Source organism: Bactrocera neohumeralis, chromosome 3 (assembly GCF_024586455.1).
Source record: "Bactrocera neohumeralis isolate Rockhampton chromosome 3, APGP_CSIRO_Bneo_wtdbg2-racon-allhic-juicebox.fasta_v2, whole genome shotgun sequence".
NCBI classification, from domain to species: Eukaryota; Metazoa; Arthropoda; class Insecta; order Diptera; family Tephritidae; genus Bactrocera; species Bactrocera neohumeralis.
The window spans coordinates 13426180-13553536 of NC_065920.1; the positions used below are offsets into that span (position 1 = coordinate 13426180).

At 36.0% G+C, this 127357-nt stretch overlaps 11 protein-coding genes and 1 non-coding gene across 22 annotated transcripts; 6 read left to right on the forward strand and 6 right to left on the reverse strand.

Moving 5' to 3' along the window:
• The first annotated feature begins 5382 nt into the window (after positions 1-5382).
• On the forward strand, positions 5383-12279 carry LOC126753963 (sodium- and chloride-dependent neutral and basic amino acid transporter B(0+)-like). Its single transcript, XM_050465755.1, has 10 exons — positions 5383-6370; positions 9130-9258; positions 9407-9576; positions 9675-9778; positions 9852-9993; positions 10077-10404; positions 10467-10630; positions 10732-10860; positions 11529-11735; positions 11876-12279. The coding sequence occupies exons 1-10, from the start codon at positions 6208-6210 to the stop codon at positions 12158-12160; spliced, it is 1821 nt and encodes a 606-aa protein (XP_050321712.1). The 5' UTR covers positions 5383-6207; the 3' UTR covers positions 12161-12279.
• Positions 12280-12385: 106 nt separating this feature from the next.
• LOC126753961 (sodium- and chloride-dependent glycine transporter 1) lies at positions 12386-19127 on the reverse strand. Of its 2 annotated transcripts, none has more exons than XM_050465754.1 (11): positions 18898-19127; positions 18227-18672; positions 16438-16569; positions 16209-16372; positions 14929-14990; positions 14742-14865; positions 14325-14658; positions 14119-14270; positions 13930-14058; positions 12971-13171; positions 12386-12911 (listed from the first exon to the last, which is right to left on the reverse strand). In XM_050465754.1, exons 2-11 carry the CDS (start codon positions 18459-18461, stop codon positions 12597-12599), a joined length of 1848 nt encoding a protein of 615 aa, XP_050321711.1. In that variant the 5' UTR covers positions 18462-18672; positions 18898-19127; the 3' UTR covers positions 12386-12596. The 2 variants fall into 2 exon arrangements, with proteins under 2 accessions (XP_050321711.1, XP_050321710.1); XM_050465753.1 differs by having other exon boundaries at positions 18794-19127.
• Trnay-gua (transfer RNA tyrosine (anticodon GUA)) lies at positions 16720-16923 on the reverse strand. Its single transcript has 2 exons — positions 16887-16923; positions 16720-16755 (listed from the first exon to the last, which is right to left on the reverse strand). It is a non-coding gene; the product is annotated as a tRNA-Tyr (tRNA).
• A 1425-nt stretch (positions 19128-20552) lies between the features above and the next one.
• Positions 20553-25044, forward strand: LOC126753134 (uncharacterized). The gene is made up of 8 exons (XM_050464335.1): positions 20553-21527; positions 21632-21887; positions 21948-22417; positions 22490-22783; positions 23998-24089; positions 24154-24299; positions 24436-24524; positions 24599-25044. The coding sequence occupies exons 1-8, from the start codon at positions 20604-20606 to the stop codon at positions 24890-24892; spliced, it is 2565 nt and encodes an 854-aa protein (XP_050320292.1). The 5' UTR covers positions 20553-20603; the 3' UTR covers positions 24893-25044.
• Positions 24942-44189, reverse strand: LOC126753131 (thioester-containing protein 1 allele R1). The gene is made up of 20 exons (XM_050464333.1): positions 43463-44189; positions 34792-34969; positions 34246-34724; positions 33800-34130; positions 33518-33706; positions 33244-33338; positions 32088-32199; positions 31805-31951; positions 31628-31751; positions 31424-31561; positions 30960-31367; positions 30767-30898; positions 30258-30676; positions 29825-30172; positions 26800-26977; positions 26382-26737; positions 26141-26316; positions 25942-26065; positions 25719-25872; positions 24942-25641 (listed from the first exon to the last, which is right to left on the reverse strand). The coding sequence occupies exons 1-20, from the start codon at positions 43564-43566 to the stop codon at positions 25415-25417; spliced, it is 4419 nt and encodes a 1472-aa protein (XP_050320290.1). The 5' UTR covers positions 43567-44189; the 3' UTR covers positions 24942-25414.
• Positions 44190-45278: 1089 nt separating this feature from the next.
• On the reverse strand, positions 45279-51393 carry LOC126753133 (alpha-1-macroglobulin-like). The gene is made up of 11 exons (XM_050464334.1): positions 50896-51393; positions 50552-50805; positions 48909-49469; positions 48573-48840; positions 48214-48466; positions 48054-48156; positions 47625-47800; positions 47015-47547; positions 46010-46846; positions 45652-45936; positions 45279-45542 (listed from the first exon to the last, which is right to left on the reverse strand). The coding sequence occupies exons 1-11, from the start codon at positions 51373-51375 to the stop codon at positions 45351-45353; spliced, it is 3942 nt and encodes a 1313-aa protein (XP_050320291.1). The 5' UTR covers positions 51376-51393; the 3' UTR covers positions 45279-45350.
• Positions 51394-53587: 2194 nt separating this feature from the next.
• Positions 53588-58064, reverse strand: LOC126753135 (thioester-containing protein 1 allele S3-like). Its single transcript, XM_050464336.1, has 8 exons — positions 57562-58064; positions 57214-57467; positions 56368-56925; positions 56033-56300; positions 54452-54719; positions 54296-54389; positions 54000-54175; positions 53588-53928 (listed from the first exon to the last, which is right to left on the reverse strand). Exons 1-8 carry the CDS (start codon positions 58039-58041, stop codon positions 53654-53656), a joined length of 2373 nt encoding a protein of 790 aa, XP_050320293.1. The 5' UTR covers positions 58042-58064; the 3' UTR covers positions 53588-53653.
• Positions 58065-61059: 2995 nt separating this feature from the next.
• LOC126753130 (CD109 antigen) lies at positions 61060-82829 on the forward strand. Of its 10 annotated transcripts, XM_050464325.1 has the most exons (13): positions 61062-61163; positions 61301-61381; positions 62346-62505; positions 66761-67166; positions 67252-68168; positions 68275-68536; positions 68619-68886; positions 70549-70692; positions 71547-71763; positions 79120-79298; positions 79378-80276; positions 81377-81919; positions 81997-82829. In XM_050464325.1, exons 3-13 carry the CDS (start codon positions 62438-62440, stop codon positions 82558-82560), a joined length of 4467 nt encoding a protein of 1488 aa, XP_050320282.1. In that variant the 5' UTR covers positions 61062-61163; positions 61301-61381; positions 62346-62437; the 3' UTR covers positions 82561-82829. The 10 variants fall into 10 exon arrangements, with proteins under 10 accessions (XP_050320279.1, XP_050320282.1, XP_050320280.1 ...); XM_050464322.1 differs by lacking the exon at positions 61301-61381 and having other exon boundaries at positions 61060-61163; XM_050464323.1 differs by lacking the exon at positions 61301-61381 and having other exon boundaries at positions 61062-61249.
• Positions 82830-84850: 2021 nt separating this feature from the next.
• Positions 84851-86597, forward strand: LOC126753138 (zinc carboxypeptidase). Its single transcript, XM_050464340.1, has 5 exons — positions 84851-85078; positions 85150-85277; positions 85339-85726; positions 85815-86199; positions 86299-86597. The coding sequence occupies exons 1-5, from the start codon at positions 84920-84922 to the stop codon at positions 86505-86507; spliced, it is 1269 nt and encodes a 422-aa protein (XP_050320297.1). The 5' UTR covers positions 84851-84919; the 3' UTR covers positions 86508-86597.
• Positions 86598-87691: 1094 nt separating this feature from the next.
• LOC126753137 (zinc carboxypeptidase-like) lies at positions 87692-89410 on the forward strand. The gene is made up of 5 exons (XM_050464339.1): positions 87692-87943; positions 88016-88143; positions 88206-88593; positions 88661-89045; positions 89116-89410. Exons 1-5 carry the CDS (start codon positions 87785-87787, stop codon positions 89322-89324), a joined length of 1269 nt encoding a protein of 422 aa, XP_050320296.1. The 5' UTR covers positions 87692-87784; the 3' UTR covers positions 89325-89410.
• Positions 89411-90110: 700 nt separating this feature from the next.
• LOC126753136 (zinc carboxypeptidase-like) lies at positions 90111-92911 on the forward strand. Its single transcript, XM_050464338.1, has 5 exons — positions 90111-90289; positions 91416-91543; positions 91707-92091; positions 92157-92541; positions 92660-92911. Exons 1-5 carry the CDS (start codon positions 90125-90127, stop codon positions 92869-92871), a joined length of 1275 nt encoding a protein of 424 aa, XP_050320295.1. The 5' UTR covers positions 90111-90124; the 3' UTR covers positions 92872-92911.
• A 1124-nt stretch (positions 92912-94035) lies between these two features.
• LOC126753128 (myosin-VIIa) lies at positions 94036-118692 on the reverse strand. Its single transcript, XM_050464313.1, has 16 exons — positions 118065-118692; positions 107350-107616; positions 106152-107279; positions 105930-106071; positions 105419-105792; positions 104298-105248; positions 98558-98758; positions 98058-98458; positions 97799-98003; positions 97297-97698; positions 97124-97234; positions 96221-97062; positions 95996-96158; positions 95215-95580; positions 94419-95147; positions 94036-94363 (listed from the first exon to the last, which is right to left on the reverse strand). The coding sequence occupies exons 1-16, from the start codon at positions 118086-118088 to the stop codon at positions 94187-94189; spliced, it is 6483 nt and encodes a 2160-aa protein (XP_050320270.1). The 5' UTR covers positions 118089-118692; the 3' UTR covers positions 94036-94186.
• Between the last annotated feature and the right edge of the window lie 8665 nt (positions 118693-127357).

Genomic DNA, 127357 nt, shown 5'->3' on the forward strand with positions numbered 1-127357 from the left:
CACTTGTCGAGTTATGACTGCCACAGTTCTCTCAAATCCAATCTGAGCTGAGGCTTTTGGTTGGCAACAAGTAATTTCACCAAACTTAAGCTACGCATTAATGTGCTCTCGATGGATTTTTTTTATTTACTCTAATATTCATATGAAGAGAAGATGCAATAAATAAATTCTAAGCTGTTATAATCTATCTGCTTTGATATAAGTACATATGTATGCCATTATTTCTTATGTCGTTTGTTTGTAGTACAAATTACTTTGACTCAATTTTTCCTTAGTAAATTCCTCAGAAAACTCGGAAGTGATATTATTGATGATACATTCTGGTTTCTTTGTAAATTGCGCCCTTGCCGTACCGTAGCTGCCGTATTATACCATTTTGTTAATAGAAAAATTATTCCTTAATCATCCAAAACTTAACATATTTTTCCATCCGCTTCCCCTCTTATACAGATGTGCAAAAATTTTGCAGTACATAATTTGAATATCACCGGTCTTCTAATACAATTATATAGGATATGAAAAAGCAAAATATATTTGATATCATTAAAGGACTAATTGCAAGTTTTGAAAAAATCGATATCTCAAATAATTTTTGAGTTAGAGCCATCGTTCTGTTCATCCGCGTTAATCTCCATACAACATTTTTCAAATTTGCTGCAGTATTAACTCGAAAAGAAATAATCCGATCATCATGAATTGCTCTGTTGTGTATATAACTCTATATACGAATCAATAACGACCAAAAATTTGGAGTAAAATTCAACGCCGCCATTTTCTAAATTTTTGTTTTGATTGTGGATTATTGTACGGAGAATATCTTCTATTTTAATGAGAATTTTTATTTCTTCCACGTAAAAGTTGGAAATCACTGCAGCATCGGGGGACCTTTGTTTTAGCGTCTTCGGAGATCTCACATAACTCAAGAAATATTTAATATTTTAGTTTTCAAAAACCCTGAAAACTTTAAAACAGTCGATAGAGTAATTTTTTTTCATTCCCAAATATCGAGGTTTTTTGTTTTGCTATTACACTAGATACATATGCCTCTTAAGAAACTCTTAGTAATAATTAATTGCCTTGTGCGCGTATTACCAGAGTATGGCTGCGGTTACTTAACCACCATGTCAGGGCATCAATTATTTATTATACAAGATGCCTTCCAAAGTAAACAGGACTTTTTGAATCTAGCGCCTCTTGTGGCACCATCTATATGTCGACTGATGCGTTAGAATCTGCTATCTTTATCGATTGTCCAGTGAGTATTTCATGACATTTCATTGATTGGAAGTGAAGTTATTGCGTTTTAAGTGTCAGTATGTTTGTGTTATCGGTGCAAAAATGAGCTTCGAACAAAGAGCCAACATTAAATTTTGTTTTAAAATTGGTAAAACTTTTACCGAAAGATTTCAATTGATGAAACAAGTTTATGGCGATGATTGTCTAACCCGTAAGAAGAGCGCATGAGTGGTTCAAAGTGGTTGTGGAAAATTCCATCGAAACAGTGAGTGAATTCATTAAAAATCACCACAAATCATCAATAAAATTCATGGAAATGGAAGTGAACATATCCGAAATATCGATTTATCACATTTTGACCGAACATTTGGGCTTACGAAAGGTGACGACCAAAAATTGGTCAGAATCTCCAATCGACGCTTGTGACGGATTATTTGACCATAAATCACATTTTAACCGTTAACCACTCCCCGTATTCATCTGATATGGCACCGTGCGACCTCTTCCTTTTCGGAAAAATGCATTTGCCCATGAAAGGAAAGCGTTATGCAGACGTAGAGGCCATTCAAAAGGCTTGCACCGGCATACTGGCGGCCATACCGCCCAACGAGCTAAAACGCTCGTTCGACATGCTTTTATTTGGTTATATTATTTATGCACTATTAGAGACGTCAGTTGTATTTAAATGGTGTTTCCGATCTTCCTATCAATTATCACATTGTATTGGTATGCTCTTAAAACGAAATGGAATTGCAAATTAATCGGATGATGAAATTACGTCGTAATGAGTTTACGTAACTAGGGTTGTACTCGGCAGAAGTTTTGCATTTATAAACTTACATATACGAGTAGTATATGTATTAGAGTGTGTCATTCTGAGGCAACCTTTTTTTTTAACTGAAAATAGGCTAAAAACTTTCGAAAATGTGAAAAAGAAAGTCACTCAAAAGAGAGGAATCGAGTTTACCATCCCTACTGGCAGCCATCGCGTGCACATATAATAACCTCCGCACAATAACCACCACAAAAAAAATGATTTTTTTTCCATGTAATTTATATGGAAAACAGAAAATAGGCACCTCTTAATATTAATATTAACAGCTCATCTTTTGAGTGACTTTCTTTTTCACATTTTCCAAAGTTTTTAGCCTGTTTTTCAGTTGAAAAAAAGGTTGATTCAGAATGACACACCCTAATATGTATGCATGCCCTCTAGTCTTAAACTCAAAACATATCCGCCCTTTACTCCTCTCAACCATAGTGATAAATATATACATTTAATTTCTGTATATTAATTTATAATTATAGCAAAATGCGATCGCACACATATGTTCCATCATTTTCTGTAGATATGCGAACAGCTGCATTATAATTAAATGGTTTCATCTGGTAGTCCATATTTGATGCGCAAATTCATTATGCATAAAGCTCTACTGTAAATCGCTGGATTACAAAACGCTAGCACTCTTATTCACATAATTCCACAAAGGGGTATATACATATGTAATATGTGAAATTATTATGGTTTTAGTCTAATTGAAAATAGTTTACAAAAAAATTATAGCTGATCTGATCAAAATTGACCCGGACTGGGTAAATTTTTGCATCCAAGAAAGACGGATCTTTCTTCCCCACGACAATGCGAGCTCTCCAACATCTTCCTACGTAAAAACAAACTAAGAGGTTCAGGTTGATGAGTTCAGAACGCATGTTTTAGAGATGGCTCAATGGCTCAGATTGATAAAAGTCGTTCGACAATTGGTTTAACCGCAAGCAAAATAGATGTTTTTGCAGGCGTAAAGCTCATGTAAAACCTTATTAGTAAACAATTTTTTAATTTATGTAAAATACTCATCAATAAATCCTGCTCTTATTGCCAGTAATCAGATCGCTTTAGGATTAGTTATTTTTTAGTCCAGTTTTAGTTTTATTTCTAGTTGTATACCAAAAATTCTTCTATTCGGTTATTGTTGTTGATTCACCGCAGGCTGTCTTTATGATATGCAAGCACACGCAGAGATGCAAATCGAGTAGGATTGCTCTGCCCGTCATTACATTGTTACTATTTTCAAAATATGACAGCGAACACTCAGATATACTCCAATTTTGTTTTTTTATACTCTTGCAACTAGCTGCTACAGAGTATTACAGTTTTGTTCACCTAACGTTTGTACGTATCACCTAAAACTGGACAAAATGTTCGAATTTAAAAGTTTTTTTCCATTTCAACACCCTTACTTAGAAGAAAGAATCATTTTGCTGATTTTCTCCTCAAAAACCGGCGATTTGGGACACATTTTTTATTTTTATAAATTTCTGGGAAAACCTGAAACCAAAAATTTGCGTGATGGGTAGCATACGCAAAGGAGCGAAATTTGGAACACGGAAGCGGGCCCTCGAACGGATGTGGAATTTGGATATTATACTTCCGGTCCGAAGTCCTAACCGGAAGTCGTAAGCCGGAAATGGATGTAATTTTTATTATATTTATTTAATTTCCGATGTCTAACATCCGGTTAGGCTTTTAAATCGGAAATAGTGTACCGTAATCTTACTTCCGGTCCGGATGTTGTAAAGCGGAAGTATAATTTACATCCGTTTCCGTTTTATGACTTCCTTCTTCGTTTTCGGACCGGAAGTATAGTACCGTAATTTCACTTCCCTTCGGTGTCATGTTTCCAATTCCTTCCCGTACGCATGTCTCGCTTCCGTGTTTTCAATTTCGCCCCTTTTCGGATGCTACTCTCATCACGCAAATTTATGGTGCATCCGTCGCCGCTTCAGAAAAAATTGCATTCAATTTGGTGCCAAAATCTCAGATTTCTACCAGGCGATCAGGAGCATGTAGCAAGCAACCGCCGAATACAAGCGAATACAAAAATGCTTATAACTTCTAAACTACTGGTTGTAGAGAAAATATAGAAAAGCAGAAATTTGCAGAATCCCATGGGGCATATTTTTATAAAGGAAATTTTAAATTTGGATTTACCCAGAAATTTACAAAAATAAAAATGTGTCCCAAATCGCCGGTTTTTGAAGAAAAAATCGTCAAAATTATTCTTTCTCCTAAGTGAGGTGAGTAAGTGTTGAAATGGGGTGTGGAAGGATTTCCAAGTATTTGTCTATTTATTTCGAGTCCAAAACTTTTAAATTTTTGATGACACTTGGTATGCAGGTCTTTAAGTACAATAATTTTTACGAGTTTGTGGATCACGCCCACAATTTAATAAACTTTACACAAATAATGCCTTAGTGTATGCCATTATGACCAAAAATTGTCCAAATCCAATCAAAACTGTTCAAGCCTCTTGGTACCGAATATGTGGACCTCAGTACCTATAGTTGACTTCTGACTAGAAATATCGTTCAATGTGTCAGATGTACAATTGAAATTCAGACAAGATCCGTATTTCTGTGTATCGAAAATGGATTGAATTGGTGATTGTAGGTGAGGTAGCTCAATGAAACTCAGGTAACATTTTTTTTAGTATGTGGCATGATAATATCTAGTTAATAGATGAAATCGGGTCGATATTACACCAACTTCTATATACTACGTATAATGATCTTCGTTTTTCTATCAAATCTTATGTTGAATTTGTCGACCAATGTCTGTAAAAGTATAAGTTATATATACCTAGTATGTGCATATATAAAATTGCTTAGATTCCCATCCTCTGGTTGAGGTTTACATCTTAAGTTATTAATCTGTTTGATTCTTGCAAGTTGCAAGAGTATAGTAAAATGTTCTGTTGCACCCGAACTTAGCGCTTTCTTACTTGTTTTTTGTTTGGTTTTCTATACATTGAGTACCGAATGCATGTACATCATACATACTTATGTAAACACCTTGAACTTCATATGCCTACAGCACTATATTATTACATACATATGTACATACAAAGCATTGCAATTTTCGTTGATAAATCAACGAAGTTCACAGGCAACGGCGGTATTTCGAAAAATTGCATGCGCTCAGTGTTATCGCTTATTCGCCGCCAACGACAATAGAAAGAAAGCAAAAGCAACAATTATATTGCATAGTATTCATATATAAATAGTGTACACACACACACATAAGATAATAATAATAATTGTATGTATGTATGCTTGTTTAATGCGATGATGAGAATGATCGGCGCGGCTCAGTAATGCGCCGGAGCTGTTGCTACTAATTACAACGTACGAATATTTACGGAAAGCGCACAGATCAGCGCGAGCTTTGCAAACCGAAACACACGAAAAAGTCAGCATTGAAGTACAACTAGAATCAACGGTTATCAAAAGCAAAACAAGAACACAGATACCAAACAACAAAAAAAAATATGTAAAAATAAAAACAAGAATAGTAACAATAATAATAGCAACAACAACGTCGCAGCAGGAAAATATTGTTTGTTGCACAGTTAAAATATTATATGAGTTGCAAAATTATATTTGACCGATACATGCTTACATACAAGTACATATGTGTGTATGTATAGTATAAATGCTACATGTGCACATATGTGTGTTCATGATAAAGGCAAGTAAATGACACTGAGCATCCGAGTATTAATTTAGTGTGGTTTTCTATTCATTTAGCCGCTGTTGTTGCTCACGTTTTAATTAAAATATTGCTCATACTTTTATAACTTTTACATATTCGTATATAGTATTTCTTATATACAACGGTATTTAAGTGAATTTTGTGGTTTCTATTATCGCATTGATGTAATTAATGTACGACGGCAGGCAAACATTTAGTGTGGCATAAACTTGGCACTCATTTCAGTGTCGATGCGCTTGCCGTCGACTCGTTTGCATACCATACACTTGCACGGATCAACGCGACATCTAAGATACGCACTGACAAAACCACCTTGTTTACAACTTTTCAATTTGCCACTGCAACTAAATTGCATTACAAAAAAGAAATATTGAAGCAAAAAATATTAAAAAGTGAAAGTGATAAAAAATTTTGCGTAGAAAATGGTTTACGAGTCCTCATATGATAGTGGTCGCAGGCCGCACAAACCCGACCTGACCCGTGGCTATTGGGCGGCGCCAAGTGATTTCGTATACACCTGCATTAGTTTGGGCTTCCGCATGGATGTCATATCGATGGGCTGGTTCATCTACCAACACATGGGCGGTAAGTCAACGCAGCCTCATCTGTATTTATATTTTTGTCATTCAAATGTGTTACAGTGTTGCTATATATAAATATTTGGGTGTGCTATAGTGAATATTTGTGTGTGTGTGTACTAAATATATATATATATATATATATAACAGGTTGTGTGATAATTGGCTCTGAAGCACGCGTTTGTCATTATATTTAGTAAAAATTTGTTTACAAAATTATTTTTTTTGGCCGGAAGGGAATTCCGCGTAATAAAAGTGGTTATCAAAGGTGTTCTGAATTAAATTTAACAGCAAATTTTTCGTAAAAATATTTGCAGCCACCACGAATGTATAATATACACTTAGAACATAGACATATAGTAATATGAAGCATCATTGCTGTAAAATTTAAGTGGTTTAAATTTCAAAAATATACCGAACAAAGTTTTTTCCAGTTAAAAAAAAATACGCAGAACTATTAATAAATTACTTTAACAAAATAAAGGTTTAAATGAAATAGAAAATATATTCGAACAGGCAAATCTCATTGTATAAAGACTTTTTATTTGCGCTTTTCTTAAAACTCAATAAAAAAGAAAAATAATAATAATAATTAATAAGAACTAGGAATTCGTAGCTTAATTTTCAATTTATTGCATTATATTATTATTTTTTCAACAGCATATAGTATATATATTTATGTACTTGGATGCCAACGCTTTTCGCAATAGACCTTTACTAATGCTTTTTAGTGATAAGCGCTGTCTATCTGAATATGTTTACGCCTCTAATTTATTTGAATTCATATATTATATACATGTCAATAAATAACTGCACAATAACCTTTGACAAAGAGATAAGCTTAATTTATTTTAATATAAACTTACAGTAGGTGTTGAAATGTATGGTTAAAAATATTTTATATTTATATTTTTATATTAGTAATCATGACTGAAGAGTTATCTGCTCATTTCTATTTATTGAAAATAAAACAAATTTGAATCTCGGCTGCACCGAAGCTATAACAGCCTTCACGCTTGCATTTCTCCTTGTATTAAATGGTATAAAAATACAGCATTAAAAAGTATAAAAATATCTTTTTCTAAATTTTGATCGGTCAGTCGGTATTAACGCCATATACCATTTAACTGTCCGATCTGAGCAATGTAAATATAGCGTTGCTTTGCGAGATAATCCATGTATAAACTTGTTAGGATTTTTTCTGAAATAAAAAGTTAAAAAAACTGAGAGATTAGTAAGCGTATATATAGATAGACAGACGTACTAACATGCATGTGTAAATTGACTCAGCTCGTGTCCTTGATTAATTGTAAATATTTTCAAACTTCGTGGTAAACCTAATATAAACTAATATGTACCTCTTCAAAGTATGTGGGCTTAAAGTTAGAAGCGCTGCCCGCATGGGCTGAATTAGTATTGGATTTACCATTTTGATACACAATTGTAGGACCTTTATAATCTTGCTACTCCGTTTCAACGCTGCGCTCAAACCATTTGGTGCTCTCAATGAAACTACTTCCATATATCCGTTATGCTTTTGTGTACAATAATTCAATGTTTGTTGCCTAATGGTTTTCAAGTATTTTGTGTCGGGCTTGTAATAGAGCTGGAAATTCACAGAAACAGTGGAAAACCGCTTCCGTATTCCCTTTTAGCTTGCAGCTACGGGAAGTATAATATTGTTATATATTTCTAGCGCATGGTTTCCAAGGCCAATGCCAATTCAATAGTAGCTGAAAGTCTGTATATGCTTTTATTGCACCTAAAAAGTAGTTCCTTGATTCTCATCCTGTCATATTTGGGCTATATCTACTTTGTTGTCTTTCAGTTTTTTTTGTTTTTTGTTAAAAATCTATATAAAGCTTTCTTTTGATCCTTCCCAGCGGACATAGTATTGGCTCCAGCCTTGCCCTCTTCACCTACAAAACTACTTCTTCATTTACATCTAGTGGGAATCCTCACCTCGCTTTTGGGAAGATCTAGGCTGATTTACTTATGTTTAAATGCTTGAGAATAGTACTATGTACGTAACCTTTCAGGTTCTAACGTCCTAATTCCTTAGTTCTGATAGCAGGACGTGCTGTTACTTTCCAATTATACGCGTCGACGGGCCCTGCACAGGCTGTTCCTGGTATTATATATAATTTACTGATATCAATTATGTCTTTAATGCTGACCCCCAAACCAGTGCTCTACAAGTTAGATTTGGTCTAATGACGGCCGTATAAATCCATACTACTCGTATATTTGGTTTAAGGCCACGTCTTTTGCTAAGTATTCTTTTGCAGGTGCATTATTAATTTTTCAATGTTTATTTTCTAATTCATTTTGGTACTGATTTTAACCAAACTAGGTATTTTGCGGTAAGGAGGATTAAATCGAGGTATTTTTGCTTTTCTTGATAAAAACATCAGCTCCGTTTTACCTGGGGGAACATCTAATCCATTGTTTGCGCCCCATAGGTGTAATCTTCGTAATTCTTTTTCCATGTTCAGAATCTCTCTCTCTCACTTTCTGTTATCTTGTAGGGCTCAAATGTTGGCAAACTGTAGTAGGCTTGTTTTACATGCACATAATTACTCATATAATTAATTGTAATCAAGTAAATTACTACCGCCGTATATTAAAGAAGCGATGTCGAATCAGATGGCAATAAATTTGAAGCGAGATGTAATTGATTAATGTTTTTATTTATATTTAGCTATAGTATAATTATTAAATTAAATAACATGTTGCTTTTAAATACATTTCAAATATCTTTCACAGGTGCTGTTATACCGTACGTCGTCTGTATGTTTCTTTTTGTGGTACCAATAATGGTGATTCAGTCATTTATGGGACAGTTTTCCAGCAGTGGTTTTATATCGGTGTTTCGTATATCACCAATTTTCAAGGGTATAAAAAACTCAAATTTAAAAAAATATTAATTTTAAAAACTAATAAATATAACAAAATATTAAATATAAAAAAATATTTAATATTAAAAAATCTCATTTCGCATATTGAAAAAGAATAAATTGCAAGCACTTTATTCTACTTTTAGGCTTGGGTTATATAAGTTTGGGCGTCAATTTGGCAGTGCTCACCTACTACAGTATGTTCGCTGCGGTGCCGTTACTCTATTTCTTCCACTCCATGCGCCCTACAATACCTTGGAGCTGTGAGGGCATGGAAAAGTGGTTCATAAACAGCACCGAAGTGAATGTTGAACATGTAAATATAATAACAGTATCTAAATATATATTTTAACAAAACAATTTTTTTATTTTATCAAAACAAAAAAATAAAAAATAAAAAACATATGGCAATAGTCCTGCAAACTTAAGGATGTAGTGGAAATTAATGCTAGCATGGCAAAGACCAACGATTCCTATAAATATATTGGCTATGAAGTGCCGTCTGTATTATTCTTCAAGTAAGTTAACGCCAAGTGCAATAATCTTTCACACTTCCACACTGACAAATATTATTAAAATACCAAAATGCAGCTCGATTTTCGGTGGTGACGATATTATGGACAACTATGAGTACCATAGTCCTTTTATGTTTTCGTGGGAGCTGCTACTTTGCACAATGCTTAGCTGGGGCATTGTCGCTGCCGTCTTTTATCGCTTCTACAATACCGAGTTGGTACGTATAGCATTATTTTAAAGCACTCATAACTTAACTTATGCATTTCCCACGCTTATCTCCATTTTCTTTGCTTTCTGCAGATGAGCAAATTTCTACGTTACACCATTTGGGCATCGCTGGCTTTGCTGGTCATTTCGGTCATCCGTTTCCTGTTGCTATCGCTCGATTTCAAATATATATTCAGTTATTTCATAGCAACTCCGCGTGAATTGGCCGAAGGCATACCGAATACACTGCTGTTTATCGTATCCGCTTTTGGTCCCGGTTGGGGTTCCATTATTGCTTTGGCTAGCTTTAATCGTTTCAAAACAAACATTATGAATTTCAGTTGGCTTATTTGTATAGGACAAATGTGCATTTTTATTGCTTACGGCATTTTAACGCACATAATTCAGGGCTATTTTCAATGTAAGTAAAATTCGAAAATTCTAAAGTTAAAAAACATATTTAGAAAACCCATTTTTTAACAGCTATCATCGAACATTACGATGAGGTAGATAATTTGTATGTGTATGTGAATCATCACTGGGCTTTGTATTTATCGAGTGGCAGCGTAATGACCACGATGAGTTGGCCAAATCTCTGGTCAATGATTTTCTTTGGCATGCTCGCACTTATGGCGCTGATTACGATGGTAAAGATTTATCTATACTAATATAATAGAGCTATTTAAAGCTCTATTTACTTTTATATAATATGCATATAAGTAATCAATTTTTGATTTCTTTCTTGCAGATCACGAGCTTATTCTCTGTTTTCCAAAGCGTATTCGATGAATTCGAAATTCTGCGTGCGCGAAGAACAGAAGTCACTTTCGGCATCATTAGCATACTAGCCGTTTTGTCTCTGTACACGTGCTCCAATGTAAGTTTGATTCATTTTGTAAAGAGACTTGTTATTGGAAAATCTTTAAACACTAACTGAATGAGAAATCTGCTGTAGGATTCCACAACATGGCAATTAAATTTTCTTTCTTAATTTTTTACGCTCAATTATTAATGATGACGAAAGGTAAAAATAATGAATAAAAAAACTGGCTATTATGTTATGATATGATGTGATGATATGACGTGATCATATGATGTAATGACAGATTTGATCTGATGATATCTGATATGATGATATGTGAGAAGCTGAACTGCCACATTTTTATATTACCACCTTTTGTGTATTGTGATGTCATGAAATATGATATGCTGCATTGTGATGTGATGTAACCATAGCATATGGAAGAAATAAAGAAAGTAAAGCTTTCTCCTACAACGTCCAGTCTTCGGCAGATTAAGTTTGAATCATCTAGGTCGCCATACTTTCATCAGTAACCTTGGAGATCTGGGCATCACAGCGAATAGGCGTCTATTGATGTACAAGCGGGATTATTCGTGTCCTCATCATCATCATCATTGTATTTATCTGACCTAACCTAACCCAACTTAGCCTAATGCAATCGAATATGATACGACACAGCACAAATAATGCGTTACCACTACAGTCATGTGACCTACTTATTTTTCTTCCCTTTACAATTGCAGCACGGTGTCGTTTTCTTCAGCGCCATGTCAATGGATACACTATTCACGCAAACATCACTGAATCTCTTTCTGCTTCTGGTCGTACTGTGGATTTACGGCCGCATACGCTTTCAGCGCGATATAGAATTCATGTTGGGTCAACGTTTTTCTACGTGGAAAGTAAATATGTTGCGGTTTGTTGCGCCGATCTGCCTCATCCTACTGCTAGTGAGTTGGCTTACACATACATATGTACTTACAGCTTCACATTTCAATATCAATGCACTCATATTTCCAAACAACTTCATGAGCTTCATTATTGAAAGCTTGAAAAACTTTGCATTACCACTAAAATCTTTCAATTACAGTTAATTTCGGTGGTCGCTGCGTTCTTCGAGCACAGTGTCGCCTCAATTGTAGTTCACATAGCTGCGGTTTTCCTCATCATTTTACCGTGGCTCTATTTACCCGGCTACATGATCTATGTGCTCCTACAAACATCGGGTCCATTCAAAATGCGTTTTCGCCGCTGCTGTCGGCCATTGGATTGGTATCCGCTTGAAATGGAGGAGCGTCAACGTTATGAAGAAGCCATGGGTAATATGGATATTACGCATCAGTTGAGTCAGATGGAAGATGAAGTTGTGCCATAACGAGTTAATCATGCTGATCTACGTCTGTTGGTTGTGTAATCATATAAAATGTGTATATGTATGTATATATTTACTATTGAAGAAATTAAATTGTGATTTGTAGACAAGAACAAACCGTATATGTATACACGTATTAATTTACAGATTTAGCAGTTTTTATTGTTGTAAAGAAATCAATACGAATTTGAACTCATATTTTTACGTTACCTTAAAGCCAAAGATGAATTTATAATATTCATAATTCTTTTTTTTATTAATAAATGTTTATATTATATTTTTGCTTATACAAATTATTTGTAATTTCTTATTATTTTTGTAAATATGCATAATATATACTTATGTTAATACTCAAAAAAATTCTGCTACATAATCATTACCAAGCTTTACATACATATATCTTATATATAAGGCAAATGTCTACGCACATTTTGTGACGTCACACTTGCGCTTTAGCCATCGACTCCACTCTGCTCTTATGCAGTTCACTGGTTAACTTACGTGAACGCTGATATTCCTCGTACTCCAGGCGATACTCCTCGTTTGCCGGCGTCCAATCAACGGCTTGTAATTGTCTGCGCACAGTCTTCAGTGGCGTGCCCTGGCCTCGCACTAATGCATAAATCATATACGCTGGAATGCATGCAATGGAAATGGAACAACTCAGCCAACCGAGTGCTATGGCCCAAGGTGGGTATATAATACCATTATAGGTTATATCGCGATTAAATATGATGCTAGTGAAGAACATGCCCTATTTAGGAAAAAACGCCAAATATTAATTAAAAATTATGATAATTTGCCTGTGCTCACAATTAATATAACAGGCGTGATGTATGTCCAACAAAACTTCCAAACGATTCCCGGTCTCTTGCCGATCATAAAGTAAATATCGGCAATGAAATTGTCCACGCCATAGATCCAGGCGACCATAACCACTTCCAAAATGCATATGAGTATTACCGAAATCGATGCACAATACCAATCAAACAGTTGAAGTATGAACATGCCGCCCTGGAAAGCGAAAACATATGATTTATGATTGTTTAAAGCGATTTTTTAGGTGGCAAGCATAAACTGCCTAGAATAAATTACAATTAAAATAAATATACTCGAGATTAGTGGGAGTTGTCAGCCATATTAGAGAAAGATGTAGATTAAATGATCAATATAGTATTATCGAAATAAACGTTTCTGGGTTTAAAAAAAATTTTTAATATCAAGATGCTGTTTCGGACTAATAAACTGAGTTCCTGAGAACTTTTAAGATTATGAATGAAGAAGTTATCAAAAAATTTTCTATACTAAAAGTAACAAGCACAAACCCCTTCTGCATATCAATCATGAATACTTTCCAGCTCATTATTTGTGAGAGTTCAACAAAATGAGAGGACGCTGGAGACCATACAAGCTATTATACTGTCCAATTTATCTCTTCCAGGCTTACAAGTAAATTTATTACTTGGAACTGCGATCACAAAACAACTGCGGAATGAGTACATAAGAGATTTTGAGGTCATATATATACTGAGAGTATAATACACTTGTAACTTCTACATAAACAGCCTCACAAATCTTCCTATAATGTTTGGTTGAGCTCTAAATACTACCCGGCTGATTATAGCTGAACATAAAGTTATACGAAAAAGTACATTCAAGAAGTATCTGACCTTAAAGAATACACAAACGCAAAACCATCTCAACAATTCTCATTTCAGAGCGTTAAAAAGTCTGAGCGTAGAATCAACCTAAACTATATAGCAATTTCTTACCTTTGTTACCATAATTATTGACATTAAAAACATGATCATAACCGATCCCAATGTAACGAGAGCTTTATGCTGTCGCAGCTTTGGTATTTCATCGATGATCGACGATATAATCGCCTCGATTTGAACAAACTGAAAATATATTTTATTACAAAATATGTACAACTTTTCATAGTTTCAGCCAACACTTACCGCACTATCCAAACCTAGAAGGAAGAGCATTAAGAAGAAGAGGGCAGCCCACAAATGTGGCATTGGCAGCATGGCGATCGCCTGTGGATATGTGACGAATGCCAGGCCGGGACCAGATGTTGCCACCGTGGCCACTGGTATGCCGGATTGGTCTGTTAGGTCAAAAGCATTAACAAAAGTTGGAAGTTTGATTTTTGCGCACTTACGCGAAAGGAAACCCAACACGGAGAAAACCACGAATCCCGCAAATATGCTAGTCGCACAATTCACAATCGGTATAACGAACGCATCGCCTCTAGCGTTGTTGCGAAAATTATTAAAACTAGCCATATTCACAATGCCTCCCCAACCCGGTCCCAACGAAAAGAATATCTGTATTGCAGCGTCGGCCCAAACTTTTAGATCCAACAACCGTGACCATTCCGGTTTGATGTAGAACAAAATACCTTTCCAGGCGCCAGGTAGCGTTACGCCGCGTATAAATAATACGAAGAGTATGAAGAAAGGAAAAATTGCGGTGAAGTAAACCACTTTGCCGACCTGGAGGAATATAGGAATGTTTGTATATAAATTATAAAAATAGTTATAAATTAAAAATTCTGAAGTTGGGGAAAAATACCTACCGTTTTTATGCCGCGTATGATGCAGACATACACCGAGAGCCACGCAAAGATCAAGCAATAAAACAGTGGCCATACCAAGCCGCCTAATTCCTCAATGCTTCCAGATATTTTCAAAATTTCGAAACTGTAATTCAAATATTTAAAGTAAGATTTCATGCATGTGCCAGCAATTAACATTAATACCCACTGAAAGAACTCATCGGCTGGCGTGCGAAACCCGGTGTGATGTGTAAAGTTGCGCTTCGCTAACTGTTAGGAGTATCAGAAATGTATATGGTATATAATTAATTTGATTGGCATGAGTGATGACAGTTTTTTTATTTTTAAACACAACTAAAATGTGTTGAGTCTAAGCCACGTTTAGAACGTAAAAAATATTGGTCCTGAAAATATTATGTCATCCAAAAGAACTTAACTTTAAATCTGATACGGCACAGAATGGGTTGGGAATAAAATACTAAGGAATACCAAAGGTCATATGCTGGTGAACGAGCTGACTGCGCGCTTCCGAAGCGCGTAATAAACCAATTTTCAATCAAGAACCAGCTATTTTATATTTCTTTCTAATTTGCCGCTAAACTTACTTACATTTTTAAAATGCATTAATTAATGGGATACGCCAAGCTTTGCTCTTTTCAACGACACCATTCATCGAAATCGTTCCATAATTGCAGAAGTTTAAAATTTTAACTGATCCCTACTGGCTGTTTCTGGGCGCCTGGTAGCGAAGCAGCGATTTGCCTACTGAATTGAATTCTGCCGCGTCGCTGGTGGACCGGGCGGAAAAAATTTAAATGCTGGAATGAAGTTATGACATAAAATATAGGGCAAAACATATGCAGCTAAACGATCATTGACTGCTTATCACAGATATTCTAAAATAGGAGTTAGCTAGCGAAGAAATTAAAATATCATCCATTCATGTACGGACATAGAGAGTTCGTACGCTCTGTGTGGTCAGTAATTAGCCAAACATTATACTTACATTATAAGTAAGGAAGGCCTCATCAGTTTTGCTGCAAGCGAACCTATTATATGCTTGCAACTTGCAAGGATCAAAACTAATAAATAAATAAATAAATCCCCGTAAAGACTCGATTCGATTCTTTTTTGACATACAGGCATCGCAGGAAAGGACTTTCTACGAATTTCAATAACATATCCTACAGATTTACCCAAAGTTTTTGTAACCAGGCACTGGAATCCCCATATTTGGAAGATGGGGCTTGAACAGTTATTGTCCGATTTTGACAATTTTTTGACTGGAGATGGCATACCACAAAGGCATTATTTGCGGAAAGTTTTATCCTAATATTATCATGGTGCTTGAATTGTGCACTGGATCATGAAAGAATCATATGGAATTCAAAATTGTGGTATATGTGTTGTGGTTCGATTTTCCTCAGAAACCAAATTTCTGGGCCAAGGTGCATTTGTGAGTTTTAGTATTGACTTCTTTGCACTTACATCCATAACCTCCACACAATGATCTGTGTTCCACACATTCTGGCAATCAATCCAAGGTAATTTTAACGAAAACAATTTACTTAAAAACATAATTGGATAGGCGATGATCACCGAATAGTAACAGGTACAAATAAAGTTGACAATCACTATCGCAAAGCCGGCGCCTGGAAATGAAAAAAAAAAAACCTGAAATAATAATTTCAGAAATATTTTTTATTTTTGAACTAACCTTTAAATAACGGTGCCAAGCGGAAGACACCAATACAGCCAATGCTCGAAAATTGTCCCATCACAATCTCCATGAAAAATAATGGAATGCCGCAAAGGAATAACATTAACAGGTAAGGCACCAAGAATGCGCCTAAAAAACAAGCAGCGAATTTCGAAAGGAAAAATAGAGAAATGATAGAAAGTAGAAAAATTCATGACTTCAAATTGTAAAACAAAAAATCGCAAAAATGACAAGTAAAAAATGAAAGTAGGGAAGTTAAGGGAAAAAAAGAATTGAGCCTCCTTCGAGCCGGATTTGAACCAGCGACCTATGGATTTCAACATATCAAGATTGCAGTAGAAAATGGCAATGCGAAGCGTTTTATCAATTAACCCAATACCTTGATGATGTTCATCATTGGGATCGATTATTCCACAGCACCGCCACTCTATTTAACAACTGAACTTCTACAGTCCACCGCTCTACCAACTGAGCTATCGAAGGCGTTGCTTACCGGCAGGAAAATAGCACGCTTAGGCCACCGCAGATGCGCCAAGCGAAAGTCAGCGCGCGCGCACACCACCAATGCCAAGAAGGAAGCAATTCCATACACAAAAAGTTCAACGAATGCCCCCGCCACCCACATGTGCATGTATCTGTGTACATGTGTATTCATTTGTCCATGTGCAGGTATGCCTGTAAGTGTGTGAAACTGCAGCACGCTTTTGCATATTTCTTTGCGTCCAAACTAAAAATAGCTTGCAATGTGAATTTGACGAAAGCAACAGACAAAGAATTGTATAAAAGCGCATAAAAACAAACAGCGGCTGAGTAAAAACATAGCGGAATAAATGTAAGCAAAAATAAATAGAAAAATTACTGCAATTATGGTGCGAAGCAATTTTGTATTCTTGCGGCGTACGTCAGCGTCTGCGCGTGTGTGTGCAGCTGTGTGAGTTGCTCGTTGCTGCTGTGATTGCTGTATTTGCATAAATAAAAACTAAATTAACAATTGTAAGCAATTTAATAATGAACACTAGACTAAAGGTAGTGCTAATGTGCGCAACAAGAAAAAATTAAATAAAAACGTTAATCAAATCGTTATGATAATGAATCGAGAACGGCTTAAACTAAGTAGTTAAGTATTTTATTTATGGTAAACAGGGTATATGGGGTTTGCAACGAAGGAAACCTATATAATTTATACTAATATATACGTATTTAAATGATGAGCGTGACCAGCTGAGTTGATTTAAAAAAAATCTAAAAACAAGTCTATATGCGCCAACTATTCCCTCATTTTTTGAGATATCGATCTGACATTTTGTACACGTTCTTTTCTTCTCAAGCAGCTACCCCTTTGTCGGAATCGCCGAAAACGGACCATCATAGTATATAGCTGCCATACAAACTGAACGATCGGAATCACGTCCTCGTAGGGAAACTTTTTTAATTAACGGGATATCCTCATGAAATTTGAGATGCGCTACAAAGAAATTGTTTTGTTTGGACTTTTATAGCATATAGCTGTCATACAAACTGAAAACTTTTTTATTTGACAACGTAGCTTCACAAAATTTGGCATGTATTATTACAAAAGGCAGCGCTACGTTCTTCGAACATATTGCTCAGATCGGACTTCACTATAGTATATAGCTGCCATACAAACTAAAGAAATAACTTTTTATGCCTTAAGAAATCCACATGGGATGAATTTTATAATGAAGTTTACATTTTTCTTGTTTTTCTTTACCTTTTTTCATTTTATTTATTTTATTTATTTTTTTAATTCCATGCGCATACTTACCGCCACCGCTGCGATAGCAGAGATATGGAAAACGCCATACATTGCCAATGCCCACCGCATAGCCGATGCAGGATAACATAAACTCTGTTTTTGAGGCCCACTGACCGCGATTAGCATCACGCTCGGCGGTTTTTGCACCGGCGTTTATGGACTTGGCGGACGTGATATTCGTGGGCACTTGTGTGTAAGCGTCGGCTGGTCCATTGCCAGGATGCGAGTTGCTGCGGCTGAACATTTTAGTTAAATTGTTGTACTTAGTTACGCAAAAAGTTGATCTAATAAGTACTTTACACAATTGGAAACAGCAAAATACAAGTTTTTAAAACTTGTTTTTAATATTGGCAGTGCTTTTGCTTGAGAATATACACGATTTCTACACGGTACACGGTATTTTGTATATCACACATCCGTACAGTACACCAGAGTTTAACAACCGACGCTAACAACTTTAAATAATTTTATAAACATTTTTGATAAAATTTATTATAAAACAAACCGTTACTTATATCACAGCAGCTTCTTTTTATTTATACATATGTATATGCATAATATTTACGCATGAATTACCCAGCAGTGCGTATGAGTAATATAGTTTTTGTATCCCACAGCATTTATCACTTGTTAACTTTTTTGTTGTTATATCTCTACACTTATTACACAAGAATAATTACTTTTAAAAGGAATACGCGCAAGGACCAAAATTTTAGCACTACTCAATAACCCTCACAGCTCTAAATTGCTTGCTCTTATCAGTTGTGCCATCACTGTACTTAACGTTACCGATCACTTGAGTACATCACACGTGCGCCGTCCATCGATAACTGACTCAAAATCTCTTGAGGCGTGCAGTTTTTAGTGTACGTCCATAAAATCAACAACGAATTTGCGTATTTTTTTCTAAACACTTGCCCATCTGTCTGCCCGCTTTTGCTTTTTATAGCAAGCAATTTTCTAAATAGTAATCATCATGCGCTCCCACACTGCTGCTTGAGCGTGTGTGTGTGCTTTTTGAGATTTTATTGCCATTCAAATGACACTTCACAAATGGCGCGGCTAGTTGATGGAAATCTTGGTGGTGACGTCGCACAATTTCATATAGCACATGCACACACATTCAAACATGCAGTGTGGTTTCTTTGCCTTCGAAGGCGCTCTGTTAAAATAGTCGCACTACTTAAGTGAATTTAGCAATGACTGCGCCGAGACGAAAGATTTAACACCTACAAAAACTAAATTGAGATCATTTGAAATTGCGCTTAAAATTAAGCATTAACTGTGGCATACATATATGTGCATATGTGTGTATGTATGGTATGCACATACATATGTAGTTGTGAACATACATATGTATTTGTGTGGAGCTACATAAATATGTGTGAATGTGAGAACACGTGTTGCTGATCTATTCAGAATTATACCAGGGGTCTAATGCAAGGAAAGAGAATAAACGCTTTATATGCAACTAACAGTTTATTGGGTCGATAACAGTAGTGGTTAAAAATTGATACCTACATATATTCGTTTGAGCAGATCACTCTCCATTAGCAACAGGTAATTAGAAATTTATGATACAAAATTCAAAAAAATTGCCTAACACAACGCCCACCTCAGACTTAACGCTGCTTTATATGCATATTTTCCACATAATATATGCAGAATATACATCAATCCTTCAATTTTTTGCTCACACGAATACTTTCTCCCCTTACTTGTTTAATTTTAGTTCATCGCTGTTTTTATTTTTAGAAAAATCCCTACGCCAAACAATGCTCTTAATTATTCACAAAAATTCACACATTCATATATACATAAATGTGCATTTGCATTGAAATATGCAATAATGCAGAGGCTCTTAACTTAACACTTAGTATACTTTACAGCATCTGTGCTGCCTAAATTCATGCTTTATGTTTTTTTGTCGCCTAACGCGGCAAATTCTGAATAAATACGAAGTAAAATTCGTGAAAGTGTGTACAGTACGAAAAATATTACTTTACACTTATTTTTCATTTCTATTAAGCACTCTGTATCCTTTAATTTTTCTTTTGAAAGCAAAGCCAAATTTCAATAACACAATTTATTTACTAGGGTCGTTAAGATATATTTTTTTTTTAAACAAATTAATATATAATTATTAAGAATCAAAATCGTGTTAACACTAGAAATCTCTTCTTCTCGATGACACCCTGTAGCACTGCATTATCTTCAATTGGCTGTCATTCATTCGTTGGAATTTTTGACAGCTTGGCGCAAATTTCATAATTGTATGTTTCTTTGGTTTAAAATTTGATTGCAATTGTACATATTTTGTGTTTTTTGTATTATTTACGTTTATAGAGTGATTATCAATATTGCCTATTTATATATATAACATACGATGGCGCCTACCAAGCACGCAAACGGAAGTGTAACTGCCGCAGCTCTGACCACACTTGGTGAATCTGCAAATGATTCGGCCACACAGCAGGCGCTTAGTTATGTGCGCGATTTTTGTACGCATGCCACAAATTACCGAAACCAACAAACTATCGAATCATTGGCATTGCTAAATCGCTCCGCTTCTTTACTGAGCACAACTGTGCAACCTCAATTATTTAATCCCTTACAATTGGAAACATCCAAACTTTTCATAGACTTGCATGCAGTGATGGGCAATTTAGCTGCAGACTCTGATGCACTGTGGGCCTGCGTCGCGCTTTTGCAACATTTAAGTCGCAATTTGACCGCACGTCGCGCATTAGTGCAGGATTTTCGTTTCGTACCGTTGTTATCTTTTGTGCTTAAACGTTCGCATGGACAAGAGAAGATTCAAAAGTTATTAACGCTCATGCAGGATTTAACATATGGCATACAAATAAGCTGGGAGGAACCATATTTAATAGTTCTACTCGAACAGCTGGTAAATTTAATATATCAAGCCACTGAAGAAAGCGAGGACAGCCTGGCACAGTTGGCGCTGTCCGTGTTAATCAATTTGTGTTACAAAAATTTTGTGGTGATGTTTCTATTCTTACGTTCGGTGAATATTTCAAATTTTACGAAACGTATACAAAGCTTTGGTATGCTGGCAAGTAAAATGTTGATCATACTCAGTGAAGATACGCATGCGCCGAATCAAAAAGATTTGGAGTTATTTATACGTTCAACGTTTGCTACCGTTGAGGAATGTATCAAAAGTTGGAACGTGCCGTACTTACAGCATTTAATTGACTTTCTACTGGATTCCAAGTCACACTCGTGTCTACATCGCTCAATGCTAAGCTATACACATTATTGTGAAGATGTGGAGCGTCTACTTAACGTATGTATTTCTAACTTAATTGACTTATAATATTAAACGGTCGTATATCTATTTTTATTTACGTTTAATAATTTGATTTATTATATTAATCGGTATTATTTCAGCAATTGGAGTCTTGCGGTCTCATAGAAGATGCAGAAGAGCACATCTCTAAGCAACAGCATACATGCCTAAGTTTAATTTTCCGACTGATACGCTATATCTTACAACTGAGCACAATTCCTCCGATTGATAGCCAAGAAAATGTAATAAGTCTGGACTCAAATGTACCAAGAATATTTGAATTGCTTGGCAAGTGGCTGGATTCCGATATATGTGGTGTTGATACTGTGCACTTACTAAATGGTTTAATAACATTGGGTATTTATCTCTTTACAAACTTTTGTTGATTTTTATTTATTTGAAATAATTTTGTCCCAGTTCCTAAGGAGTCGATACCGGCACGCATTGCACGCGATCCCTCGTACATCGTGCAATTAATTAGTATATCCGAAAAACCAGAAACTAGCGCACGCCACATATCCGCTATCCTTCAACTCCTATCATCGCTATTACATCACCCAAAGACTGAAAAGTTGGTTTTATCACGTATAACGGAGTCATATTTTGACAAAATGTTTGCACCGCTAATAAGCAGTGGCCGCACAGATATACCGCTGAATGCAACAACACCAGAAGAGATCGAAAAATACACCTACTGCCTGCTTTTATTAATTAATTTCGCAGGTGTGGCGAAGAAGGCGTATTTTGAGAAATGTTGCACGCTCCTGCAATTTGCAACCATACAAAATGCATTGGCACGTGCCATGGTCGGTGGCAGTGAGGAGGTGTGCGGAGCCGTTTTTCAAATTTCGCAATTCGAACGTTTCCCACAGGTCGAAGTTGCAAATGTAAGTGGTCGATTACCTTATTTTTGTTCGTTTATTTACATATATGTATATGTATTATTTTTTTATCCTTAGCAAATCTCGAAACTGACACCCTACAAAGGTGTTGGCGGCAATAATAACTCCACAGCAGACAGTGATCAGTGGCAAAGGTTGAATATTATAATGAAAAGTCACAAAACGTTTGTGGGCAAGGAAATGGAAGAACGTCTAAATGCGCTGATTGAACTGATAAGCAGCGCGCATCGTAACAATCAGTTACAGAATGTCGCTATGTCGCAGATTATTGAGTTATTCAATTACAAAAGTGAAATTTTTAGCTGCTCTGAGAGTTGCATGCAAAGGCGTTTGGAAATCGCTAGTGAGGAGGTAAGTGGTGTTGTTAAGTTATGTGTAGCGAATTTGAGGTGTTTGATTTTTGATTTTTTTTATAATTATACTCTCGCAACAATGTTGCTAAGGAGAGTATTATAGTTTTGTTCACATAACGGTTGTTTGTAAGTCCTAAAATTAAAAGAGTCAGATATAGGGTTATATATGTATACCAAAGTGATCAGGGTGACGAGTAGAGTCGAAATCCGGATGTCTGTCTGTCCGTCCGTCCGTCTGTCCTTATTCCTTGGCTCCATAAGAAGGTTAAGTTCGAAGATGGGCAAAATCGGCCCACTGCCACGCCCACAAAATGGCGGAAACCGAAAACTTATAAAGTGTCATAACTAAGCCATAAATAAAGATATTAAAGTGAAATTTGGCACAAAGGATCGCATTAGGGAGGGGCATATTTGGACGCAGTTTTTTTTTGGAAAAGTGGGCGTGGCCCCGCCCCCTACTAAGTTTTTGTACATATCTCAGAAACTACTATAGCTATGTCAACCAAACTCTACAGAGTCGTTTTCTTCAGGCATTTCCATATACAGTTTAAAAATGGAAGAAATCAGATAGTAACCTCGCCCACCTCCCATACAAAGGTTATGTTGAAAATCACTAAAAGTGCGTTAACCGACTAACAAAAAACGTCAGAAACACTAAATTTTACGCAAGAAATGGCAGAAGGAAGCTGCACCCAGGCTTTTTTAAAAATTGAAAATGGGCGTGGCCTCGCCCACTTATAGACCAAAAACCATATCTCAGGAACTACTTGACCGACTTCAATGAAATTCGGTATATAATATTTTCTTAACACCCTGATGACACGTACGTACGGGTGAAATCGGTTCACAACCACGCCTTCTTCCAATATAACGCTATTTTGAACTCCATCTGATGCCTTCTCTGTATAATATATACATTAGGAACCAATGATGATAGCGGAATAAAACTTTACACATACGGTATTTGAAAAATATGTAAATGACTGATAATGAAATCTCGATTATCACTTTATCGTGCGAGAGTATAAAATGTTCGGTGACACCCGAACTTAGCCCTTTCTTACTTGTTTTTTATTTAATTTTATGTTTATTTTTTTAATAATATTTTATTAAATTTTTTTATAATTTTTTATTTTGTTTTTGGTTTTATGATTTTTTATTTTATTTTTTTATTATTATATTTACTATTTTTATAAATTTTTTTAATTTTAGATCACAAATTTAACGCAGCGCATCAATTTGCAAAATGCTGAGTTGCAAAAATATGAAATGATGAATTTCGAGCTACACGTCAGTCAAGAGGGGTAAGCTAAATTAACCTAATGTAAATAATTACGGACTTTAATTTATATAAATACTTGGTTACAGCTTACAAACGCAATGTCAAGATTTGAAACAGCAAAAAGACAATTTGAAACACAATTTGGCGAGTTTGATGAAAAAGTTGTCAGAACAATCGGAGTCGTTGCAAATAAGCGAAAAGCGCTTGACCGTTAAAGTCTCCGAAGTTATAGGTAATAAAAAAAGCAATGTATATTTATATATATATATGTATATGCATATTTATTATATATCATATTTACTTTTCATAATTATTTAACAATTTTAATTATTTATTTGATCTAAAAACTCTTCAAAAATATTTTCTAGTATTGCAAAAGGAGAATGGCGAGCTGAAGGAGGAACTGACTACAAAAACAAAGGAGCTAGAGAAAATGCTAACCAATACCCGAGAAAATGTAAATACTGATTATATCTTTCGCCGTATTGAAATGGATTTAAATTTTTTTGCTTTTCGTTTTTAATTTTTTAGGCAACACGCATAGAAAAGCTGAAAAAGTCGATCGCTGCCTTCGAATTAGATATAAAAGAGAAATCACGTCTTATTGACGAGCGCGAACGAGAGTTGAGCAAAACACACAAGCTTTACGAAGAACAGAAGGATGCAAAGAAGAAATCCGACGACGTTATATCCGTGTTGGAGGCGCAAATCCAGGACAAAAATGAGCAAATACGCAATTACGAGTTAGAGCTGAGTGAAACAGAGGAGTTACGCAAAACCATAATGAGCCTAATGGAAAGTAAAAAGCCCAAACGAAAAACGTAAATTCAAGACTTTTTCGTTAGAGTGTCATAAGACTTAAAAAAAAAGTAAATTTCATTAAGTTTAGTATTATTAGAAATATTTATTTCTTTCTGTATAGAAAGAACTGAGTTAGGGCAAGTTGTGGAAAATTTTCGGTGTTAGAAATTTGTTTTTTTACAATAGTAGTTCGGCGCTTATATTACTAAATACATATTTAGTTAACATTTTAATAGTATATATACATACATACATTACGTTTGCATATTCGATTTTCAAATGTAATAATGAACATATTTCATTTACATTTCTTTTATATATATATTAATCTGTCAAAATAAATTTTTAACAACATTCTTAACATGCATACCTTATATGACTCCCAAATGTTTTGTAAAATGTTTGCAAATGTGCTTCTATGCACAGCACCGCACACTGTTTAGTATCACTTGTTGTTACGTTGTAATTGTTAAAGCTTTGTTTTTGTATTTGTTTTTTTTGTTTTGTTTTGTAAAATTAGTATATATTGCAATTTGAATTAAACAGTTATGTCAAATTCGCTGCAAACACTGCCAGCGTTAGCAGCAAGATCGCTGAGGCTATGCTGCGCGCAGCTGCATTGCCAGATCTGCTTTCCACATCGCCATCACTGCCACCGACGGGACGAGATGCGCGCTTCTCCGCCTTCTCGCAGAGCGTGCCGCAGTTGGCATGCTCGCATATATCGCAAACAACGGATTTTGGCGCACGGTAGAATTGACGCGCCCGACGAGCTGCGTACGATATAGTATTTTAGTTATGAATAGCTAATATACATATATGTATGTATATGTTTGGACTATGTTCTCACCATTATCATAGTAGTCGTACATGACTACTGGCACCAGCTGATGGCCGGTTACTTTGACAGTTTTGTAAGCATGCAAAGTTGGACAAACCTCCCGTCTATCCAAATAGTCGAAGTAAATTACGACGACTGTATTGCGGCGTTGCGTCTCCACACGCTGAAGATTCGTTAGAATATATTAAAGTTCGATAGCCGAAAACAAATAAAAATGTAATGCAGTCATTACCTTAATCCTTTCGCTGGATTCCAGGGTAGGCAATGTCTCGGTGTCGACGACAAAGCCACTGGGTAAATATATTTCCATTACAGCCATATTAGAGCGACTAGCATCACCCTCTACGGACACAAAACTAAGTGGTGCAAAAAAATTAAAAAAATGTGTTAGAATTTCCTAAAAAAATTGAGTTTACTCCTTTAACGCTCACCTAGCACAAGCCGACAAATGCAAGTAATCCGAATGTGAGTTGCGATTCACTGTCGGATCTAACACAAACCTCGGCCACGCGCTCGTCACATTCGTATTGTAAGTGTAACTAAGTTGTGCGAACGCCATGCCACGCCCTGTAGCCGATATGGTTAAATTTTTTATGGTATTGGGTAGCTGTGGCCGAAATAATTTTGGTTAAATACTAGAAATTTTTGTATTATAATCAATTGTACACTCACCTCGTAGCTTTGCAGCGCCAGCGAATTCTGCGCATTCACAATAAGCATAGTCTCCGCGCCCTGTCCATATTGGACATTGATCTGTACATTATTCGCTTGGCTCGAAAAGCGTTCGGCAAAGGACATCAGCGCTTGTATGCCAACCACAGTATCCTGCGAAGAGACGAAACCACCGAAGACATTACGCTGATCCGCCAGCCACTTCAGCACTGGCAAAGCGTCGCCGATCAGATTGTTTTCGAGCAACGCGAGCGCCGCATATGATGAGATCTCAATGTTGACCGAACGTGTGCGATTGTACCAGGGTGAGGGCCCTTCGGCGGTTGGCGCTGTCTTATTCCACCACTTTTTGCCATCTGTAAGAAATTACCGTTAATAGATAGGTGGTGATGTGGAAAATTTGCAGCGGTGTACAAACCTTCATTGACGGCCATTGCATCGAGCCGTTGCAGAAAAGCGCTTTTTGAGTTGTGATTGGCGCGGGATAGCACGTAAGTACCAATGGCTGTTGCATGCAAATCGTTAGAATTATCCAGACCACGAGTTAGGTAGTCTAAAGCCTTGTTGAGGAGATTCGTGTATTCGGGATAGGATTTCTGTGGAAATGAGGAATGAGTTTAAAACATTTTAAATTTTATGTTATGTACACAGATAACCATTAACACTTTTTTATTATTTATCGTTATCATTTATTTTCTTGAATTATTATTTTTGTACCAGTTTTTATTAGCAACCAGATATCACCTAAACTGGACAAAATTTTCAAATTTAAAAGTTTTTGACTCGTAATAAATAGAGAAATATCTGGAAATCCTCCCACACCCCATTTCCACCCCCTCATTTAGGATAAAGAATCATTTTGACGATTTTCTCTTCAAAAACCGGCAATTTACATCACATTTTTATTATTATAAATTTCTGTGCAAATTCAAATTTAAAATTTCTTTAATAAAAATGTGCCCCATATGATTCTGCACATTTCTGCATTTTTATATTTTCTCTACGACCAGTAGTTTAGAAGTTATAAGCATTTTTGTATTTGCTTGTATTCGGCGGCTGCTTGCTTCATGATTCTGGTCGCCTGGTAGAAATCTGAGATTTTGGCACCAAATTGAATGCAATTTTTCTGCAGCGGCGGCGGATGCACCAAAAATTTGCGTGGGGCGTTGCATACGCAAAGGGGCCAAATTGGGAACACGGAAGCGGGGCATACCCATGGACCGGAAACCGGAACAAGTCACCGACCGGAAATCAAATAACGGTACCACACTTCCGGTCTGGGACCCAAACCGGAAGTCACCAACCGGAAACGGATGCACCGGAAGCGGAAGTTGTGGACCGGAAGCGGACATCTGCTCGGCCGGAAACATGTTCTGCTTCCGGTTCGGGTACACACCGGAATTGTTGGACCGTTATTCCATTTTCGCTCGGCGCTCAGTTCCGGTTTCCGGTCAGATATATCCGTTTCCGGTTTGCAACTTCCGGTTTGGATGTCAGACCGGAAGTGCGATACCGTTACTTCATTTCCGGTCGGTGACTTATTCCGGTTTCCGGTCCGCGGGTATGCCCCGCTTCCGTGTTCCCAATTTGGCCCCTTTGCGTATGCAACGCCCCACGCAAATTTTTGGTGCATCCGCCGCCGCTGCAGAAAAATTGCATTCTATTTGGTGCCAAAATCTCAGATTTCTACCAGGCGACCAGAAGCATGAAGCAAGCAGCCGCCGAATACAAGCGAATACAAAAATGCTTATAACTTCTAAACTACTGGTCGTAGAGAAAATATAAAAATGCAGAAATGTGCAGAATCATATGGGGCACATTTTTATTAAAGAAATTTTAAATTTGAATTTACACAGAAATTTATAATAATAAAAATGTGATCTAAATTGCCGGTTTTTGAAGAGAAAATCGTCAAAATTATTCTTTATCCTAAGTGAGGGGGTGGAAATGGGGTGTGGGAGGATTTCCAGATATTTCTCTATTTATTACGAGTCCAACACTTTTAAATTTGAACATCGTTACATAGTTTTTGTTAAATAATTATTTTTTGACAATCGGCAGTCCAGATCTGATGGCTTTAGATGCCTTAAATGTTTATGTCTAAATTTTCAAGAGATGCTCTCCTCACCTCACTTTTCGCTCTCTTTAATGCTCGTTTGCTGCCCCTTCTTTCTTATCGGTTAGTACCTTAGTTTGGAATAAACATCCAGAGTTAGATACAATAAAGAAGACATGAACGATAAGGAAATTTGACCTCTCTTACAGAGTTTATTCCGAAATCGTTGGTATGAATTAGGGCAATGATATAGAAATTTATGTATTTAGGATAGAAGTTTGTTGACAAATTCATTAAAGAAAAGCCTTGACTTTAGATCATCTTCGGATAAGGCATGATTTAGATGTCTAAAAGTACTTATGTATATAAGCATATGTGTACATATGAACGAATTGTTGCTACATGCTTACTTATAATAGGTGTAAAACCGCTGTATAACAGTGACAGTGTGAAAATGGGCGAAATTGGACAACAACCACGCCTATTTCTTTCACTTCCAGTACACAAATCAAGATGTAACTAAAATAACGGGATACAATTTTGCACTAATAAATCATTTAAAATATTCCACCTCATGATCAAAAATCGTCCAAATCCAATCAAAGCTATTGAAGCCCCTTGGTACCTATAGTTGACTTCTGACTAAAAATATCGGTCAATGTGTGAGATATACAATTGAAATTGAGACAAAATCCGTATTTCTGTGTATCCAAAATGGATTGAATTGGTGATTGTAGGTGAGGTTGCTCAAAACCCAAGGAATAGCTTTTTAGTATGTGGCATGATAATATCTAGTTAATAGATGAAATCGGGTCGATACTACCCCAACTTCCATATACTACGTATAATGATCTTCGTTTTTCTAACAAATCTTATGGATCTGGATTTGTCGGTTTACTTACTATTTACGTTTTTTTTAATTATTCTTTTAATTATTTATTTATTTTTTTTGTAGTTAATTATTTTATTGTTTTTTTATTATTTACTTTTTTATTTATATAGTATTTCATTATTATTTTTTTCTGAAATTGTTCATTTTCTTATATATATTGAGATTATTTATTATTATAATTATTTATTTTTCTTTTAAATTTTTATTATTTATTTTATTTATAATTTTTTGAATTAATTTTTATTATTTTTTATTATTTAGTTTTTTTATATCATTATTATTACTTTTTTGGAATTGTTTATATTATTAAATTGTTATACATATATATTTTTTGAAAATATTTATTTTTTTATTTATTGATTTTATTTTAATTGTTTTTATTTTCAATAATTTTTTATTTTTATTATTTATTTTTTTGTTATTATTTCTTTCATAATTTTTTCTTTGTTTGGAAATTAATTAATTTTGTGCGATCAATCGCTTCATTTCACTTACCACGTTCTCCATAAAGGCCAACGTTACAAATGCCGTTAAGCTCAAGCCTTCATCACCGAAATCCTCGAATACATCTCCTCTCTCTTCGAAGCCGCCGTCAGCATTTTGTGTGCTAACTAAATATTCCAAAGCACTTCTCACAATCGCCTCATCCACGTAAATATGCGGTGCTGCTTGCCGTAACGCACGTGCCACATAGGCGGTTAGCCACGTAGAGCCTTGCTTCTGCTCTATGCCAAAAGCGCTGAAAGCACCGTTCATATGTCGGTAGTAGAGTAAATGCTGATAGCCCACTTCCAGATTGTGTTTGATACGCTGTTCAATGGCCGGGGTCAGTTGGCTGATGCGCTAAAAAAAATTATTATTTTCATTTCAAATTAATGTTGATCAGACGTTTTATTTGGTAAAAACTTATTTTCGATGTAACTATTACCTGCAGATAACGTAGCACCAATAAGTTGGGCATAAAGTGCACCATGGTCTGTTCACCGCAGCCCGTAGGCAGCAATATCAAATGCTCTATATTTCCCAGCAAACTACCTATAACATCACCGACGGCAGTCACTTGTATTTTGGTTGAGTCGGCAATTGCATTTCGTGGCACCTTGATGGAGATGTTCGTTTTGGTTTGTGGGCTTGAGCTGAGCTCAAAGAGGAAGCCGTGATTAACCGTTTCCGTTGCGCCTGGATATTCGACAAGTAGTGTCGTTTCGATCGTGTCGGCAGCCAGCTGAGCGTTGGCCACAGCCTTAACATTAATGGCGCCGACACGTTTGGGTTTCACAATAAAAGCGACAGGTTTCACAGATTGCGCTAGCACACGCACTTTGCGACTTCGATACAATTCGATTTCTGGAAAAAAGGCGATGTTTAGAAAATGTTGCGGTAGGTGAGTTGTTGCGTGCAAAATTTTTATATTCGAAATTGATGTGCATTATTTACTTGGTGTGGGATCGCCGTTGCTGTCGAGTGGTGGGAATTCAAAGTCCTGCGCGGTATTGTAAAATGTGACTTCCACGTCCAAATCGCTGTTCTTATTGTTGGTGATAACGAATGGCAAAGCGATGGTCTCTCCTACGTAAAAATAAATTTATGATAAATAGAAATAAATGGATATATGCAGTAACGTCTTTACCCTTTCTAATCGAATATGGCACTTCGGTGGTAATAAAGAAATCCTTATATGACTGCAGTGTTTTCGATGATTTCGTCAAACCCAAACCGGTTATTGGATCTAGTGAAAATGCGGACAGCGCCCATGAAGTCATGGAACTAGGTATGCGACGATGTAAGGTCGTACGTCCCTCATTACCCGCCGACATGTTTAGGAAGAGCCAAGTGTCCGCCGGTTCATGCATCAAATATATGCGCGGATTATGCCAATAGGGTTTGGGCGTATAAGAGAAAGCGTAACGACCCTTCCCCGGTGCCAAAGTGTTCACTTCGATGTGATGTGCTGGCCCGATATCAGTCTTTCGTATTGTAGTCAACTTATTGTCGTCATCGTCATAGTCACGCAACAAATTCGGTGTGGTTTCCGGTTCTGGAAATGACGAAAATGACTATTACCGCCATACATACGAACTGCAAGGTGCTTACCCTTTTCGATTATGAAATCCGCATTCGACATTGTTATAACGCCCGATTCTTTGCCAGGCGAACCGCTTTGAGTATTGACATCGCGCAGTTCATAGGTTTTTAACGCTGCCATTAGCCCCTCATAGCTGAGATCGTTGCCTAAAACGCAAAGTTATATATTAAGATAAGTTCAGCTGAGCTAAAAAAGGAAAAAAAATCGCTTACCTTTTCTTATATTCGCCGCATTTTGATCAACGAGCATTAGTCCGACATACGAGTAAGGTTTTGTTGTGATTGTTATATCGATGTCTTGGCCTGGCGGTGCTTTAAGCGGCGCTTCCACTTGCACCTAACAACGAAATTCATAATAAATATTAATAATATTTTTTTATATTTACTCACATTGTTTATCAAAGTGTGCTCGAACTCGATCACTTGCTCGTCGTAGATGAACTCTCCATTCACCACCATATAGATGAGGAGCTTGGCGCGCGGCATCATAGCGAATGTGGCCAAAAATTTGAAAGTATGATAGTTGCTGTTATCCACCTAAAAGTAGTTTATTTTATTATTAATTTATTTTGAATGCATTTGTATATGTATATTAATAATATTATTCATTTAAAAATGATTATATTGGTTATAATGAATATTCCTAAATTTTATATAGATATAAAGTTCGTACCTGAACAGCATGAGATGTTATAATATCGCCACGCCCTACAATTTGATACACAAAATATTTCATGGGTTCATTGGAACGAACAGCTACCGCGACATCCTGGTTTATCATAGGCCTAAAAAACAAGAAACGGAAAAAAACGTTAACTTCGGCTTCACCAAAGCTATAATATCCTTCACAGATGCAATTCTTATAGTATAAAATGGTATACAAGATCTTATGCTTGACTTTGATCGGTCAGTTTTTATGAGAGCCATAGAATATGGAACAATATATTGAGAGCTTCTGCCACTTTCTGGATAATAATTTAAGCATTATTTCTTCATGATAGGTTAGGTTAGGTCAATCTGGTAGACCAATAAGACACGCATAGACCATTTTGGTACTTTGCGATACCAGATGGAGTTCGCTTGCTAAGTCCAGAGGTGTAGTCATCGTTTAGTGAAGATAACTTGTCAATTAAAAAAATTTTCCATATAAGAACTTCATTTTGATCGGTTAGGTCGTAGGGTTGATCCAAAAAAAAGTTAATCATGAATGGATATTCGTCCTTTGTGTTACCCGCGAACTCCTAAAAGAGGATCACAAGATCGTTATAGATCGACAAAGTGTTTTGAGCTAACCACAAAATTAAGGCAGTTAATATTAAATCGACTATTCGCTAGGTTCGCCAAAGATGTGTCTACCGAGATATCTCAATCTCAGTGTAGCAGAAGCCGGACAAAAAAGATATTGACTAGACAATTCTACCTCTAAACAGCTTTAGCAAAGAACATCCGACTGAATATTTAGCCTCACCGTAGCCGAACCCATTGTACAGTGTTAGTCAGAACATATAAAATTGCGGAGAGATTGACTTTACTAAAAGCCGGTAGTTCAGATGGCCTCTTAGGGTTCACTCTGGGCTAGTCGGTTAGTTAATATGGCCTATAATGGTCCAATATAAATGGTTTTGACAAATAAGCAGCTTCTTGGAGAGAAAAAAACATGTGCAAAATTTCCGAATTATATCTCAAAAACTGAGGAACTAATTCAGGTATATAGAGAGGAACGGACAAACTTAATGAAGAGAAAAATTGGCATTCTAAAATACTTCTTTCTGATCAGCATGGACATTTCTGATCAGAAGGGAAATGGATATTGATTTCTTTCTACTTACTTGTCATTCAATATTTTTGCGGTAATATAATTTTTGCTATGCAAGTGTTTACGTGGTATTTTCCCTACGTCCGTAATAATGCCAATATAGTTCACCTGTGGAGAAGAAGATTGAATGTTAAATTCTACTATATATATACATATATGTATATGTATCTCGAAGAAAGAAACTTCGAATCTTTGTTCTTTGAATTAGTAATGATTACTAGAAATAACATTTTTTACTTTTGCTTTCTAAACCGTCTTTTCATCATTGCTTTCTACCCACAACTTACAATAACGGAATGATATTCATCCTTATCACCTTCTGGCACTGTAAATTTCATTTTGAATTCACCATTCGTATTGATACCATATACAGTTTTATTGTACATTTCACTGCTACCATAGACATTAGTTAGATATGCTGTCGCCTCGGGTGGAAAGTCTTTGAGTTGAGCACCATCATTGCGTACAACTTTTGCCTGAAATCAAAATTTAATATTTCTATTTATTTATAATATTTATTATCGACTGCATTGTGCTCTATTTCAGCACCCCCGTTTGTATTTACTTACCGTCACTTCAAATGGCACACCCGGTATATAATAGCTAGGAATTCGTACAGTCTCAACACGGTATGCATCTAAATGCACCGTTATCACAGTAGAGAAGTTCTGCACCGAACCAGTGGACTTTTCTTCAACTAACGCATCCAACAAATATTCGCGTTCGTAATCCTCCTTGAGTTTGAGCTCGTCGCGTATATCGAATTCGAAAAAGGCATTGCCGTCAATGGGCACCACTTTTCTCGTAATCAAATCATTGACAAACGGTTGCAACGAACCGAAGAAGGTTGGGTAAATGGAGAGTGTAGCCTCGCCTTTAATTGGTTCACCGTAGGCATAACTAGAAGGAAACCAATTTTTATACTAATCGCTTCTTTGTTAAACGAGTTGCAAAAGAACACACGATCAAACGGTGTTTTTTTGCGCTACGATTTGATGACAACACATTTACTTACTTTGCCTTGACGTTTGCGCGAATTTTGCCATCTTTGTAGATCGCATGTTTTGCTGTATCGATGTCCACCACGAATTTCGGCAATATGTATTCAACCACCTCGAATGTACCACGGTGTGACTCCTCCATCACCTCAACATTCAGCGACCATTCACCCATTTTCGGATAGTCCGACAATTGTAGCTCATTGCTATAAACGGCATTTGTTAAACGTACATCTCTGTAGTTTTGTATGATATTATCGCCAGCATCCCGTATTATTAGATGCACACGTCCGGTATTACGTGCTGGTTTCAAATTGGCATCCAATACGAGCACACGATAATGCACCAAATCCCCAGGCCGATAAATTGCTTTGTCGGTTTGCACCAATACTGTGAACTGTTTTGTGTCGAAGTTGAGCTGCGTTTCATTGGTGAATATAGCGCCACTCAGACCCTCAGCCGTTAAGTTGTAGCGATCACGTTTTAGTGCCGGTATCTAATGTGCGGATTGAAGGTATTCTTGATAGTGATAAGGTACAGAAAAGTGAAAATCGTTTGTTTACCTCGAAATACACCAACTCCGTGGAGTATGGTCGCACTTCCGCGAATTTGAAGTCGGTATAACTGCTACCGATTATACCCAATTTTACTTTGACTGGTTCGGGCGCTTTATGTACACTCACCGCTACATGATATTGTGCGTTGGGTCGCAGCGTGTTGGGCGCAATTATTGAATAAATACTGTAAGCAAAAAAGAAAATAAAGTTTAAATAATTTTCGTATAATTATTATTTATTTAAAGTTAAAAGGGATTACATTTACAAAATTCCGAGTGTGTCTGTGATAAAAAAACCTTACGGATTTGTTCAACAGGCTTAGAACTGCAAACTCAAGCAGTATTTCGGGAAGTCATTCACAGTAATTTGAAGTTTAGTTTGATGACAACAGTTGATCTTATTGAATTTTTTCGCTTCCAACTTTACACCTAGCCGCTTTACCTTTACATATTTTAACAGCTGATATAGAAGGGCTTATTTGTAAAACAAAGTTCTTAAATACTTCGGAATAGTATTTGTTTGGTGGCCAATTGAAAATGGAAGATATATAACAGCGTTATTGGCATATTTCGCTGTTTTACAATCAATATCAATGCCAAATCGGTTTGCAAAATTTTACTCCGGCAATTTCGATTTTGAGGTTGCACCACGTTTTGGAAGCACTCTTGAAGCCGATGTGACTAAAATAAAATAATTATGATGGAAATCATCGCATAACAACTCGGGAAACTGCTAAAATATTACTTGTGTATAACGCGAACATTCACAAGCACATGAAATGTCTAAGAATAATTTCGAAGCCTGATATACCTATGGGTTCCTTATGTTCTTACAGAAAATAATTTACTTTGTCATATTTGCAAACGTCAAAGAAATGGTCAATTTTTGAAGCGCAATGTTACTGGCCACAAAAAGTGGGTTGGTTACAAGAACTTAAAGCGCAAGAAATTATAGTCTTGAACTCAAACTACTTCGAAGACATATAGTCACCAAATAAATGTTATGTTAGCGCAAAAGATCATGGTCTAAACGATGAACCAGCTCAAACCACTTCAAAAAAGACTTATGTTGTCTGTTTGGTGGTGTGATATCAAAAGAATCGTTTATTTTGAGCTTCTGCTCGACAATACCACAATTACTTCTGAAGTGTACTGCGATCAGCTGGACAAATTGTGTGATGCACTCAAACAGAAGTGGCCAGAATTGAACAAAGGAAAAGGTGTAGGGTTCCACCAGGATAATGCGATACCTCATACAAGATTGAAGACTCGCCAAAAGTGTTTGCAGCTTGATTGGGATGTGCTATCACATCGACAACATTCTCAAGACTTGGAGTCTTCGGACTATTACTTGTTCTGGCGTCTGCAAAATATTTTGGATGGGATTCAATTTTTATGCAAGAATTAACATTGAGTGGGGAATCAATAAAAAAAAGTGTTTAAATTGTAGAGGCTCTCAAAATCCATTAGCCGTTCAAAGCTGCCTGAAGACTTTTGGATCCCTGCCTTTGTTGGATAACATATGTATGCTTTTGTATATGTGCAATTTACATTTTATTTTATATTGCATATCTAAATTACCACAATAAAAGTCCGCACGGAAGCGGAAGTAACCACAAACATTTATATTTACCACAATTATGCAAAAAATATTGTGCGCGAGGCTGTGAACATATGCGTCTTGAGTACTGTATATACAAATTATTGTTCACATGGTAAACAACCATTATAATGATCATGATTCATTAGTTGAAGAAAGAAATGAATATTCATGCCTTAGTGAAGGTATACGAGTATATATACATAGATGGAGTTAAGTAGATATCACTATTTCAGTGTTATGTGCCATGCGCGAAGCTTTTCGTAAAAAGATGTCGGGATTATGGGCCGACAACACTTGGTTTTTGGCACCACGATAATGCACTACCGCTACTGGATTGATTCTTGATAAGTTTTTTGTCAAATTTTCAACCACTATCGTGCCGCAACCTCCACTTCTTCTGACTTCTGGCAAATTCAAATGGCTACTCCTGGGAAACCGTTTTGAGTTAATTGAACACTTTAAACGTGAATCGTCTATATATAGTCTCTTCTCTGAACCACTCCGTGCTTCTGATGAAGGCTATCATTATAAATTATTATTTTTCCATATATATTCCCATAGTCTCCTTTTCTTCTACCTCCTGACAGCTTGTACAATAGTCAGTATATGGTGTTTCCAATTTGCTGATATGTCTGTCAATTAGATGGTGACCTGTTGGCGCTCCTTTAAGAGTTCTTATGTCATTCCTTTTCAATAGTGGACATATGCGACCCATATCCCATTCACGAGTGTCCAGAGGCATGTGAATTTCCTCTTCTCCGGGGTCTGATTGTAGGGTGTGGCTGTTCTTCATCTGCTTCACAGTTAACAGGAATATCTATTGCAGGTTTATCGTAAAATATAATGCTAGATCCACTAAGAGATCAAAGCATTTTTGCACCCTAAGAGATGTTAGTGAATCCAAAGCCCCTTGACTATCTTTACATATAAATATATTCATTTATGTGCACACAATACTTGTCAGACTAAGAAGGCTTTCTTTAATAACTCTGACCTTTGCTTAGAAAACCTTGCAGTGTCCTGGTAGATGGAAGACAATTTTCGTATATAATTTTGTTGAAAAGGCACCACTGGATTAAGTAGTGTGAACCCATCCGTATAGATGCTTATCCCTGCGCCCTTATCCACCTAGTCCCTTTCTCACTCTTTCGTGGAGACTCAATTTAAGTTGAATTCTATAGGATTACGAAAATCCGTGGTATTGGGTAGAAACGGGAACTTACTGAGAATGCCCTTATGAACGGCGACTAATTGGGAGCATCCCTTTGATCTAAGGGCTGAATTCGTTGCCACTTGCTTACAGAACAAGTCTGTTGACAGTGAATGTAAAATGATTTTTATTGTCTGACTTGGCATTGTTCAAAGAGCTCCACTGATGCATATACTTACAGATCTTTGTATGCTTTCTATACGCCCTACCACTAATGTCTTTTCCATTTTTAGCTACCATACCAATATTCTGAATGCTTTACAACTACTATAGCATATACCTACCATACGCACTGAATGATCAAAATCAAGTTCTAAAATAGTTCAAAATAGAAAACTTTTTTATTTGATCGTTCCACTATAGCATAATGCAGAAATACAAAGCGACTTATATGGAAACTATTTTATCGTAAAATCAGTGTATCATACTATTTCTGTAATGCTAATGTTTTATTAGGTTTTTAATTAAGCTTGTTTTTTACCAAAAATATTTTTCCCACAGCAATACCAAAAGGAAACGTATTTAATTATTACTTTTTTGTGTGCGCTAAATTCCAGTCTGCAATACATACATACATATTTGTGTGTGAACATGCTTATTATACTTGTACCTATATTTTTTGCCATTTATCTACTTATATGTATGCGTGTGTGCTGTCTGTACTTGTTTTCATTGCTTTTACTTTGCAGCTTTTAGCGGTCTTCTAACTGGACATATGTATCTATGACTCGTCAACATTTTTGGTCAGATTAGTTGCCACTCGTAATAGTAGACATAGCGCTGGCGTTTTTCTACTTAAAAAGAAATGTATAAACATACATATATTTGTATGTGAGTAAGCACAAAATAGCTATGTAGGAAGCAGCCGGAACGAAAATGCGACCAGAACGTGTAGGATTGTTCGAAAATGGAAAAGATAAGTCCTAACTGGCAATAGTTACATTTTTGCAGGTATTTGTATAGTATATGAGATATGCGGATTACATAAGTACAATTAGGTCAAGCGTTAAAAGTTAGTTATGGAATGAATTTCGAAAAGTATTTTTTTAAGAAATTTCACCAATATTTCAGCACGTTAAATATTTCAGAAGCTGGAAAGTACATATCTACATACATATGTTTTGCATAATTAGTTTTATTTGTCATATTTTTTTTGGTTTGACAAAACAATCAGCAAAAATAGTTTTGGTCACAGGTGCCGTAAGCGTTGGGATTAACTATTATGTAAGAAGAAGAAGAAGACATTAATTATGTTTCCCACTAAAAAGAGTAAAGTTGCGAGTTTTGCAACATCTGCGAAAAGAAAAAGAAATCGTTATGGCCAATTAAAGTTAATAATCAATTTCGGTTTTATATATGCATGCAAGTAAAACCATATACATACATACATGAGAGCGGGTCGTATTTTCTATTAAAACGCTTATGCGTAAAATGTTCTACGGAACATTCTGAACACCTTTGCCTACAAGATACGGGTCTACCACCTGTTTCGAGCCAGTGATTTTTGGGGTGAAGATTAAGTTTTCAGAATTATAAAAATTTCTTCGTCAGTTTTTTCGATATCTGAGTGCAATTTAACACAAAGGTGATGTTTGAGGTACTATTGATCATTTGTCGCAATCGGCAAGATCGGACAACTATATCACATATCTCACATAAAACCTTTTATTCTGTTATTTTATATTCCGGTTGCCTGCCTTCAATTAAAACGCTATGAGCTTGTAATTTTGTAGAATAATCATTAAATATTGGGTAGTAGAAAAAATCTTTTCGTATTTCTAATCAAATTTCCACTTATTTTTTTTAAATTCGTAATGAACAATAATGAACAACATTTTGTCGGCCACTTTTTGCCATTTTTCCGCTAGAGACATTATTCCATCAGCTTAAAACTTGCATCAGTGTAAATCGAAATTTCGAAATTTACAGAACGGAAGCGACCGAACCATTGTTGTGTTACACGAATTTCTTCATTATATTTTAACTCATCCTTGAATAGCCGTAACTTTTTCTTTTTTGGTGAAATGAAACTTTAAATCTCATCTTTCCAACACTATATGGTATGACACAATGTGATTGGTAGCACTGGAGAAATACGACTACAACGACATCTATTGATAAAATACGAAAAAACTTTTTCGACTACCCAATAGTTAAATAACAATGACATTGGAAACATTTATATACATTTTATTAAAACCTTTAATTGTTTTAATGTTTTTTACCCAATATATACATAACAATGACATTAGAAACATTTATATAAATTTCATTAAAACCTTTAATTGTTTTAATGTTTTTTATTATATCTCTGAATCAAAGCACTTTTTTGTCCAAAATTTAATTTCTTACAACTTTTGCCTTGGAAGTTTTTTGACAGAATGGTTGTTTGTTTTTTTTTTCAAAAATATAGTATGTGAAAAATGTTAAAAATCGGAAAGGAAGTACTTAAAGTCAAAAGTCAAATTTTCAGAGAATTTTACTTTCAACACAAAAAACACAATTTTCATGTGCCCACGAAATTTAAATGAAACACCCTAGTACATATGCAAATTTTTAATTTATTACAACAAAAATAATGATATATACATATATATATATTTAAATGGATTTTATATACATATGTGTATAAAAAATATTGCAAAAGCAAAAAACAACTTTATGTAGCTTTCGTACAAAATTTACAATTAGAAATGTTTAAATTAAAAAATAATTAATTTAGAAGCCGTCATGATTATCCGAAATGTCGAAGTCTGAAATATTTCGAACAGGTGTAGGCAGCTATTATATAGTATACATACATATATAAATATGCACATAACTTTGTTTGCACCTCAGTTAATTACGTAAAGTTATTTTAGCAGAAATATATATAAAATGTGTATGCGTTTGTTTAAAATAAACCTACATGGATTTCATGATATTTGCAATTATAAGAATGAAGTATACGCATTCCCATTAAAGTCAAGTTTCAATGACTTTTTGCGCATAGTTTGTGGTTGTTTTTTTTTTTAACTCATCATGTAGGCGTAAAGCTCTTCAATAACAATTTCATAAATGTGTTCAGAATAAAAAGTCTTTTCAGAAAAAAAAATAAATTGGTTACTTTAAATTATACACTATATAGATAAAATGAGAGATCTCTGTTTGCTACTAAGTGGCTGCTGAGCATGCAAGCTACAGGTATGTATATTGAATAATCATTAACCGAGTGATAAATCCTATCCATCACCTATGTTATATGAGTAATTTAGGTAAAAGTGCAAAACTTCATACATTTTAGTCGAACAGATAATCCATTACTTCCGAACATATGGATACCGAACTTATGGACAGCGTTATAGCGCTCTTCCTCATCTCTTACACAATAATTGAACAAAAATAGTAACACAGTGCTAATTATCTTTGATAAATCAAAATTCAAAAATCGGATCATCTTTATAGCAAATAGTGGTTTTTCCTCTTGCAAGTACTATAAAATGATTTTTTCGTAAAAATTTTTTAAAGTGGCATGTTTTTCAATAAATAAATAATCCACATTTACAGAATTGAATTTAATGTAGTTTAAAAATTTGTGATTTATTTAAAAAAAATGTTTGGATTTTCTTTATCTCATAACCGATCTCCAGGAGGGCACCGAAAATATGTTGCCTGCGGTGAGAAAGATTTTTCTGCTTAAAATGATCTAAAATCCTATAATCTAAAAAAATTATTATAACTGTAGATTGATATGGGTAATAATCAAAGAACAAGTCAAAATATTGAATTTTCACAAAGAGTTAATATTTGTCAAAAAAATTACACTTCAGAGGGCTTAAAAAATTTAAATTATTAATAAATATGTTATAACATCGATCAGTATTTGAAAAATATATCTAGGAAAAGCGTGTGAAATTTATAATGCGTTTGGCTCAGCTGTTTCGAAGAACATTTCCACACAGATTCTGATAAAAATTGTTCAGAGAAAAAAAGTTTACATTTTTAAAAGCCAATTAGGTTAGGTAAAGAGGTCGGTTTTAACAGAGATCTCAATTGGATCTAGGCTGTCCGGTTCGTTCTCCTAAATCTCCTATATTTCTTGAGATGGTTAATGTCAAGTTCGGCCATGTTTTCCGGTTCGCCGAAGTTAAGACTGCCGAGATGTTTCAACTTCAGTTTTGCAAAGGCTGGGCAATGGAGGAGAAAGTGTGTGGTGGTTTCCACCTCACGCTCTTCCATATATGAATATCTATTGAACAGTGTACAGTAAGAGCTCCTATCGTTGCGGCAAGATGAAAGGCAGGTAGTTCAGGAGATTTCCTAGTTCTAATCCAGACCAAAAGAATCTCGCAGTGACTCAATAGCTAGTCGTCGATCAACATCTGCTAAGCTCACGCGAGATACATTGGTCCAGTGCCAGAATGCAGGATGCTAATGGAGGTCTCATTCCCCCCTATGGCTAGCTCTTCGGCTTTGCAGTTGCCAGCGATAGTATGATCAGTAGGGTAATCTGGCCTGTTTTTTTAATTTTTTTTTTTTAATTTTTTCTATAATAGAACTTTTTTCACATATCATGAGGTATATCGTGTATAAACAAATTTTTTCGGAATTCTTTGATGACATCTGTCGGAGAAATGGCTAGGTGAATGAGATGCTTTTTTTCACTGGCGGACACGATTTCTTATGTTTGGATCATCTGAAACACAAAAACCCAATTTATTCTTAAAAAGTACGTGAATGGTTATCGTCTTATCGGTATTATTATTTTTGGGCCTTTTTCGAAACCTTCCAATGGTAAAGGAAATGGTTTCTACATTAATTTTAAGGGTACAAAGGAAAAGAAAATGCAAAAAAAAATTTTTTTTGAAAAAAGATTACCCTACTGACCCATTAATGTAACAGCAGCTGGGCCAAAATACTTTTTCGATACAGTTGCCATAATAACTGAAGTTTTCAGCCAATTTACTTGAAATATGGCATGCATTTTTTTAAGTCTTTCTTTATCACAGAAAGCAAGAAAACATGAAAAATTGGATTAGAAAAACCATTACATAGAATTTTCGAAACGGATCGCATCGTTACATAATCTTGACCGCACACTTGTTGTAGGCTTTTTTGTATATTGTAACACAATTTTCTATACTTGTCGATTGTAACATAAACAAATCATGTTTAAATTTAACCCATGGCAATTTAAGTTTATATTTTGAAGTTTTGGTGGCAGTATGGCCTAGCATTATGTTCGCCCGATTCATAAACCATAGCACTACTAATGTTACTTTCCGTTCTTGTTTTTCTGCATTTGTTTCATTTTCGCTTTCTTGCTTTGGTTTTTCTTTTTGGGTGTTTTTGTTGCGCTCAATTTGCTCGTTTGTCGCTTAAGTCTTTTGTTTCGTCAAAGCATGCTGCAAAAGCCGAACTGTTGTGCACAATGCGAGGTGCTGCGCTCCGTATGAGATCACTTCATGACCAAAAACCAGCCAACAAGCAATGTTTGCGATGTTTCGTAAAACCTTAGAGTGACTCAATGTTAAATAAATACGTAATAACGACACTATTTGAGAAATGTGCACATTGCAAATTTATCAGGAAGAACAAATAGAAAAATAGACAAAATCAACGAGCAAAGTGACTAATTTCGAGCAATGTAACTTGGCTAGCAGCTGTAACAACAAAGTACTTGTATATTCATTTGGCCATAGGAATGTGAGTTTTAACACCTACGTGCACTCACTGAAATAACAAGTTGTTCATCAAACGAGCACTCGGCACATTCATTCATTTATTTCTTGGCGTTTTCTTTACACAATTTTAACTCACACACATAAGCTTACAGAAGTACATAGACATGTATATGGTTAATGTTTTGTAAAACAATTTACTAACCCCTGACCAGCGGTCAACTGTGTCCAATGCAGCAACGTTGCGATGAAGACGAAGAGCACAGAGGTGAAGCAGCTCAGCGACGCTTTACGCTGATAACATAACATATTTTGGTTTTGTTGTTTTTGTTTTTGCACTAACTATTCACAATTATGTATTTGTTGTCGTTTACAACCGATGCTTTTGCGTAGGTGTAGTGATTATATTTTGGATATATATGTATGGATATACATATGTACATATGTATATGCAAATATTGTTTTTGCAATAAAATATTGTTAGGGGTTTTAATGTCTTACTGACGCTTTTGTGGTCGGTTTTTTGTTTTTGTTTCTAAGTTACTTGTGCAGTGTTGTGATTGTAGGTGTGCGTGTGTGTGTGCACATATTAAGCGTGCGCTTGTTGTTGTTAAATTGATGCGATGATGCGATCACTTCTACGCTCATTGACTTATTCACCATTCACAATTTGCCTTTTAATATTGGGCAATCTCATTGACTTATTTAGTATGCGTTTGCTTGCATCCCTACATTACATATATATAACTATATACACATATACTTGTATGTATTTTGCAATAGGTGTATTTTGTAACACATTCATATATAGCTAAATTCACATTCACTGCTGCTCTACTCTCTACGCATTTACTAGTGGTCACTAACACCGTCACTATCGTTTTGCTTTGCGCCAGCGCATTTGCGGGTTTCTTTGTTGTGCGCTTGTTGCGTTCAGTTTCGATACTGATTTTGACCATGTTAAGTGTTAGCAACGAAACTGGATCCCAAGCAGCTAAGCTGAGCTTGCTTTGCTTGAGCTTTTTTAACAGTAGTTACTTGGCTAACTCGATACGCAAGCTACTGTGTGATGAAAGCTTTTTCAGTTGAAACTTTTGCGACGGAAAGTTTATAATGACTTGACGTCTGCGTAGTGGGGTTTTAGTCCATGGTTTGGCTTAACTTGATAAGTTACTACCTAAAGTTTTTGGAAATTTCTCTATATACATATTTTTTTCTAGGTAGGTAGGTAGAGAGTAGTGCAGCCCTGTTGTATTTCGGGCTCAATTGGCACTAGCTGTGCCATTTTGATGCACTACTCATAGATCTTTTTAAAATTGTTATCACGTTTCACCTTCTCTTTCAAACTATTTTGTGGTTTCGATGAAGCTACTAATGTCCGATATGCTTTTTGCAGACATTCATTCAAGGACTTTTTTCTATAATGTCATAGCCCATTTTGAAATTGTGTACTTTGTCTTCAAACACACATAACTATGTATTTGCTTTCCGTGGCATAAAATATTTTTGTCGAAGGTTAGGAGAACGATTGACTTGAAATAGCAAGCACTTTTTATGTATATTTTTCAGATTTTAATCAGAGGAAAAATATTTTTTCTGACTTGTATGTGCATATAACCCTTAAAAATAATTTGAGTGACCAGTAGCGGATTCAAAATTTTCTTCTCATATTTTTCTTCCAAAGTATATTTTTAATATAGACTTTACTACCTAAACTCTTCTGAATATGAATTAAAATCTGCGATTTTGGGTGTCAAAATAACTCGTGGCTCCGCCACTGAGTGATGCATTTCCGTCTTAACCAGTACGAAAATGAGAATATGTAACTTAATTAATATCAGTCGCGAAGAGACTCTTCTCAATTTCCAAACACCTTTAGACTTCTTACTGTGGGCGTGTTAGACATACTGTCGGACATCTTTGCTAGAAAATAATTAAAAACAAAATTGATCCACTAGTGTAGTCTTTATACGACATAGTCGAGTCGGTCAAATGCTCGTAACTCTGTAATAAATTCAAAATTTTATTCATATCACACACGGTTTATTTTAGAAGCTGAATTAGTTTTAATACATCGCACTAATCAAATACAATTATGGCGTTACTTGGTAAAAATATTTATCAACCAAATTCTTTTCGTAGTAATCATACATGCTAATCACCGCCGGTTTTAGATTGTCTACATCAAATTCTTTTGACACTGGTATTTCTACGCAATCACTGTCATCTCGCCTTATACCTTCAAAGTACACATGAAGCTGTTGTTTTGATTTTCGAATCATTTTCTAAAAATATACAATAAAACGATAGCAGATAAGTAAATGCAATGACGCTGGATAATCTTGTCGATTAGAACCTTAACCCTCTAGTTAGACGTTTTGTAAATATATTTACCTTTGCTTGTTTCGGCAGCTTAATGTCACAACAGTCGACGCCAAATTCGTCACTTGTTGGCAGGTTAATTTCCAATATTGCCATATTAGACTGTTCAAGTTTCTCACCAACTAATTGCATGCAGGCTTTCAAGTTTTTTCTCGCAGTCGCGTTATCAGATATGGTAAAATTTAAGTGGAAAGTATCGCTTAAGGGTTCCAAAGTATTGTACTGATACGAAATTTGGAAAGTCGCTTTGCCGCTTCCCGTTGCAGTGAACTGCAGTTCACGAGTATTCTTAGGAAGCTGTGTGGTATGAGAGTTTGCAATAAATGTGTCTTCAAAATTTAATTTCAAATTTATTATTATTATTTATTACCTCAACTTTCTTGTTAATATCTTTATTCTTTTCGCCAACAGTGAACGTGTGCACCAATTGCTTATGCGAGTAAACATCAATATCCAAAGTAGTGCCATGTTCCTTATATCTGGCGGCATAAATAGATAAGGCGCGCAGACCTACCTCCGTTTCGAAAGTCGATGCAAAACCGCCGTTACTATTACGTTTTGACACTATCCACTTGATAATGGGTGTAACTGGTTTTTTCAATTCCAACATTGTTATTAATATATAACCGGTTATATAAACATCAATATTCGCTGGCGTCTGGCCATGTTGCCACCATTTATGGTCACCGCTAGTCATTGCTTTCGCTTCCAATATTCCCAAAAGCTCTTCAACCATGGGATCCTTGCGCAAATGCAGCACATATAAAGACAATGCAGTGGCACGCATATCGCTATTTTGCTTCACGTTATTTCTAATGTATCCTATAGCGTCATCTATAACTTTTTTATGTTGATCTAAATATTGCGTATTTTCCAGTAGAGTGAGCACCACAGATGCAGTGACACTCAATTTATTGAGCGTAACAAAATCATATAAACTGCCATCTTCTCTGAAACTGCCATCGGCTTGTTGTTTGCTCGTTAGAAAAGCGAGTCCATTCTTAAGAATATTTTCATCAACATAGATGTACGACTTCGCTTCGTTAAAAATGCGTATAACATAAGCCGTAAGCCACGTATTACCTGGCGCCTTACCCCAGGTACTAAACGAATGATCAGGAACTTTGTAGGTGAGTTCTCGTTGATAGCCAATTTGCAGATAACTTTTTGCTGAATCATAAATTGCCTTATTCGTTGCACTTGTGCTCTAGAAGAGAAGAGAAGAGATAATGGCATAAATTTAAATGATAATTATTTAATTAACGACAACTTGCCGTGTAAATCGCAACTTGTTTTTATTCTAAAATAATTATCAATGCTGATAACAGAAAATTGTTATAAGCGAGTATATGTATTAACCAAAAACATATCTAACCTGTAAATATTTTAGTACCATCAAATTTGGTACTAGATGTATCATATTTTGCTCGCCACAACCTGATGGGCTGGTAATTAGTTGCGCGAAGTTCTCACCATTGTTAATCAAATTCAACATGGATCCCATTATAAAGTCCATAACAGAAATCTCAATCAGTTCTGAGCCAAGCACAATATTCTGTGGTATTTTGAGTTGTACTGATTTACTTTCTTCTCCATTTATATAGAGGTCTTCATTTTTCCACTCCGTGATACCTTCGTGTTCGACTTTTAACTGCTTAACAATCACATCGTTTTCATAGATACTTTGCGCCGTCATTTTGAGTGTTATCATGCCAACCACTTTGGGGCGTATTTTAAACTTGACGGTTTGTGTTCTCTCTGGCCTCACATTTACTCTCACCGCATGCTGTTTCTCATTGGGATTTAAGAAGAACTCGAATTCGTCGTTTAGCCTTTCCAATGTGATAGTAGCGGGTACATTTACGCGTAAATAGTTAAAGATCGTTGCTTCCAGCTCTATAATCTCGCCTATAAAATATTAAGTTCCATATAGTTATACATACATTTATTTAAAGTTCAATGGCTTCAATATGGGATTTACTTGCCTAATTTTACGGATTGTGGCAGTTTAACAGTAAGGAAAAATTTCAAAAAAGTCCTTATATTCGTTGGTGTTGTTGTGAGCGTAAATCCAGTTTTTGGATTAAGAGAAAACCCTGTTAGCACCCAAGTAGTTATGGTATCAGGTATTTTTTGCCTCATTTCATCATGGCCATCCTCACTGAAATTCGAAATACTTATCTATTAGTATCCATTGCAACAAATTTTATAACAAATTTGGAAGGTAGAGTTAAGTTATAGTTAAGTTACTTAACTAATAGTTAAGCGTTAAGTTTTCGATTTATACTGTATTATATAGTTTTATAAGAGAGCTAAACTCATTGCATACTATGTAAACTGGCATTGTATACTGGAAAAATCTACATCTCTACTTATCATACTTTCACGAAGTAATCAATCACAGCTATACATACCTCGTAAAATCTACAAACGCAAAAGTTTCAAAGAAATTTCGACGCACAATTGGTTTGGCGCCCAACTGATTTACCGAACCATTATCTCCAATGATTCCCTTGTCTAGAAAAATAGACAACTATTATTTATTAAATAACTGTAAACGCTAATCTACCCCACCTATATTGTAATGGGTATTCGTCATTGTTACAAGGCCAGCTGTTATGCCTGGCAGTCCATGACTTCCTGATATTGTACTATTCACATTCCTTAAATCGTCAAAAATTGTTTTGGCGTCGAAATCATTGCCTGACTTTAGCAGCAACACGCTTTTGTCCACACCCAATAAGCCAACGTACGAATTTGGCTCCGTGTCGATATTTAAGTTAATATATGCGCCTGGTTTGACCACATCTGGCGCATCGATGGAAATCTGAAAACGAAGCAATTAAACATATATAAATGGATTTAGATATAGTAAGGATATTTGAAACAATTTTACTATTGTATACAAAAACGCTGTCACCTGTTCTACTTACAGTATTTTTAAATTGATTCTTAACGTTGAATTTCGTCTCATAATGAATCATCCTTCCGTTTTTGAAAAAATAGACAAACATATGCGCTTCCGGCATCATTTCGTAAGTTGGTGTAACAGAGAAAGTGTGTGCATGGTTCGAACCGCCATTGGGTACTTCGATGGCCTCAGTATATACAATATTGCCACGTCCGACAATTACACATACAAAGCTGGAAAAGGCCTCAGGCGATACGAGACGTATTTCTATTGCATCGTCTACCGTGGGACTAGAGTTAAAAATAAACTTACTTATATCGATAATATCTGTGTAGCATGAAAGTGTTCGTTATCTTACAATTGTGTTTTTACATATAGTCCGCCTTCGCCGCCTTCCTTGTTATGATATAGTTGTATAACGCCCGTGCTTTCTGAGTTTTCATATTTGATTGTTAAATTTATGCTGACGTAGTTTGCGCATTCAATATTCACATCAACATCGCCATTATTTTCTGCGTAAGTTACAAGCTCATCACTTATAAGATCATCTTTTGTACGCATATCAAGTGTGAGGTAAACTTCCCGATCGATCGGGTTTCCATTTTTATGTGAAATACGAGCACGATAGACAAATGTCTCATCTTCTCCATTGCACTCGTGAACAACGTCGGGTGTTTCTATTTCAAAATGACTGGCTACAATTTTTATTGTTTTCGAGATTTTACGTGAGGTTTGTGTTGCGCCATCTAGAACGTCGACAGTTATGGGAATGACTCTTAGCCTTCCACCAAGGTCCCTTACGTTGATTGGAATATCCAACTCACCCTCTTGCAAGTTATATTGTTTTTTTAGTACATTATTTCTCGTTACATTGAATGTGAGTACACAGGTACCAAATATCGGTTTGCCAAAGGTGTAGCTACAAAAATTATCATTTTATTTATGTTAAAATAAGTTCATTCCCTAAGAAATAATAAAAAAAAGAGTAAAAAGTTGTAATTTTCGAGAGCTGCTCTATGAGTTATATACATAGTATAGCATGGAACAATTTTAGACCTTGATCAAGATTTATTAAGTTTTCATGGGTTTAGAAACTTTACAGACTCTACAAAAAAAAATATATATATTTTTACCAAACCTATGTTCGCTATGTGATAATATATTGGGCAACATATGATAAGGGGATTTATATATTAAATATTTCGAGCCCGACATCGCCTGAGGGGATAGCTATATTCTAACATTCAGGGGTAGTATTCCTGCGGTCGATGTCGCCATCGATGGGAAGATATTTTACGGTATTTTGCGGTATGAAGGCCTCCACCACTATCTCGCTCGTTGAAACCTGCACGTTTCTGAAGATAGAAGAAGCGGCTGTTTAACTTGGTTTCTTGGACCGCAGCTATCGATGCGTGTTCCCAGCTCATGAATGGAGCTCTCATATCTTATTCAGAAGTCCGTTGCAGTTGAATTTTTATACAAGTTCCTCCTGGGCGTTCATGAGTGATCCTCGGTATGAGTTAGTGGCGTGTAGGTGGTGATTGTTGCATTTGTAGAGTCCACAGGGTCTGTTGTCGCACTTTTGTGGCGGTTGACGACGTGGGAATAATAAGTAAAGGACACATTTAGCAGGAATTCTCAGACTGAATACACTTCGAAGGTGTACAGAAGCTCTTACGATTTATTGTGACATGAGATCACAATTCGAACCCATGCGGCTTCCTACCCATAATGGTGCCACATAACACTTCAACTAGTAGCATACCGTATTAGGCAAGGCGACCAGTGTAAACATAGTTGCCGCTTTATTGTATTTGTATTAAGAATCGAGTTGTTGATTAACAAAACTGACAGTTAATTGACAACAATAATTATCAAGGCAATCGATATTCCGCATATTGCATGTTAAGATGCCCATAATAAGGGCACTAACTTAAGCACATAAAATCGCAAAGTTTAAAAAATATTTAAGAATTTTCTTATAAATGCAATGCAACTTACTGCGCTTTTACTTTAATTAAAAAGGTTTTATCTTTCAGCGACACATAGTTAGGCATCTCCAAGTCAATTTCAAATAGTGGCAATTCATAATCTTTCACTTCGATAATTTTCTCCGTCAACATTTGCTGCCCCAAAAAAACTTGCATAGACCATTCGCCCGCAACAACTTGCTCAGCTAGCTTAAGTTTCCCCTTGTATACACCGGTATTAAGAACAACATCATCGAAACGTTCAATAATATTATTTTGTGCATCCTATAACAACAAAAAATACGTACTTATCTATAGCGTATAATAACATAATTATATTAAATGTATGAGTACACGTGTACACTGTCTACATACCTTTAAAACAATAGATATTTGTTGGTTGACCTTTGCTGGTAGCAAGTACTGATCTAGGAATACTGCACGAAATTGTATGGTATCTCCGAATTTGTAGAGTGCCTTATCAGTTTGCAAATATACCATTGGTAGATTTTCTACGTATTCCAGATTCGTGGAATTTTCAAAAATAATCCCCGACAGTCCCTGCGCCTTCAATACATATGTGCCATTTGTAATATCCCCGAATTCAAAGGTTACACTTTGTCCAGAATTAGGCGGCACCACGACTTCGGTATTTTTGCTAAATTCTGGCCCTTTCAGAGTGAGACCGATTCTCGCATTGTCCTGTACCTCATAAACACTCACATATATACTGTATTTAGAATTGGGTCTTATGTTGCCCGGCGACGTTATACTATAATATCCTTCCGCCTGTACCTCGACAATTACCGCAATCACTAAGCCCAATATGGGCAGCACTCCTGAAATATTCACCATACCGAGCGCAAAGTCGTAAAACACTAAAGCTACATTTTGCATATTGCTGATATTTATTTGAAAATTCTTATGCATTTGGTACAAATGTTTATATGTAAATTACGTGATGACCCTATAGGAAATTTTTACTTATTGTAAATATGCAACATTTCAGTATTCACTTTCAAATGATATTTCTAATATTATGTATGTATATATTGGGTAAGTCTTTTCGTATTTTGTCAATAAATGTCGTTGCAGTCGTATATCTCCAGTGCTACCAATCATATGTATATTGTATAAATATTCTATGAACATTTGTAAATTACTTTAGTACCTATCTTTTTTCGGCGGAGAACAGCAAAATATTGAAACATACTATTTGTTTTATAAAGACTATATTCATGTTGGGGTTTTTATAAGCTTATCAACAAAATTGCCAACGGTTATCATATATTTCAAGCATATAAGACTGTGTTTGTCTAGGAGTAATTCTACGTCTGAATACATATCTCCTAATTCAGTCAGAAAGGTAACCGTTTGCCGGTTGTGATTATTAAACAAATTTGTGAAATAGAAGGAATAGAAGAATTACATGGAATAAATTACGTGAAATTACTTTGAAATAAAATACATACAGATTATTAAGTGTAACATTCTTATAATCTTGAAATATGAGCAACCTGTTAACCTAAAGGTTGTTAGTGTTGCCTAAAACTATCCGCGATATAGAGTTGTGCATATAAAAATGATCTGCATGAGGAGACAAGATGAAATCCGCATGTGAATAAAAATTTAAATATATTTGATGCGATTGATGCAGATGTTCCATGGCACCCTCGGAAGTTTGGTATTACAAATGGGACAATGCCTTTGATCGTTAATCTATAAAATGTTATAACTATGCCAAAAACAAAGCTACCAAAGTTAAATTTGGTACAGGGGATCACAGTAGAGCGTCTGTCGAAAGGAATGGCATGTTTTTGACAGCTTGTGGGGGTCATGTTTCTTTACAGATTTGTGTCAAATTTAGTCAATATGTTCAGTAAGGTTTGTCATTTCATCATGACATGTTTCACTTTGGTACAACCCTTGGCAGTTGTCCGAGATTCTTCAGCTAGCTACTGTAGGAGCGATTCGCACAAAATATTGTCATCATAATGCTTTTTTTGAGGGCGCTTTTCAACGCATAATTGCAAAATTCTAAAATGATTATAATCTGCACGATAGTGTGCTTTATTACTCTTAAAAAAAAGCCACGAAATATTGCTGTCATTCAGGCTAGTATTGAGGCTAATCCCAATCAATCGGTTCAGCGTCATTCTGCACAATTGGCTCTCTCTTCGAGGACAACATGGCGAATTTTGTGTTTGGATTTGGCTCTGCATCCATATAAGATTGGGTTGGCAAAAGAACTGAAACCGACAGACCTTGGAAGCGCCTTGGTTTGGCAATAGGGCGCTGGTAAAGATGGAAGCCAACTACGACTTGCATTGCAAATCTTCTCAGCTGAGCCCCATGTCTGGCTTAGTTCATCGACAAAAAAAATTGTCGTTGTTGGCGGGAATCAAATCGTCTTGTGATTCAGGAAACGCAATTGCAACCCCGAAAATCAACATATTGATATGGATTATGGTATGGCAACATCATCGGGTCTTATTTCTTTCGTAATGAGGCGGGAAATTCCGTGGGCATCAATAGCGAGCATCATAACACAATGTTGACCGACTTTTTTCCCAAAATTTGATGAAATCGCGCAGACGACCTCTATTTCCAACAAGACGGACATGATTCACGTGTGAACCTGGACTCACTGCGTGCAAACGTTCTAATATATTATTAGGATATAAGAAACATCCGGTAGAGTTTATACCAGAAAAAATGTAAGATTCCTGCAAAACTAAATTTTCTAAAAAACTATGACTTATGCAATTAAATTTTTTTAATTGAGTTTTAAAACACATATGAAAAAAAAAATTTCCAACTTCAACCAACGGTTAGGTTTATGGAAGAATCGTATAAAAACATTTTGCAGAGCATTCAATTTCCTACAAAATCTGTCAAATGAGATATTTTTTCAATCAGTAGGAAGCGAGATTTTGACCTATTCTTTCTTCTGTTAATGCTCATAAAAAATAGAAAACTCCGAAGCGGAGAACTTTCCCGGTACCATTAAGAACTCGCAATTAGAGAGATGCCTAGTCACCATGCCGAGCAAATTAAAGACAGATGAATGTATACTTTGCAACCTTTATTATACAATTTTACCACCTGTAAAGATAATGCACTACATTGTTTGTTATAAAACTCTCAGCTTCTTAATATTCACATAACTTGCGAGAGGGCATGAAGCATATACCTTCAATGTAATCATGCCCCTAACTCTAGGTCGTATTTGAAAATCAATTTTTTTGGATTTTCCGGGTTGAATGTCATCCGTATAAGCAATTCCTCTAGCGAATTTCTTTTCCGTAACAAATTCAAATTCATTCTTTTTATTTTCCAACGAAACAGCGCATCGCATTCTCTTCTGTAAGTAATTGTAAACCTCAGCTTCCAAAATAACAGTTCTGCCTAAAATCGAGTAAAACAAATTTCAAGTTAAGAAAATTCATAAAGTTCTAATTTTTACCTTGTGGCCTTACCCTTCTTCACAAAATTTGGCAAGTCGATATCAACATATATATTCTTCACAGTTTTCATCGCCAATGAAGTCGTAAGCGTGAATCCTGTTTTTGGGCTAAGCGCAAATCCTGTTATGACCCAAGATTTGAAGGAAGTCGTTGGTAACTTTGTAGGTACTTCATCATAACCAGTAACGCTGCAATAACAGAAAAATAAATGTCTGGTTTTCAGAAGAACCCAAGCTTATTAAACTATTTGGGAAAGTGCTGAAACAGGTATTTTCGTTTCTTTAAAAAGTAAATTTACGAGTACATACCTTACATAATCGACGAAAGCAAACGTTTCGAAATAATTACGTGGCGTGAAATGTTTTGAAATGAGGTTTTTCTCTTTCGCAACAGGTTCGTGTACTAGAAATGAGGTTTATAACTATAAATAGATGAACATAATGAAATATTACTAATATTTATACCCAAATAGTAATTGGCATTTGTCAAGGTTACAAGACCAGCAGTTTCACCTGGATACGGGGAGTTTATATGCAAATACGCTTTTGGTGTCTTAGATTGCACATTTGATAAATCATTGAAAATTTTTCTGGTATTCAAATTATTTTCTGTTTGTAACATTAAAGCGTCTTTATCCATACCCAATAAACCAACATAAGAATTTGGTTCAGTAAATATACTTAAAGAAAGAATAGTACCCGGTTTGATGATTTCTGGTGTGTCGAAGGTGAGCTGCAAATATTTTACATTTTCAAAGATTTGATATTTTAATTTTATTTGATATTTTTTCTCTTCAGAGTATATTCACAGATAAATTTCTAATATTCCTCTTCAGTATTATTTTTTCGTACATTAAAAGCGCGTAAGAGAAGTACGATCACATATACAGGGGTTTCTAATAAGACTGATAGGATTTCTTAAAAACACACACTAATGGTTAATGAATTTTTAATTATTTTTATTTAGTGTAAAGTAGAATCGATACACTTAAGTTCTGAATATAAAATCATTCAAATGGTCTCCACAACTTCTTTTGCAGAAGCGAATTCGATGAACTCAATTTTCGAGTAATTTTTCCACTAAATCAAGTCGTATGTCATGAATAGCAAATTTAATATTGACTTCGAAAGCTGGAAGAAAATCTGTTTTTTTGGTACAGACCAATGACTTCAAATAACCACACAAGAAATAGTCTAATAGTGTTAAATCGCAACTTCTTGGAAGCCATTCAATGTCAAAATTTCTTGAAATTATCGAATCTCCAAACCTTTCTCGCAATAATTCGGTTGGTGCACGTGCTGTGTGGGACGTAGCCCCGTCTTTTAGAAACAGTTGTTCTCAAGATATCTTTTTCCAATTGCTGTCATAAAAAGTTATCATCGATTTATACCGCTCTCCATTGACGGTAACGGTGTCACCAGCTTCATTTCAAAAGAAGTATGGACCGTTGATTCCCCCATACCAAACTGTCAATTCACCAGAATCGACAGTTTTGTTTATTTACCGCACCACTCAGATGAAAGTGAGAATCATCGGAGAAGATGATTTTCTTAAAAAAATTGTTATCGCTTTCAAGTTGTTCCAAGACAAATTCACGACGTTTACGGAGGTTCAATAGCTTCAGTTCTTGAGTGAGAACAATTTTATAAGGACGCAAGCCCAAATATGTTATAATGTCCTTTCTCAAAATCCGCCAGGTTGGGTTTTGAAACAGTCCCAATTCTTGAGAACGTTTTGGAATCGACAAATTGCGGTCTTCAACAACACTTGCCTAAACGACAGAAATATCTTTCGACGATTAGCGTCACTGGTGAACAATTATTGCGACCATAAAATGGCAAAAGTGCACGAAAAGTTGCATTTAGAGAATGATAGTAAAATTGAGTAATTTGTAAACGTTGTTCTTGCGTATAACTTTTCACGATGAAATTGTAAACATAACTGAATATAAGAAAAAATAATTACAGATCATGACATATTTAAAATGGGCGAAACGTTACATAGAAATCATATCATCCCTATTGGCAACCGCAATATAAACTTACCGTATTTTTGAATTCGCTCTTTACCGAAAATGTTGTTTCATAGGAAACCATTTTGCCGCTTTTTATAAAATTCACAAACATATGCGCTTCCGGCATCATTTCATAAGTCGGTGTTATAAAGAAAGTGTGTGTTTGGCTCCAGCCGCCGTTGGGAACTTCAATAATATTACTATATACAATATTACCACGTCCAACAATCACACAAACTAAACTGGAGAATGGCTCTCGCGATGCTAAATGCACTTCCATGGGCCCATCAATAGTTGGGCTGAAGAGACAGTATTTACATAAAGAAAGAAAATAAATGTATATTGGTTGCGAATGGCTTAACTTACAACTGTGTATTAACATGAATTCCTTCCTTGCTGTTATCATTTCGTTGCTTTAGTTCAATTTTTCCCGATTTTTGTGAGTCTTCGTAATTGATAGTTACAATGATGGTTCTATAATTAGAGCACTCAATTTTCACATCAATATAACCCTCATCATTGACGTGGCTAACAAATGTCTCAGCGCCGCCATTGGTACCCGGATTCAACGTTACTAGCACATTATCATCCACATCAATCGGATCGCCGTTATAATTGTAAATAAGAGCGCGATATAGGAATACTTCATTTGGTTCATGGCATTCATATGACATTGATGGCATGCTTATTACATGCAGATGTGGTACAATTCTTACCACCTTTGAAATGGTGCGTATATTATGTACTGTATCTTCAACTGTGACATTTACAATAACATTTTGTATATTTCTACCTATTTCATACATATATATTGGTATTTCCTTATTCCCATTTTCAAGTTGATGTATCATTCTTATGGCGCGCTTTTTTTCTGGAATTATATTCAATACGCAGCTTCCTGATACAGGACTATTAGCGTCATAGCTAAAAATAACAAACAAACGGACTTCGTTTTAAAACATGTATATATGTATAATAATATTATAGCTTCTTCGAAGTTCCCTACATTTCTTCAACTTATTGCTCGAGCAGAAAATCTAACAAGCCATATTTATACTTAAATCTTAAAAATAATCAAACCTAATTCATTTTCAAATTACTTGTTTGTTACTATTTTTCTTACACAGTCTCATACTGTGCCAATAAATGGTCCAGCATGCTGTAAGCCTAACCTTTATTTGAATCAATGTACGTATTTTTGAATCAACTTACCGCGCTCGTACACCTACGACGAATTCATTCTCGTTTAAAGTCACATGACTGGGTATGTCCAAGGCTACTTCAAATGATGGCGGTTCATAATCTTTCACCTCGATAATTTTTTCCGCCAACATTTGCTGCCCTACAAACGCTTGTATAGACCATTCGCCCGCAATGACTTGCTCAGCTAACTTAAGTTTTCCCTTGTATACACCGGTATTAAGCACTACATCATCAAAACGTTCAACTGTATTGTTCTGCGAATCCTAGAACAACAAAAAATACATACACATTTATAGCGTATAATAACATAATTATATTATATGTATGTATGAGTACACGTGTGCACTGTCTACATACCTTTAATACAACAAATATTTGTTGGTTGACCTTCGCTGGTAGCAAGTACTGATCTAGGAATATTGCACGAAATTGTATGGTATCTCCGAATTTGTAGAATGCCTTATCAGTTTGCAAATATACCATTGGTAGATTTTCTATGTATTCCAGATTCGTGGAATTTTCAAAAATAATTCCCGACAGTCCCTGCGCTATCAATGTATATATGCCATTTTTAATATCACCGAATTCAAAAGTTGCACTTTCTCCGGAATTAGGTGGCACCACGATTTCGGTATTTTTGCTATAATCTGGCCCCTTCAGAGTGAGACCGATTCTCGCATTGTCCTGTACCTCATAAACACTCACATATATACTGTATTTAGTATTGGGTCTTATGCTGCCCGGCGACGTTATAGTATAATATCCATCCGCCTGTACCTCGACAATTACCGTAATCGCTAAGCCCAATATCGGCAGCAGCTCCGACAATTTGTACATTCTGGTTAAAGGCCGACTAAGTACTGATATGAATGTGTGAATTATTCAAATTGATGTATGCTCCTCTTGTACGTATAAAAATGTATTGAATATCACTGAATATATGGCAAGCAATGTTGATGTATATGTGAGTATGTAATTGTATGTATGTGTACAGGTGTAAGCGCAGCTTAAGCCTTTCTTTGATCAACTAGTTACGAACTACTTACCATCAAGTCGGCCAACTGTCTTTTTTCCAACAAAGCAACTGTTGATTTTTGCACGTTGATATTATACAGGGTGTACCAAAATTAACGCAAGAATTAAATTTGCCGCCACTTCAATCAATCTTCTAAGTTGACGAAGGTAGAACACTATTCCGATCATATTTTGTATGAAATTTTCGAAATGTGGCCGCTAAGCTTTCAGCATTTTTGGAATATTGTTCTAGAATGAAGACGCGTTCTTCTATCATGTAACGTGTGAAGCCTTAACTGTCAGTTGTCGATTTGTTTTTGTTTTTTTAGCACAGAGTTGTCAACACTTTGCTAGATAAATGACGATAAATTTAATTAAAATCTTGCGTCAATTTTGGGACACCCTCTATTTAGATCTGTCAGATTTTGGTCAATTTTCGGTAACTCGTTCGAGCATTTAGACTGGTAACTGACACGCGTGATGCTTTGCTCCAAGGCCTGAATCGGTTACTGCGGGATTGTCCACGTAGGCTTTCGACTTTACATATTCGCACTGGAAAAAGTCTAATGGTGTGATATCACACAATCTAGGTGGCCAATCGACAGGCCCAAAACGTGAAATTATCTGCTCACCGATGTGTTTTCTTAATAAATTCACTGATTGATGCGATGTGTGGGAAGTGGCGCGGCACAACCACACCAAACCGTTATTTTTTCTGTATGAAATGGCTGATCTTTAATCTATTTAGGTTGCTCTTCGTCTCACATGCAACAATTTTGCTCGCTTATATGTATACCCATTCTGACTGAAATGTGATCTCATCGCTGAACAAAATTTGGCCCGAAAACGTCGGACCCTCAGAAGGAAGCTTCCCGGAATTTAATTTAATTTTTTTTTGTTAAATGAAGCTTTTTAACACTATATGGTATGGCACGATGTGATTGGTAGCACTGGAGTTATACGACTGTAACGAGATTTATTCATAAAATACGAAAAGATTTTTTCGACTACCCAAAATTAACGCCAATATAAATCATTCGATTCTTTCTTAGAAAGTATAATATACAATATATGAATCTGATATATCAGACAATGTTACATTGCCACAGTTTACCTATACTACAGCTACACTTTCTTATTTTGGTTATATACGGAAATGTTAAAGGCGATAGTTACGGCTTTCAAAGTAAAGCAATAAACCCAATTTAAAGAGAAGTGCAATTAAATATTTGTGAACTTAAGTATAATATTTTATATATTATGCATAATAATTAAATATAATAATATACATATGATTAATTTTATATAGATATTTTCGAGCTACTATCACTTTCAAAAAAATTGCTAGAAAAAGTGCTAAATGGTTTCCAAGAATGTAGAAACAAGATTGTACCATAATAGCGTAATGAATTTAAGATTCTCGAAACCTCTATCTATATCATTTTTGGAGATTTCGTAAGATGAGCTTTCGCAAATCGGTTCACAGAGAGATCGATTTTATGTTTACCAATGTCTTCGGCTATGCACTGCTTCACCAATAAGTTGCTTCGTGGTTTCGCTACTCAATTCTCTCACAAAGCGCTGTTAATTAATGTTGAAAGTGGTATTTATGAGCAGAAGAAATTTTCAAACTCACATGATAATTGTAAAAAAATATGGAAAACCGCACTGCAAAGAAATCAACTTTACACAGTGGCTCGAGAATTGTTTTTGAACTTTCAATTCAATCTCTGAGAGATTTCCTCAAGTGTTTCTCATTTTCTCAGCACATATTGTAAAGAGTGCACAATACTTTGTTGTGTAAAAATGCATTACAAGCAGGTTGTGGATATTCTTGCCGGCTGCTGTGGCATTTATAAGTAAATATTTAGGTAAAAACGCAGAGGCAAGGTTGAGGATTTAAAACTAGTAATGTGTCTTATTGTATATATTTGTAAAGCATGTGTATTTAAAAACAAAAGCGGAATGTAAACAATGAGTAAGTCGGGAAAAATATAATCAATATAAACAAATCAAAAGCAAAGGTAAAAAAATACATTACATACAGACACATGTTTAACTGTTTAACTTCTGAATATAATGTATTGAAACAACATGTAGCGGTGCACAAACAACAAAAAACAATATGACAAAAAAACAAAAACACACAAAAGCCAAAGAAAAATTTCAAAAAGCAACTCAAGACAAATCAACTCAAAAGTCCAAACATAAGCAAATAACAGCACAATGAGAAGAAGGCCTTATGAAGAGATAATTAAAACAAAAGCAAGAAAAATGTTAACTTCGGCGGCACTGAAGCTGTAACACCCTACACAGGTGCATTTCTTATAACAAATATATATAATACATTTATAGGTAAATCTGAAAGAAGTAAATCTTAGTTGCACCGCAGCTAGTATACCCTTCACAATTAAAAAAGTTTTCCTTACAAAAACTTGATACTGATCGTTCAGTTTGTAAGGCCAGCATACTTCCCTTTTTTATACAAAAATTTCATTGTTTTCACCCATTTCAGAATAGCTGTAACTTTTTTCTCAACTTTCCCGAATTCATTTTTTTTTTGGTTAAATTAAGCTTAAAATCTCACTTTTTCAGCACTATATGATGTGACACAATGTGATTGGAAGCACTGGAGATATACGACTGCCATGACATCTATTAATAAAATACGAAGAGACTTTTTCGACTACCCAATATCTATGCACTGTATAGGGTCTTCGAAGTTTCCTTCTGATCAGGTTATAAAAAAAGAGAACGATTAATAAAATAAAACAAAAGTGAGGTAAACTTATAACAAATGAAATACAATATATCGCGAAAGCCCATAAGCATGAGCTCGTAGCCAGCTGCTGGTCATTCGCAATGCAACTGTTGACGCGAGCGCTTGTCTACATACGATAGTTCGATCGTGTTTTGTGATTCTACAAGTGAATTATTTTGAAATTGTAAAGTGAAATATAATATACTGATATTTAAATTTATTAAAAATTAGTGATTAGTGACACATTTATGAACATTTCGCATGCATGTGGTGATTGAAATATAAATATATTACTCAAAACTGCGGCTTGGTTTTTTGCAGGAAACGGGAAAGTGATAGCGCAAGCCAATCAGCTGCACTTAGATCTAGACCTTTGGCGGCGCATATACATATACTATATATGTATGTACATACATATATGCTTATATTATAAAATATATTATATTCTTATGTATAAAATTATGCATATATTGATGTTTCTGTTTCTCACTTTTACTGTTGCTTAATTGATTAGCAACTTAATAAATATAACGCTTGAAATGGACGTTCATTTGACTGCATACTTCTTCATATATTAGAAATTAGTATATGTTTGTAGAAATATATATCGAATGTGGTCGGCAAAATGTCAATCAAACTTTGATAAATGCTAAATGCACTCTGTGATATTGACAAAATACATGTGTACATGTGTGTAATATAAACTGTATATATGTATGTTATGTTGGTTCAGAAACCGCTTTTGTAATAATTGCCCATATCTGATATTTGAAGAAAAAATGTTTAAGTTACATTGCCATAATACTTACATACTTATGTATGGCATCTCTACAAATGTGTCTACATAAAAGTATATTTGTATGTATATGTAAAGAATGCATTTTTCTCCTCGAACCACTTAATTACTTCTATACTCTATATCATATATGTACATATGTATATTTATATATACATATCAATCAGCACTCAAAGTAATGAAAATGTTCAATCTATCAGGAATCACATCAATATTACATACACATATGTACATACATATCATCACCTAAAATGCAAAACAACGTATCATCAAAAAAAAAAAAAATGAAAATCGTTGTCAAATATAATAACCAGCATATAACAATTTTAAAGTCTAATTCTATTTCAATATGAGTGTATGATAACCAATATATAACCATTTTATAACCAAAACTCGAATTTTGCTTCAATATCAGTGATTTCTTTTATATCGTTTTTCCTTCGCCTGTAAACTTATGAAAAGTGAGGTGACATTCTTTGCATTTTAGCTGACGATATGTCCATACTTAATTAATTATGTATACCATATTTATGTTTTTTCCAACATGTTTACATTTCTACATTTGATAAGATCACAGTTGAGTTAACATATATATGACTATTGAAAAGAGAAAAGCTCATAATTAGAAATAAAAACACACTGAAGAATTGAACGATAACAAGATGTCGCGTCGGCTATGTATTGCCGTTTTTGAAATTATACAAATCGTCGCTTTGGTATGCGCAGCCGGGTAAGTAACTAATTTTTACTCCCTACAAAAAAAAATATATTTTAGCATGAATAAACATGGAAACATATTTGCAGCCACAAAGATAAATATTTAAATGAAAATATTGTAACTTTAAAGAATTTAGTGATCGAAATTTTGAACTCTTGCTACTAGTTGCTACAAAGTATAATAGTTTTGTATACCTAGTGGTTGTATGCATTACCTAAAACTACTCGAGATAGATACATATATATATATATATATATGACGAAAAACGTTGAAATCCTGGTGCAGAGATATTTTGATAAAACTTGCTTGTCGAAAAATACGTTTTCGCCATTTTTCGATGACCCGGTGCAGGATTTCGTCTGAAATTTCGGCTATAGAGCGCTGAATATTGCCTTCGAGTACCTCAAGCGTTGCTAGTTGTTTGGCGTAAACCTTTGATTTAACATACCCCTAGAGAAAATTATCTGTAAGCCTTAAATCACATGATCTTGGCGGCCATTTGACTGGGCCATTTCTCACCCAACATGAAGCGGCGCGTCTCGTTGTAAATAGAGATCGTCCGCGTCAAATTCATCAAATTCCAAGGGAAAAAAGTCAGTCAGCATCATGTTATAATAAGAAATAAGGCCAGATGATGCCGCCATACCACAATTCGCACCAAACGGTCAATTTTTGGGAATGCAATTGCGTTTCCTGAAGCCCATGAGGATTTGACTGACCTTAATAAGGACAATTTTGTTTTGTTGCCGAAGCCATTAAGCCCGAAATGGGCCTTCATCTAAGTAGACCGTGTTTTGCGCGACGATCTCTTACAGTAGCCACCGGAATTACGTTCTCTTCTAAGCTTTAACAATATCCAATCGTTGTACCAAAGTGAAAGGTGGCATGATGAAATGGGAAACTTTACTGAACACACTTACGACATTTGACACGAATCCGTAAATAAACATGGCCGCCACGAGCTGTAAAAATCATGGGAATAATGTCATCAAAAAGGGAATTATGTGAGATTTAAAATGACTTTATGGTTTCGAAACAAAATTAGTTAAAATTGATATTAATGCAATTCACGTTGTCATATATTTATTAAAGGTTTTCCATAGAAATTTCTGAAATGTTAGAAAAAAACGAAAATCAATTTAAGCTTAATACGTGTTTCAGGAAAGTTCTATAAATCTGAAAAAAACACCAAAAATCAATTACGCTAATGAGTTTCGCTGATAATTTCATCTCAAAGTTTATGTACATGTACAAGTATTCTTCCAAAAAATATAAAAAATATCAATACAAAAAAAAATAATATAATTATTGCTTAATGATGCTGAGACGGCTAAAGAAAAAGCGTTTTTTTTTCAAGTTTATAATAAAATAATTTTTAAAGTGTTCACTAGCACAAATAGAAACTATTTGGCATTTCTTTCGTTGGAAAAGCTTAATCGTTCTCGGAAATATTCTCGTATATATGTATATATGTGTGTATGTGAACATAAGTACATGATTTGCATGTTATTTGCGTCAAACAATGCCAGCGGGCAGAAACATTGTACAAAGCAAAACATCATTATTATGATTTGTACGCTGGGAATTCCCTTCGCAATTGCGAGGCGCGCACGTAGCACTTAGCCGGTACTTACAAGGTACATGTGTGTGTTAAAAGGTTATTTATTTCTTGGTGCCATGCAGAGAAAATTAAACACTGCATAGTGAAAATAATTTATTATTATTTATTTATTAAATTTAAATTGTCATTACTTTTTTATTAATTAATTATATATATTTTTAATTCAAGTCAAGAAAAAAGTAATGGGCTAAAATCACAAAATATTTGTATAAATACAAATTGTATATTGGGAAGTCGAAAAAGTCTTTTCGTACGTTGTCAATAGATGTATGTACATAGATACAGTCGTATATCACATTGTGTCATACCATAAAGTGTTGGAAAGGTGAGATTTTAAGCTTCAATTTACAAAAAAAAATTGGGGAGTTGAAAAAAGTTACAGCGGTGCAAAAATGAGTGAAAATAATGAAGAGATTCCAAATAAATGTAGGAAAAAATAGTTGAAGTTTGATAAGAAATACGAAAAGACTTTTTCGACTACCCAAAAAATTCGCACTGAATTGTTTTGTTTGCCTTTTTTCGCTCTTCTGCAAATAAATCCCAAATTAAAACAAAATTGGTGTAAAACTATCATCTTTGCGGCGTTGTTGAAATTTCCTACAAGGTATTTATTTATTTTTACGTACATATGTGTATCTATTAGCATCAGCTGTTTTCTCGCTGTGCGCCAAGCCTTTCTCACAACAAATAAAAGCGTAAAAACCGGCTAAATTGAATTATAGCTCAGAGCTTGGTTGTTATTGTGTTTACTTACATATATACATACACATAAACATATATTACGTACATAATTTTTTTGTTTTTAATCGAACAATGGCTATGACTTGTCTGGAGGGTGTCAAAAATATTTTCAGCATCATACTATTTTATTATTTATATGCTCAAAAACTCAATGACTTCATCCTAAGACTTTCATACGATCAAGTTCAAGCGCAATCAAACAATGACACTATTTACAGTTGCTTAATAAAAACTGATTAATAACCTAGTGTATAATGATATTATGTTAATTTTTATTTGGATTCCATTTTTTTATACCCAGAATAGGGTATTTTAAATTTGTCACGATGTAGTAACACCTTAAAGGAAACTTTATTAGGTATATGTAGATTTAAATGATCAGCTGATGAACTGAGTCGATTTAGCCATGTCCACCTGCCTGTCCGTTAGTCTGTATATGTACGTATATACGAACTAGTCCCTCAGTTTTCAGATATCGATATGTAGTTTTGCACCCAACTTTGTCTTACCAAGATGTTGCTCATGAAAATTTCCAATGGTTATTGTCTAAGGCATTGATACTACATACGAAAAAATACATGAAATCGGATCGCTATATGCTATATAACTGTCATACAAATAGACCGAACAAACTCAAGTCCTTGTATAAAATTCTTTTATTTGTTAAGATTATTATCCAAGAAAGTACTACAACCTCCGAAGAAAACGTTCGGATCGGACAACTATAGCATATTTAGCTGCAATACAAGCTGGCCGATCAAAATCAAGATAAAGATCTTTTTATGTAATTTTATGCTATAAGAATTCTCCTGTGAAGGGTATTATAACATCAGTGCAGCCAAAGTAAATGTTGTTTTTTCTTGTTTTGGTATAATAATTGACCCCCTTTTAGGGTTCACACACACACCGAACCGCGATTATGAACTAAAATCAATATGCGATTCGAACACGTCGTAAATAAAACAAGAAGAAACAGTGCATACATACATATATTCATACGTATGAAATGAGATAGTATAGCTTAATTATTTATTTAGAAACTTTCATTCTTTTTTTGCATATTTTATTTAACGAGCCGGCATAATATACAACAAACAAAACGATTCGTGACTAATGCTGGAAAAAACTCATGGGCAGAGGTTATCAGATGCTAGCTCTGACCTATTGACTTAATTAATACTGAGCAAATTAATAGGAATTTTAAATAATTTTTTACTTCTATGAAATCTAAACAGCTGCAGGGCAGTACACATACACTCGCATAAGTTCTAGGTGTGAGTTGGTTCGTATGTATATGTACCGTCGAGTCTTTTAGGCGTCGAAACTTGTTTGAATTGATTGTTCATTTCGGCCTGGCATGTGTGTATACTTATTGGTGGATCATTAATTTAAAGCAACGATGAAATATTTGCATACTTTCATCTCCAATCAAATCAAAAATTTCAAAATATAGCGAATTTCTTCGTTATTTTCACTCATTTTTGAACAGCTGTAACTTCCCCGAATTAAATTTTTTTTGGATAAATAAAGCTTAAAATCTAACCTTTCCAACACTATATGATATGACACAGTGTGATTGGTAGCACGAATACGAAAATACTTTTTCGACTACCCAATATGTATTTATACCTACTTCAAATGAATATTAAACAAAATTTTCTATGTAATTAATTTGTTGATAAATACAAAAAAGTGCATAAATTAATTCAGCAAAAACGAGATGCACGATTGTATTTGAAACAGTTCAATGACCTTTTTATTAAAATTAATTAACAGTCAATATAAGTTAGACAAGCTTCTAAGCACACAAAACACATTAAAAGCCATTATACTAACAATAATATGAAAAAAAAAATAAATAAATGAATAAACCAAATATATTTTTTTCCATTAATCTTTACACAGACATTACTCTGTAATCGGACCTGGCACGATCCGCTCCAAATTTAAATACAATGTTGCCGTTTCAGTGCACAAAGCCGAAGGACCAACCAAAATAGATGTTAGCATTATGGGTCCCTCGTATAATGAGACAAAAACAGTAGAGCTGCAGCCGATGTCCACTGAAAATGTTGAATTTGATGTGCCACAACTGCAGGATGGCGCTTATAGTCTGGTTGCGAAAGGCGTGTCCGGGCTGATCTTCGAGAACTCAACAAAGCTAAATTATGCCGACTACAAGCCAGCCACGTTCATACAAACGGATAAGGCCACCTATAAACCAGGTGACTTAGTACAGTTTCGTGTACTATTTTTGGATGCCAATACGCGTCCAGCAAAAATTGAGCAGCCCATCTCGATACTGATTAATGTACGTATTATGCGAAAATAAACTGAAACTAAACGCTTTTTATACTTTACAATTTTTATAACGTCAAATTTTATATTTTACATAGGATGGCGCACGGAATCGTATTAAACAATTGCAGGACGTAAAGTTGACTAAAGGGGTTTACACCGGTGAATTTCAACTCTCCGAACAACCTGTGCTCGGCGATTGGAATATCGAGGTCGTTATTGAGGGTCAATCACCGGTTTCAAAGTCTTTTGAGGTGGCCAAATATGTATTGCCTAAATTTGAAGTGTCTATTGAAACCGCCAAGGACGTAGCCATACCTGATGGCGTCATTAAGGTGACCGTACGCTCAAAGTACACCTACGGTAAATCTGTTGAAGGTACGGCAACGGTATCCATTAAACCCCTATATCATCATTATGGCATGAATATTCAACCCGAGGCAACCAAAATGGTTTATGTCGACGGCAAAGGACACGTTGAATTTGATTTAAGTAAAGACTTAAATATCGGTGGTGAACGTACATATGTGCCGCCATTGAAAGTATTGGCTACGATGAAGGAGAAACTCACTGGCAATACACAAAATGCCACGGCTACTATTAACTTGCATTCCGAGCGCTATCGCATCGAAGGTGTTAACGTGCCGACCAATTATCAACCTGGCAAACCGACCAAAATTACCGTTGTTGTGAAGAATGTGGATGGCTCGCCGGTGTCTGATACAAAGAATAAAGCCAAATTGATTGTGCATCCGCCACGTGATTATATGTTTAGAGATTATCTGTCTAAAGATGAAGCTACTACTCCAAAGGAAGCAGATAAAATTATGGAATTTGAATCAAATCTTGACGAGCACGGCATGGCTACATTTGAGTTTACTTTGGCCGAAACAGACCGTTATTATACCGTAAAATGTGAATTCTTAGATACTACAACATATCTTAGCTCAATATCTAAATTTATACCTACAATCGATACACCGGAATTGCTAAAATTGACGGTGAACACAAAGAAGTAAGTACAGAAACGATTTTGTAAATATAAGTGTGAGAGAGAATACCTTCTATATAACTAAAACACTTATAATTATATGCATTCACAACTGATAATTTATTTGCAGACCTCGCCTGGGTAAGCCCGTTGTGGTGGAGGTAATATCGAGTGAAAAAATCCCATACTTTGTTTACACCATCGTTGCACGCGGCAATATCTTGAAGAGCGAATATGTCGATGTGCCGGAGGGACGACAATCGCAGACCATCAAATTTATACCCACCTTCGAAATGATACCGAAAGCCAGCTTATACGTACATTATGTCTACGACAATAATTTGCGTTTCGAAGAAAAGGCGATACAGTTTGAAAAACAGTTCGAAAATACCGTAAGTCGTAAAATTAAAAAAAAGTTAAATCAAATTTACGCCTTCCACTTTCCACTTTCTACTAATATTTTCTTTTGTATAGATCGATATTAGCGCTCAACCCCAAGCGAAACCTGGCGAGCAGGTACAGCTTCATATTACAACAGATCCTGATTCTTTTGTCGGTTTGCTAGGTGTTGATCAGAGCGTGCTATTACTCAAATCGGGCAATGATATAACCCAGGAACAGATATTCAACACTTTAGGCGACTATGATGCTAGCACACCATGGATGCGAGGCTATGGACGCTATCCGGGACAGGAATCCGGTGTGGTAACAATGACAAATGCCAATTATCCCTACAATGATGGTAAGTGCAAAGTTAAATTAGAATTCCATGAAGCATTTTTTTTTAATATTATGTTGTAAGAAATCCTTTAATATTACCTTAATAATGTTGAGCGCCTAAACATATGTGTCTATGTTAATCCAAGAGTTATACCCATCACCACTGGCACTTGCTGATAGCGTGCTAAACGATGAGTATTTTGAAGTTGCTCTCAACGATGAGCCTATGCATCGAGATATTACGGATCGGACAATTGATCCTTCAGCTTATGGCGTATTGCCAATACGGAAAATGTTTTTAGAAAGCTGGATTTGGACACTGCTTAATAGGTTCGTTTCCAGTGTATTTGCTACAAGGAAAAACGTGCACACTAAAGCAACTCTTATGCCTAATAGTGGTGACTAAAAATAATATTTGTAGAGATTTCGATCGTTGCCAATGGTTCTACGGTTGTAAATATTTAGCATGTGTGGTTCAGTTTAGATTATTTAAAAATAAAATAACGCTGCCTAGGAATGAAGTAGTTATGCTTTAAAACGTCCAAAAACAACTGGAAACTAATTGAGACTATTTATAAACGCGGTGAAGGACACTAGATATTTAGAGTGGTACAAAACGACACGCCTATAACTTTCACTTACACAAACTCTACCTATCTCCGCTAAAATTATACTTAGATTGTTTTTTTTTTGTTGTTAGCTATATGGTATTTACTTTTTTTCTAGAACCTTTATATATGCTTGAAGCAGATTTCGAATTAGCCTTAGACACTCTATTTGACTCAGAAGATGAAACAGACTCCATAGATCGTTTCGATGCTAATAGCGTGTCGACGCAAACATCCGCGACCACTCCCATAGTACGTAAACATTTCAATGAAGTGTGGATTTGGCATGAAAGTGACTCTACGAGTGGCATTGAAGGGTTGGTTAAAGAAAGATTACATCGTGTGTACATTTAAAGGAATCGTATGCATGCGGAGCACTTAAAAAACGTAACCTTTGCAAAACTAAATAACAATAACAAAAACATAACAATAACAGTAAAAATAGCAACAGCCGATAACAAAACGAAAAAGAACACTAAGTACTAGCAATTATAATGCGACTAAGCACTTTTTAGTAGATCTTATAACAGCGGTCGGTTTTCTCGGGACCACATATTCTACCTTCATTAGAAATTTGACCTACAGATAACTGTTTTCGAACTTTTTTCAATTATTATAAGTGTATGCCCAATTTTGTTTTTATCAGAAACTCGTCTAGAAAGATATATATTTATATTAACAAAATTGCAACCCTGCGAGTTTTTTTTTGAAACAACGAAATAATTAAACGTTTATAATGTTGAACTCATATTTAATCTCTATGCTCGAAACATTCTTTCAGCTACTTATGGATAGCTTGCGAAAAAAATTATATGAATGCATAAGCCCGATTCACAGTTATCATCTACTTCAACTACTTTACGTTTGACCAATTACAGCTCCGTGTGTACACAAATCCTGTAAATTACTCAAACTTCTCGTTGTACAATATTATTTTAAGTATATGTACATGCGGTGGCCTGCTTACTGAATTTTCCTGTTAACAATTGAATGTTGCTTATTGTGGAACAGTTTTGTTGGATATGCGAATCAGCATGTGAAATTACAGTAGTATCTTTTTGCATATCTATTTATAGGTGTACCCCGTTATTATTTCTTGAGAGCACGTACGGATGATATGCGAACGGGTTTGGTATACTATATGCATCATCCATCACCTAATGTACAAAATTCGTTTGCGCCGAGATTCTCACCAAGTTTACCACGTCCTACGAAAATTCGTAAGGACTTTACTGAAGCTTGGATTTACGATAGTTTTTCAACTGGTGATGGTGAAATGTTAGTTAGAAATTAGAGTGTAAATACTTTTATGCACAAAAACATACAAAAGCCCATAGTCCCCTGTTCATGATATCTTAAAAATATGTATATATAGTATTTAGGCAATTGGCAAAAGCACATCCACTTCAGACTTACTCGATTTGCCGGTATTTTGACTGTCGGAGTTCCAAATTTCGATATTTTGATTGTCGGCATTACGTTATATGTAAAACACAACTATTTTGACTACCTAGTTCTTCTTCCAAATCACACAGGTTAAATCAACTCATTTCATTTTGTACATACATACGCAAACATATTACACGCATTTCAATTGACCCGTTAGTGACATTGTTTAGAGAAAATATACAACCGCCACAACAATTACATCTTGCACATTTAACCACAACATTTTTTTAACACTTCTTACTTATTGTTTTTCACTCTATCAATAATTATGCACCGTATTTTTAGAACACACTGTATCTTTACAACATTATATGCCACTTTCTCCTACGCTGAATCCATTTTTTTGTTGCAAGCTAATGTCGAAGACTTTTCTAGTTTTTCTGCATGAGAACATATGATTTATTGCTATTTTATATCAAAAACAACAATGTGTCTTAATATCTTTTGCACTCGATCTGCGATCTTCGCTACATATCAATGTTTAAGAATTTTCACCGTTGAAATATGACGCAACACGAGCCTAAATAATCTAAAAATAATGCTTTGAACATAATGAAAAAAATGTATTACAAGTAACTGTAAGAAATATTTATAAAAAAGAATTAAAAAAATATTTTGTTCATAGTCTATGCTTACATTCACGCGTTTCAACAACCAGTTTATGCTTTTGGTGCAATTGGAAGACCTCTCCCGGAAGCCACTTTCTTCGCCGGCGAGTTTATGCCTGTAGCCCTCCCTGCAGCCCTCCCTGCACCACCGCAACCATTAGCTGGAGCAACTGCTATAACGCCAATCTTGAGAAAAAATTTTATCGAAAACTGGATATTCATGAATCAAGAAATGTAAATTTATTTTTTGATTGTTATGTGCTTTAGAGCTTTTCGCTCTTCGCCGCTTCGTTAATGCTCGTATATGCATGTAATATGTTAGTGGTAAAGTGTTGGCGGACCCTGTTTTTAAATTTAAGTATACTCATATGTAGCTAAAACACGTATGGCTTTTTGGGTATAAATGCTAAATCAGTTAAGTGGCATTGAGGTTGATCCATGTAAAACAAGCTCCATTATCAAAAAAAAATATTTTTTGAGACAGTTAAAATTTATTTTTAAAAACTAATAGTAGATTATAGTTTTCATGGACATATATTAAAAAATACGGCAATGACGGAAATTACTGTGGAGCGTCTCAGAAAAAATTTAATAGCACGGTGCTGGATTATCTGAAATCAAAAAAATTCATTTGTATATAATTGTTATGCCCATGTAACGCTATTTGGGAACACTTTGCGCACAAATCGATACATTTTTTATTATATTATTAAAAAAATTGAAGAAAAAAGAAATTACCTAGAAAGTTATGTATAGAAATAGTGTTCAAAATTTCACCATTCAAAACGATAGGTGCAGTAGCTTTGAAGTTATGAGTGGCATGATCTTAAAATAGGTGAGTTGTGCGGGAAATACTTCAAAGCTATAAGATCTGATGTATAACGTTCCTAAAGCGAGTATATGTTAAGTATAATCATAACTTCGCAGTCTATCTCTCTCGGTGTGTTGGGTAATAACTACCTCATATATTGAATTTATATACCTATGTTCATTCGTATATCAAACATGTTCTAAGCCATTTAATTTGTGACCGACTCATTCAGAGCTTCTCAGCAAAGCATATTCATATATACTGTGACAAAAAAGTGCCCAGAAATTGTAAATAGAACGCCAAATATTTAATTGTTCATCATTTATTTTGCCCCTTTTTGGGATGGCCTTCAGCTCCTCAGCGAATTTCGTTTTACCTCTTCGATTGACTGAAAATAGTTGCAGATGGTGCATTATCACCGTGTAAAGTCCACAAATTGTTCTTCCACAATTTCGGCCGTTTTCGACGGATGTTCTCACGCAAACGCCTCAATACGGACAAATAGAACTCCTTATTGACCTCTGTCTCTCCCGAACAAACTCATAAGCCTATGCCTCAGAGGCAGTAATAATGATTTCCATGAATGTGGGATCGGAATTCACACGATCAAGTACAAGTATGTCTAAAGAGGCCTGTTAACGTTTTAAAAAAAATCAGTTTTATCGGGACGAATCGAGCAAGAACGCGTTTCATACCCAAAGTGTCCACCAAAATCATTCGACTCGTAGGCTTGTGTTTTAGATAAAACTGAATCACCGTAAGCCTTTTCCAACATTCGCAACGATTCCGCATTCGAAATTTGGTTATAAATACCAAATTTTTGTCAAATTCTTTATTCGATATTTTTATCCATTGTTGAAATCGCAACGCTCTACTGAGATGTACCGACTTAAGCAGCTGCTGTAAACAACCTGGTTGAGAGATCGCGGTCATATTAGGCATATTAATTAAAGACAGTCCTACCAACTTATAAAAATACATTTTTTCGAAATATCATATACTCGTGGAATGTAAGTACAATTTCCTGGCGTTTTTTTGTCACAATTAAATAAACATAAACAAATTCTTGTAAGAAATCCTTTGTATTCGTGAAAGGTATTATGGTTTCGGTACAACCGAAGTTAATGTTTTTCATGTTTTATCTAAAAGTAAAAACTTTTTCCCTACCATTTACTAATTGTTCATCAAGCAGCAAGTCTCTGCCATTGCGAAGTCCTCTCAGTATTTCTTATTAGCTTCAGAATATAAATACCTTGACTCAACGGACGAGGATCTGTTATGTGAAGCACTGCCACTACAAGCAATGGAACTGGCAAAATGCGATAAAGCTAGTGAGAACTCAATGCTCTTACGCTCTAATTTTGCCGAAATTTGGATCTTTAGTCAAAGAATTAGGTACATAAAATATTTTCTAGCCACACTTGTGTGTTTTACCTCTTTTTGTGCATTTGTAATGTATGTATTAGTTTACGTTATATAGTATATAGTATTTATATGTAGAATTAGTTAGAACTTGATAAGTAGTTTCCCATGTTTAATATTGTGTCATGAAAAGTTAATTAGAATGATTAAAGCGTTCAGCGAGAGCAACTATGAAAATAAGCCTTTTTTATAACTTGGTAATCCTGTAGTTTCTCAAATAATGTTAAGCGGAAAGCAAATTTTACAAATCTATTCATAATTAAAAGAATGACATAATGAGATTGACAAACTGTTCACACTTGCAGACTATCATTATCCCATTCTCCAAAACCGGTTTAATTTGGAACCACGCGTCATGTTTAGAATTGGGTCGAATTATCCCTCACCCAGACATATGCTGGCCGCTTCATCAATAGGGCGACCATTTACAGCAGTACCTGTAGCACCAAAATTACGTAAAAATTTTTTGGAAGACTGGATATACGAAAATATTGAGTAATATATATATTTAATATATTAATTAAATAACACATCAATTTAACGCATTGGGAAATTTAAATGTAAACGACATATATATAACTGTTATATTAACTAACATGAGTACATCGATAACATAGCACTTGTGATTGTTTATGGAATTACAAGGTTTGTCCGGAAAGTAATAGGACTGATTTTTTTCCGCCACGAATGTGCTTCGGAGCGTGCGCGCACCGACTGGATTCGGTTGAAAGCGTTCATAGCTAACGCACGAGCGGCTGGTGAGTTGTCTCCGAGCACCTGGAGAGTCAGGACAAACATTTTTGGTCGGTGGCACCAGGCCTTTTTGGAGGGCCGGGAAGAGGTCGCTGATAAAGACCTGAAGTATGATCAAATCCAAAGTAAACACGATGCTCATTGTCTTTTTTGACATCAAAGGCATCATCAACCATGAATTTTTTCCTCCTGGACAAACCGTTAACGCCAAGTTTTACATGGAAGTCCTCAAGAGATTCGAACGAAGTGTCAATCGGGACCGACAAGACAATGCTTGGAAATCGCGCTGTTAGCGCTGCATCGACGCAGAAAGAGCATATTTTTAAAGTTTTTAAAGAATTGTTCTCAGTCCTATTACTTTCCCGATAAATCCTGTATATATGAAAGTGAAAATCTTAGCTCTGGCGAGTTTCCTCGTTATTTTGGTCTCAGCGTGTGTAGGGCGATTAGTAGAGTAGGCTTCTTATCTACACAACAGATGGCACAGGAGATCGAAGTTTTGGACAATGTGGTATATATTTTATTGTCTTAATCACTTTACCTTCATTGTAACACTTTAATGGATCTAACAAAGGATTATAGCTTACATTTAATGCCACCCATTATATTTGTTTCCCTTTAACTTTCAATACAAAAGAGGCAGAACTTATTTACTGGACTATAAGCCCGATACCCGAAGAAGAGCTTATTTTTCACGATCTCGATCTCATTGTCGCAGCAGCTGCCTTGAGAGAAGATACCATAGACGATATAGAATACTTCGCGAAAAATTTACAAGCTCGACCGACTAAACCACCGATACGCACATACGTAGAGCGCTCTTGGACGTGCTCAAATGTTGAATCACTATTCTATATCAAGTAACTTGATAAAAGAAAATACACAACGCTTCTAGCCTGAATAAGCAGCTACATATTTACATACATGCTCTTACCATAATGATTCTTTGAGCTTTCTTCTTTAAACTTTTCTCAGTTTTGTGTTCGCTTCAAGATTTTTTTATTTTTAATTTCTAAGAACACCACCATATGCAGTTTACGAACTCTTTTCAACACATTTTTGCTTTCATGCGAACTGCTCTATTGTGTTCACTACAAAATTATAAAACGCTTTGCATATTTTATAAAAAAATTTAAGCCGTATTCACCTCTTCAACCCAGCTCTCAACATCATATATATCATAAGGAGTGGCAATGAGAAACGCTCCGGCTTAGACAGCAATAGATCATACCTGGTTCTTAGATACAATGCAGTTCACCGCTACGATACTACTCGTATTAATCCCGGGAATGCGCTAGTTATACCGTCAATACGTAGCAATTTTGCAGAAAATTGGATATTCAATATTGCTGTGTAATACAATGATATATTCATATTGGTTACTTAACATTCAACAATGCGTTGTGTTTATAACTAATGTGGGTTTTAGTATTCTTATGGTGTATATTTACTCACTCAAAACTATGAATAACGTTATGAGTTTGAATTCAAAATTTTATTCGCAAAACTTTATATCATTATAAATTTTTTTAGCTGTTAATGGCATATTTCTGAACTTTACTTCAATCTTCCCTATTTTTTTCACAAAATTTCCAAAGTTTCCACATCATAACTAAGTTTTGAAAACGTTCATGAATCATCAATTATACATATAAAAAAAAATCGATTCGTATGAATTATTTAAAGTAAATTTATCGCAATAATCGATAGACACAATATTTCAGTGTCCTTTTTGAAACTGGTTCTCTGAGAAAAATTAAATTATGTTTTGGCTATAAAAATACTGCATTAATGAAGATAATAATTGCATGATTAATTAAGCTTAAGACTTAAAAATTAACAAATTTTCTCCATGATGCATTTGTGTTCTACACTTCTGCATGTCATCCGCATAGACCAAAAGAAAAGACATCCAACAGCGACCGGTTCCAGCGGTGGTAACGTGCCGATCAGTGGTGCCTCCAATCGTCGCAAACAATCGACAACAGAAACCTGGTTGACAACCAGCTCCACAACTGCTGGACCTACAGCATCTGATATTGGCAGCGATAAGCAATTTCAATACGAATTACGTGCGCGTGAAAACTTTTTTGAAAATTGGATTTTTTACAAAATTTGCTCAGTGAAATCGTACGATTTTTTTGTTGATAAATATTTCTGTTAAGTGTTGTGACGCAACAAGCCGCTATTGTGGATAATAATTTTCATTCTTAAATACTGAATTTATCGATGAATGAATGCAGCTGTACGTAATTTATGCCTGCCAATTTAATTATCAACTTCTATTTATTAATTCAATTGATTTTGTGTTATTTTGTAGATATATACCTTTCATATTAATACTTACATACTATTTATTTAATGAGTATGCTACAGTTTTTAGAATACCCTTTATAGAACAAAATTATGCACTAAGACTTTGCAGAGCTGTCATCCAGTCCAAATGGAGTGTTCTGACAGTTATTAAAATTTTTACGAACTCTTATACATATTTAGTATCAAAATACTATTTTCCTCAGGTGCCCAATTGAAAGCACGCCCATCGCTGAATTTTACTTATTCCTCTACTATTCCTCTACATACATAAATCCTTATTTCTACTTCGCACTCATCTCTAATAGTAATCATGCTATAAATTTTTTAGTTATTTACTATTCTCTCCAACTACCATCGCCTGTGCCTAGGGAATCTATTGCTGAATATTTACCCACAAATCCACCGCTCCTTTACACAACAACGACCACAGGTTCAATGGTTGCAAACAGCAGTCCGGCAGTTCGTAAAGAGTTTAGAGAATCATGGATTTTCGTTAATAATGAAATGTATGTTTCCGAAATGAAGAGTTACTCCATGTCTACCATAATACATAACACATGGCTTGCCTTTTATATTTCGGGATTAGATGAAAATAAAAAAAATAAAAAATATATTCATCAGCGAAAATCGTCCTATTGTTTTTCAAAATATTCTTCTTTGGGATCTATACTATTCTACACATTACATTCTGATTGAGGCATCTCCAAAACATGCATTCTGAACGCATTAAGCGCCTTTTCAGCTGTCGAGAAACATCAGTTTGTGCACAGCATCAATAGTTTTCAGAAGAGCAACTGATTTTGGACCACATTCGCATTCTCAAATTCGTCTTGGAGTGATCTACGAACTCTCTAGAATTCACAATAGCAAACACTGATCCGTGATAGAACTGCATACATACAAATTGCTTTAAATTCATCACTGTATTGTTGCTGAGTTAATTCACTTCGAAAGTTGTTAACAATAAGTTCATTTTTTGGCCGAGATGAATATTTTAAGTTACTGTAAATAACACACACTAATCCACATCGAAAGTTGTGAAAAAATAATTCCATTTTTTTATCGAGATAAATATTTTAAGTTACTGTAAACGACACAGTTGTCTGAGTATACATATATAACGTCAAAAATATCACACTCACACTTTACTCTGATGTTGTGAGTTGCCAGGTTGCAATTCTAGTGCAATCAAATCCCAAAATGTAAAAGGCAACCCGTATTAACACAAAATATTAGGTGATGCACTGGCAATGGAGACGCACACTCAATACCAAAAGCAATTCAGCAACTGTGGTTGCACTTTCTCAATATAATATATTGCATTACAAAGTAAAAGAAAAAGTGGATATTTACAGACATTATTTTGAGTTAATTAGAAAACATGCTCATGTTTGAAATTCTAATTAATCCCTGAATTAAGCGAAAACTTTCTTCCGATACAAAAATATTATGACTTTTTAAGCACTTTTAAGGGTTTAGTATATTCAAACTATTACATAATATAGGTAATATCTAAAGTATAACGGTTTATTTATAAGGATATATGGTTTCTATTTGAAACATGTCGGAGAACAAGCTTTCATATTCAATAATTTCAGACACACATTATCACCCAAAATGCAAATTAACGTACGATCACTATTCATAAGTCTACAGGCAAAGAAAATATTGTTTATATCTAACAATGGAAGCTGAAAATTTAATTATTTAATATAAGTAATATGATGTAGTGTATCGTAAGCAATAAAAAACTTATTTTCGATTTTTTTTATGATGCGTTATTTTGCATTTTAGGTGACGATATCTAGTTTCGATTATAACTACTTACATCTTAATATAACTTACTCTTTGGCGATCATTTTGTATAATATATCATATATCACATGTACACACTTTTAACTGTAAATATTGCATTGAAAACTGTACTTGCATCCTCACTTAGACTTTGTGCACCATTATTGTTAGCGAGCTCATACTGCATGCTATGATATTTCAATGGATTTGCTTGCTCATATCCAACAATTATTGCTTTTTGTATTCACATACATATATTTAAAAATTTATAATTTACTACACACACAAAATATAACCTAGTTCTGGATATAACTAACACACTTGCATGCACGCATATATGAAAAAAATTTTCTCTCAATTTCCGTCCAACTTTAAATCACGCTTGTCGCTTTCGCTTGTTGCCTGTTATGTGTTATTGTCTCACATATCAAACCGTACCACTAAAAATAACATATACCTATTTATATTCCTCTTCTTCAACGCTTCGTCTGCAGTACGGATGGCGGAAATTTTACCTTGAGCAAGAAGATACCCGACACCATCACTTCATGGGTTGTCACTGGCTTCTCGATGAATCCCAATACTGGCATTGCGCTTACGGCCAATCCCACAAAAATACAAGTGTTCCAGCCCTTCTTTGTCTCTACTAATCTGCCGTATTCGGTAAAGCGCGGTAAGTTAAGACGCACTCCATTTAAAGTACTTCTAAAATCTTCTGTAATAATCGCGTCACCTTTTTTTGGTCAACGTAGGCGAAGTTATTGCCATACCCGTTATAATCTTCAATTATATGGACAAAGCTTTGGATGCGGAAGTAGTAATGGAGAATACGGATAATGAGTATGACTTTACCGAAGCCACCAATGAGATTGAAGACAAGCCCTTAGATGTGGTGCAACGCGTTAAACGTGTCTCGGTTGCGTCAAATACTGGTCGCAGCATTTCCTTTATGATACGTCCCAAAAAGATTGGACAGATCACATTGAAAATCACTGCAACTACACCACTGGCCGGTGATGCAATACATCAAATGCTCAAAGTGGAACCGGAGGGTGTGACACAATACGAAAATCGTGCCGTCTTCATAAATCTTAAAGATAAAAATGTGCACAATGAGAAATTAAATGTAGATATACCAGCCGAAGCTATACCCGACTCGGAATACATAGAATTTTCTGTGGTGGGCGATTTGCTTGGGCCAACGTTGAAGAACCTCGATAAACTGGTGCGCATGCCTTATGGCTGTGGCGAACAAAATATGGTGAATTTCGTGCCGAATATATTAGTTTTGCATTATTTGGACGCGATCTCCAAGAGTATGCCTGCAGTTACGGAGAAGGCAAAGAAGTTCCTCGAAATTGGTTATCAACGTGAATTAACTTACAAACACGATGATGGTTCGTACAGCGCTTTTGGCAAATCTGATAAGGCAGGCAGTACTTGGCTGACAGCATATGTGATGCGTTCGTTCCACCAAGCAGCAAAATACACCGATATTGATCCTAAAGTTATTGTAGAAGGTTTGGACTTTTTAGCGTCGAAACAAACACCGAATGGTAGTTTCCCCGAATATGGAAAACTCTTCGATTCGGCACATCAAAATGAGTTAGGCCTGACAGCATTTGTTTTGTTGGCATTCCTAGAAAATGTGGTAAGTAGATTATAGTAAAGAAGAGCTATGCAGCTTATTGTGTTTTAGTATACAGCTCTGAGGTAGTGGCCTTTTCACGAAAACTTAGCACTCAAATAGCTTTTTTAAGCGTAGGTAGGTTTCAATTTTCAAGCTAACAATAAGTAAAGATAACAAAAGCCAAGCGGTTTTAAAATCACAACAGTTTCTTAGGGTTTCGGGTAGTGAAGGAACGCCATCATCTCTTAGCGGATCTCACAACCCATTTCACCATAAACATGCATCGGGTTCCAGGACATATTGATATTCTTGGTAACTGTGAAGCTGATGAAATAGCTGGAGCAGTACCGTCCTACAACTAGACCACGGAGACGAAAAACTTGTATGTCTACTTGTAGATATTTAATCGATATGTTGTAAATATAGCGGAGGCCCATCAGAAACAATCTCTATCTTGTTCAACAAGCAGGAATGTGAATATAGGCCGCACATGCCGACTATTAGAATTTAAAAGGAATGACATAAAAACTCTAGTAGGAGTACTAATAGGTTACCGTCTAATCGGCAGGCGTGCCAGCCATACAATATCTATTGTAGAAGCTGTCAGAAGGTGGAGGAAATGCGAATTTAGCTTTGTATAGGGAAAGAATCGCAACATTCGGTCGAGGGTTTCTTTTTCGAAGGTTGCTAAGATAACACTTTTCGTAGTGATGAACTTCTTTAGAAACACGGAATGGTTGAGAAAAGGAACAATAGATTGAGGGGACTACGAATGAGGAGACTATACAATATATTCTAAGCGAAAGCAAAGCTCTGTATAAGAAAATAATCACAACCTTTGTTTGGCGGTTTCTTGATTATCTTTCGGAGGCTGCTTGTGATGAGCTTCAGCAAAAGCACTGGATGGTTCAGAGAGAAGACAATAGAGTAAGGAGATGTTTTTTCTAGAGATTTCAGAACGAGTTGTCCCAAAAGCCATCGTCAGACAGAGTGGCTGTCTACCTACCTAAGATAAAAGAATCTTCGACCAAAAATTTCTATGTCGCTGTGTAGTACTTTAGTAATCATTACAAACGATGTTCAATACTTTCATAAGAATTTTTCATTTTACACTTAAACAGGAACATGTAGAAAAGTACAAAACGCAGGTCGATAATGGCATGAAGTATCTAATGGAGAACGTGGATAAAACAGACGATCAATACTCGCTCGCAATTGCTTCATTGGCACTGCAAATTGCCAAAAATCCCGCAGCCGATAAGGTGCTAACTAAATTACAAGGTCTCGCTAAGCAGGAAAGCGATCGCAAGTGGTGGTCCAAGGTTGATACTCCCACTGAGGGTAGCAGCGCCATCTGGCGTTGGCAGCCAAATAGTAATGACGTAGAGATCACATCGTACATACTTCTTGCAATACTAGATAAAGAGGGCGCCGAAAATGCTTTGCCCATTGTCAAATGGTTGATCTCACAACGCAACAGTAACGGTGGTTTTGCTTCCACACAAGACACTGTGGTCGGGTTGCAAGCGCTCATAAGCTTTGCAGAGAAAACTGGCGCCGGCAGTGGTGTGATGGACATTGAGTTTACTTCAAGCGGTGGTGAGGAAAATAAAGGTGCCATTGCGGTTAGCGCAGAAAATTCCTTGGTACTGCAAACACATGTGGTAAGTTAATTAAAGCGCGATTTATGTCGTTTGAATTAAACTAACCTAAAGAATATTATGCTTTCTTCCGTGCACAGCTACCGAAGACAACACGCTCGGTTGATTTCACCGCCAAGGGTAATGGCTCATCTATGGTGCAACTATCATACCGTTATAACTTGGCTGAAAAGGATAAAGCACCAAGCTTCCAAGTGACAACAAATGTCAAGGAGGACCAAAACTTACTAATTATGGACGTATGCGCCGAATATGTACCTGCGGATGCAGCCGATCAAGAGAAAGAATCCAATATGGCTGTAATGGAGATAGCACTACCCTCCGGCTACACTGCGGAAACTGACGCTTTCAATGCTATTGAAGCGGTGGACCGCGTTAAACGTACTGAAACGAAAAATGCCGATTCGATGGTGATTGTCTATTTCGATGCCTTGAAACCGGCCGATAGTAAGTGTGTGCCCGTTAGAGCAGTCAAAACACATGCGGTGGCCAAACAAAAGCCCGCAGCGGTCAGCATCTATGACTACTACCAAACAAATCGTCGTGCCACCGAATATTATCAGGTGAACTCATCGCTTTGTGATATTTGTGAGGGCGAAGATTGTGGTTCATCGTGTCAAAAATCAAAGGAAAGCAATAATTAATGTACATTATCTTGCTTCAAGCAATTCACTCTAAAAACGGCGAAATTGTAATGTAAATGAATATCAGTGATAAATTTTTATATCGGAATCATGTCTGTATATTTGTGAAAAAAGGTTATTTACATGTGCATATGTAGGTATATGTGTATGAAAAAAATTATCAAAATTAAGTAGTTAACTAAATTTGTTAGAATATCAAATGTATACTATATATAGTTCAAACAAGCATACATTTACCCAAAATAAAATGGAAAAATATGATAATCTAATGGCTGCATTTTCTTTAATGTTGGGTAGCCGAATAGTCTTTTCATATTTCTAAACAAACTTCAACTAATTTTTTTTTTTTTTAGTTTTATAATGAACTTTAATGAACCAAATATGTGTTATTTTGGTCGACCACTTTTTGCCATTTTTTCGCTACAGACTTTATTCCATTAGTGTAAAACGTTTCTGGTTTCTCGGCGAAAAACTGGCACAAATAATTTTTACAGGCTTCTCTTGAAGCCAACTTTATTCCATTAAGGGAGTTTAGCATTGACCGAAATAAATAGTAGTCCAACGATGTAAGGTCAGGGCTATATGGTGGATGCATCAAAACTTCCCAGCCAAGTTCTTCCAGTTTTTGCCGAGTCATCAAATGTTTGTGTGGCTTAGCGTTGTCTTGATGGAAGACGATGCCCTTTCTGTTGATCAGTTCTGGCCGTTTTTTTCTATTTCTTGCTTCAATCTCATCAGTTGTTGACAGTAAAATATAGAATCAATCGTTCGACCAGACTGATTCCTTTCCAATCCCACCAAACACTCAACATAACCTTTGGAGTCGTCAAGCCTGGCTTTGCGACCATCTGTTGAGCTTCTGCATGCTTGGACCATGATCTTTTTCGCACATTATTGTCGTATTTGATTCACTATTCGTCTCCTGTTACAATTCGCTTTAGAAATGGTTCGATTTCATTTCGTTTCAGCAAAGAATAGCAGATGTTAATTCGGTCCATAAAATTTTTCACAGAAAATTTCTGCGGTACCCAAACATCGAGCTTCTTTTTGAAACCAGCCTTTTTTAAATAGTTCTAAACCGTTTGATGATGAATGTTAAGTTCCTTAGCGATGTCATGGCTGCCTTTGTGACGGTTCTGGTCAATCTTATCCATAACCCCATCGACTTTTTCAACGATAGGTCGATCAGAGCGGACACACCGAAATGTCCAGAACGCAAGCAAGCGAACCATTGTTTTGCTACACGAACTGATACAGCATCGTCTCCGTAAACTTCACAAATTTCATTGGTGGCTTTCATCATATTCTTCCTTTTTTAATAGAAAAATTTCAAAATATAGCAAATTTCCTCAGTATTTTCACTTATTTTGAACAGCTGTAACTTTTTTTTCAACTTCTCCGAATTTACTTTTTTTTTGGTTTTCCAATACTATATAGTATGACACAATGTGATTGGTAGCACTGGAGATATACAACTGCAACGACATTTATTGACAGTTTTTTTATATTTACAAAGTTTAACTTTTCGAGAATATGTCTACAAGAGGACTTTTCCAATTTCAAAATATTTTCGCAGATATATGTAAGTATTAGCTGACCCGGCATCCAAACTGGTTCGGCCGGAACTGAAATTTTTTCAAAACCATACCCAAAACACCACAAGGTCTGCTGGGCCGATTTGCGTGAAATTTTTAGAGAGTCTTCTTTACAGATTTGTAAATGTCTGGAACTATCCGTATCCTCCAATTTAAGTTTTCACTATTTTGAAAATTTATAAAAATTCGAAACAATAAAAAAGAATTTCGCAAATCCAGGCAATGTGAGTTTATTCTAGATTGAAACTTTTTTTTTGGTTTCCGATATCTAGTAGAGTTAAATATCGTAGGTATGATCACGTGTCAATTTTTTAGATTCATCCTTAATCCGCTACTAATTTATGAAAATTATGAAATTTTATTTTTACACTTTTTCCGGTATTCTTACATTGTTAATACATAAAGAACAAGTAAAAATGGATAGTAAAATATTACGGGTCGTTTTCACAACAGCTCAAAAATTAGCTGCATGCCTCCAGACAAGAATACCCCATTAATTACCACATATGCACGTATTTGCTGTTATTTAATTACTCATATTAAAACAAAAAACTAGCAAATAATTAGTAATTCATTAATACCGATAACACCGAATTATTGCTGATTAAGCAAGCAATAAAAGACATTTAGATTAACCACTAAAACTGTAGATTTAAATCGGCTTATCAGCCACTAAATACCTGATAAAATTCGAAATAGTCTACGAATACTACTTAAGCATTTAAATTACCTCCGCTGAAGTTAGTTAAGCTTTAACTGCCACTATGAGGAACCACTTAATACTTTTGGCCATATTAGCCATTCTTATGGCCATCGTCAGTGCAACGAAAGTGCGTTACGATAATTACAAGGTCTTTAAAATCAGGACACAAAATCTAGAACAACAAAAATGGATAGAACAGTTAGCTGACGAGTCAAATAATGTAAGTTTTTAATTTGCGTATTAATTTGTGGAAGGAAAACTCTAAACAAAATATGGACACAATATTGACAGTTTAATTTGTGGCACAGTGGCCAAGGAGAGGTCCACATAATGGTCAGTCCACAAAAATTGATATATCTACAAAACTATACACGATCATTTAATATGCCGTTAGAAGTCATGGTTTCTAATGTACAAAGGTAAATTTTAAAAACATTATTTTATGGAAAAACACGACAATAAAAAATTGTGTGTTCAAAGTCTTATTGATGGTGAGCAAACCCCTAAAACAGCAGACGATCTTGACGATTTCGGTTGGACGCGTTATTATCCCTTATCAGCAATTGAGACTTACTTAGACGACATACTTGCCAAATACCCGGAAGTTACCAGTCACATAGATATTGGCACATCCTTTGAAGGACGCAGGATACGCGGTATTAAAATCTCTTATAAGGAGGGTAATCCTGGCATATTTATTGAATCGAACATACATGCACGTGAATGGATAACATCGGCGACGGCCACTTGGTTAATTAACGAGCTACTCACTTCCGAAGATGCAAGCGTGCGAAAATTGGCTGAGAACCACGATTGGTATATTGTACCAGTTCTGAACGTGGATGGTTTTGTCTACACACATGAAACGGTAAATGAGCTTTCTATTTAAATGCTGATAAATTCAATTTATATAAGAATAGTAAAAAAATATCAACTTTCAAAAAACAAAAAATTAGGATCGCATGTGGCGCAAGACCCGACAGCCTGTAAGCACCTCATCTTGCATTGGTGCTGATCCCAATCGTAATTACGATTCACACTGGATGGAAAATAATGGTGCTTCCGCGAATCCTTGCAGTGAAACTTATGCCGGTACACACGCTTTCTCAGAGCCAGAGATTCAAGCTCTAGCCAATTACGTAGCAAGCATTAAGGAACGTCTGAATATTCTGTTGGCCTTTCATTCATATAGTCAAGTGTTGCTTTCACCTTATGGCTGGACCGAGACGCCCCCAGACAATTTTGACGATTTGATGGCAGTAGCGGAGGCTTATTCGGATGCTGTCGAAAAGTTACCCTATAAGACGAAATATACTTATGGCACTTCAGCCGGTGCAATGTGTAAGTATGAGATATATAACGGCCAAATAACTATCCATAGTTTCTATTTGAACAACACTTTATTTTATTAAATTTTTTACATACTTTTTGTTTTTTAAGATTTCGCTTCTGGCGCAACAAATGATTGGGCCTACAGTGAACAGGACATCCAGCTTTCCTATACAATAGAGTTTCGCGACACAGGACGCTACGGTTTCATTCTACCTCCAGTACAGATAATACCACATTGTGAGGACACTCTTGCCGGTTTGTTGGCATTTGTAGAGAAAGCTGATGAATTGGGCTATCTGAAAGTTAAATACACATAAAATGTCGACCGCTATTAATGAGACACGTAAGAAATTTCGAGTTACAAATTAAACAAAAAATAATAATAAATAAATATTAAATGAAAATGATGTTCGCTTTATTCATTGACACTGTTTATTTGTCAGTCTCGCTTCTTTAATCCAAATAATGAATTTTGTATATCGAAAAAAATAGTAAACGTTTCCCCATCTTAAAACCTATATCGAAAACAATTTGCTAGAAAACTTTTCATAGTTTATTGAACTGAGTTGAAGAGTGATCCATTTCGACGATCCCTTCTTTTTAAAGAACAATTATAGAAACTTCAAATTTAATGGGGAATGTTTGCTATATATCGAAAGAACATTTTTTGGAATTTACTTTTTGAAGACTATCTCTTTCAAATGTTTGCTGCGGCTAAAGTCAAGTCGTTCCTTACATCAGTCCGAGTCGCTGCGAACGGCGCCGAATCGACTCTCTGCTATATTTTCTTCACTGTGTGCTGAACGTGGTCTATTCGGACGAATATTATCTAATAATGAATGCAGGGTCTCAAGATCGCCGATTGTGTTGATCATAAGTTGCAGCGTGCGAAACATATCTTTTACAGAGCGTGAATTTTCGTAAGAAAGTTTAACGATTTGTATACGTTGTTCAGGCGTAAGTCTTGCCATGATGAATACCAAACAATACTGAACAAAAATAACCTGACAACTTGGCACGACTCACGCGCGATCTGTCAAAAAAGGCTATTGAGAAAAGTACCTCTACTTGGATCAGCCATTAGTAACAACTTGAGTAAGAACCACAAAAGAGCAAATGCTTTCAATGAATTTCAGGTACTTCTTTTTTTCGTAGATCACAAAACACGTCTTTGTGACGTTCTAATTCGAGGATATCTCAACCTTACTTGACTGTTTTGGTTAGTGCCAGTTCTTTACAGCAAATGAAAGAAGCAGTTTTACGACTATAAACATTATTCCGACATCTCTAACTAAATCTTCTCGACAACCACTTATTACCCAGCATATTTTTGTAATTTTCTGACCAATTACTTTTTCTGTTTTCCCCCCAACTTATTAAAATATTACAGTGTGAACTGAGCTTAATACCGTTTACTTATCTTTATAAAGTTTTGGATTAATTTATGTTCAAATACAATGAAGCAACTATTCTCCATTCATTCTATAAGAAATTCAAAGTTTCGATAAGGCGAATCTAGTGATTACGGCATGTACTTAAGTGCTTCTATTATGCGAGCTGCAGTTAGTTAAGCTTTAACGGCCAACTGTTCAAGATGAAGAGCGAAATATTTGTTTTGGCCATTTTAGCCATGCTTATGGCCATCGTCAGTGCAACGAAAGTGCGTTATGATAATTACAAAGTCTTTAAAATCAGGACACAAAATCTAGAACAACAAAAATGGATCGAGCAGTTAGCTAGCGATTCAAAGAATGTAGGTTTATAATTTATAATTTAATTTATTGCATGAAAAATTATAAAGAAACTATTCATAAATCATTGACAGTTTAATTTGTGGCACAGTGGCAAAGGAGAGGTCCACATAATGGTCAATCCACAAAAATTGATATATCTACAAAATTATACACGATCGTATAATATGCCTTTTGAAGTCATGGTTTCTAACGTACAAAGGTGAATATTAAATACACTTATTTGTAAAAAAAAACAACAATAACACAATTTTTGTTTCAAAGTCTTATTGATGGTGAGCAAACCGCTAAAACGGCAGATGATCTTAACGATTTCGGTTGGACGCGTTATTATCCCTTATCTGCAATTGAAACTTTCATAGACGATATACTTGCCAAATACCCCGATGTTACCAGTCAAATAGATATTGGCACGTCTTTTGAAGGACGCGAAATACGCGGCGTTAAAATATCTTACAAGGAAGGTAACCCAGGTATATTTATTGAATCGAACATACATGCACGTGAATGGATAACATCGGCGACGGCCACTTGGTTAATTAACGAACTACTTTCTTCAGAAGATGCAGATGTTAGAAAATTGGCCGAGAATCACGATTGGTATATTGTGCCAGTTCTGAACGTGGATGGCTTTGTCTACACACATGAAACGGTATAATCCATTGTACCACATCACTAAAGAAATAGCACACATTTAACACGAGCATATGTATTTTTAGGACCGCATGTGGCGTAAGACTCGCCAACCGGTAGAGGGCTCGAGTTGCATTGGTGCCGATCCGAATCGCAATTACAATTCACATTGGTTGGAAAGTGGCGGCGCTTCCTCGAATCCTTGTGACGAGACATACGGTGGTCCACAACCATTTTCGGAGTCGGAAGTTAAAGGCCTTGCCGACTATGTCACGAGCATTAAAGATCGCATTAATATTTTCCTCGCTTTTCATTCATACAGTCAGGTTTTACTTACACCTTATGGTTGGACAATAGATCCCCCCACGAATTATGCTGATTTAGTTGCCGTGGCGAAGGCGTATTCCGATGCAGTACTCCAGTTGCCTTATAAAACAAGTTATACTTACGGCGCAACAGCTGATGTGATGTGTGAGTATGAGTGGGGTTTCATTTTTGTGTTCAGTATAGCTCTAAGTTTTCAATTTTTAATTTCGTACAGATTTCGCCTCTGGTTGTGCCAATGACTGGGCCTATAGTGAGGCAAATATTCCGCTTTCCTACACAATTGAATTCCGTGATACAGGGCGCTACGGTTTCATCCTACCTCCAATACAGATATTACCACATTGTGAGGATACTCTTACTGGTTTGTTGGCACTTGTGGAAAAGGCCGACGAATTGGGTTACCTCGAGCCTAAATACACATAAGTTGAGAGGCTAAAATTTATACACGATATATGTAAAATTTTATATGAAATGAAATGAATAAAATAATATATTAATAAAAAAGTTGAGTTATGTCCTTTTTATGCTTACTATGTATTAAAATGATATTTTTTTGTCAATCTGCTGACAAATCTAATTTTCTAAAGACCTACTTTTTCCCAAATATATGTATGTATAAAGATATTATTACTAACTATGCTTCTAAAAAGAATTCTCACATCGACCCACAAAATAAAAGGTTCCCTAATTAGAAGACGCTATACTTAAAGTTAGACAAAGCTTTTAATAAATCTAGCAGACCAGTGCCTGATAAAAATATAATTTTTACATTCTTGACGAAACTGAAAGCATAAATCAGGACGCAACTGACACAGAACCTTGTTTTAAAACATAACTAAAAGTACAGTCCTTGGCCGGATAAAATCCGGGTCGATTTAGGTAGCGTAGAACCAGCTGTTGCTATCTCTGTTTCCCTGGTAGAAAAACTCCTTTCTTAGTTATTTTTCATTGCGACAACACATACGGATATGAAGCATTTGGTTAATATTTCAAGGGTCTTAACTTATCGCAAGGCGTACGTACATATATTCTAATGCGTTTAGAAAAATAATGTATATGATAATTAATTCTTAAATACCTTGATAATGTGGTCACATAGTTATCAGGAAATATAAATTACGCTTATCGATTATAATCTTCAATTAGATTGTAGGTATTTCCCAATTCTTCAATCCACTTGTGCTTTTAGTCGTAAGTCGACCCTTTTCGAGCAGCCAGACAAAATGAAAGTTTCACGGGTAATGTTAGTTTTCGGATTTTTAGCCGCATGCTTGGTGCTAGCTGATGCATCCAAAGTGCGCTATGATAACTTTAAGGTTTTCAAAATTCAAACTGCAAATGCAAAACAACGTCAAGTCATCGAGGGATTGGCGGAAAACGTGAAAGGAGTAAGTACAAGGATCGCTATATATATATGTATATATAATAAAAACATAGTAAAAAGTACGTACGTGAAAATGAAATGAAGTAAGGGAGCTTTGTGTGAAGAAAGGGATATTTACGAGGTGAAGAGATTTGGACACAAAGCTATAAAATTAATTGCTGGTTCGCAGTGTGGGTAATAGGTTCAATCTATTCATTTGGATTGGAGATACTTATACACAATTTATATTTAACTATTGATACGAAAAAACTATAAAATTTAACAAAAAGCATGTAATACTTTAACGCATAGCCATAATTTCATACAATCCCTCAACGAATACCAGTACCTTCATAATCCTTCAACGTATACTCATACCAGACAAGCTTCATATAATCCTTCAGCGAGCACCCATACTTTCATATAACGTACAAGTTTTGTCCGACGACTGTACTTCGGTGCTTGTGCACACCGACTGGATTCGGGAGAGGGCGTTCCTAGCTAACGAACGAGCAGCTCTTCAGTTGCGTCTGAGCACCTGGAAAGTCAGAAGAAACATTTTCACGCGACGTGTTTCTGTGAGTGGTGCAAGCCGAAAATGCAGCGTTCTTTAGAGCAGAAGAATGCGATTAAATTCTATGTGGAACTCGATAATTCTGCGACAGAGACGTTTGCTTCAACAAGAAGTGCTGTGTTTCGGTGGCACCAGGCCTTTTTGGAGGGCTGACGAATGAGCAAATCCAAAATGAAAACGATACTTATTGTTTTTTTTGATATCAAAGTCATCGCCCACCATTAAGTTGTTTCTCCTGCACAAAGTTTCAACGCCAAGTTTTACGTGGAAGTCCTCAAGAGACTCAAACAAAGGGTCAATCAGGTCCGACAGGACATCGCAGCCGATTGGAAGTTGCGCCACGACAACGCCTCGGCTCACACCGCCTTTCTTGTGTACAGCTATCTAACCAAGGCATCCCATGCCCTATTACTTTCTTTCCGGGCAAACCCTGTATTCGTTATTCTTACATACATTGAACGATGTTTTATCGACGAAGTAAGTCGAATTCCATCACGTATCGGTCATATAGATATCTATAGGAATGTTGCAACCACTTTTTATGCGATTAGCTAATAATATTTATTTTACCAATTAGTTTAATTTATGGCACAGCGATGATAAAGAAGTCCATATAATGGTAAATCCAGAAAAGCTTATTTATCTACAAAATGTTACACGTTCCTATCAACTACCGTTCCAAGTGATGGTCTCAAATGTACAGAGGTACGTATAGTAACTAAATAATATGTAAAAACTGGTGTTCAGATACAACCAATTCAAAAAAAAAAAACAAATCTGACCTCAAAAGTAGCAAAGATTTTTTTAAATATAATACTTCTTACAAACTTTTAAACTTTAATCACACCGAAATTTCTTAAATTAACAGTCTAATTGACAATGAGCAGCCCACTAAGTCTACCGATGATCTGTCCTTTGGTTGGACGAGTTATTATCCCTTATCAGCAATTGAAGCTTTCTTAGACGACATACTTGCCAAATACCCCGAAGTTACCAGTCACATAGATATTGGCACGTCTTTTGAAGGACGCCAGATACGCGGCATTAAAATCTCTTATAAGGAGGGTAACCCTGGCATATTTATTGAATCGAACATACACGCACGTGAATGGATAACTTCGGCTACGGCGACATGGTATATCAACGAGTTACTCACTTCAACGGATGCTGATGTGCGTGAGTTGGCAGAGAGTTATGACTGGTATATTGTGCCAGTACTCAATGTAGATGGCTTTGTCTACACACATGAAACGGTATAATCCATTTTACAACATCAGTGAAGAAATAGCACATATTTAACACAGGCATATATATTTAGGACCGCATGTGGCGTAAGACTCGTCAACCAGTGGAGAGTTCGAGTTGCATTGGCGCTGATCCGAATCGTAATAGTGATTCACATTGGATGGAAAGTGGTGGTGCTTCCGCAGATCCGTGCAGTGAAACTTATGCCGGCACTCATCCTTTCTCAGAGCCAGAGATTAAAGCTATTGCCGATTACATAACCAGCATTAAGGAGCGCATAAATATTTATCTCGCTTTCCACTCGTATAGTCAAGTGCTGCTTTCACCGTATGGACACACAACTGAGCAAGCCGATAACCACGATGATTTAATGGCTGTGGCTAAGGCTTACTCAGACGCTGTCAAAGCGTTGCCTTACAACACGGAATACACGTATGGCACATCAGCGACGGCTATGTGTAAGTATGACAAGTGGAGTTTATGAAAGTAGTTTTAAAGCATTATATTAGTAGGGTAGTGCATAAATAGTTTGGAGGCATATATTGACGTTATATATTTTTTGTCATTGTTACGTAGATTACACCACCGGTTCCACCAGAGATTGGGTTTATAATGAACAAGGCATACGTATTTCTTACACCATCGAATTCCGTGATACTGGACGATTTGGTTTTATCTTGCCGGCAATACAAATATTGCCACATTGCGAGGATACACTAGCGGGTATTTTGGCGCTAGTAGAGAAAGCCAAGGAATTGAAATATTTGGAATTAAAATATACAATTTAAAGCAAAATGAAAATTCTAGAATTTTTGAAAATATAAATTTTATTAAAATTAATAAGTGGATTTTCCATTGATCATTTGTTTCTGCATGAGATGAATGACCTCCTCTGTGAATAATCAAAATGCTCCTTTCTCGTTTACTTCAGAAATCTATTCGCTTAGCAACACCCTGACGTACTTTCAATTCGCCTATTTATATACATATGTAAATATGTATATTAATATTATAATGAAGTAGCTTATAACAGTTTTAGGTAGCTAGGTATGTAGAGTGGCTGTCGGACGACGCACCTAGGCTCATATAAAATATATCGTAAGACCAGCGCGACTAAAAACCTTTCTCTCTATTATCTCCTGTCTGAACCACTCTATTATTTTGATGAAGTTCGAATGCGAAAAGTTTTATTTGTGCAAACTCCGAAACATTGTTAAGAAACCCGCGGCGTTAGTTGCGATATTTATCCTATACAATGTCTTACATTCGCATAGATGATGTTTTATAGTCTCCTCTTCTTTCTTCTGACAGCTTATACAATAGTCATTATTCTGTCAATTAGAGTGACCTGTTAGCACTCCTACTGGAATTCTTGTGTCATTTTTTTTTTCAATTTTCATATACATATTCCACTCATCCATCCATTAAGTCGAGGATTACGTTCACCGAGCCTTCTCTATATTTATAACATGTCGAAAAAATTTCTACAAGTAGCCGGAGGTATATAAATTTTCACCTTTCCGAAGTCTAATTGTAGGGTAGTACCTGCTGTGGCTACTTCATCTGCTTCTTAGTTATCAGGGTTCTCACTATGTCCTGCAACCAATTGCATTTTTACCGTGAAATATAGTAGGATTAATAAGAGATCAATGCATTCCATCGATATCTTTGTCAAAACCGTAAGACTAACTTTAGAGATTTCAAAGCCGTTTAGTTATCTTTATATATGTATATGGTAAATATATTACTTGTTGTGTGTACACTCCTGGTCAATACAAGAAGACTTTCTTTTGGATAACCTATGGTTTTGGTCTTATAAGTTTGAAAGAGTCTTCAAATTTTTTTTAGTATAAAGACGTATGGTCTCTGGTAAGATTGAGTCTACTATAGAGGCCTTTATGACGTCTATTAACTAACACCATATTCTCACAGTAAAACTTGTTTGTATCGCAATTGTTCTATTCCGTGTTCTATTTATTGTTTTTTATTCTCAGAACAATAGGTTTTGTTATCCCAACTCATATCTCTCTCACTGTATGTGATTAAGTATTACTTATTACTACATTGCATTATGGATATATACATATATATCCCATATATTCTCTATTTCTCTTTAAAATATTTGATATAAGAAGTAAGCAAATCATCCATTTTGTAGCCTTGTGTGGTGGTACAAAGCAATTTCGAAGCGCCAATCATATTACCAAAACGCATATGAAAATATGTATTGCCTGAGCTCCAGAAACTTAAATCGCCATAACCGTAAGACTGCAGTATATCCTATATATAAGTTTACAAATTAAAAACTCGAAGAAGCATATTTTATTTCACCCACCTTCGTTTCTGGATGAATAATATGAAATCCACGCTTATTTATTGCAATCAATATAGTGTCGGGCAAATTCTGGTCGCCACTCTGCTTCACTAAAAAGAATGTCGAACCAAACATTTGCTGCGCTGCTAAATGGCTGAGAAAACGTTGTCTCGCTTCCCATTCATCAACATGCTCTTCCAGCAGACCACTTACACATTGTATTATACGTGGGCGCCATTGGGTAACTTTCAGAAGGATTATAAGATCTTCGGGCACCAAATGTGGCAACACATCACCGATCTTATGCAAATGCGTTGTACTCGTGCCAAAGCCAACTATGTAAATTAAACCAGCCATTGTGATCGCCAAGTCTTTATCCACTTTATAATAGCCACTCAAATATTTGGGTACTTCTTGTGGATAGTAAAAAATCATATCGGCATTACGATCCCGACCAGGCACCACATTAAACCAGAGTTTTTTCATGAAATACAGTTGATACTGTAATGCGACTTGTGTTCGTGAGCGACTGGGTAAATTCAACTTCATCCCCTCCTCCAATTCGTTAATGAAATCGAATGCGAATTCCGTTTCCGGCATGGAAAATACTTTATTGCCGATTTTCGCAAAGACAGAAAATCCTTCGCAAGATTTGAGTTTAAAACGTTTTGAAACGTCCTGTGTGACGTGGGCAGCGCGTGTAAAGGATTCAATTTCAAAAGCTTCCACGCTGCCATCCGGAAAGTATATCTAGTTGTTGAAAAGTGGGATAATACCAATTAATAAATGTTTTAGTTATCAACATGTGAGCGCGCACCTTATGATAAATATGCATGAAACGTTGCTGTATCCCCTCCACTTCAATGGCATGTGGTGGTCGTTTGCGCTGTCCGTTCGCCAGCGTGCGTTTCAAGCGTTTTAGCGACTCCGCTGCCAAAATATGAGTCCGTGTGTTTAAAAACTCAAGCAGCTCTTTCATAACCAATGAGCTGGGGTACATGACGCCCGTGACTAAATACATCAGATCCCAACCGCGTTCCTCGCTGTGTTGCAAACGATTGGCCGTCAACTGTTTCATCAGCTGGCAGTAGAGCTCATCGCAGAGCGTTTCACACTCTAAGGCGTGTTTGAAAATGAAATCGGTATTTATGCTCTGATTACCATGTGGCGTGTCACCCATGTACTAGAAAAGAGAAAGTATTATAATTAAGTCTTAATTGAAGTCAATTAGTAGTTGTTTGAAGAAAAAAGGTAAACGTTTTTGGTATAGCAATCGAAAGATAATATAGTTATAAAAATCATATATTTGTCTATGTCTTGGCAATTCCCTAATTGAGTCAATTAGTGTAACAATTTGCTAATTTACTTACTGGAGTATTTAAAAACTGATCCTCACTCTAGTGCATACAGACTTAATTGGCAATGCCCTAATTGAGTCAATTAGTGTAACAATTAGCTCATTTACTTAATAAAGTATCTAAAAACTGATCCTCACTCTAGTGCATATAGGCTCAATTGGCAATTGCCTAATTGAGTCAATTAGTGAAACCAATAGCTAATTTATTTAAAGGAGTATCTAAAAACTAATACTCAAATACCTTCAGAATATTGTAGAATATTACAAGCGCTTTTTGGAAATTCTCTGGATCACGTAAAAGCACTTTCAGCAGTGGAGCTTTGAGCATGTTGTATGAGTGTTGCCACAGCTCATCATTTGTGGACTTCACTGTATGCAGTTGTGCCTGTGATGGCCAGCCGTTGCTAAAAAACACGTATCAACCATGCGTAAATAGAAATATATATTTAAAGTTAATTTGACTAACATTATCTCATCACGAAAATGATCTGCTGCAAATTTTCTCAATGTATGCATACGTTGGCGCTGTATTGTGGTATATTTTACCGATTTTAAATTTCGTTTGTGCACGCTTTCAGCGCTCTCTTTGTATAACTGTAATAACTTTGTTGATGGTTTCACTAGTGTTGCTAGTACGCTTACCACTTCCACCGGAAATTCGCCCAACTCGTCGTTACAGATTCCTGGCAACCATCGCTTCTTACCCGCCATTACTTGCGCACCTGTGATATCAGCATCGAATTGCACCAGATCACCTTTTAGTAAGAATAAACGTCCTTCACGGTCCTCTAATGCCGGCTTGTAATCCTCAATGGCAATACCGTACTTCGAGCGTTCTTTGAGATTTTTCAGCATAAAGTTGATCAACTCCACGATATCTGAGGCTTCATAACATTTGAAGGTGAAATTTTCCTTCTGCACAGTTTCAATATGTAGCTCACTGAGATTCGAGCTCTCAACCGAAACACATGTCACCTGGCAAAACTCAGCATAGGATAGTTCAGCCAAGACTTGCTCTGTTTCGTCGACAAAATAGACACCATTCGAATTGATGGCTATAACTACATTATCTGTTATGAGTTTCGGTCCTGCCGTGCGTACAGCTTCAAAGTATCGTGAGAAATACATGGACCAAGTTAGTTGCGCAAACAAACAGATATCCTCCATAGCTTGTTTCGGTGTACCGGATTTGACATACTCATTGGCGGCAAATGTTTTCATTATGAGCTCTTCCCATATTCTCAAGCTTTTCTCACCGGCTGTCAAGAGATTCTTTGGTACAAAGTCGGGTATGAGTTTACGTAAGACCTGAAAATGTATGATTTCAATAAATTATATCCAAAACCTTCGACAAATTTAAGATTGTTACATTACTATCCATATTTGCTCCCTGTTCCACGTAATATTCAAGTGCACAGATCATAGCTACATCTGTTTCGGTGCGACAGCGATATTCACCAAAATTGAGGCCACGGGTTATCTGAAAAATGTAAAGGTCAGAAAGTCAGAAAGACAAAATTTGTTTCAGAATTTTATACCCACCTGTTTATATATTAAATATGTAGCCAATGGATCCACACTTGGATCGTACCAGGCACTAAACATCTCTTTACGCAAGTACAACTTCCAAGGTGCATTCTTCTCATTCTGGCCCTGTTCCTTAGCATACTGTTCACAGTTGGAGATAGCATCCATTATGTGTTCATTGCCATTACCGAGTGACATGACCTTATCGAAGATTGTGATGACAATAGAGAAGCCGAAATGATCCAAGAGTCCAATATGCTCTGCTAACTGCTGTACTGCTTCCTTTGCTGTGGAAGCTGAGTCCACCTGTAACTTCTTCATTTTGCCATCGGATAGAAATACATTTAACGTGATGGCGGACTTATTTCGGGTTGCCTGTAACTCTAGCCACGATGGGGGTTGTGTACGCGGTCCATTCTGTCATGAATGTATAAGGCAGGGATTTAGATTAATGGAGCAAACAGAAAAGAAACTCTATGAGTTAACAAACAAATAATGGCGTAGTTTAATCATTTACCTTTAGCGTTCGGTCCAAACGATTCTCGCAATACGGCGCATATAACATGGGTCCATGCTGTATAAAGCAACGTAAGAAATGCTCGAAACGTATACTAGGCGGAAAGCAGCCAATGCAGAGAGATAGTAATATCCAACCCTTAGCGAAAGAAGTACGATAAGGATTGTTGGTTAACTGTTTACAGATTTGTGCTAATATCTCATCCCTGAAAACATGAAAATATTAAAATAATCAACATAATAAAATATGCAAGCTTTACCTCAGAGTGGGTCGCAGTACGCCATGTCCAATTATGAAATGCAGCTTCTCCAAATTACTGCTGCGTACATTCAAAACTTGCTTGTAGAACTCGATTTCCTCGGCATTATCTAGTGTCTTACGCAATAGATCCGGCAATTTCGTTTTGCGCTTCAGTGTTTTTCGTATCAAAGGTTGATGTTTCGATTCGGTTTCGTTTAACGCAACGAGTGCCGCTTGAAACTCTTTACTTTGAAGGGCACTTTTCGAGAGTGTAACTGTTAAACGTTGCATAACGCTAGATTTGCCCACAGTGCCTACAAACTCTTTATCAGGATAATTGAGGTGAACGCTTTCCACATCTTCTTCAAATTTTGCCTCGGCCATGTCGCCCATAAAACGCAATATCATTATCCAAATCGCCTGATTTCAGCGATAAGTGCAGGAGAAGAGAAGAGTGCAGAATTTTATAGTTAAATATATAACTGCGCCGTCGAGTTAACTCAAAGTCATAGTATTTACCTTGGCGGCAATATCATCCATTGGTAAGTCATGTTCGAGTAACGTTCTCTTTAGCGGCTTTGTACTATGATAACCCGTCGCTTGTGCATTAAAGTAAGTCGCAGCGAATTTGGCAAAGCTATATTCCGATGTATCGATCGTGCTTGCTTCGAGCTTTGGTATGCGTATTGTACCACCCGAAGGCAACGCACGACGCAGCGGCTAAAAAAATAAAACACTTTCATTGGAAACTATAGGCTATAAATAAGAGGAAAACAGTTTCGTGAAAGCAATGATAATAAATAAGGGGTTGTTGGTAAATTCTGGAGATTTTTTCGAAACATTTTTCATAAGCAATTTTTGGGACGGCCTTCAGCTCAGCGTGAACACGGTGGTTGATCGATGGTATACATTGCGTTTTCGGCTTTGAATTGAGTCACAATCGTGGTTCGATGCGATGGCGCATTATCATAGTTTAAATCCATGAATTGTTCTTCCAGAATTCCGGCCGTTTTCGACGGATATTTCCACGCAAACGCCTTCAATACGATGAAATAGAACTTCTTATTGACCGTATGTCTTTCGGAAGCACCTTGATTTTTCACCAGTTTTTTGGTTTCGGCTCGTTTTTGCCTCCATTCCGATAATTTTTGACTAGTTTGCATACCAAACTCATAAATTTATGTTTCATTGACGATTTTCAAGCACCATATCCTTCACCTTTTTAATATTTTAATCAGTTGAAGAGGTCGAAGGTCGTCCAAAACGAGACATGTCTTCAAGAATCAACGAAGGCTTTGTAGCACTTGTAGGTTTTGCGTTTGTGATAAAACTGAATCACCGTAAGCATTCGAAATGATTCCACATACGAAATTTTATTGGAAATATAAAATATTAAAAAAATTCTTTGTTCGATATTTTTATCCATTGTAAAAATCGCAACGCACTTCTGAGGTGTACCGACTTAAACAGCTGCTGTAAGCAACCTGGATGACAGATCGCGCTCATATTTGGCAAATTAGTTAAAGGCAGTCCAACCAACTTCGAAAATTTTTAAAATATCATTTACCCGGGGACTTTAATTACAATTTTCGGGTGCAATGTATTTACTTGTAGAATAGGTATTCACATTCGACCTATATTAATAAAATGTCAGTTTAATATTTCATGTTGCTTGCTGGGTTATTTGTTTATTTAGTTTCTAGACCAAACACTCCATTTATGCTTCAAATTTTATGACAATCCATTTCACACTAGTACGCTGCCATTCGATAAACATAATCCGCTACTGACGCCTATTATTTTAACTGCCACCTGTTATTTTAACTAGTCAAATGTTTACTAACTAGTATTTAGATAAGGAGCGGTGGCCACTGAAGGTAGTTGCAGGTTTTATCAGCGCTATAAATTGATATGGGTGCTAATAAAGCTTTGTTATATGAATTTGGAAATATTTTTTTTAACGCTTGTCGTATTGAACTTCGGTGCTGGCCGTGGTTAGTTTTTGTTCGATTCCAGGACGATAATGATCTCCACAAAATTATTGCAAAATTGGTGGAGGAAATATATTGGAAATACTTTCACGCATACTATATATACAACTACTTATTTAAGCTTAATATATTTCTTAGGAAAAGCAAAGGTTTAGTTGTTTTATTTCTCGAGCAGTAAGTAAAAGTTTCGACCTGAGTGGAACACGAAAGTGCTAAGTATTTCATAATGATTTCTAAAAACTATGAAAGGTAAAGGTCAAAGATCTTCGTACACTAGTGGAGAAGCCTTTGAAAATGACAAAAATTGATAGAAGTTCAAGTACGTTGAAGCCCATTTGAGGCGAAAGAAAAAATAGCAATGAAAGGAAAAAAATTTACGGACGATCAGAGATCAGGAAGAGAAAAGAGAGGGTTGGTTGAAGTTTTAAGAATTAAAAACGATTTATCTCGATTTACGGAAATAATAAAAAAATAATGTATACATATATTATTATTTGACTTTATTTTTCGCTTACAAAAGAAGAGTTATTACGGATATAAGTATCTCCGGGGAATAGTGCGTATGTTGGAAAAAGCTTACGGTGATTCAGTTTTATCATAAACACAGGCCTACGAGTGGTGCGAGGCCTTCAAAGACGGTCGAGAGATCATTGAAATCATTACTCGTTCTGGACGACCTTCGACCTCTTCAACTTATGAAAATATTGAAAAAGTGAAAGATATGGTGTTTGAAAATCGTTGGTCAAGTGTTAGAGAGATGACAAGAGAGCTCGACATCTCTCGCGAGCCTATTCGATTGATTTTGGTGGATATTTTTGTGTATGAAACGCGTTCTTGCTCGACTCGCCTCCATAAAGCCGCTTTTTGCTTGATCGAGCGAATTCCGATACCACATTCATGGAGAGCATTATAACTGCCGATGTGGTATGGGTTTATGAGTTTGAAATGTAAACAAATCAACTATGGAACCCGTTGTCAGTCGATCGAATATATAAAAATTCGCTGAAAGTGCTCATTAAAAGTGTTTCGAGGACTGGAAAAATCGTATCTGCACATCCTTCGACTTGAAGAAAAAAGAGATGAGACGGGAACGGTAAATTTGACTGGTGGAAAAATACCGCTAATTGAATACGTTGGTCATTACTAAAATGACTTGCATGACTTGCATGACTTAAAATGCGATTATCAAACTTTTAATTAAAAATTCCTAATATGCTCAGATAATTGATAAATAAATTTGTAAATAATTAGCATTAACTAATGTGAAAAGATGATAACTGCGCTTCAAAAAAGAAAACAACAACAATTGTGAATACATGCCAAAACTACTAAAACAAAAGCAATAGAAACGGTTAAAACTCTAGACACATGTATATGTACCTGGTGGAGAGCGAGGAGTGGTAAGTACAAGCGCAAATTCAGTGCAAAAACAATGTAATAAAAAATGATGAATTTGCAGAAAATCTCTGAATAAATATGAATTGACGTAGAATTTGTTGCCAACGAAATTAGATAGAGGAGTATTCTAGTCCATTGGCATGAAGTTCAAGTAATTTTTGAAGGCTGTAAAAAAATATCCATTTTTCTATTCATTATTTTTGAATATTATCACAATACAGAAAAATATCAAAAATTAAATAAAGCTAAACATTTCCAGCTGATAAAGAGGGATGTCATCAAATATCAGCACGTGACCATATCTACAATTTCAACCCTGTTAGCAATATGAAACAAACAAAATTACTAAACTTGAATATTGTTGCAATATCTTGAATAACGGAAAATTTTAAAAGAATTAAAAAAAAAATCAAATTTTGTACCACTTTTTTTTACTTTAAAAATAGTTATAATTGAAAATAGAGGATATGGATAGTTATAAATATAGAAAGGTCCATTAAGAGTACACTCCATAAATTTCATATGAATTGGTAGAGTAGAATCTGAGCATTCATAATTTGGTTTTGAAAAAGACAAACGTGTTGAAAGTTCCACTTTCGGCCGAACATGTTCAGCGAAATACCTCTATCTCCGAAAAAATTTGAACTTTGAAAAATCTTCTCGTAGACATACTATTCTTCGATAAACTTTGAAAGCATAACAAAAAAATTTTTGATTTCATTTCTAGATTAGAATATATCCTTAAATTTAATTAAATTTTTAACAAACAAATTAATTGAGAAATAATTTTGTCCATACAAAAAATTCATTTTCATATTTTTTTCCAAAAAACTAGTTTTAGAAAATCTTTGATAAAGCATATCACATGTATTTTAAATACTGAGCGCAGATGTTTCAAAAATTTGATAAGCAAAGGGGTTGACCTTTATACACCAAAAGAAATCAATGTTATATGGCGAAAAAAACTAAAACCAGTGCCATTAGGATTCAAAGAGTGAAGCAAAGAAATAATTAAAAACCCAAAGATTTTCAAAAAAGATAAAAATAGCAAAAAGAAGGCTACGAAAGTTGTACGAACGTTTTCTAAAAAATTCTGTAGAATGCATTATAATGAACGATGAAACATTTGTAAAAATGGACTAGAGTCCAGGTCCCCAATTTTATACGAAACCAAAAGGTACTATCGACCAGTCAGTGTCCAAAATTGAAATAAAGCAAGTACGGAAGCGCTAACTTCGGGTGCAACCGAACATTTTATACTCTTGCAACTTACAAGAATGAAAGTCAGGAAAATATTTTATGGTGTTAAACGTCAACCTGAGGATCGAAATTTAAGCAATTTTATACATATGGTAATCGAAAACGTCTTTTCGTATTTTAAGCTTCATTTAACCAAAAAAATTAAATTTGGGGAAGTTGAAAAAAAGTTACAGCTTTTCAGAAATGAGTGCAATTCGCTATATTTTAAAATTTTTGTAGGAAAAAGGGAAGACTGCGCAAACCACTAATGAAATTTGTGAGGTTTACGAAGACGATACTATATCAGTTCGTGTAGCACAACAATGGTTCGCTTGCTTCCGTTCTGGAAATTTCGAAATTTCGATTTACACTGATGGAATAATGTCTATAGCGGAAAAATAGCAAAAAGTGGTCCACCAAAATGGTACATATTTGTGTATTTATTTATTCATTAGTATAAATATAAAAGAAATAAGTTGAAGTTTGATTATAAATACGAAAAGACTTTTTCGACTACCCAACATATATAACACTATATCTATCTCGATAACTTTTACGTGATATGTCCAACCGTTAGGTGAACAAAACTATAATTCGCTTTCAAAAATTTTATAAGTGCTTAGCTCGAACTAAATACATAAATTATGGTGAATTTGAATGGAACATATACAATAAGATTTTTGGCGACATCTGCTTTCTAACCAACAAATGTACGAATTTTTCGGGTAATTACCAGCTATAAATATTTAATTTTAGGATTAAAGACATTAGCCTACATTCTTCTACAAAAGCACCAGCATGAAATGCACAAAATTTCAGCTATTTCTTACAACAAGAAACCAAGGCAACACACCACTACAACCATATTCTAACAATTTATAAGAATTAACACAACAATGATAAACTATTATTGCATAATAATGTAAAAAATGTTTATTTACAAATGCCTTAAGGCACAATAAAATATTTAAATGCATTCTAAAGCAACTTGTTACAGGCTTGTGCACAAATACACGGAAATGAGTCAAAACAATGCTTAAGAAAAAACATTGCTATACAATTTTTCAACTTTTGCTGCAGCAATGCTGCTCGCCTTTGTCAATTAACACTAAGCTTAAAATTATTACTAATATATAAATGGCAAATATAGGCTAACTACGTATGTACATAGATGTGCAAGTGATAGTTTACAACGTTTGCTAACGGTATTTCATAAGCAAAGTGTCATGAGCATGAAATGGAAACCGGCGGCTACAATTTAAGCCACACAGCAACAAATTATTACAATACTATATAGTACATTTCTGTTTTTATTTAGACTACAAATGTTTATAGCATATTTTCAGGCGCACTCGTTTTATAGTAACAATAAAACACCCACAATTTCTTTAACTACACACGCCTTCTAGCCAACTATGTACAGCGTCCCAAACACACTTAAGCACTAATTGCGGCTGACAACTAATTCTAGCTTATAATCTCGTTTGATTCGACAATTTACGCGCTGGTGGCGCCTCATAATAATTCACCGGACGTGATAGCAGTTTAATGGGTATATTCTTTTTCAGACGCAATTCGCGTTCGAACATCAACGATTTCTCTCGAACGTTCGACACGACGGGCGGACTCACATCGGCGTCGTCGAGGAAGCCAAACACGTCGTCCACAATCTGCTTCGAAGACTCCAGATCGATGTAATTGTCATTGGGCGCTTCTTTGATTTGCCGCTGCGCAGGCACGGGCACGCCATTAACGCCATTTACGCCATTCACGGTATTCACGCCGTTCTTACCATTCACAGCCACTCCGCCATTCATGTGCGCCTGAGTCGCAATTGGAGTTGTGTGCGGTGTTGGCTTGGCCGTCGCTATCGCTGTCGCCACTGCTACGGCCGCTGCATTTGCGCTGAGCCGCGACTGCCGCTCGCGCTCGGCCTGCTGATGTTCACGCGCTTGTCGTACCAGCAATTCTTCCGAGGCGCGCAATGCTTGCAGTTCCTTATGACGCTGGCGGCGTTGTTTAAACGCCTGCCGTGCTAAATGACCGCGACAGTAAGCCTGCAAGTGGGTCACATGACTGCGCAGTCTCGTAAATTGATGCGTCAATTGTTTTTGTGCAATGCAAGCGCCCAGGCGATGGAAGCCCTGTCGCGCAATACGGAAATCGCGTCGGTACTTATAGGCGCGCCACACTTTCTGTATTATGAGCGCTGCTTCGCGGTAACGTCGTAGCTGACGTCGGAAGAGTACACGCCGAAAGCCGCGTTGTATGGCTATAATGGATTCGAGTACTATGCGCGCACGCTCCTTCTCCAGGTAAGTATCGTCAACGTCTTTCAGGAACACTTTCTGTCGGCCGAACTGATAATCAGCCGTGGCGGAAAGTAATTTTTTGCATATTTGCTCGGTCACTTGTCGACAGTCGATGGTGCCGGTTGGACCGAGCTTCGGCAGCAGCAAGCGATAGCGTTCTACGAAGTCCTTGTAGCTGTGACGTATGGGGTAGCCAGCGTGTCGTATGCGTGCCGTCTCCATCATGCCGGAGTAGCGCAGCTGGCGCACGCAGAGCTCGCGGTCAAACAACTGTAAAAGGCAAGAAAATTAGAGAACATATTAGAGAAAATTGGTAACGTAAAACTTTTTCTTTAAGTTAATGTTGAAAATATTTAGACTTGGAGTATTTTATAATGTTTTCTAATATAAAGGGTTGTCTAAGCCTCGGAATCTTCTTTTGATAAAACTAGTATACTTACATTAGACTTCTTATCCTCATTGGGTTTAATGCATCGAATGAAGAAGGGATGTGCGGCAGAGAGTGTGCGCATGAGCAAATCCAATGAATTCCGGAACTTAACGGATAATGTCAACTGTTTCTTCATGGTGTCGTATGGCAGTTGAATTGGAAAAATATCCTTGAGGTACTTATTTTTTGATTTCCTAATCATCTCCAGTAGGTCCATGCTGAACGAATCACGATTTTTCTCCAAAAATCCATTAGGGTTATACATAACCACGCCGGCATAATGTCTAATGCCAAAAAGTGCGGCTTGATTAGATTTAGGTTTGACATATATGGACCGATTGCCATGTTGCACGTGCAGCTTTTCCAGCAATGTGTTATCAGTGCCTGTGAAATTTGGTTAAAAAAGGTATCAATTTGTATTTCTAGACATATTTGCTTATATAATATACAAAAAGTTAACTGAAAGTGTGAAAAGTGCTATTTTTTCCTTCAGTTTGAGCGAAAAGTGAATCGATAATTACCTTTGGGAAACTTCGATTCTTCGTCAATGAGTGACATAATATTCACCGACTTCATGCCAATTAAGTCCAATATCTCCTGATTATCCTGGAAATCGATATGTTGCCACTTTATGCTCTCTTGCTCATATTCCGCCTGCTCCATCTAAGGGATTATATAAAGAAAAATTTGCATGAAATATATTTTATAAAATACAGGAAAATATTTTATTACAACCAACTAACCTTAAAAATGTGTCGCACAAAGAACTGCTGCAGATTCTCATTCGCATAATTGATGCACAATTGTTCGAAACTATTGTCGGCGAAATTCTCAAAGCCGAAGATATCCAGTACACCGATGGTATTTAGCGGTTTCGACGACTTATCCTTCGTGTTAATAGTCGCATTTATGCGCTCAACGATGCGTATAAAAATCGCGCCATATAACGACTTCACGAATGCATCACGTCCCTCGATGACCATTTCACGCGACAGGCTAGTCACTACACGTTCGCCATGCACAAAAATAGTCTTGTATGTCAGCGCATTAGCCAAAGCTTGCTTCGTAACGCCCAGCAGTGAAGCTACACGCTGTAAACTTACAATATCGTTGGCCTCAGTGGCGTCCATATTTTGTACTACCGTCGCCTTGAAGTACATATTGCCGAGATGTAAAATGGCAGCCAATAGACTAAATATGCTCCACACTTCCTCTGCGCCAAAAGAGAGCACCTTCATAGCAGCACGTATGCCAGCATAATCTTTAGCATCACTTTTGCCCTGCAACTCATGACAACCCCCCTGTGATAAATAGTGGTACTTTGTAGCAGATCTATCCGAAAGTTCGAGGCGTGCCAGTTCGGCGTCACTCAGACCCGCCAACATTGAATAGAAAATGTGATAATTGCGCTCGTCGCGCGACTGTGCCACAATACGTGACTTCTCCAAAAGATATTGCTCAATATTCGCACCCTGTATCGTGCCCGCATCCGTGAAACGTATCTCTATGTATTTGCCAAAGCGTGACGAATTGTCATTTCGCACCGTCTTCGCATTGCCGAATGCCTCCAAAATTGGATTGGCCTCGATAATTTGCTGCTCGATCCAAGCATGCTTGCCGCTAATAGCGGCCAGATACTGTAATATGAGCTTGGTGCTCTCGGTTTTGCCCGCGCCCGATTCGCCGCTAATCACGATGCACTGATTCATGTGTTCCCGTTTCAACTGCTGGAAGGCATTGTCGCTGATGGCAAATATATGTGGCGGCAGTTCGCTGATCTTCTTGCCGCGATACTTGGCGATCTCACGGTTCGTGTAGATCGGCAGCGCTTGGTAGGGATTGAGCGCGATCAGCATGGAGCCGGTATAGGTCTAAAAGAAAAAAAAATATTTAATTAAAATTTGCTTTCCACAAGTATATTTGAAAGTTTAGGCCACTCACATAAATAAGCTGTTTGGCGTAACGCATCTCCAAGTTGCGTAAAATTGCGTACTCCTGTAAATCGCCCAGCGTAATCATATCATCGACACCTTGCTGTGATGTGATATGCATCGCTTTCATTACATCCTCTGCGGGCACCCAAAATTGCTTACCCTCATCATTGGCAATAAGTGTGCGTGTCTTCTCCGTGCGTATGACGCGCGCACCAAACGGCACCACAAACTCATTGTCACCGGCATTTTGTGGCCGCACCCACACACATTCGCCCTGTTTTAGTGGCATAAAAATAGATGCGAAAATTGAAAAACAAACACTTCATTATTGATTGAATTTGGCAAAGGTGATTTAGGCTGGGTTATATATGTGTATTTTGCAAAAAGTTTGCTGTTGAAAAGGGCTTATTATATACATATGTTTTAGGACCGAAATAATTCTGCATGTGTGTACAATATATGCATTTGCATATTTATAAGCGTACAAAATAAACGGTTAGCCATTCAGACTTATTTATGGGTTGACATACTCGAGTTGATCACACCAATAGACCTCAAAAGCCACTTTATCGACACGAGTGGTTGCTTATACGCCAAGGGGGTTTATGTGCGCTCAACCGCGACTGTTGTCTGTATGTGAAGGCATGTATGTATTATACCCGTGTATGACTCTAAATATGTCTAAACGATTAATAATATACATATAACAACATTCAGCACTATTGCAAGATTTATTGCGACTACAATTTCATATATTTGTGGTTAGCAGCTAAGTAGTAATTTCCTGTATTAAGACATTTATTCATATCAGTTATTGTTATTCAAAATTTGTGTGGTACTTAGAGAATTTCTATTCCAAATATTTGCATGTATATTTGTACACATCTATATACATATTTATAAATATATACATATTAGAATGTTTTTTTTTTGAACTATTCATTTTTTTCAACCCCTTATGAAATTTCTTTGGAAATACCATAAAAAAAATTCCATGAAAATTTGAGCCCTTAATATTAACATTAAGGACTGGACCAAGGCATGTAAAAATTTTCCGTCGAAAATACATAAAAATTGTGATTCCATATCTTTAAATTTCTATAGCTCAGAGGCATTTTATGGCATCGCTTTGACTTACAGATATGTTCCTCAGAATTGAACACTCTACAAAAGCGTCCATTGCGACAAAGTCGAAACTCACATCGGTGAGGTAGTACGGGGCTCTAAACCTGATTTTTCCACTAAAATCCCATTTTTTATTCGATATTCGGCGTTTTAGGTAAGGCTAGAGTTTAATGAAATTTTCATAGATGGTATGTAATAAAAAATCTATGAAAACTCCATACAACCTTACTTAAAAAGCCGAATATCTCAAAAAGTATGAATGATAGCGATTTTGCCCTTGGTCTTTTTTTGTAGCCAATAAATTTCCTACTAGTTTGTTATTTACATTTTTTCTATAGCTCTTGTCATTTACGAGATAAATACAAAAAAAAATGCAATTTTCGTGGACAAATCAGGGTTCGCAATGGGCACTTTTGTAGAGTGTTCAATTCTGAGAAATATACTTGTATGTCTAAAGTCGAAGCGATGCCATAAAATGGCTCAAATTTTCATAGACTTTTTTAGGTTATTTCCAAAGAAATTTCATTAGCGGTTGAAAAAATGAATAGTTAAAAAAACACCCTAAAATATTTGTATATATGTACGTACATATGTATCAGAACTTGTATACTTACTGCAAAATTTATCTGCTTAACATTGGTAATTAAATGGTAAGCTATGTGCAAATACAGGATATAACTAATGGGTTTTTAATCTTCTTTATCAGTTGGAACTTAAGAGAATATAATTTGGTATTTCAGAAATGTTGCAGAAAAACATGGTCGGATAATTATCAAAAGAAAAGAAGTTACTTTGTATTTTCATGCCATTGGCTTCATTTATGAAATTAAAAAAAGTCGAACATGAAAACAGACATATTTTGGGATTCATATTAAGAGAAAAAGCTTTTGCTGATAAATATTATTGTTTAAATTTATGTTACATATAAAAATCAACGGATGTAACAGATGGGCTGAAAAATTCGTAGACTAACATATAAAAAATGTGGTGTTTGTTAAATTTGATTTTATTACTCAATATATGTAGTTATCTTCGAGAGCAATACAAAGATTATAGCGTTCACAAAAATTTGTCAATATGAGTTTTATAATATATTTGCATTAAGACGCAAAATAGGTCTCAGTTTGTGCGATTAGCTCTTCCTTGCTGCTAAATTTCTTGCCAATGAAAATTCTTTTGAGATATGAGAACAAGAAATAGTCACTGAGGCCAGATCTAGACGATACGGCGGATGCGAAAGAACTTCGAAGCCGACACTGACATCATATACATTGCTTTGTGACATGTTTCATTATTTTGATTAAACAGCACTTTTTTCTTCTTCAAATGGGATTATTTTTTGCGATTTCGTATTTCCAATGCTCCAGTGACGCAAAGAAGCAGTTAATGGTTTTCCCCTTTGAAGATATTCGATGAATTGTATACGAAGAGCAGCCCAAAATACTGATTCCACACATTTTACTAGGCGATTTTTGCGTCTTTCCACGGTTTGCGGTCGGTTCATCATGTGCAGTCTCCACTCAGCTGACTGTCGATTAGACTCCGGTGTAAAATAATAGAACTTTATTTCATACATTATCACATATCGTCGCAAAAATTTGGGTTTTTTATTTGTAAAGAGCTGTAAAATCTCCTCAGAATAGGCAATTCGTATATGTTTTTGTTGGATTTTCGCATACCCAAATATTCATCTACAATATATTCAGTACGTTCGCTTGATATCTTTAGACTCTCAGTACATATCGTACACCTTCACTTTATGGGCATCCGAAATTATTTTGAACTTTTTTGAGGCTTTTGTCAGAAACATCTTATTTGGGGCATCCACTGCCATCATCGTTTTTGGTACTCATTTCACATCGTTGCAACTTAGCAAACAATTTTACAACGCTTGATTTCTCTAGTGCAAAATCTAGATAATGTTAATCAATCCAAACCTTGGCTTCAACAGTATTTTTCCTCCAAAAAGTAACGAAGATATCAAATTAACGAACTGGAGGCATTTTCATGAAATTTTGATTTGAGAAAGCTCTGTGCGAGTTGACAATACATACATAGATCAATTCACAGTATCACAAAGCAGTGGTAAATTTTATGAATTATGTTTTAATTTTTCGAACAAGGATCTTTCCTTATTCTTCAACCTTAATATGACGATAACTATATGTGACCTGGTCTACGGAAAGGGGGCTTAGGTGTCAAAAAAAAGGAGAACAATTAATGAGATAACGAGAAACTGACGATTATTTTTAACAGCTTTTCTCAGAAAACTAGTTTTCGCACGTTAGCTCCCTTTTCGTAGACCAGGTCACATATATTAAACGCATGGTACCTAGTTAAAAGCAAGCGCTCAATAGTTGGAAGATCACTATTATTGTTATATCGTCCTCAATACTACTTTTTTAAAACGCTTTTTTTAAAACGATACGAACCAGATGGTATAAAATCTTAACTAACGATCAATCGATCAGGCATCGGCAAATTAATTATTACTCCTAGCTAGTATCACACATTTTTTAAATATACTATATACATATGTATGTATATATCTATAACTGATACTTAAATAGCAACACTAATAATAATGGCTAGCGTTTTCACTTATCTTATTTTTCCCAAAAGTAATTGCTTTATTAAGTGCCCACTACAGTTACAGTGAGCATTAAGTATTTTCCATTCTTGCAAACCAGTTGGTCAAAATCAATTATTACCACTGATTAGGTATAATGAAATGGTCATGGTAAAATAAATTAATAAATTTTATAAGCACTTTATTATGTACATACATACATACATAGTTAGATATGGTCATTCAAAATTATTAAAAGCGTTTTTCGTTCCTTGGCCATGATCGTTTTAATTTTTATTTCATAATCCATTGAAAGATTACGAAAATTTGGTTGTATTTACACAAACACAAAAAACAACAGAGCAAAAGGTTAGTTTCGGCTCCACCAAAGCTAGTATGATAGCCTTTCCATGCATTTCTTTTAGCATTAAAATAATTTTTCATTGTAATTTTGATCGATCAAGCAGATTTTTGCTATAGTGATGCGATGCCGGCGATTCCAATAAATGAGCAGTTTCTTGCAGAGACATGAACACGTACATAATGTCATTTCGATATCTTTAAGAGCGACTAGTTTGGGGATATACAGACAGAATAGACCAGCAATGAGACGGGCATGACTTAATCCATTCTACACTTGTAGAACCTCCAGAGGTGATCTAGTGACTGATGCCCAGAGCATACTGAAATTATGGAGGAAACACTTTTCCAGAAGAAGAAGAAGTTCGTATAGCAATTGCCCGTCTGAAGAACTACAAAGCAGCGGGGCTAATGGATTGCCGGGCCAAGTTATTCAAATACGGCGGCGAAGAACAGATAAGGAGCATGCAAAAACATGCTTCTTTGTAGAATATGGTTGAGCGAAAGCATACCTGATTCTCTACCCAATCCATAAAACGGGCGCTCAACAATCTGCGCCAACTACCATCGGATAAGCCTCCTAAAAATCATATATAGGGTTCTATCAAGCCTATATGCCACGATGTCTGATCTTGGTATCCCCTCAAAGCTAATACCACTGTGTAAGTTAACATTGAGTAACACCAGAAGATTCGTCAGTAAGTGAGGTTTCGGACAATTATACTCCTTATCGTATGACTTCTTCCATCTATTGCTTGAGAAAATAAAACGATTTGCAGAGCTAAATAGAGAAGGTACCATCTTCTATAAGAGTGTACAGCTGCTGACGTACGCCCATTATATTGAAATCATTGGCGTCAACATCCGCGCCGTTAGTTCTGCTTTCTTCAAACTGAATAAGGAAGCGAAGCGTATGGGTCTGGTTTTGAACTGAGGGCAAGACGAAATATGTCCTGTCATCAAACAAACAGTCGTCGCACTCACGACTTGGCTGCCATGTCACTGTTGACAGTATAACTTCGAAGTCATAGATAATTTCGCCTATTTTGGAACCAGCATTAACAGCAACAATAAAGTCAGCCTCGAAATCCAACACAGAATAACTCTTACCCACAGGTGCTACTTCGGACTGAGTAAGTACTTGAGAAGTGAAGTCCTCTCTCGAGGAACAAAGACCAAACTTTAAAAGCTACTCATTATTCCCGTCCTGCTATATGGTGCAGAGACGTGGACGATGACGCAATTGGATGAGTCGACGTTACGAGTTTTCGAGAGAAAGGTTCTGTGGAAGATTTATAGTAATTCGATGGAACAATGAGCTATACGAGTTATACGACGACATTGAGATTGTACTTCAGAGAATTAAGAGACTGTGGCAGCGCTGGCTAGGTCATGTCGTTCGAATGGATGAAAACAGTCCAACGCTGAGAGTATTCGACGCTTGACTCCATCTCATATACACACTATATATAATTTAGATCCTATAAGTCGTTTGCTTCTGGATTTCTTACGACTTTTTGACAAACTAATTTACCTTTTACGGGGTATAAAATAATGGCAAAGTATTTAGTAACGATAAATGTTCATATTTTCTTAGATCATAAGCTCTTCACAGAAATGATATCTACGGGTGGCGTCTGTAATGTTTTTCTACAAACATACAAATGTAGGTATGCGCTTATCAGCTATGTGCATTTTATCTAATGTTGAAGAAAGAATAGACAAACATTTACTGATAAGCATGAAAGCATAAATTTGGTGATTTACGAGTAAAGCACAAAAATGCGAGCAGTTAAACAATTTTATTGCGACTTAAATTTTTTTTCTTAAATTTTTATTTATTTATTTTTTTTTATTTTATTTCTTTTATTTTTTTTTTATTAATTTTTTTTTATTTTGTAATATATTTTTTGAATACACTATATCAATTAAGTAAGACAGCACTCGAGATATTCAGACAATAAATTTACACAAGCCTATAGACAACAGCAATATTTACTTAGAGATTTGTCGAGCAGAACTTAAACTGCCATTCATAGGGGATTTTAATTAATTGACATTTACCAGAGAGCTTGTTGGTGCATTTAAAATCGCAAAGCGCTCTATTAAGCCACAAGCAAATACAGGGTGAACACTTGCAGCCAATTATAAATAGAACGAGCATGTGTAAATATGATTAATACTTCCATAAGTACACCTGAAACATTAATGCAACTATGTAATGCACTTCTAATTTATTTTACGTTGTTACGTATTCTATTTTACGCAGCGGGGTTTGGTGGCGCACAGCGAGTTGAAAGCACTACAGCTGCTAAATTTTTTATGGTAAATCAATATCAATAGAAATTGCGGAAAAAGGCATGACCAGCCATAAATAAATAGCAACAAATGCAAAATAAAAGCTGAGATACCAAAAAATTACCAACAAACGTAATGCGAAAGCTGATAGCGGACTGAGATTTGATTGCGGCGATAAGACTGACGAGCGCATCGATATGGCGACGCCGCAAAACTAATTAAACAACTCAGCAGTGAAAATGTGAGTAATCTAAAAATTTTGTGCGAAATGTTTGCGTAAATGAATTGGTGGCAAGTTTAGAAATACTTTTTTTGACAACTAGGCCTGCGGCGCCTTTATTTTTTAAATTATTGGCAAACTAGGTGTGATGTTAAGCTTTTATGAGCATAACGATGGAATTTTTGGCAATAAATCAACTGCTTGTAAGCAAATAGTTAGGAATACTTTGCAGTCAATACGAAAATGCGATGACGCCGGAAATAATCACGTACACCTAAGTTTCGTAAGAGTAATTAAAACTAGCAATAGAAATGTGTGAGTATGAAGAGCTTGACAACCTGGCTGACAGGGGTACAGTAACAGAAGGTTTCAAGACCGGAGCATACTCTTATAGAACCGCCTGAGGTTATCCAGTATCTGATGCCAAGAGTATACTGAAATTATGGAGAGAATAGTTTTCCAGTCTCCTGAATGGCAGTGAAAGCCTAACCTGATTATCCAATCGATGACGATGGAGTAGACGTTACATTGCCTGATCATGAAGAAGTTCGAATAGCAAATACCAGTTTGAATAACAACAAAGCGGCGGGAGCATTGGATTGTCGACCAAGCTATCCAAATACAGCGGCGATGAACTGATAAAGAGCTTATATATAGAATACGGTCGGACTAAACCTAGCCTGGCAATTGGACGATTGGCTCTGCCCAATCCACAAAAAGGAGACCCCACAATCCGTGCCAACTACCGTGGGATAAACTTCCTCAACATCGAAAGAAGGTTCTATCGAGCGTATTGTGTGAAAGACTGAACTCATGGTCAAGAAACTGATTGGACCTTATCAGTATTGCCTTAGACCTGGAAAATCTACAATCGACCAGATTTTCACCATGCCCCAAGTCTCGGAAAGGACCCCTGAAAGGAAGGTCGGACACTCAGCACCTCTGCGTCGATTTTAAATCCACCTTCAGAAGAAACTGCCTCTATGCCGCTATGCCTGAACTTGGTATCCCGCCAAGCTAATACGGCTATGTCAGTATCGGGAAGGAACTCTCCGAGCCGTTCGATACCAAGCAATATTTCCGACAAGGAGGCTCCCTATGGTGTGACTTCTTTAATATAATGCTGAAGAAAATAATACGAGCTGCAGAGCTACATAGAGAAAGTACAATCTTCCATAAGAGTATTCAGCAGCAGCACTAATAAAAATAGATGGTTAACTGCGGTTACACCAAAGCTATAATATTAAGGATATGAAAAGATCTTTATCCTGATTTTGATCGATCTTATGGTATGGCAGCTATACGCTATAGTGATCTGAACAATTTCTTCGAAGATTGTACTGTTGCTTTGTACGACAGCTATATGCTATAGTGATCTGATATTGGCCGTCCCGACAAATGAAGAGCATCTTGGGGAGGAAAGGACGTGTGCGAAATTTCATATCGATATCTCAATAAGAGGGGAACCAGTTTGTATATATGTAGACAGACGGGAATGTCTAAATTGACTTGGCTTGTCACGCTAACCATCACAAACACAAACATCTCGGCAAACTTAATATGCACTGTTCAGGGTATAAAATATTAATTTGTCATATATTAAATGTAAAGAAACTCAGGAAGTATTGAACAATGAACTGGGCAATGTGAAATCATATTTATTTTATTCAAAACTAGCGCATATTAAAGCTGAATTATGTCACTGCCATTTTTAAGGATTATGTTATGTTCAGAAAAAACTGTATTAATTAAGTTAATAAATAATTTTGTTATCAAAAAAATATCTCTGAAGTCTTTAAGAAAGGCCTTATTGAGTATAATATAATATATGGCAATAAATAACAAAATAAAAAATTATTTAGGTTTTTTCGATTTCGTACTTTCGACTTATGATATCACAGGCATTTATAAATTAACCTAATTTAGCAGTGATTTAATACAGATATCCTGCCGCTATATACTTACACTTGATTATTTCTTTTTCAATTAATGTGAAGTCATTATTTACTAGTCGATCTTATCGAAAATTAGGTAGCAAGTGTCGATTACTGAGCAAAATCGCATAAATCAATATTTTTTTGGTAAATTATGATTTCAACTTGAAAGCACTTAAAAACAATAAACTTGATTTTTTCTTAAAGATTTTTGCTCACTAACCCTTTGCCACTCACACTTATCTTAAGAGACTACTTTGATTTTATTTGCATATATTGTTGCTGCTATTTATGGTTACATACTTCAAAAGCGCAAACGTTATTATTAAAAAATAAATTTTAATGCTCTGCAAACACATTTCCGAAACCGTTAGACTCTACTCAAACACACTTCACGCAACATCTGTTAACAATTTGTTTCTTTTTTTATACCGGAAAGTACCGGAAAAAGCAAATGAATTACCAAAAAAACAATTGTGTGAGGCGTTGTCATTGTCTAAGGCTCTGCATAAAATATTTGCAGTACAGGGTGTCACTTTTAACGTTGAAAATATGTGTTTACGCAATCTTATAAAAAGTTTATAACCTCGCAGACAAATATTTCAAACTATAATTTTGAATTTTTGCTCCAAAAAACCTTAAAAGCTAACAAGCAAAAATTTCTTCTACAATCAACCTTTTTTGTTCACTTTTAGCTACCTTTATATATAAAAATTACGTGTCAAATTGTTTGTCCGTCCATCGCATCCTAAACTACTGAACCGATTTTAGCAAAATTTAGCACACTCTGTTCAGTTCGAACCAACTTAGAAGATATGATAGTAAAAACAATTCATAAATAAAAAATACAGTGAAATCTCTATTAAATGGACGCTCATGCACATTGGCCGATCCCACAATTTGTGTATGTTTATTAAGTACAATCTAGTAAGCGGAAAAATCTATTTACTGTACAGAAAGGCTAGTAACCAAACATTGAGAAGGCAGCATTAAATTCTTTATTTTTTCCAATGAAATTGATTTGTATTAACATATTCAAAATTAAACCTCAAGTACAATCCCTTGAATTCTTACACCAACAAAAACGTTTTCGCCTTCATTAGTAAATAAAATTTTCACTGCATTGAATAGTATATTATATGAATAATAGTATAAAATATATATCACAGCAACGCGTTGCCAGATCCATTAGTATGTATGTATATAAATTATCTTTTTGTATTTTATTAATTTCTGTTATCTGGTTATACAACATAAGCAAATATTATATCTAAATATCGAAATATCCGCATATTATATACATATATATACCCTGAATAGTGATAAAACCAGAACACAGTATATATATATATGTATGTAGCTTTAACGCACTAGTCTCTCGATATCGAACTGAAATTTTGCACACAACCTTTCCTCTTCAAGAGGATGCTTACTTGACGGAACCGCTGTCATACACACTGAGCGATCAGAATTAACTCCATGTACGGAAAACTTCTTCATTTGGCGAGATATATATATACAAAATGTGGCAAAGCTCATTATATAAGGCAATAATGCAATATCCAAAGAAATTGTTAAGATCGCATCACTTTAGCATATAGCTGTCATACAAACTGAACGATCAGAATCAAGGGCTTGTATAGAAAACTTTTCCGTTTACCGAGATATTTTCACGAAATTCGGCATAGATTACTGTCGAATATAAAACTATATTCTCCAAACAAATTATTGAGATTGGACTACTGTAACATACAGCTGTCATATAAATTTGCCGATCAAAATCAAGTTCTTGTAAGGAAAAGTTTTTTATCTGACAAGATATCTTCACAAAATTCGGCACAAATTATTGTTTAAGGTCACACTATAATCTTCGAACAAATTGTTGAGATCGGACGACTATTGCGTATAGCTATTCTGCATGCTTGCCGAAAAAATCAAGTTAAAGATACCCTTTCATGCTATAAGAAATACACTTGTGAAGGGTATTATAGTTTCGGAACAGCTGAAGATAACGCTTCTGCTTGTTTTTGGTATATGGTTGTTCAAATAGTTATAATAAAATTTAGAATTAGACTATCGAAATATCTTCTTTTTTCATATCATTCTGACTTTATTGCAATATTCGATTTACGAAAATAGAGAAAATATATGTGAGGTTCACAGCCACAACATTAGTTATATCTACATATATTTCAAAACGTAAATTTTTTACTTACAAGTTCATTTTGAAAACTAGTCATTTTTCAATACGTTGAAGGCATCAGCAGCGTGCCCTTTGAGAATTGTGCGGCTATACTTTACTGTATTCTTAGAAATGCAATTAAATTGTTATCAACTTTTTATTATTATCTACCGTTTAAACTTTTTGGTTTTCTGAATACTCAAATTAATTATGCTGACTGTTGCTTTTGTTTGATGAACTTTTATTTGATGAACTTCGTTTATATTTCATTAATCACTTTCAATGAGTTGTCTAAAATCACTCACTATTTCTCTCTCTGTTTTTTTTTTTGTTTGGAGTTTTGACACTTTTTTGCACTTTATACAAAGATATCAGAATAAACTCGTGTTTTATACATTTGCTTTTAAATTACTATTTTCAAAGCAATTTCTTTTGCTCTGCTTGTACGCGTATTCACTTAAATCACTTTCCAAAAAACTAATTTTTTTAAGCGAGTCGATATTTCCAATATGCTTATCAAACTAGCGCAACTTCGCAATGTATATGCCGAATTACAAAAATTACTCTATGTATAAGTATGTTTGCGCCACCGTCAGCACAACGCTATTTGCACACGTTGCGATCAATTTCACGCCGATCCGTAGCCAACAATGCCTCGCGCACTTTTGAATTTCCCTCAGTTAAGAATGCGTTTAATTAGTGGCGAAATGAGTATGTAGATGTGTGTGCCTTGTCGATATCTTAAGAGAGAACGCACATACCTCAGTGCTTTATATGTTTGTTGTTGTTTGTCGATGTTATCATTTTGCTGATAGTGATACGCCAAGTTGTATAACAAATATTTGATAATACACAGACACATAAACATGCGCTTTAATGATAGTTAGCAGGCGCTCCGCGATAATTTTTACGCTCATTAACACTCTCACTCTCAAACGAATTTGGCAGAGTTCTTTAGCTTATATATATATATATATATATATATGGAGTGCTAGCTAACCAAAAATATTTTCAAAATCAGTAATAAATCTTTAACTTTGGTTTTAGATTATAACTGGTTTTTAATAAATTTTTTCTAATTAATTTCATAATTTTTTGAAACTCATAAAAGTGACATCACAACGTTCTTAAGCACTCGTTTTCAAAGCTCTAAAAATAGACAAATATATCCAATATATTCAAGTACCTGAAGAAACTACTGGAATTCGCAGTGTTGCGAATATACGAGGGTTACCTTTTATATTTCGTTCCTTGCTGATATTTACGAGTTTCCTATAAAAAAATAATAAATTCCTACACACATTGCTCACCTCTTTCAAAACCACATATGCCATTTTTTCTATATTTTTAGGACACAATCAAACTACTTCAAATATCGACATATTTACACATATACCTACATACAAATAACAACAAATAAAGAAAAAAGCTGAGAACACTTGTCCATTGATTATCAAAACAATAACCGTTATATGGTAATAAATACGTACTCCAATTTATGGCCATATGATGAGTCACACAGAGCAATTGACAAATTAAAGGCAAGTGTTTGATATGTATGACCAAAGTTTATTTACAATATATATTTTTACTGGCAATAAGTGCATATTTTCTTAGTAAAAATCGTAGCTTTTAGCACCGCTTTCATTTATAAGTGCACTGCTGAGCTGACATAGCGAAATTTTACTGGGTTTTATATTACTTTTTTTCACAACAATTCAATGCGGGAATCACTCGACATATGCACATAGGTAGTATTTTGTGCGCCGGTGAATAAATTTCATGTCCATATGTTTTCAAAAGTACTCAGCATTAAGACGCGCGCGTGAGTACATATGTAGCTTAGAGTAAATATTTACTTTTCCCCAACAAATAAATATATATTTGAGTAATTATTTCCAGCACAAAGAAGTGGAAGCGGTTAGAAATTGGGTAGCGCCTTGATTAAAAGGTGGCAATTGATATCAATATGTTTAAAGTCAGGTGAATTATTATCGCTGAGCAAGCATTTCGTAGCGAAAAATTTACAAAAGAAAAAAACAACAACCAAATACAATATATATTCATTGTATAACTGTTAGACGCACGCATACTTATACAATATGAAAATGTATCACTATGAGCAAAAAATAGTAAGACTTTTTTTATAATTTTAAACTTCTTAATTTATGCTTCAAAATCTATGTTGTTTCCCTCAAAATAAACTCTCTCGATCCCAATACACTTGTGCCAAAACAGTTGTTAAAGTCAATTTCCGGAAAAGCCTTCAATGCGCGATTAGCGTGTAATGGCTTCAATTGACTTAAAAGAGTTTTCTCGGAGCGGTTGCTTAATTTTGCTGATTAGCCAGAAGTTAGATGGAGCTAAGTCATGCGAAAACGGTAGTTCCGGACCAATATTGGTTGAAAATTTGACGAAAAGCTCATGAAGAACCAATACAATATGCGACGATGATTTATCGAGTTGCCAAAACAAGAATTGTCGACCTATAACACCATCCTCTCTTTCTTGAAAACTGAAAATTAAATAAAAAGTCTTACTAATTTTCGCCCATAGTAGTATATCAGCTCACAAATATGAATTTGATAAAAACGTACAAAAAGCCTATTGCTCTACAGAACTTATCTACTAGTACATAATCAATCATTCCGCAAAATCTACCAATGCTTCAGCTTACTAAGCATAGTATTAGACCTAAAAGGTAGTTAAGTAGCTAATAAATTATTCAAAGCAGTTGATCTATTATTGCGTAATGTTCCACAGTCACGTGAATTGTGCATGAGTCATGTACTAACTAAAGCCAGACAGATGAGTAATACACCTAATCAAACAATCAATTGTTGCATTGTCACGATATACATTACAGTATCTTGCTACTTACATATATTAACATATATAAAACTATTCAAACCGCAACCCTTTGATGCTCATTTGAATGTGTAAACTAATTTATCATATATATTGATAACAATTAGCGGCAATGTAAAGGGCTTAGGGTAACTTTACTATCAATTGGGTATGTATTTTATATAAGGTTTAACTAGAAGTGCTCATAAAAGTGTTTGGAATATTCACTTCTTCCACATATGTCACTCATATATGAATTATATAATTCTAAGCACTGGCCGGGCACGGTGCCTGCTTTTCTTATATAGAACCAGCTGGCAGCCAACTACCGTGAAGTCACCTTGCGACTTTCAAATCACATCACTTCGCTGTGTGAGCATCACTCAAGCACTGGCCAGGCACGGTGCCTTCTTTTCTTATATAGAGCCAGCTGGCAGCCAGCTACCGTAGAAGCCACCTTGTGATTTTCAAATCACATCACTTCGCGGCGTGAATGTCAGCACTGGCCGGGCACGATGCCGGCTTTTCTTATATAGAGCAGCTGGCAGCAGCTACGTGGAGTCATCTTATGCTTTCAAATCACATCACTTCGCGGTAGAGCATCCAAGCACTGGCCAGGCACGGTGCCTTCTTTTCTTATATAGAGCCAGCTGGCAGCCAGCTACCGTTGAAGTAACCTTGTAACTTTCAAATCACATCACTTCGCGGTGTGAGCATCACTCAAGCACTGGCCAGGCTCGATGCTTGCTTTCCTTATATAGAGCCAGCTGGCAGCTAGCTACCGTGGAGTCACCTTGTGACTTTCAAATCACATCACTTCCCGGTGTGAGCACTGACCAGGCACGGTGTTTGCTTTTCTTATATAGAGCCAGCTGGCAGCCAACTACCGTGAAGTCACCTTGTGCCTTTCAAATCACATCACTTCTCGGCGTGAACGTCACTCAAGCACTCGCGCAAGTTTTGATTATTAATCAGCGCTTGCTGAGGTCACGGGATGTCCAAACCGACTCGCTTCCAAACGAATACAATTGGTGAAAGGATGCACAGCCCAGCAAACTGTAATAAGGAAGAAGCTTGAAACTTTTGCTAATGACATTATGCGCTACTTTTGACTAGTTTTGAGCGCACAATCAATGAGCTCAAAGCCAGCATAGCTGCGCGGCTAACAGAATGAGTGCTCACCTCTCTGAAGGAAGCTGGACTTCTGAGCAATTCATCAATTACTACCTTGATGGCATCCACTTCTGTCTAAAAAACATTAAAGTGGGCTTATAGTCTGAAACTAGAGTTGGTAAAAATCTAACGACTGGAGAGTCCTGGCCACAAATCCCTCGCAGGTGTATGATCTGTGAAGAAACCAGGAGGAGAAGGTTCAGCTATTCAAAAGTGGAGAATTTCGTTGTGTGCCTGCCCAGGGCCCTCATATATCCAAATTCCCTCAGTCAAGTAGCAACCTTCGCCGCCAAGCACTAATTTTAGAATCAAAAGCACCCCAAGAAACTCTTTTATTAATCCTCAAGTTTATATATTTATCTTTACATATTTATATGTAACTTGCAAAAAAATGTTATCATTCAAGCATATAATTCAATAGCCTTATATTTCTTAAGAATTCAATAAGAAAAACAAGTAGTCTTCTTTTAAGAAAATTCGTAAATCCGGCACTTGCCTATACATATTGCGCTGAATTTCTGTATACCAGCTACAAACAGCTACACAAGCAACACATTAACCACGAATATGGAAATAAATACCCATACACATACATATACAAACACGTACACGTAAAAAAGAGCAATGAAGCAGCAATGACAATAGCAACGCCTGAAAGTAGACATTGGCGAACAGACGTCATCGTTGCGATAAGAATTTCAAATGCCGAGTTCGTGATGTTACGACATAATTTTTGGTATTGCGCAGGCTAAAGTAAACACACACACTCAAATGTTTACACATATTTACTATATATTTATATAGATAAATATATAAAAAGACAAATAAAAAAACGAGTGGGAGCCACATTCACTCAGTTTGACGAATACTTGGCATATATTAGTGACTGGCATACAAATACTCATGGTAACATAGTATTAAATGGGCGCCACTGTGTGGAAAATTAAAGCACTTCAAATATTGTCGGAGAAGATATGAGTTGAGAAATTGTTTAGATATTGCTTCAGCGAAATTCATTGCCAGTAGGAGAGGAAGAGTTCAATTTGACTTCAAAAACAATACCAGAGAAAGAAATAATTCCATGCTTAATGAGCATACAAGCTTTGATTGAAGTGCCAATGCTTACACGCCATTGTTTGAACTAAAAAAATTAAAAGCTTCGCCATATTTAATAATATTTTATACGCATAGACTAAAGGCTTTCTCTTTCATGTCAAATCAATATAAAAAGTGCGTTAAACGCAACTAAAATACAAACAAGTTAGTCAGATACTATATAATACTAAAAGAAGAATCCTCAAAATACACTCGAGTTAGTTGACAATCTACAATCACATAATTTTTCTTCCAAATCTCCTTTGTGACTGTGCAACAATCGCGGTATGGCATTTAGCTAGACGGTCGGTATGTAGTCTGCCAATTTCAAAAACAACGCAAAGCAGCTATTAGCATTCTGTGCCACACGCCAAAGCCGATATTGCAGAGGTCATGCCACTGCTCGCCAACTTTTTGTCACGACGGTTTACTATTGCAATGGCGCAAGTTACTTTCAAAAATTTCATTAAATGTAACGAAACGCTTTTGAGCTTGCGAGCGTCAAGCGCAAAGCTGCGTGCAACGCCAACGCAACAAAGAACTACTCCCTCTTGAGCAGTTTTCTATGCAAACGTGACAGCGTTGACTACATCGTACAAGCATTGACTACATCATGCAAATGCGTATGTATTGAAGCAACAACAAAGTCATAGCTGCGCAACGTGACCACCATGCATGTCCCCATTAGATGCAGCGCTCAGCGCTCTGCCTCACTTCTTCTATTATGTTTGCGCTCCACACGCTTTGTGTGGGTTTTTTGCGCGTTTCAGACTGCCTTTTTGAGGTCAACGCATCGCTGCAAGGCCATTCCGCAGCGGACAAAGGAAAAAACAACGCATAAAAGCGCGTGTAAACATTATTGGTAACAATAGCTGTTGCGGTGGCGCGAGCAGCGACCACAACCAACATAGTAAAACCAAGGCAAACAACCACAGCGTTATTAATAATAGTTGCCGCCAACCAACTTGTGCATACAACAAAATTAACTATTTATTAAGAAGAAATAAATTGTATACGCAAACTTGAATTTTATTCTAAACTTTAAGCGCTGTTGTTGTAATAATTGTGAGAAGTGGAATTCTCAAAATAATAAATCTAGAATAAACGATTTTTGAATAATAAGATCGAACGAAAGAGAAAATAACGAATTTTAAATGAAAAATATTTTGTGGAAGATCCTTGGTCTGGAAAACGAAGGGGAAGCGCTTTCAAGGGTTGAAAACGGGTTATGACGATTTCCGACAAAAAAACTTATCCAATGGAAAAAAGTCTGAAGAACAACAAAGCAGCGGGCGTCTATGAATTGCCGGCCGAGTCATTCAAATACTGATAAGAAGCACACAACAGCTTCTTTGTTAGACTGTTGCATGCCCAACGATTGGAATTTAAGTGCGCTCCGGCCAATCCACAAAAAGGGAGACCCCACAATCCGCGCCAACAACCCTGGGATAAGCCTCCTCAACATCGCGTATATGGTTCTATCGAGCATATTGTGTGAAAGATTAAAGCCCAACGTCAACAAACTGATTGTATCTTATCAGTGTAGCTTTAGGCCTGGCAAATCAACAACTGACCAAATATTCACCATGCGCCAAATCTTGAAAAAGACCCGTGAAATGAGGATCGACGTCCTATTCGTCGATTTCAAAGCTGCTTTTGACAGTACGAAGAGGTGCTGCTTTTATGCCGCTATGTCCGAATTTAATATCCCCGCAAAGTTATTACGACTGTAAGCTGACGTTTGGTTACACCAGAAGCTCCGATAGCATTGGGAAGGACCTCTCCAAGCCGTCCAATACCAAACGAGATTTCAGACAAGGCAGCCCTATATCGTGCGACTTTTTCAATCTACTCCTGGAGAAAGTGGTTCGAGCTGCAGAACTAAATAAAGAAAGCACAATCTACTATAAGAGTGTAAAGCTGCTGGCGTACGCCCCTGAAATTGGTATCATTAGCCTCAACAACTGTGCCTTTATTTCCGCTTTCCCCAGACTGGATAAGGAAGTTAAGCAAATGGATCTATTGACAATCATAACTTCGAAGTCGTAAATAATTTCGTCTATCTTAGAACCAACTTTAGCACCAACAACAACTTTAGCCTCGAAATCCAACGCAGAATAACTCTTGCCAACAGGTGCTACTTCGGACTGTGTAGGCAATTGCGAAATAAACTCCTTTCTCGACGAACAAAGACAAAATTCTACAAGTCGCTCATCATCGCCGCCCTGCTATATGCTGCAGGGGAATGGACGATGACAACATCTGTTGAGTCGGGGTTCGAGTTTTCGAAAGAAAGGTTCTGCGAAAGACTTATGGTCCTTTACGCATTGACAACAGCGAATATAGCATTCGATAAAACGATGAGCTGTGTGAGGTATACGATGACTTTGCAGTTCAGCGAATTCAAAGACAGCGGCTACGCTGCCTAGGTCATGTCGTTCGAATGGATGAAAATACTCCAGTTTTGAGAGTTTTCGACACAGCACCCGCCGGGGGAAACCCGAGGAAGAGGAAGCCCTCCACTCCGTTGGAGAGGCAATTTCTTGATATAACATTCCTGAATTTTGTACACATTTTGTGTTTTTCTCTCCAAGAAGTTGACATCGGATTATTATAGGAAATAGCTGGCATTCAAACTGAGCAATAAACAATAAAGTCTTTGTATCGAACACTTTTTAATTTGACGAGATATCTTCATAAAATTTGGCATAGAGTATTATCTGAGTCAACACTATAATATCTAAAGAAATTGTACAGATCGGCTCAATATAGCATACAGCTGCCATGCAAACAGACCTATAAAAATCCAAGATAAAGATCAAAAAATTACTGTCTGGGAATAGAAAAATAACTGAAGTTTAGGAAACAGGTATTTTCAAAACCCTCAAAAGTATTTTTAATGCTGACAATAAACAAAAACGCAAAGCAGCGACTTCAAAAACTGCAACTACAAATATCCGCAAAGAAGGACGCTTTCATATTTGATCAACAATATACAACTGCCAATTAAACACTTCACGCTTTGCCATCGTCAACGGCAACCACTTCATATTCCTCCATATTCCAAGTTTAGTGCTATTAAAAATGGCATAGCAGCGATAAGGAACAATATTAGGTATGAGATTGGAAAAACGGAGAGGAAAACGTATTTTGCTTAGCAGCGGCATAGCAAAGCCGTAAATATTGCGCAATATACAAATCATGCTAAGAAGATAACGTTGCGAGCTTACACGCACGCCTAAGCAATAACGACAAAATGGAAAATAGGAAGAAAAATCATAACACGAATTACGATTTGATGTGCGCATAAGTCGCCGTTATAAGGTGGAAAGTAGAGAAAGTGGCGCGAGTACATAATTTCACAGCACAACTTTTGCACTAAAAAGCAAAACTGTGTAGGCACAAATATGTGCACACGCCATATGCATTGACAAACCAACATTTCGCTAGCTTACAACTCTTCACCTCGGCATGGATGCATAAATTCGTAAGCACACCTCAACATTTGCGCACACATCGGAACGGTAAAACCGAGCAGAGCATTTTTACTGCATGCCTGACCTAATAAAATGTCATGCTTTCGCGCTGACATGTGAAATCAACTCACACGCCCGCACGCCACTCACCCCTGCTGCAGTCGCACCACAAACTGCAGGCGCTCGAAACGAGCTCAATACCGGTGGTTTTGTTAGTTGTGTGCACGGGTGCGTCACCCACAAACCAGCAATATACATAAATTCACACGTGTACGTGTGCATACAGTGCCATAGTGCATAAGCATTTTACCAACAGTTGGCTGGCTTGTGGTTCAATCATGACAATACAAGGCACCAATCACACATTAACCCTGCAATGCAGGATTTTTTATGCAAAATTTCAAATTTTGATGATGTTTGTTAACATCTTAAATCGCATGATTTTTCACACCACTGTACTTCACTTTTATATCATATAGCATGTAATAGCAGCAATAGTTATAATTCCGGCCACCATCCGGGCGTATACTTAACTTTTTGTCAATACCACATTTGTTGCATGAAAGTGGGCGCTTGCTGCTACCAAATTGTCAATTTTCACCTGCCCACATACTAAATAATATTGTCTTCACTTCATGCTATTGCTCAGCCGCAGCTGTTGAGCACGTTTTTTCTTTGCATTCGTGCGCTTCTAGGCAGCAGCGCCCATATACACGTCTCCATATTCACTTTCAGT

Coding starts and splice junctions, on each gene's coding strand:
- LOC126753963 (XM_050465755.1), top strand. CDS start 6,208: ATGGTTTACGAGTCCTCATATGATAGTGGTCGCAGGCCGCACAAACCC. Junction 9,259..9,406: donor TATATCACCAATTTTCAAGG/GTATAAAAAACT, acceptor TTCTACTTTTAG/GCTTGGGTTATATAAGTTTG. Junction 10,861..11,528: donor CTCTGTACACGTGCTCCAAT/GTAAGTTTGATT, acceptor TTACAATTGCAG/CACGGTGTCGTTTTCTTCAG.
- LOC126753961 (XM_050465754.1), bottom strand. CDS start 18,461: ATGTTCAGCCGCAGCAACTCGCATCCTGGCAATGGACCAGCCGACGCT. Junction 16,373..16,437: donor CTTGGCACCGTTATTTAAAG/GTTAGTTCAAAA, acceptor TTTCATTTCCAG/GCGCCGGCTTTGCGATAGTG. Junction 14,991..16,208: donor ATTGTGTGGAGGTTATGGAT/GTAAGTGCAAAG, acceptor TACTCCTAACAG/TTAGCGAAGCGCAACTTTAC.
- LOC126753134 (XM_050464335.1), top strand. CDS start 20,604: ATGGCGCCTACCAAGCACGCAAACGGAAGTGTAACTGCCGCAGCTCTG. Junction 21,528..21,631: donor ATGTGGAGCGTCTACTTAAC/GTATGTATTTCT, acceptor GTATTATTTCAG/CAATTGGAGTCTTGCGGTCT. Junction 22,418..22,489: donor CACAGGTCGAAGTTGCAAAT/GTAAGTGGTCGA, acceptor TTTTATCCTTAG/CAAATCTCGAAACTGACACC.
- LOC126753131 (XM_050464333.1), bottom strand. CDS start 43,566: ATGTTATGTTATCAGCGTAAAGCGTCGCTGAGCTGCTTCACCTCTGTG. Junction 34,970..43,462: donor CAGTTGACCGCTGGTCAGGG/GTTAGTAAATTG, acceptor TTTTGCTTACAG/TATTTATTCAATAATTGCGC. Junction 25,873..25,941: donor AATCCAGCGAAAGGATTAAG/GTAATGACTGCA, acceptor ACGAATCTTCAG/CGTGTGGAGACGCAACGCCG.
- LOC126753133 (XM_050464334.1), bottom strand. CDS start 51,375: ATGGTGAATATTTCAGGAGTGCTGCCCATATTGGGCTTAGTGATTGCG. Junction 48,157..48,213: donor GAATACCCATTACAATATAG/GTGGGGTAGATT, acceptor CTATTTTTCTAG/ACAAGGGAATCATTGGAGAT. Junction 47,801..48,053: donor GCGTTTGTAGATTTTACGAG/GTATGTATAGCT, acceptor TTCGAATTTCAG/TGAGGATGGCCATGATGAAA.
- LOC126753135 (XM_050464336.1), bottom strand. CDS start 58,041: ATGTACAAATTGTCGGAGCTGCTGCCGATATTGGGCTTAGCGATTACG. Junction 57,468..57,561: donor AAATATTTGTTGTATTAAAG/GTATGTAGACAG, acceptor TTGTTGTTCTAG/GATTCGCAGAACAATACAGT. Junction 56,301..56,367: donor ATTCATGTTAATACACAGTT/GTAAGTTAAGCC, acceptor CTGTCTCTTCAG/CCCAACTATTGATGGGCCCA.
- LOC126753130 (XM_050464322.1), top strand. CDS start 62,438: ATGTCGCGTCGGCTATGTATTGCCGTTTTTGAAATTATACAAATCGTC. Junction 68,169..68,274: donor TTGACGGTGAACACAAAGAA/GTAAGTACAGAA, acceptor ATTTATTTGCAG/ACCTCGCCTGGGTAAGCCCG. Junction 71,764..79,119: donor ATATTCATGAATCAAGAAAT/GTAAATTTATTT, acceptor CTTCGTCTGCAG/TACGGATGGCGGAAATTTTA.
- LOC126753138 (XM_050464340.1), top strand. CDS start 84,920: ATGAGGAACCACTTAATACTTTTGGCCATATTAGCCATTCTTATGGCC. Junction 85,079..85,149: donor TAGCTGACGAGTCAAATAAT/GTAAGTTTTTAA, acceptor CAATATTGACAG/TTTAATTTGTGGCACAGTGG. Junction 85,278..85,338: donor ATGGTTTCTAATGTACAAAG/GTAAATTTTAAA, acceptor GTGTGTTCAAAG/TCTTATTGATGGTGAGCAAA.
- LOC126753137 (XM_050464339.1), top strand. CDS start 87,785: ATGAAGAGCGAAATATTTGTTTTGGCCATTTTAGCCATGCTTATGGCC. Junction 88,144..88,205: donor ATGGTTTCTAACGTACAAAG/GTGAATATTAAA, acceptor TTTGTTTCAAAG/TCTTATTGATGGTGAGCAAA. Junction 89,046..89,115: donor CGCAACAGCTGATGTGATGT/GTGAGTATGAGT, acceptor AATTTCGTACAG/ATTTCGCCTCTGGTTGTGCC.
- LOC126753136 (XM_050464338.1), top strand. CDS start 90,125: ATGAAAGTTTCACGGGTAATGTTAGTTTTCGGATTTTTAGCCGCATGC. Junction 90,290..91,415: donor TGGCGGAAAACGTGAAAGGA/GTAAGTACAAGG, acceptor TTTACCAATTAG/TTTAATTTATGGCACAGCGA. Junction 92,092..92,156: donor TTGTCTACACACATGAAACG/GTATAATCCATT, acceptor ATATATATTTAG/GACCGCATGTGGCGTAAGAC.
- LOC126753128 (XM_050464313.1), bottom strand. CDS start 118,088: ATGACTAGTTTTCAAAATGAACTT. Junction 105,793..105,929: donor AGAATCGAAGTTTCCCAAAG/GTAATTATCGAT, acceptor CAAATTTCACAG/GCACTGATAACACATTGCTG. Junction 95,148..95,214: donor TCATGCATATTTATCATAAG/GTGCGCGCTCAC, acceptor TTCAACAACTAG/ATATACTTTCCGGATGGCAG.